We start from the raw sequence: 144,179 nt of genomic DNA on the forward strand, positions 1-144,179 counted from the left end.
CTCCAGGCTGCTGTAGAGTGGCATGTAGGATGTGTTAAGTGCACTGGGGAGGGGTTTTGTCTGGTCCAACTCTCCCTGTCCATTACTAATAGATGAGGGAAAGGCCTGGTGGTAAACCTTCAGTGTCCAAAACCACATTTAATGGACAGGTAGACAGACAGCAGGGAGAGTAGAATAGACTATTCCCTCCGCCTCTGCCTGATCTTCGCAAGTCATGGTCTATCACACACACGGACATGAGCAAGTGTGCACACACACAAACACACACGCACACACACACACACACACACACTCACACTCACACACACAATTCCCTCTGTCTGACTTTGCAGGTCGTTGAGTATCACAGACAAACTTTGTAAGGTTTACTCACCTTGTATCTTGTCAAGCTGCAGAGAGGATTACACAGAGAAAGACAGACAAAGCACATGCAGTGTGTTTAGACTAGAGGTAGTCTGTGTAAGAACCGAGGCTGGAGTAGAGAAGCAGGTTACGGGAAGTCAACATTTAATTTGGAAAGGACATGGAACAGGAGAGGAACAGGACATGGAACAGGACAGGAACAGGAGAGGAACAGGAGAGGAACAGGACATGGAAAGGACAGGAACAGGAGAGGAACAGGAGAGGAACAGGACAGGAACAGGAGAGGAACAGGACAGGAACAGGAGAGGAACAGGACATGGAACAGGAGAGGAACAGGACAGGAACAGGAGAGGAACAGGACATGGGACAGGACAGGAACAGGAGAGGAACAGGAGAGGAACAGGACATGGAAAGGACAGGAACAGGAGAGAAACAGGAGAGGAACAGGACAGGAACAGGAGAGGAACAGGACAGGAACAGGAGAGGAACAGGAGAGGAACAGGAGAGGAACAGGACATGGAAAGGACAGGAACAGGAGAGGAACAGGAGAGGAACAGGACAGGAACAGGAGAGGAACAGGACAGGAACAGGAGAGGAACAGGACATGGAACAGGAGAGGAACAGGACAGGAACAGGAGAGGAACAGGACATGGGACAGGACAGGAACAGGAGAGGAACAGGACAGGAACAGGAGAGGAACAGGACATGGAACAGGAGAGGAACAGGACAGGAACAGGAGAGGAACAGGACATGGGACAGGACAGGAACAGGAGAGGAACAGGACAGGAACAGGACAGGAACAGGACATGAACAGGACATGGGACAGGACAGGAACAGGACAGGAACAGGAGAGGAACAGGAGAGGAACAGGACAGGAACAGGAGAGGAACAGGAGAGGAACAGGACAGGAACAGGACAGGAACAGGACAGGAACAGCGTCAAACCCGGTTAATACAAAGACACATGACAATTATTGCAGAAGCCGGGAACAACCTAGGGAACAACCTAGGGAACAACCAGATATAGGGGAGGTAATGGTAAAACAGGTGACTGAGGCCAATGAATTGCTGATGCGCGTGATGAGGGAAACAGGTGTGCGTAATGATGGTGGCAGGAGTGCATAGTGCTGGGCAGGCTGGTGCCCTCAAGCGCTGGGGTGGGAGAGCGAGAGTGGGCTTGACAGTACCCCACCCCCCCTCTAGGGGCACCTGGCATCCCACTTGGGCCCCTGCCGGGCCGGCCAATGCATGGGCACTGAACAAGCCGGCTGGGGCGTAGAAGCCCGATGATCCGGTAGAGGCGTGGGAGCCTGGCGAACCGGCTGAGGCGTAGACACCTGACAATCTGGCTGAGGTGTAAAACCCTGACGATCCGGCTCAGGCATGGCGTAGGATGGGCGCCTGCCGAGCCAACCGGGGCAAGGAAATCTCTCGAGCCAGCTAGGGAGTGGAAGCCCAACGAGCCTGCTGAGGCACCCCCGGTTCCATTGGTGGCGGCCCCCGGACCCACCACCAACCGGAAAGCCAGCACTCCCCGATGCTTCATTTGGTGGCTTCAGCATTCTGTAAGAACCGACACTGGAGCAGAGAAGCAGCTACGGAGAGTGAACATTTAATACTGCACAGACATGGAACAGGACAAGAACAGCGTCAGAACCGGGGGAACAAAACTACATTCAACAATTAATCCTAAAGCAACCTAGGGAACAAACAGATTTAGGGGAGGTAATGAAAACTGGTGATTGAGTCCAATGAATCGCTGATGCGTGTGATGAGGGAAACAGGTGTGCGTAATGATGGTGGCAGGAGTGTGTAGTGCTGTGCAGCCAGGGAGAGCGAGAGCAGGCGTGACACTCTGTCACTTTTCGTAAATCAGGAAGTATGGGAATTTATGGAATGCATGAATGGATTCTCATGAATATTCGTCTCATCAAATGGTAGTGCAGGTAGAAGCCATGCGGTCAGTCATACTAACTCTTTGTTTGATTCATTTAACAACAGAGTTTTAATAAACTGCCCTATCGGCACCAGGGAATGCAGGTGGATTTTGTTTTGTAAAGTATTCCATAACTGTGGTGCCTTAAAACTGAAGGCGGATTTGCCAAACTTTGTGGGACCTCAAGAGTGGGACCTCAAGAGTTCACCAACCCTGTGAATGGGTTTTGTATTATTATATATTATTATATTTAAACAGGGAAGTGAGGTATGTTGGAAACTTGTGGAACAGAGCTTTGTAAACAAGTAGATGGCAATGAAGTAATCCCGTACTTCATTGAGGTCCAGCTGACCTTCTGATAGAGGATGCAGTGATAAGTATTGAAACTGTCACCTATAGTGATGTACAGGGCAACAAAGGTTCGAGAGTAGTGGCTGCTGCATTCTGGGAAATGGTGTCACCATAGTCAAGAACTGGCAGGAAAGTTGACTGTACAATCTGCTTCCTGCTGTTCATGGAGATGCAAGATCAATTTATTTTTTAAATAAGACCACTTTAATTTTAGCTTTTTAACGACATACAGTTGAAGTCGGAAGTTTACATACACTTAGATGGGAGTCATCTAACTATAGTTTTGGCAAGTCGGTTAGGACATCTACTTTGTGCATCTGCCAAGCAGCCGTCATAACGCTCAGGAAGGCGATGCGTTCTGTCTCCTAGAGATGAATGTACTTCGGTGCGAAAAGTGCAAATCAATCCCAGAACAATAGCAAAGGACCTTGTGAAGATGCTGAAGGAGACAGGTACAAAACTATCTATATCCACAATAAAACAAGTCCTATATCGACATAACCTGAAAGGCCGCTCAGCAAGGAAGAAGCCACTGCTCCAAAACCACCATAAGAAAGCCAGACTACGGTTTGCAACTGCACATGGGGACAAATATTTATCTTTTTGGAGAAATGTCCTCTGGTCTGATGAAGCAAAAAATATAACTGTTTGGTCATAATGACCATCCTTATGTTTGGAGAAAAAAGGGGGAGGCTTGTAAGCCGAAGAACACCATCCCAACCATGAAGCATGGGGTGGCAGCATCATGTTGTGGTGGTGCTTTGCTGCAGGATGGACTGGTGCACTTCACAGAATAGATGGCATCATGAGGGAGGAAAATTACGTGGATATATTGAAGCAACATCTCAAGACATCAGTCAGGAAGTTAAACCTTGGTCGCAAATGGGTCTTCCATATGGACAATGACCCCAAGCATACTTCCAAATTTGTGGCAAAATGGCTCAAGGTCAACAAAGTCAAAGTATTGGAGTGGCCATCACAACGCCCTCACCTCAATCCTATAGAACATTTGTGGGCATAACTGAAAAAGCATGTGCGAGCAAGGAGGTCTACAAACCTGATTCAGTTACACAAGCTCTGTCAGGAGGAATGGGCCATTTTTCATCTTGGGGACTTATCGTGGGAAGCTTGTGGAAGGCTAAACGTGACCCAAGTTCACCGGAAACGTGACACAATGACCCAAGTTAAACAATTTAAAGGCAATGCTACCAAATACCAATTGAGTGTATGTAAACTTCTGACCCACTCGGAATGTGATGAAAGAAATTAAATAAAAAATGAGAAATCAAAGAAATAAATCATTCTCCCAACAAGTTTTCTGACATTTCACATTCTTTAAATAAAGAGGTAATCCTAACTGACAGGGGATTTTTACTATGATTAAATGTCAGGAATTGTGAAAAACTGAGTTTAAATGTACTTGGCTAAGGTGTATGTAAACACCCGACTTCAACTGTATATTTAGTTTTGCCCGCATTAAGTAGACGTTTTAAATCAACTAGGGCTTTCGCTTTCTGTAATGTAACAAAATCAGAATGCAGCTCTGAAATAGTTTAATAGTTTAAGTTTAAGGCTAAGAGTTGGTGCAATGGCATACATAACCTGTCTGCAGATTCATATTACAGTATTTATTACATAGACCAATATCATTTATATAAAGAGTAAATAGAACAGGTCCCAAAACCAACTCCTGCGGTACACCTTTCGTAATTCCACTTGACACCATCAGAAAGCACACCATGTGTCCTCTCTTATCCAATAGTTCTTAAAACCATTTGCAAAGACTCTTTATTCACTCCTATTTCAGATTTTTTTGCAATGAGTAGGGAATGGTCAATGGTGACGAAAGCCTTCGCAAAGGTCTATAAATAAGGCACAATGTGTTTTATGATGTTAGCATTTTATCATTTTATCATTTTATCAAGCATAGTGGCTGAAACAGTACTGTGTCCATGTCTAAAATCAGACTGGTGCATATTTAGAATAGAGTTGGAAGTTAAAAAAATATATATATTAGCTGGGAGTTGGTTAGGGATTCTAATACCTTGGATAGGCAAGATAACTTTGAGATCGGGCGGTAATTATCTTTGCCACTTTCCAAATCTTAAGAGATAACAGCAGTAGCCATTGTCAAGTAAACATTTTTTTTTTAAATACAGGTTAAAGGTTCAACAATGAGTGGGTTAGAGAGCTGTAGTAAGAAGGGGTCAAGTGAATAAACCCATGTGCTTTACATCAATCTTTAGCAAGACACTTAATACAGCATAGACATCAAATGGTTTAAAATAAATTATATGAGTCTGTTAGAGCAGGGTTTCACAAACACGGTCGTGCCCCTGATTTAGCTTTTCTAACCAGTGATAGACTATCTATTTCTCAAATGTCTGAAGGACAAACAGAAGTAGAATCAGTCATTCTAGCCTTAGCCCAAGCTACATTTCTTTCCTGTAATTTCTCAAACAATTAATTCATGAACCAGGGATTAGATTTGTATTTTATCCTTAGTCTTTTGTACGACACGTTTATCTGCAACAGAGTTAAACAGGGAAACTAAACAATTAAGGGCCCGATCCGAGTCAGTGATAGTTGACATAGTTGACAACCCACCAGTCACTCAACCCCAGCTCAGACAGCGATGATGGTGCTCCCTCCCCCTCCCTCCCTCCCTCCCTCCCTCCCCCTCCCTCCCCTCCCTCCCTCCCTCCCCTCCCTCCCTCCCTCCCTCCCTCCCTCCCTCCCTCCCTCCCTCCCTCCCCCTCCCTCCCTCCCTCCCTCCCTCTCTCTCATCACAGCAATGGCAGCTTTCCAGGGTATTAAGAACAATATACCTAAACTTCAAAGGACTTTGAGTTAATAAGTAGTAAAATGTAGAACTCAAGAGTCGGCAGACTCGTGTCCTCTGCATTAGTATGAAAATTGCAGCAGTAGGGAGATTAATTTCTAGCTAGGCTAGCCCGTTTTCTTTTGAATAAATGAATAGCTTGATTTTAAAAAGGAATGAAATTGCTCTCAGTAAATTATTGCTGGTAGTGATAATTAGTTACACTTCAAAGGATCAATTTTGTAAAAAAAATAATAATAATAATAATGTTTTTTAGACATGTTGAATTTGATTGAATGAGATCAAGACCTTGTGAATCTTCAAGCTGCACAGATAATGGTTGACATCAGAAAATGAGAGGGATGGAAACAGGAAGGGTTAAAGGATTGTCAGGAGGTTCGGAGGGAGGGAGGGAGGGAGGGGGAGGGAGGGAGGGAGGGAGGGGGAGGGAGGGAGGGAGGGAGGGAGGGAGGGAGGGAGGGAGGGAGGGAGGGAGGGAGGGAGGGAGGGAGGGAGGGAGGGAGGGAGGGAAACATGAAGGGTTAAAGGATTGTCAGGAGGTTCGGAGAGAGAGGGAGAGGAGGGAGGGAGGGAGGGAAATAAAGGGATCTGTTGTATTACTGCCAACCAGTTGAATTGATCCTCATCTTCATCCATCCTCTTCTTTTCCCTTCTCTCAGCAGCAACTGCCAAGCTGTCAGAAGCACAATGCAACAGTGACACTGAGTCAGTTTGTAGAGGAGGAGACAAACAGTATTTCACTTCAGCTGTGCCTCTGGCACCAGTTTCAGAAGCAGAGCTGTGAGTTTCTGTTTTGGATAGAAATACTCCCCTTAACTTTAGGTGGATCTTTTGGTGCCACGGGCCCATTCTCATGCATGGGGTGTCTGTTCTCCTCTGTTTATCTACTGTATTGGTTGGGGGCAATTCCATTTAAATTCCAGTCAATTCAAAAAGTAAACCAAGTTCCAATTCCAAATCAAAAGGTTCCTCATTGCAAATCATTGAAGATAATTGGAATTGGCATGTCATTGTACTTCCTGAATTGACTGACATTTTAAATTGAATTGACACCAACCATGGTATTGACTCAATATACCTTACTTATTGACCCCAAAAAGACAATCTCTTATTTATTTCCCGATGAGAGATGCATTGATGCCTAAAATTACATTGTAATTATCATCTATAACAGTTTCACAATATATAGCCTTATCACTTGTCTTTCTGATCAGGGTGCTATTGATTCTCTTCAATAATCCAGTGTGTTTGACTTAATAAATATCAGTATATTAATCTATAGAAAGTCATGGGGAAGAGAACATCACGAGGAGGAGAACGTCACGAGGAGGAGAACATCACGAGGAGGAGAACATCACGAGGAGGAGAACATCATGGAGAAAGAGAACATCATGCAGAAGAGAACATCATGGAGAAGAGAACATCATGGAGAAGAGAACATCATAAGGAGGAGAACATCATGAGGAGGAGAACATCACGAGGAGGAGAACATCATGAAGAAGAGAACATCATGATTAGGAGAACATCATGAGGAGGAGAACATCACAAGGAGGAGAACATCATGAAGAAGAGAACATCATGATTAGGAGAACATCATGAGGAGGAGAACATCATGAGGAGGAGAACATCACGGGGAGGAGAACATCACGAGGAAGAGAACATCACGAGCAGGAGAACATCACGAGGAGGAGAACATCATGAAGAGGAGAACATCATGAGGAGGAGAACATCATGAGGAGGAGAACATCATGAAGAAGAGAGCATCATGATTAGGAGAACATCATGAGGAGGAGAATATCATGAGGAGGAGAACATCACGAGGAGGAGAACATCACGAGGAGGAGAACATCACGAGGAAGAGAACATCACGAGCAGGAGAACATCACGAGGAGGAGAACATCATGAAGAGGAGAACATCATGAGGAGGAGGACATCATTTTGCTTTATAAGTATTGTATGACGCACAGAGTAGCTGAACCACCTCCATGTGAGCTCAACAGCAGCAGTAGCACTGCACCAAGGACAGAGAAGTTAGAGAGTGTAAAGACAGACGCCGGAGATGAGAAGCAGGTACGGGGAGTAAACATTTATTCAGGAACAGATAGGTAATAGAACAGGAACAGCGTCAGCACACGGGTAAACAACGACAAATGACAATTAATGCTGAAGCAGGGAACAGAGCGGGGAACCAGACAGATATAGGGGGAGGTAATGGACAGGTCATTAAATCCAGGTGAGTACATTAATTGCTGATGCCCGTTACGGGGGGAAGGCAGGTGTGCGTACTGACGGTGGCAGGAGTGCGTAATGCTGGGGAACCTGGCGCCTTCGAGCGCCAGGGAGGGAGAGCGGGAACAGGCGTGACAGAGAGGCTCCAGGGTCAAACTTTTTGTGTGTGTATCTGTGTATCTGTGTGTGTGTGTCTGTGTGTCCGTGTGTCCTTGTGCCTGCCTGCCTGCCTGACTGCCTGTGTGTGTGTGTGTGTGTGTGTGTGTGTGTGTGTGTGTGTGTGTGTGTGTGTGTGTGTGTGTGTGTGTGTGTGTGTGTGTGTGTGTGTGTGTGTGTGTGTGTGTGTGTGCTAATAACATTTTAAATTCAGAAAAAAAACATCAGAGACCGCTATGATGACACACCCCATGTGTTTGATGGATCGTGGGAAAAGAGCAGGAATAGGCTTTTATAGGCTACAGTCAAAGCTATGTTTTCCAATGGTGCGACTGCTGTAGGCATCCAAAGATTATCCAACTTTAATAAACCCTTGGAGGTAAGAATAACAGCAGTGGGGTAGTCTATGGCGATACAGCTAACACTTATTATTGATATCTACATAGCGCTTTGTCAATCACACTGCTGCTCTCTCATTTAGCTATTTGCGCCTTACGGATTGTGGTTGTTGTGGATGGCTGTTCACAAATCTCAATATGTATTTGAACCCAAATAGTGAAGAGGCGACTCCGGGATTCTGGCCTTCTAGGCAGAGTTCCTCTGTCCAGTGTCTGTGTTCTTTTGCCCATCTTAATCTTTTCTTTTTATTGGCCAGTCTGAGATATGGCTCTTTCTTTGCAACTCTGCCTAGAAGGCCAGCATCCCGGAGTCGTCTCTTCACTGTTGACGTTGAGACATTGAGGTGTTTTGCGGGTACTATTTAATGAAGGTGACAGTTGAGGACTTGTTAGGCTTCTGTTTCTCAAACTAGACACTCTAATGTACTTGTCCTCTTGTTCACTTGTGCACCGGGGCCCCCCACTCCTCTTTCTATTCTGGTTAGAGCCAGTTTGCGCTGTTCTGTGAAGGGAGTAGTACACAGCATTGTACCAGATCTTCAGTTTCTTGGCAGATTCTCGCATGGAATAGCCTTCATTTCTCAGAACAAGAATAGACTAATGAGTTTCAGAAGAAAGTTATTTGTTCCTGGCCATTTGTAGCCTGTAATCGAACCCACAAATGCTGACGCTCCAGATACTCAACCAGTCTAAAGAAGGCCAGTTTGATTGCTTCTTTAATCAGAACAACAGTTTTCAGCTGTGCTAACATAATTGCAAAAGGGGTTTCTAAAGATCAATTAGCCTTTTAAAATGATCAACTTGGATTAGCTAACACAACGTGCCATTGGAACACAGGAGTGATGGCTGCTGATAATGGGCCTCTGTACGCCTATGTAGATATTCCATAAAAAATATCTGCCGTTTCCAGCTACAATCGTCATTTACAACATTAACAATGTCTACACTGTATTTCTGATCAATTTGATGTTATTCTAATGGACAAAAAACAAGGACATTTCTCAGTGGCCCCAAACTTTTGACTGGTAGTGTATATCCACTGATTCTTGAAGAATATAACTTATCATTGCCTCATGAGCTTAGTTTTACTGTCCATGAGAACCCAAAATATAAGCTTGTTTTTCTCCAATGTTTGTAGACACTGTAAATATAAACAAACATTGTAACATTGTTAAAACAATCATGTTGATAACATGGATGGTCAGTTCTTGCATCCATAGCTCTGTCTATTATTCTGAGAGTGGTAACAGGCCCATCCCTCAGCTGTTTACTGAAAACAGAGGTGAGGCAACGGTTTTGTTATTGTTTCATTTGTGGATTTGCCCTTTAAACAGCTGCATATTATCAAGATATCAAAGTGTCACCAACAAAAAAGTCAATAATAGGCCGATAGCAAATGCAGCATATGGCGTTAATTTTAAGATCAAGGGGTATAACATTTATTGGAATGACTGGAATTCTGATAGACAGTTTTTTTTTTAAATGTAAAGATATAATGTAATAATATAATATATAATTTAATCGTATTATTAGTAGTAGAAAGCAATGGGTTAGAAGAAGCCTAGATAACCAACCCATAAAGTAAAATTGAACATCCATATATGGCCAGCTATGTAAACTTTAACAAACACATTTTCTTCTAACTCCTCTTAAGGGGAAAAGTAACTGAATGTAATCAGATTACGTTACAGAGTTTGGGTAATCAAAAAGTTACGTTTCTGATTACAATTTTGGAAAGTAACCTACCCAACACTGACAACAGGTGACCTGGCTGGGTTGTGGAAGGGAGAGAGTGAGAGAGAGAAAGAATGAGAGATAGATAGCCCCCCTAGGCACTACGACAACATAACCAACAAAAACGGGTCACAACTCCTGCAGCTCTGTCGCACGCTGGGTATGTACATAGTCAATGGTAGGTTTCGAGGGGACTCATACAGTAGGTATACCTATAGCTCATCTCTTGGCAGTAGTACTGTAGACTACTTTATCACTGACCTCCACCCAGAGCCTCTCAGAGCGTTCACAGTCAAGCCCACTGACACCCCTATCAGACCACAGCAAAATCACAGTCTACTTGAATAGAGCAATACTCAATCATGAGGCATCAAAGCCAAAGGAACTGAGTAAAGTTAAGAAATGCTATAGATGGAAGGAATGCAGTTTGGAAACCTACCAAAAAACAGTTAGGCAACAACAAATTCAATCCCTTTTAGACAATTTCCTGGGTAAAACTTTCCACTGTAATAGTGAAGGTGTAAACCTGGCAGTAGAAAATCTTAACAGTATATTTGACCTCTCAGCTTCCCTATCAAATCTAAAAATCTCAAATAGAAAACCGAAGAAAATTAACAACAATGACAAATGGTTTGATGAAGAATGCAAAAAATCTAAGAAAGAAATTGAGAAACCTGTCCAACCAAAAACATAGAGACCCAGAACCTGAGTCTACGCCTTCACTATGGTGAATCACTAAAACAATACAGAAATACACTACGGAAAAAGAAGGAACAGCACGTCAGAAATCAGCTCAATGTAATTGAAGAATCCATAGACTCTAACCACTTCTGAGAAAATTGGAAAACACTAAACAAACAACAACACGAAGGATTATCTATCCAAAATGGAGATGTATGGGTAAACCACTTCTCCAATCTTTTTGGCTCTTTAACAAAGAATAAAGAGCAAAAACATATTCAGGATCAAATACAAATCTTAGAATCAACTATTAAAGACTACCAGGACCCACTGAATTCTCCAATTACCTTGAATGAGCTACAGGACAAAATAAAAACCCTCCAACCCAAAAAGGCCTGTGGTGTTGATGGTATCCTCAAGGAAATGATCAAATATACAGACAACAAATTCCAATTGGCTATACTAAAACTCATTAACATCATCCTTAGCTCTGGCATCTTCCCCAATATTTGGAACCAAGGACTGATCACCCCAATCCACAAAAGTGGAGACAAATTTGACCCCAATAACTATCATGAGATATGCGTCAACAGTAACCTTGGGAAAATCCTCTGCATTATCATTAACAGCAGACTTGTACATTTCCTCAATGAAATCAATGTACTGAGCAGATGTCAAATTGGCTTTTTACCAAATTACCATACAACAGACCATGTATTCACTCTGCACACCCTAATTGTCAACCAAACAAACCAAAACAAAGGCAAAGTCTTCTCATGCTTTGTTGATTTCAAAAAAGCCTTTCAAAAAAGACTCAATTTGGCATGAGGGTCTGCTATACAAATTGATGGAAAGTGGTGTTGGGGGTAAAACATACGACATTATAAAATCCATGTAACCAAACAACAAGTGTGTTGTTAGAACAGTCTGTAGCACCCGGCCTCACCCTACTAGAATCTGATGTCAAATGTCTATTGTTTGCTGATGATCTGGTGCTTCTGTCACCAACCAAGGAGGGCCTACAGCAGCACCTAGATCTTCTGCACAGATTCTGTCAGATCTGGGCCCTGACAGTAAATCTCAGTAAGACCAAAATAATGGTGTTCCAAAAAAGGTCCAGTCGCCAGGACCACAAAAACAAATTCCATCTAGACACCTTTGCCCTAGAGCACACAAAAAACTATACATACCTTGGCCTAAACATCAGCGCCACAGGTAACTTCCACAAGCGATGAATGATCTGAGAGACAATGCAAGAAGGGCATTCTATGCCATCAAAAGGAACATAAAATTCAACATACCAATTAGGATTTGGCTAAAAATACTTGAATCAGTCATAGAGCCCATTGCACTTCATGGTTGTGAGGTCTGTTTGTCCCAACCAAGACTTGGGACAAACACCAAATTGAGACTCTGCATGCAGGATTCTGCAAAAATATCCTCCGTGTACAACGTAGAACACCAAATAATGTATGCAGAGAAGAATTAGGCCGATACCCACTAATTATCAAAATCCAGAAAAGATCCGTTAAATTCTAAAACCAGCTAAAAGGAAGTGATTCCCAAAACTTCCAAAACAAGGCCATCAACTACATCAACCTACAGAGAGATGAACCTGGAGAAGAGTCCCCTAAGCAAGCTGGTCCTGGGGCTCTGTTCATAAACACAAACAGACCCCACAGAGCCCCAGGACAGCGACACAATTAGACCCAACCAAATCATGAGAAAACAAAAAGATAATTACTTGACACATTGGAAAGAATTAACAAAAAAACAGAGCAAACTGGAATACTATTTGGACCTAAAAAGAGAGTACACAGTGGCAGAATACCTGACCACTCTGACTGACCTAAACTTAAGGAAAGCTTTGACTATGTACAGACTCAGTGAGCATAGCCTTGCTATTGAGAAAGGCCACCGTAGGCAGACATGTCTCTCAAGAGAAGACAGGCTATGTGCACACTGCCCACAAAATGAGGTGGAAACTGAGCTGCTCTTACTAATATCCTGTCCATTGCATGACCATATTAGAAACACATATTTCGCTCTCAGATTACACAGACCCACAAAGAATTCGAAAACAAACCCAATTTTGATAAACTCCCATATCTACTGGGTAAAATTCAAGTGTGCCATCACAGCAGCAAGATTTGTGACCTGTTGCCACAAGAAAAGGGCAACCAGTGAAGAACAAACACCATTTTAAATACAACCTATATTTATGCATATTTATTTCCCTTGTGTACCTTAACCATTTGTACAGCGTTGTAACACTGTATATATACGTAATATGACATTTGTAATGCCTTTATTGTTTTGAAACTTCTGTATGTGTAATGTTTACTGTTCATTTTTATTGTTTATTTCACTTTTGTATATTATCTACCTCACTTGCTTTGGCAATGTTAACACGTTTCCCATGCCAATAAAGCCCCTTGAATTGAATTGTGTTGAATTGATAGAAAGAGAGAGAGAGAGAGAGAGAGAGAGACAGAGACAGAGAGAGAGAGACAGACAGAGAGAGAGACAGAGAGAGAGACAGACAGAGAGAGAGATGGAGAGGAGAGAGAGAGAGATAGAGAGAGAGAGACAGAGAGAGAGAGAGAGAGAGAGAGAGATAGAGAGACAGAGAGAGAGACAGAGAGAGAGAGAGAGAGAGAGAGAGAGAGACAGACAGAGAGAGAGACAGAGAGAGAGAGGCAAACAGACTGAAAGAGGAGAGTCAAGCGCCACTTCGGCATTTGACAACCAGCCCTTCATTACATTTCCCCACCAGACACTCAACCATTCATCTTATAAATCACATAAACCCATATTAAAAAAACTTCACCATCTTCTCCCCACCTCTGCTGCTAAACAGTTGGGCTAAATAATCAATTACAATCAGGTATAGATGGTGAGGCGCTGAGGCGCACCAATTAGCAGGTGCAGGAGTTCCTGGGAAAAATCAATTAGGCACTGGATTGGTCTGTTAACTGGGAGCAGCTGGTGGAGAATCGTCAAGGTGACAGCCAGGTATTCCCTCCTCGGACCCCCGCTACGCCACCTCACCAGCGGTGCCGTGACGCCTGTCCCCCCTCCCGGATAATATCCTAACAATTTGCTCAAGGTGCTGGAGCAGAACTGCCTCTGTGGCGTGCCTCTGAGTCTGCACACACACACACACACACACACACACAAGCAGGCAAGCTGATAATGCCTCTCTGCCTTCCACCTTCTCTGTGTGACCTTGGTGGCTCACACTAATAACTAGAGGGCTGAAGTTAAGGCAAGATAAACAAGAGGACTTTTTCCCCCCAATTTCGGAATTGCTCTTTTGGTTGTTGTTGTTTTCTTCATTCCCAGGTATTAATGTGTTAGTGAAAGGTATGGTAAATAGGTTTTGTTTTTGCAAAGCACCCACTTATCATAAACAGCTTATTCCATAACATAGATAGCGTGTGAAGATTAGACTAAAAACATGGCCAAGGTGAAAGATTATTTAAGATTGCTGAACGGTCATTCTACTAGTCAGGTCTCCCGTGATACAAGTCAATATTCAATGTCCATCCATGTCTGAAGACGTTGGGAGATGACGTGGAAACCGACCACTAGGGGTAACAGTGAGCACTGTTACCTTGAAGTAGGTTTCAGTTTTAACCTCTAGTGATTCCCCATCCCGCGGGAGCGTAATCATCAACTGACTCTAATTAGCATAACGCAACGGACATAAATATTCCTAGAAAATATTCCTATTCATGAAAATCACCAGTGAAATATATTGAGACACAGCTTAGCCTTTTGTTAATCACCCTTGTCATCTCAGATTTTCTAAATATGCTTTACAGCCAAAGCTAGACAAGCATTTGTGTAAGTTTATCGATAGCCTAGCATAGCATTTTGTCCAGCTAGCAGCAGGTAACTTGGTCACGGAAATCAGAAAAGCAATCAAATTAAATAATTTACCTTTGATGAGCTTCGGATGTTTTCACTCACGAGACTCCCAGTTAGATAGCCAATGTTCATTTTTTCCAAAAATATTATTTTTGTAGGCGAAATAGCTCCGTTTGTTCTTCACGTTTGGCTGAGAAATCGACCGGAAATTACGGTCACGAAAACAACTAAAAATATTCCAAATTAGCTCCATAATATCGACAGAAACATGGAAAACGTTGTTTTTAATCAATCTTCAAGGTGTTTTTCCAATATCTATTCGATAATATATCCACCGGGACAATTGTTTTTTCAGTAGGACCGATTGGAATAATGGCTACCTCTGTATTTTACACGAGAGTCACTCTGAGAGTCATCAGGTGACCACTTACACAATGTAGCCGCTTATGGGTATTCTTCAGCATAAATGCGTAAAACTACGTCACAATGCTGTAGACTCCTAGGGGAATACGTAGAAAAAGTAATCTGGTTGATAGCCCATTCACTGCTCAATAGGGACGCATTGGAAGGCAGAGCTTTCAAAACATGAGGCACTTCCGGATTGGATTTTTCTCAGGCTTTCGCCTGCAATATCAGTTCTGTTATACTCACAGACAATATTTTTACAGTTTTGGAAACTTTGGAGTGTTTTCTATCCCAAGCTGTCAATTACATGCATATTCTAGCATCTTGTCCTAACAAAATATCCTGTTTACTTTGGGTACGTTATTTTTCCAAAAAAGAAAATATTGCCCCCTAGTCACAAATTAACTAGGGCGTTGTGACGGGGATGGTGGATTGGAATAAGCATCTGCCTATGATTCCAAAGGTTGCGAGTTTAAATCCAGCAATATAATTTAGTTTGTTGATATTTTTGTTTTAAGACAATCCCAAACCTTAACCCTTACCTTGACCCATCAGAGTTAATGCCTAACCTTAAGATTTTGAAGTTAATGGCTAAACTTAAACACTTAGAAACATTTTACGTTTCCAACAACTTTCGAAATTTGCCGTTTGAGAAACATGGATGAACTAATTTTGACGTGAGACTTTGAGAGCTAGTTGCATTCTACATCTAAAATGTACATCTACATCTACTTTGACTATCTGTCAACATGAGGCCCTTTAACTGGAGTTAATGTCGCACAGAAATTGAATTAGCGTAATACTTTATTCAGCGTTTAATTGGTAAAATCTGTGACTTTTATAAAAATGAGAGACTTCTGGGTCTTTGCACGGGCTGCGGCACAACCTTCGTCCTTTGCCCGCCAGTGTCGGCCATCGGCATCTTGCCGGCCTTCGGCATCTTGTCGGCCTTCGGCATCTTGTCAGCCTTCTGCATCTTGTCGGCCTTCTGCATCTTGTCGGGCCTTCTGCATCTTGTCAGCCTTCTGCATCTTGTCGGGCCTTCGGCATCTTGTCGGGCCTTCGGCATCTTGTCGGCCTTCGGCTTCTGAAAGTCTCTCCTTTCCACAGTGGGTCATGTCAGTGTTTTTGCAGGCCGAACAGTCTGGACTCTACAGACGTTTTTGTGAGAAAACGTGTGAGGGGGTCTCATGGTTTGTCAGACCATGAGACATCCCGAAAATCGGTTTTCTCACAAACACGTCTGTAGAGTCCAAACTTTTCGGCCTGCAAAAACACTGACATGACCCACTGTGGAAAGGAGAGACTTTCACAAACCAGTTTTGCTCTACGACCCCACTTCCACTCATCTGAAAGTAACTCATACTTTCAGTGGATGAATGTATGGAGGTAGTCTTGTGCCAACCACAATAAGGGGTTAAATATGTGTCCAAACACAAATATTTTCTGCACTTTCTAATATTTCCTAGATGTAGGACAGAAGCTTCAAAACCTTATTCCTTATATATTTTTGGACTGTCTTTTTAGTAATTGATGAATGTGTTATTCAATGCTTTTCTATGGGTAGTAAGTTCAATATTTTCTATAGGCCAAGTTCAATATTTATCAAATAATTTGTAACAAAAAAATACATATATACAGTGGGGAGAACAAGTATTTGATACACTGCCGATTTTGCAGGTTTTCCTGCTTACAAAGCATGTAGAGGTCTGTAATTTTTATCATGGGTACACTTCAACTGTGAGAGACGGAATCTAAAACAAAGATCCAGAAAATCTGCCAGACTATGGGCTTATAACAGTAATGACAAATTAACTGTTATATAAAAAATAAATGAATATACTGTAGCCACAGGGGTCCTAAGATTCTACATCAAATAACTATATGGTCCATGGTATGACCTTCTAAAAACAATTCCATACTGTATGTTAGCTTATTAATGACATTCTAAAAACAATTCCATACTGCATGTTAGCTTATTAATGACATTCTAAAAACAATTCCATACTGTATGTTAGCTTATGACTGACATTCTAAAAACAATTCCATACTGTATGTTAGCTTATTAATGACATTCTAAATACAATGCCATACTGTATGCTGGCTTATTAATGGCATTCTAAAAACAATTCCATACTGTATGTTAGCTTATTAGTGACATTCTAAAAACAATTCCATACTGTATGTTAGCTTATTAATGACATTCTAAAAACAATTCCATACTGTATGTTAACTTATTAAATTCAACAAACAGATTACCAATTTAGGAATGGCACCAGTAGAATCTCTACAGATATGTTGCTGCAGATAGCCAGCAGCCAAGAGAGCTTTGAGATACAGTATCTGAGACTTTTAAAGGTTCTAACTGTGAAGAGTTAATCTCTTAGGCCAGACGCTTGGCGCCTAGAGAACGATAACTCCTAGTAACTTACTCCTATCAGTATTACTTCCTTGAATGGCCTTGATTTAGGCAAAGAGGAAGGACATGCATCGCGTATACTGTTTTGAAAACAGGACGCACACAATCACGACAGTTATTCCTGAATACAGCACACAACCACTACAGTTACTCCTGAATACAGCACACAACCACTACAGTTACTCCTGAATACAGCACACTTCCACTACAGTTATTCCTGAATACTGCACACAACCACTACAGTTATTCCTGAATACAGCACACAACCACTACAGTTACTCCTGAATACAGCACACTTCCACTACAGTTATTCCTGAATACAGCACACTTCCACTACAGTTACTCCTGAATACTGCACACTTCCACTACAGTTATTCCTGAATACAGCACAGCACACTACAGTTACTCCTGAATACAGCACAGCACACTACAGTTATTCCTGAATACAGCACACTTCTGCTATAGTTTCTCCTGGTAGCTTTACTGGTCTGACCTTTTGGTCCACAAGGAGCTAATAAGAAGTAAGTCAAGCATATTGTTATCAATTCCTTTTAGCCTTTAACTAGGCAAGTCAGTTAAGAACAAATTCTTATTTACAGTGACAGCGGGGAACAGTGGGTTAACTGCCTTGTTCAGGGACAGAATGACAGATTCTCACCTTGTCAGCTCGGGGATCCAATTCGGTTACTGGCCCAATGTTCTAACCACTAGGCTACCTGCCACCTCTTTTAATAGGCCACTACTTGAATTGTTATTATATATTCAAATGGTTGAATATTTCAAATCAGTGTTCAAAGTTATTTTGCATCAGTTGTGTGAATGTTATAACTTCAATAGAGATACATGCCTAATTTCAGATTAGTTGTGCCAGGTAATCAGAGAGAGAGGAGAGGAGAGGAGAAGAGAGGAGAGAGGAGAGGAGAGGAGAGAGAGAGGAGAGGAGAGGAGAGGAGAGGAGAGGAGAGGGAGAGGAGAGGAGAGGGAGAGGGAGAGGAGAGGAGAGGAGAGGAAGAGAGGAGAAGAGAGGAGAGGAGAGGAGAGAGGAGAGGAGAGGAGAGGAGAGGAGAGGAGGGAATCTGCTTTAGGAGCCAGTTTAGTTCCACTACGTTTGTTATTGTCCACCGTCTCTTTGCAGCAGATGCTTTGTAGTTATCTGCTCAGATTGCTGTGGTGGGCTCAGCAGGGCTTAACCCAATATCACCTGCAAAGAAAGCTGGAGTTTCAGCCATGCATTCAGAGATGCCACACATTTACAGGGTAATTTAATGTAACATACTTCACACCCTTCGGAGACCAACCATTCACCGCATAATGATGTCATAATATCATGCAGGTGAAGATGGTTTTACATTTTTGTATTCGTTGTCTGGTCAATTGGCTAATTGGGATGCTATGAATCATTTTGTAAAGCTCACATATCTTCTACAGTTTTGCTCTGACTAGTTAGGAAGGATGCACAATAGGTAGGCCTTCTTAGCTTGACAGTTTAACTTCATAGTCACTTTGTTGTTCAATGCACTCAGAATTATGCAACATATTTCAAATGGATGCATTTGAAGTACTGTACATTACTGAAAAGAGCATCTGTCTCTTTTTAGTCTTTCTTTGTTCCTGGGGAGAGTGTGTATAGACTAGCGAGTAAATGCAGAGACAAACAGATGTTTCTGATGACCCCCTATAGGATATGTGTGTGTGTGTGTGTGTGTGTGTGTGTGTGTGTGTGTGTGTGTGTGTGTGTGTGTGTGTGTGTGTGTGTGTGTGTGTGTGTGTGTGTGTGTGTGTGTGTGTGTGTGTGTGTGTCCAGTGCTATATCTGCAGGGGAAACTCACTGCTCTGGACTGTACTGACCCTGCTGTCTCCCATTCCATGTACCAGAATGCTGCCATTGGCCAGGACATTCTCACCTTCACTGTTAAGGCGAGGTTACAGATTCTCCCGACAACATATACTGTAATCCAGGACTCTGGTACCCTGCAAACCATGACCCATTTTGTATTCTATACGAGTCAAATGTAATGGATTCTGTTGCCCATGTTGTGAATGGCTGCTGTTGATAAAAGGACCTATACATAGCGTGACCGCCTTGTCGACCTGATAGCCAGCGTGGTGAGAGAGGTGGTCTCACCAACACCACACTACCACTACAGTTATCCCTGAATGCCTTGTCGACCTGATAGCCAGCGTGGTGAGAGAGGTGGTCTCACCAACAGCACACTACCACTACAGTTATCCCTGAATGCCTTGTCGACCTGATAGCCAGCGTGGTGAGAGAGGTGGTCTCACCAACAGCACACATCCATAAACATTCTGGTGTAACAGGAAGCTGGTGTGATGTTGATGATGATGTGTTTTCCTGTGTGGCCAAATACACCAGATGTTGTTGTTGTGGGAGAAGCCAGGCGGAGGTGCTCCTTTTGGAAGTGGGCTGCTCATTGGACGGCTACATGGAGAAGGCCTTTGCCGACAAGTTGCTTAAATACCAGCCTCTCGTGGCACGCTGGGACAGCCTGGGATGGAGGTGCTAGTTGGTGGCGCTGACATTTGTCATTCTCTGCCACGTACACAGGATTGTAGTACAATGCTTCCAGATTGTGGGCCTGATAAAAAGTAGGACAATGCTGTTGACTAGGTAATGCTCTGTTTCAGCTGTCGTGGGCAGCCTTGCTGTTTGGATAAGGAGGTGCTTTCTGTACTCTTGAGTAACCATGCATAAAAGGAACGTTTGAAATGTTTTGATCCTTTTAAAACATACTTTTGATTGATGGATTTGAATGAATTATTTAAAATGTGTGAAACCGATGTTTCTGATGTCCCCCAACGGGGGACAAAAACAAAGCAAAATACACAATGACTTTAAATCTCCCCTGGGAGATTTCTGATTGGGCTAAAGGGAGATTTCTGATTGGGCTAAAGGGATATTTCTGATTGGGCTAAAGGGAGATTTCTGATTGGGCTAAAGGGAGATTTCTGATTGGGCTAAAGGGAGATTTCTGATTGGGCTAAAGGGAGATTTCTGATTGGGCTAAAGGGAGATTTCTGATTGGGCTAAAGGGATATTTCTGATTGGGCTAAAGGGTTATTTCTGATTGGGCTAAAGGGATATTTCTGATTGGGCTAAAGGGATATTTCTGATTGGGCTAAAGGGATATTTCTGATTGGGCTAAAGGGATATTTCTGATTGGGCTAAAGGGATATTTCTGATTGGGCTAAAGGGATATTTCTGATTGGGCTAAAGGGATATTTCTGATTGGGCTAAAGGGATATTTCTGATTGGGCTAAAGGGAGATTTCTGATTGGGCTAAAGGGATATTTCTGATTGGGCTAAAGGGATATTTCTGATTGGGCTAAAGGGATATTTCTGATTGGGCTAAAGGGATATTTCTGATTGGGCTAAAGGGATATTTCTGATTGGGCTAAAGGGATATTTCTGATTGGGCTAAAGGGATATTTCTGATTGGGCTAAAGGGTTATTTCTGATTGGGCTAAAGGGATATTTCTGATTGGGCTAAAGGGAGATTTCTGATTGGGCTAAAGGGAGATTTCTGATTGGGCTAAAGGGAGATTTCTGATTGGGCTAAAGGGATATTTCTGATTGGGCTAAAGGGAGATTTCTGATTGGGCTAAAGGGATATTTCTGATTGGGCTAAAGGAGATTTCTGATTGGGCTAAAGGGAGATTTCTGATTGGGCTAAAGGGAGATTTCTGATTGGGCTAAAGGGAGATTTCTGATTGGGCTAAAGGGAGATTTCTGATTGGGCTAAAGGGAGATTTCTGATTGGGCTAAAGGGAGATTTCTGATTGGGCTAAAGGGATATTTCTGATTGGGCTAAAGGGAGATTTCTGATTGGGCTAAAGGGAGATTTCTGATTGGGCTAAAGGGAGATTTCTGATTGGGCTAAAGGGATATTTCTGATTGGGCTAAAGGGGCTAAAGATTTCTGATTGGGCTAAAGGGAGATTTCTGATTGGGCTAAAGGGAGATTTCTGATTGGGCTAAAGGGAGATTTCTGATTGGGCTAAAGGATTGGGCTAGATTTCTGATTGGGCTAAAGGGAGATTTCTGATTGGGCTAAAGGGATATTTCTGATTGGGCTAAAGGGATATTTCTGATTGGGCTAAAGGGAGATTTCTGATTGGGCTAAAGGGAGATTTCTGATTGGGCTAAAGGGAGATTTCTGATTGGGCTAAAGGGAGATTTCTGATTGGGCTAAAGGGATATTTCTGATTGGGCTAAAGGGATATTTCTGATTGGGCTAAAGGGAGATTTCTGATTGGGCTAAAGGGATATTTCTGATTGGGCTAAAGGGAGATTTCTGATTGGGCTAAAGGGAGATTTCTGATTGGGCTAAAGGGACATTTCTGATTGGGCTAAAGGGAGATTTCTGATTGGGCTAAAGGGAGATTTCTGATTGGGCTAAAGGGATATTTCTGATTGGGCTAAAGGGAGATTTCTGATTGGGCTAAAGGGAGATTTCTGATTGGGCTAAAGGGAGATTTCTGATTGGGCTAAAGGGAGATTTCTGATTGGGCTAAAGGGAGATTTCTGATTGGGCTAAAGGGTTATTTCTGATTGGGCTAAAGGGAGATTTCTGATTGGGCTAAAGGGAGATTTCTGATTGGGCTAAAGGGTTATTTCTGATTGGGCTAATGGGAGATTTCTGATTGGGCTAAAGGGTTATTTCTGATTGGGCTAAAGGGAGATTTCTGATTGGGCTAAAGGGAGATTTCTGATTGGGCTAAAGGGTTATTTCTGATTGGGCTAAAGGGTTATTTCTGATTGGGCTAAAGGGAGATTTCTGATTGGGCTAAAGGGAGATTTCTGATTGGGCTAAAGGGTTATTTCTGATTGGGCTAAAGGGAGATTTCTGATTGGGCTAAAGGGAGATTTCTGATTGGGCTAAAGGGAGATTTCTGATTGGGCTAAAGGGTTATTTCTGATTGGGCTAAAGGGAGATTTCTGATTGGGCTAAAGGGAGATTTCTGATTGGGCTAAAGGGTTATTTCTGATTGGGCTAAAGGGAGATTTCTGATTGGGCTAAAGGGAGATTTCTGATTGGGCTAAAGGGTTATTTCTGATTGGGCTAAAGGGAGATTTCTGATTGGGCTAAAGGGTTATTTCTGATTGGGCTAAAGGGAGATTTCTGATTGGGCTAAAGGGAGATTTCTGATTGGGCTAAAGGGTTATTTCTGATTGGGCTAAAGGGTTATTTCTGATTGGGCTAAAGGGTTATTTCTGATTGGGCTAAAGGGAGATTTCTGATTGGGCTAAAGGGAGATTTCTGATTGGGCTAAAGGGTTATTTCTGATTGGGCTAAAGGGAGATTTCTGATTGGGCTAAAGGGAGATTTCTGATTGGGCTAAAGGGAGATTTCTGATTGGGCTAAAGGGAGATTTCTGATTGGGCTAAAGGGATATTTCTGATTGGGCTAAAGGTATATTTCTGATTGGGCTAAAGGGAGATTTCTGATTGGGCTAAAGGGATATTTCTGATTGGGCTAAAGGGATATTTCTGATTGGGCTAAAGGTATATTTCTGATTGGGCTAAAGGGATATTTCTGATTGGGCTAAAGGGAGATTTCTGATTGGGCTAAAGGGATATTTCTGATTGGGCTAAAGGGATATTTCTGATTGATATTTCTGATTGGGCTAAAGGGAGATTTCTGATTGGGCTAAAGGGAGATTTCTGATTGGGCTAAAGGGAGATTTCTGATTGGGCTAAAGGGAGATTTCTGATTGGGCTAAAGGGAGATTTCTGATTGGGCTAAAGGGAGATTTCTGATTGGGCTAAAGGGTTATTTCTGATTGGGCTAAAGGGATATTTCTGATTGGGCTAAAGGTATATTTCTGATTGGGCTAAAGGGATATTTCTGATTGGGCTAAAGGGATATTTCTGATTGGGCTAAAGGGATATTTCTGATTGGGCTAAAGGGAGATTTCTGATTGGGCTAAAGGGATATTTCTGATTGGGCTAAAGGGATATTTCTGATTGGGCTAAAGGGATATTTCTGATTGGGCTAAAGGGAGATGTCTGATTGGGCTAAAGGGAGATTTCTGATTGGGCTAAAGGGAGATTTCTGATTGGGCTAAAGGGATATTTCTGATTGGGCTAAAGGGATATTTCTGATTGGGCTAAAGGGAGATTTCTGATTGGGCTAAAGGGAGATTTCTGATTGGGCTAAAGGGAGATTTCTGATTGGGCTAAAGGGATATTTCTGATTGGGCTAAAGGGTTATTTCTGATTGGGCTAAAGGGAGATTTCTGATTGGGCTAAAGGGAGATTTCTGATTGGCCTAAAGGGATATTTCTGATTGGGCTAAAGGGAGATTTCTGATTGGGCTAAAGGGAGATTTCTGATTGGGCTAAAGGGAGATTTCTGATTGGGCTAAAGGGATATTTCTGATTGGGCTAAAGGGAGATTTCTGATTGGGCTAAAGGGAGATTTCTGATTGGGCTAAAGGGAGATTTCTGATTGGGCTAAAGGGAGATTTCTGATTGGGCTAAAGGGATATTTCTGATTGGGCTAAAGGGAGATTTCTGATAGGGCTAAAGGGAGATTTCTGATTGGGCTAAAGGGAGTTTTCTGATTGGGCTAAAGGGAGATTTGTGTCATGTGAAATTAATTGTAGTCAACGCTAAATAAGCAACAACGTCTCGTCTGAAGTATGTCAAAAATAGGGACATTTAACCTTTGCAGTTACTGTACGTAAAATGTCACCAGAACTAGCATACTACTACAGCATGTAGTTGAACCAATTTATAGAGTATCACTGCTGTACTGTACGTAAAATGTCACCAGAACAAGCATACAAATACAGCATGTAGTTGAACCAATTCATAGAGTATCACTGCTGTACTGTATGTGATGTTGTCAAAAAAACAAATGTCATGTTGCTCAAGTGCCTCAACCTGGGAGGACCTTGGAAGACCAGTTAGCCGGCCATCAAGAGCAGCTTGCCAAAGGTTAGACGGTGCCTTTTACAGAGAGACAGAGATACATGCTGGATTAACAGAGACAGAGGCTACGTCTGAAATTGCGATCCTATTCCCTATGTAGTTCACTACTTTTGACCAGAACACTGATGAGCCCTGGTCAAAAGCAGTGCACTACAGTGAACGGCGTGTCAGTTGGGAAGCAACCGCCGACAGAAGCAGCTGTCTGTGTGTGGTGACAGATGTGATCTTTGACAGAGGTTGGCAACAGATTGGCTCATTAGTCCTGTGCTGAGGCCAAAGAAACACACGCAAAAAGGTTCTGAAATTAAATACAAAACAAATGACGATGCAGATTCCAAGAGAAAGAAAACATTTAAACGATTAGGAGAAATTATTTCCAGTTTTTTTTGTGTGTTTTTTTTCTCGGGCGGAGTGGTTCTCAATTATTACTCAACCTTTTGGTATGGCTTCAGGCTGTAGGCTGTAATGAGATTAGGGGTGACCAGACGACACACACACACACACACACACACGCACACACACGCACACACACACACGCAAAAAGGTACACAAAAGCGCACAAACACACAAACTAGTATCTCCCTAATGCCTCTCTCACAGAGCCTAAGGGTCAGTTATCTCCAGCCCTACACTGTAGTCTCACTAATAATGAGTCACTGTCATCATGGCCAGAGGAGGAGAAGGAGGAGGAGGAGGAGGAGGAGGAGGAAGGGAAGGAGGAGAAGGAAGAGAGGGAGTGAAATATACTGATAACTAATGTTCAAACACTCAATGTCAATTATCACTATACAGCTGAGATGACCTGTCTATCACTATAGATCTGAGATGACCTGTCTATCACTATAGATCTGAGATGACCTGTCTATCACTATAGATCTGAGATGACCTGTCTATCACTATAGAGCTGAGATGACCTGTCTATCACTATAGATCTGAGATGACCTGTCTATCACTATAGATCTGAGATGACCTGTCTATCACTATAGATCTGAGATGACCTGTCTATCACTATAGAGCTGAGATGACCTGTCTATCACTATAGAGCTGAGATGACCTGTCTATCACTACGGAGCTGAGATGACCTGTCTATCACTTTACAGCTAAGATGATCTGACTTTCTCTCAATGCAACCTCTAACTCAAATGGAGACGGTTGTGTAATGTCAGAGTTTGACCTTCAAACTGGATGTTGTTATCCAGTCGTGAGTAATGGGTGGTGTTGTCAGGGATAGGGTCTGACTCCTGCAGATAACTTGGGGCGGGATTGTGTCATTTGGAACATACGTACTGTATTTCACTGGGATCAGGGTTATCTCTTACACTCTCTGTCCTTCTCGCTCTCTCTCTCTCTCACACACACACACACACACACACACACACACACACACACACACACACACACACACACACACACACACACACACACACACACACACACACACACACACACACACACACACACACACACACACACACAATGCCTAGAAGTGATCCCCCTTTTCCAGGACAAAAGTAATGTCCATCACAGTTTGCTAGTCATCTTTGTCACCTAGAGGCACATTGCATATCAACAACTACAAGACACACTACATTTCCTGCAAATGCTGATACACTATAGACATTGTGCCAAACCAGTGTGTCGTAGTAGTAATAGTAACATTAGTAGTAGTAGTAATAGTTGTAAAAGTAGTAGTAACAGTAACATTAGTAGTAGTAGTAATAGTAGTAAAAGTAGTAGTAACAGTAACATTAGTAGTAGTAATAACAGTAGCATTAGTAGTAGTAATAGTAGTAGTAGTAGTAACAGTAACATTCGTAGTAGTAATAATAGTAGTAGTAGTAACAGCAACATTAGTAGTAGTAATAGCAGCAGTAGTAGTAACAGTAACATTAATAGTAGTAGTAGTAGTAATAGTAACAGTAGTAGTAGATGTAGTAGTAGTAACAGTAACATTAGTAGTAGTAGCAGTAGTAGTAGTAGTAGTAACAGTAATAGTAGTAATAGTAGTAGTAGTATAATTATTAATAGTAGTAGTAGTAGTGGTAATATTAAAGTATTATTTATATTATTATTAGTAGTAGTAGTAGTATTAGTGGTAGTGGTAATAGTGGTATTAGTAGTAGCAGTAGTAATTGTAACAGTAGTAGTAGTAGCAGTAGTAGTACAAGTAATATTAGTAGTAGTAGTAGTGGCAGTAGTAGTAGTAGCCCCTTTTTCGCCTTTATATTTCAATTCAAATCAAATTGTATTTGTCACATGTAGACCTTACCAGGTGTAAACCTTACTGTGAAATGCTTACTTACAAACCTTAGGCATACAGAGGCCCATTATCAGCAACCATCACTCCTGTGTTCCAATGGCACGTTGTGTTAGCTAATACAAGTTTATCATTTTAAAAGGCTAATTGATCATTAGGAAACCCTTTTGCAATTATGTTAGCACAGCTGAAAACTGTTGTCCTGATTAAAGAAGCAATAAAACTGGCCTTCTTTAGACTGGTTGAGTATCTGGAGCATCAGCATTTGTGCGTTCGATTACAGGCTAAAAATGGCCAGAAACAAATAACTAGATACTAGATAATAAAAAGAGAGAAGCAGGGGGGTGTCAATGCAAAATTGTCCAGGTGGCCATTTGATTAATTGTTCAGCAGTTTTTTGGCTTGGGATTAGAAGCTTGGATGAATAAGGTGCCCAGAGTAAACTGCCTGCTACTCAGTCCCAGAAGCTAAGATATTTATATTATTAGTATATTTGGATAGAAAACACTCTGAAGTTTCTAAAAACTATTTGAATGATGTCTGTGTATAACAGAACTCAAATGGCAGGCAAAAAACTGAGAAAAAAATCCAACCAGGAAGTGGGAAATCTGAGGTTGTAGGTTTTCAACTCTTTGCCTATCGAGGATACAGTGGGATATTGGTCATGTTGCACTTCCTAAGGCTTCCACTACATGTCAACACTCTTTAGAACCTTGTTTGATGTTTCTACTGTGAGCTGGGGGCGAATGAGAGCGGAATGAGTCAGAGGTCTGCCAGAGAGCCACGAGCTGGCCACGCTCGTTCACGTGAGAGTGAGCTCTGTTCTATTGCATTTTTATAGATGAAGGAATTCTCTGGTTGGAACATTATTGAAGATTTATGATTAAAACATCCTAAAGATTGATTCTACACATCGTTTGACATGTTTCTACAGACTGTAACGGAACTTTTTGACTTTTTGTCTGCTCCTAGTGATTGCGCGTCATGAATTTGAATTTGTGAACTGAACGCACTAACAAAAAGAGGTGTTTGGACATAAATGATGGACATTATCGAACAAAACAAACATTTATTGTGGAACTGGGATTCCTGGGAGTGCATTTCGATGGAGATCATTAACTTCTTGCGTCGAGCCATCCCGGATCCGGGATCGTGAATACAGCCTCAAGCTCATTACCATAACGCAACGTTAACTATTCATGAAAATCACAAATGAAATGAAATTAATATGCTAGCTCTCAAGCTTAGCCTTTTGTTAACAACACTGTCATCTCAGATTTTCAAAATATGCTTCTCAACCATAGCAAAACAAGCATTTGTGTAACAGCTAGCGCAGCTAGCGTAGCATTTAGCATTAGCATCAGGCAACATTTTCACAAAAACCAGAAAATCATTCAAATAAAATCATTTACCTTTGAAGAACTTCAGATGTTTTCAATGAGGAGACTCTCAGTTAGATAGCATATGCTCAGTTTTTCCTGAAAGATTATTTGTTTAGGAGAAATCGCTCCGTTTGGTGCGTCACGTTTGGCTTCCAAAAAAAAAGAAAAATCAGTCATCAAAACGCCAAACTTTTTTCCAAATTAACTCCATAATATCGACTGAAACATTTTAAACGTTGTTTAGAATCAATCCTCAAGGTGTTTTTCACATATCTCTTCATGATATATCGTTCGTTGAAAGCCTCCTCTCTCTCCTCTCAATTACGCACCAATTTAGACAAAGGACACCGGGCGGACCCCTGGTAAATGTAGTCTCTTATGGCCAATCTTCCAATGATATGCCTACAAATACGTCACAATGCTGTAGACACCTTGGAGAAAAGATAGAAAGGGCAGGCTCATTCCCAGCGCATTCACAGCCATATAAGGAGACAATGGAAAACAGAGCCTCAAAAATTCTGCCCATTTCCTGGTTGAAGTTTCATCTTGGTTTCGCCTGTAGCATGAGTTCTGTGGCACTCACAGACAATATCTTTGCTGTTTTGGAAACGTTAGAATGTTTTTCCAAAGCTGCCAATTATATGCATAGTCGAGCATCTTTTCGTGACAAAATATTGCGCTTAAAACAGGCACGTTTTTTTATCCATAAATTAAAAGAGCGCCCCCTATATCCAAGAAGTTAAAGGTAACTGAATATTTATAATGCCTTTTCTGACTTCTGTTGACTACACAACATGGCAGATATCTGTTTGGGTTGTTTTGGTCTCTGAGCGCCGTACTCAGATTATAGCATGGTGTGCTTTTTCCGTAAAGTTTTTCTGAAATCTGTCACAGCGGTTGCATTAAGGAGAAGTGTATCTTTAATTCCGTGCATAATATTTGTATCTTTTTTCAATGTTTAGTATGAGTATTTCCGTAAATTGATGTGGCTCTGCAAAATCACCGGAGGTTTTGGAACTACTGAACGTAGCGCGCCAATGTAAACTGAGAGTTTTTTATATAAATATGAACTTTATCTAACAAAACATACATGTATTGTGTAACATGAAGTCCTATGAGTGTCATCTGATGAAGATCATCAAAGGTTGGTGAGTAAATCTTATCTTTGTTTCTGCGTTTTGTGACTCCTCTCTTTGGCCGGAAAAATGGCTGTATTTTTCTGTGACTTTTTCTGTGACCTAACATAATCGTTTGGTTTGCTTTCGCTGTAAAGCCTTTTTGAAATCGGACACTGGTGGGATTAACAAGATGTGTATCTTTAAAATGGTGTAAAATACTTGTATGTTTGAGGAATTTAAATTATGGGATTTCTGTTGTTTTGAATTTGGCGCCCTGCACTTTCATTGGCTGTTGTCGTATCGATCCCGTTAGCAGGACCTCAGGCCAAAGGTTTTAAGGAGCCTGTTGGGCCTTGACTTGGTGCTCCGGTACCAAATTGCCGTGCGGTAGCAGAGAGAATAGTCTATGACTTGGGTGACTGTAGTCTTTGACATTCTGTTTGGGCTTCCTCTTACACCGCCTAGAATATAGGTCCTGGATGGCATGACGCTTGGCCCCAGTGATGTACTGGGCCGTACGCACCACCCTCTGTAGCACCTTACGGTGGAATGCCGAGCAGTTGCCATACCAGGCAGTGATACAATTGGTCAAGATGGTCTCGATGGTGCAGCTGTAGAACTTTTTGAGGATCTGGGGACCCATGCCAAATCTTTTCGGTCTCCTGAGGGGGAGAGGCGTTGTCTTGCCCTCTTCAAGACTTTCTTGGTGTGTTTGGACCATGACAGTTTGTTGGTGATTTGGACAATAAGGAACTTGAATCTCTCGATCCACTCCACTACAGCCCCATCAATGTGAATGGGGGCGTGTTCGGCCCTCCTTATCCTGTAGTCCAAAATCATCTCTTTTGTCTTGCTCACGTTGAGGGAGAGGTTGTTGTCCTGGCACCCAACTGCCAGGTCACTGAACTCCTCCCTATAGGCTGCCTCATCATTGTCAGTGATCAGGCCTACCACTGTTGTGTCGTCAGCAAACTTAATGATGGTATTGTCATGCTTGGCCACACATTCGTGGGTGAACATGGAGTACAGGAGGGGACTAAGCACACACCGCTGAGGGGCCCCCGTGTTGAGGATCAGCATGGCAGATGGGTTGTTGCCTATCCTTACCACCTGGGGCGGCCCGTCAGGAAGTTTAGAATCCAGTTGCAGAGAGAGGTGTTAGTGGTGAGGGTCCTTAGTTTTGTTGTGAGCTGTGGGAGTCATGGTGTTGAACGCTGAGCTGTAGTCAATGAACAGCATTCTCACATAGGTGCTATTTTTGCCCAGGTGGGAAAAAGCAGTGTGGAGTGCGATCGAGATTGCGTCATTTGTGGATCTGTTGGGGCGGTATGCAAATTGTATTGGGTCTATGGTTTCCGGCATGATGGTGTTGATCTGAGCCATGACCAGCCTTTCAAAGCACTTCACGGCTAAAGACGTGAGTGCTACGGGGCTGTAGTCATTTAGGCAGGTTACCTTCACTTACTTGGGCACAGGGACTATGGTGGTCTGTTTGAAACATGTAGGGATCTCAGACTCGATCTGGGAGAGGTTGAAAATGTCAGTGAAGACACTTGCCAGTTGGTCCGCGCATGCTCTGTATACACGTCCTGCACATTTATCTGGCCCGGTGGCCTTGTGAATGTTGACCTGTTTAAAGATCTTGCTCACATCGGCAAAAGAGAGCATGATCACACAGTCGTCCGGAACAGCTGGTGCTCTCATGCATGCTTCAGTGTTGCTTGCCTCGAAGTAAGCAGAAAGACATTTAGCAACTTCTGGTAGGCTCGCGTCACTGGGCAGCTCACGGCTGGGTTTCCATTTGTAGTCTGTAATAGTTTACAAGCCCTGCCGCATTCGACCAGCGTCAGAGACGGTGCAGTAGGATTCAATCTTATTCCTGTATTGACGCTTTGCCTGTTTGATGGTTCCTCAAAGCCTTTAGCTCGGTCTGGGTGTTGCCTGTAATTCATTGCTTCTGGTTGGGATATGGTACGTATGGTCACTGTGGGGGCGACGTCACCGATGCACTTATTGATGAAGCCGGTGACTGAGGTTGTATACTTCCCAATGCCATTGGATGAATCCCGTAACATATTCCAGTCTGTGCAAAACTGTCCTGTTGCGTAGCAAATGCGTCATCTGATCACTACTGTATTGAGCGAGTCACTGGTACTTCCTGCTTTAATTTTTGTTTGTAAGCAGGAATCAGGAGCATATAATTATGATCAGATTTTCCAAATGAGGGCGAGGGAGAGTTGTGTATTGTGTGTGGAGAAAAGGTGGTCTAGAGTTGTTTTTCCTCTGGTTGCACATGTGACATGCTGGTAGAAATGAGGTGAAACAGATTTAAGTTTGCCTGCATTAAAGTCTCCGGCCACTAGGAGTGCAGCTTCTGGATGAGCATGTTTTGTTTGCTTATGGCCCTTTACAGCTCGTTCAGTACAGTGTTAGTGCCAGCATTGGTTTGTGGTGGTAAATAGATGAAAACTCTCTTGGTAGATAGTGTGGTCCACAGCTCATCATGAGGTACTCTACCTCAAGCGAGCAATACCTCAAGACTACCTTAATATTAGACATTGCGCACCAGCTGATATTGACAGATAGGTCACACACCTCCACTCCTCATCTTACCGGACATGGCTCTTCTGTCCTGCCGATGCACAAAAAATCCAGCCAACTGTATATTACTGTGTCGTTTTTCAGCCATGACTCGGTGAAACACAAGATATTACAGTTTTGAATGTCCCATTGGTAGGATAGTCTCGAACGGAGCTCATCCTGATTGCACGTTGGACAATAGAATGGACGGTAGAGGCGGGTTACCCACTCGCCGACGAATTGTCACAAAGCACCCTGATCTGCGCCCCTTGTATTTCATATTTTCTTTTTTTGCGAATGACGGGGATTTGGAGCAGCATTATATCCTTTGCGTCAGACTCATTAAAGAAAAAATCCTTGTTCATTTCAGTTGACTCATCACTGTTCTGATATTCAGAATCTCCTTTCGGTCATAAGAGACGGTAACATCAACACTATGTACAAAATAAGATAAAAACAATGTGAAAAAATACACAAAATGGCAGAATTGGTTAGGAGCCCATTAAACAACAACTATCCTCTCCAGCAAAATTCATTCTTCTAGATGTTATAATTTTATTGAATAAGATCAATTGATGTATGCTTCTATCATATGCAAACGAACAGGAATAAAGGACCCATTTTAACTGAACATTGTGTTTCTGTCTACATCTTCTTCTGCTATAGTGATGTTTGTGTGTGACTAGCCTGCCTACCTACCTGGCCACCTTTTTGCCTGCCTGCCTGCCTATCTGTCTGTCTGTCTGTCTGTCTGTCTGTCTGTCTGTCTGTCTGTCTGTCTGTCTGTCTGTCTGTCTGTCTGTCTGGCTGGCTGGCTGGCTGGCTGGCTGGCTGGCTGTCTTACTTTCTTCTACCTGTCTGTCTGTCTGTCTGTCTGTCTGTCTGTCTGTCTGTCTGTCTGTCTGTCTGTCTGTCTGTCTGTCTGTCTGTCTGTCTGTCTGTCTGTCTGTCTTACTTTCTGCTACCTGTCTGTCTGTCTGTCTGTCTGTCTGTCTGTCTGTCTGTCTGTCTGTCTGTCTGTCTGTCTGTCTGTCTGTCTGTCTTACTTGTCTGTCTGGCTGGCTGTCTTACTTTCTGCTACCTGTCTGTCTGTCTGTCTTTTTTCTTAATTTCTACTACCTGTCTGTCTGTCTGTCTGTCTTACTTTCTGCTACTGTCTGTCTGTCTGTCTTACTTTCTGCTACCTGTCTGTCTGTCTCTGTCTGTCTGTCTCTGTCTGTCTGTCTGTCTGTCTGTCTGTCTGTCTGTCTGTCTTACTTTCTGTCCTGTCTGTCTGTCTGTCTGTCTGTCTGTCTGTCTGTCTGTCTGTCTGTTGTCTGTCTGTCTGTCTGTCTTCTGTCTGTCTGTCTGTCTGTCTGTCTGTCTGTCTGTCTGGTCTGTCTGTCTGTCTGTCTGCTGTCTGCTACTTCTGTCTGTCTGTCTGTCTGTCTTCTGTCTGTCTGTCTGTCTGTCTTACTTTCTGCTACCTGTCTGTCTGTCTGTCTGTCTTTTTTAATGTCTACTACTGTCTGTCTGTCTGTCTGTCTTACTTTCTGCTACCTGTCTGTCTGTCTGTCTGTCTGTCTGTCTGTCTGTCTGTCTGTCTGTCTGTCTGTCTGTCTGTCTGTCTTACTTTCTGCTACCTGTCTGTCTGTCTGTCTGTCTGTCTTACTTTCTGCTACCTGTCTGTCTTACTTTCTGCTACCTGTCTGTCTGTCTGTCTTACTTTCTGCTACCTGTCTGTCTACTTGTGTGTGTGTTCGGGGGAGGGTCTATATAGCATGACCTGTCACCACATCTCAATAACAATAGACCCCCCACACAGAACAGAAGTCAGTCTTGATGGTGCTCCGTCTGCCTGCCTGCCTTCCCACCTGCCCTGGCCCTGTGGCGTCCATGCAGCTCATGCAGCCAGCCCATCTCTCCTCACTTTGCAATTACAAAGAGCAGAGGGCTCCGGGTAATCAGCATTGATCTAGTCACCAACTCAGCCCCAACAACATTGATCCACTCTGGGGAGGGAGGCAGGGAGGGAGGGGGGGAGGGAGGGAGGCAGGGAGGCTCCTGGCTCCAGGGGTAAAGGATGAAAGAGAAGAAAGAGAGGGATAATGGAATTCTTCTTACCTTAGTCACTCTGGTCTTTTCCCTCCCTGGCTGTCCTGAACAACAATCTATCTGTGGTTTAACAAGTTTAACAAATCCCTCTGTATTGCTCCTTTCACAATCTCTATGTTACTGATGGGATAGGCCAAGACTTATTGGAAGTTTATGCTGGTCTAGTCAAATGACATAACGATTGAAACATATTTTTTATTTTATTATGGCATTTTAATCTATAGAGGGACAATCGCTCCATGTCTCTGGATAGCTTAGGCATTGCATGCAGTCGTCCCACTAGGGGAATGCAGACACAGAGTACGTACCTGCTATTTATACATCACCCTTGAGATGCTTGGACCTATGCCTTACTTCACAGTACATAATGTAGGTGAAGAATATAATTATATAGAATAGAATGAAGACTGTAGAGGAGGAATCCATTATACTGGGCACAGATTTCCCACAGTAGGCCATTTGTCACTGTAAGCACTTTTGCTTGTCATCCCATACTACCTGACGTCTTATTTACCAGGAGAAATCCCTTATCCCTCGCTGGTCTGAGTGTCTGCTTCTATAACAGTGTGTCTGTAGAGTGCCTGTGTGTTGGTGCATCTGTGAAAGGATCTTGTATTGAGTGTCATTGCAATGTGCTGATTGATCAGGAATGTGATAAACAGAATCTGCTCCTGGCTCTCTGTCTGGGTGTCTGACATGGCTTTCTGGCTGGCTAGCTGGCTGGCTGACTGTCTCTCTGGCTTGCTGTCTGGCCGGCTGGCTGGCTGTCTCTCTGAGTGTCTGACATGTGGCTTTCTGGCTGGGGGGCTGACTGTATATCTGGCTGGCTGGCTGGCTGGCTGGCTGGCTGGCTGCCTGGCTGTCTCTCTGAGTGTCTGACATGTGGCTTTCTGGCTGGGGGCTGACTGTATATCTTGGCTGGCTGGCTGGCTGGCTGCCTGGCTGTCTCTCTGAGTGTCTGACGTGGCTTTCTGGCTGAGTGGCTGACTGTATATCTGGCTGGCTGCCTGGCTGTCTCTCTGAGTGTCTGACATGTGGCTTTCTGGCTGAGTGGCTGACTGTATATCTGGCTGGCTGGCTGGCTGGCTGGCTGGCTGCCTGGCTGTCTCTCTGAGTGTCTGACATGTGGCTTTCTGTCTGGGTGGCCGACTGTATATCTGGCTGGCTGGCTGGCTGGCTGGCTGCCTGGCTGTCTCTCTGAGTGTCTGACATGTGGCTTTCTGGCTGGGTGGCTGACTGTATGGCTGGCTGGCTGGCTGGCTGTCTGAGTGTCTGACATGTGGCTTTCTGGCTGAGTGGCTGACTGTATATCTGGCTGGCTGGCTGGCTGGCCTGGCTGTCTCTCTGAGTGTCTGACATGTGGCTTTCTGGCTGGGGGGCTGACTGTATATCTGGCTGGCTGGCTGGCTGGCTGCCTGGCTGTCTCTCTGAGTGTCTGATATGTGGCTTTCTGGCTGAGTGGCTGACTGTATATCTGGCTGGCTGGCTGGCTGCCTGGCTGTCTCTCTGAGTGTCTGACATGTGGCTTTCTGGCTGAGTGGCTGACTGTATATCTGGCTGGCTGGCTGGCTGGCTGGCTGGCTGTCTCTCTGAGTGTCTGAAATGTGGCTTTCTGGCTGGGTGGCTGACTGTATATCTGGCTGGCTGGCTGGCTGCCTGGCTGTCTCTCTGAGTGTCTGACATGTGGCTTTCTGGCTGGGTGGCTGACTGTATATCTGGCTGGCTGGCTGGCTGGCTGGCTGTCTGAGTGTCTGACATGTGGCTTTCTGGCTGAGTGGCTGACTGTATATCTGGCTGGCTGGCTGGCTGCCTGGCTGTCTCTCTGAGTGTCTGACATGTGGCTTTCTGGCTGGGTGGCTGACTGTATATCTGGCTGGCTGGCTGCCTGGCTGTCTCTCTGAGTGTCTGACATGTGGCTTTCTGGCTGGGTGGCTGACTGTATATCTGGCTGGCTGGCTGGCTGTCTCTCTGAGTGTCTGACATGTGGCTTTCTGGCTGGGTGGCTGACTGTGTATCTGGCTGGCTGGCTGGCTGTATATCTGGCTGGCTGGCTGGCTGTATATCTGGCTGGCTGGCTGTCTGGCTCTGACTGAATGGCTGTCGCTTTGGAAATGTCATTCTCAGATATCTGTGATCCAATGGGAACAGGGAAGGGATTTATTCTTCATAGAAATTGTGCCAGGTCTTCTTTCTTAGTTGGAATCTGGAAAATAGCAAACTTGCTTATCTTTACGTTACATCATGAATGGTCTCTGGCTATAAGCTCAGTATTATGGACGTGATGAGTGCTGAAAACCCAACATAAATGACACTATATTGTGTGATATATATAAGGCACCTGCGGAGGAACTCTACAATAGTTGATATAATAGCAGTGAGTGTACTATCATATAAATTGATTATGAATCTGTATAAATATTCTAAAGGCAATTCTGCGTTGTTTACTGGTCAGATTTAATTCTGCTGGAGTATCATAATAAAAAATAATAAAAAATGAGTACAACCAACCAATACCCATCCAAACATACTGCTGATGCTGTGTCTGTGTGTGTTAGGTCTTTGACCAAATCAGGTCGACTTCCAGAATGATTGTTAGCACCAGAAAGACCCATAAAGAGGATTCCGGAGCCAATTTACTTCCTGATTGAACTTTATGGCTCATTTAGCGCTCAGAGAGAAACCCATAACTTTCCAAACAGGTTAAGAAAGATATTAGACATGTATTTCCCTCAGATTACACAGACCCACAAAGAATTTGAAAACAAATGTAATTTTGATAAACTCCCATATCTACTGGGTGAAAAACCAGTGTGCCATCACAGCAGCAGGATAGGTGACCTGTTGCCACAAGAAAAGGGCAACCAGTGAAGAACAAACACCATTATAAATACAACCCAAATTTATGTTCATTTATTTTTCCTTTTGCACATCATCACAACACTGTATATGTTATTTTGAAACTTCTGTGAGTGTAATGTTTACTATTATTTTTTTACTATCTATTTCACATACTTTGGCAATGTAAACATGTGTTTCCCATGCAAATAAATCCCTTGAATTGAATTGAGAGAGAGGGAGAGAGAGATGTCTGGAGTCTGATCACCAATCAAGAATTTAAAAAATGGGACAAACACCAAATTGAGACTTTTGCATGCAGAATTCTGCAAGACAATTATCTGTGTACAACATACAATGCCAAATAATGCATGTAGAGCAGAATTAGGAAAATACCTGCTATTTATTCTAATCCTGAAAAATCTGGAACCACCTAAAAGGAGAAATTGTCAAACCTTCCATAAGAAAGCCATCACCTACAGAGAGAAGAACGTAGAGAAGAGTCCCCTCAGCAAGCTAGTCCTGGAGCTCTGTTCACAAACAGACCCCACAGAGCCCCAGGACAACAACACACCCTACAGGGAGGAGGTCAGAGACTTAGCAGTGTAGTGACAGGACAACAACCTCTTCCTCAATGTCAGTAAGACCAAGGAACTGATCATGGACTGTAGAAGAAAGAGGAGAGAGTACGCCACCCATCCACATCGACGGAACTGTTGTGGGAGCGGGTCGAGAGCTTCAAGTTCCTTGGCGTCCACATCACTAAGGACTTAACACGGTTAACACACAACTGTACAGTTGTGAAGAGGGCAAGGCAGCGCCTCTTCCCTCTCAGGAGGTATCAGAGGAACCCAGAAAAATTGGTAGGTAAAAACTCCAGCCACCCATAGTGTCACGGCTGTTGAAGGAACTGGACCAATGTGCAGCATTTTCTTTATTTAAATAAAAAATGACGCCGAACAAAACAATAAACAATAAACAATAAACAAAAAAACTAAACGTGAAGCTAAAGGCCATGTGCCCTAAACAAAGTTATCTTCCCACAAAGACAGGAGGGAAAGGGCTAAGTATGGTTCTAAAATCAGAGACAACCATTAACAGCTGTCCCTTGACTGAGAACCCCTACCCGGACAAAACATAGAAATACAAAATAATACCCGGACAAAACATAGAAATTCAAATAATAGAACATAGAATACCCATCCCAAATCACACCCTGACCAAACCAAATAGAGACATAAAAAGAATCTCTAAGGTCAGGGCGTGACACATGGGCTGTACACTCTGCTACCATCAAGCACACGGACCAACAGGCTCCGAGACAACTTCTACGCCAAAGCCATAAGACTGCTAAATAGTCAATTAGTGGTACCCAAACTATCTGCACTGACGCTATCTTACACGGACCCTACGCACACTCACTAGACTATATATACAAACCATACACACACACTCACTAGACTATATATACACACCATATACACACTCACAAGACTATATAAATAAACCGTATACACACTCGCTAGACTATATATGCACAAACCATTTACACACTCACTAGACTGTATATACAAACCATATACACACTCACTCACACACAAAACCAACACACATTCACATACACTACATATGCACACATGCACAAGAAACACACACACAAACAACACACACACGCATACCGACACAAAACAAATATACAGAGCATTCGTAACATATTCAGACGCCTTTAAATTTTTCCACATTTTGTTACGTTGGATAAATTGGATAAATTGTTTTTTTCCCTCATCAATGTACACACAATACCCCATAATAACATCACAATACCCCATAATAAAATCACAATACCCCATAATGACATCACAATACCCCATAATAACATCACAATACCCCATAATGACATCACAATACCCCATAATAACATCACAATACCCCATAATAACATCACAATACCCCATAATAACATCACAATACCCCATAATAACAACACAATACCCCATAATAACATCACAATACCCCATAATGACATCACAATACCCCATAATGACATCACAATACCCCATAATAACATCACAATACCCCACAATAACAACACAATACCCCATAATAACATCACAATACCTCATAATAACATCACAGTACCCCATAAAGACGAAGCAAAAACAGGCTTTTAGACATTTTTGCAAATGTATTACTAATAAAAAACAGAAATACCTTATTTGCATAAGTATTCAGACCCTTGTCTAAGGGACTCAGGTGCATCCTGTTTCCATTGATCATCCTTGAGATGATTCGACAACTTGGTACATTCAATTGATTGGACATGATTTGGAAAGGCACACGCCTGTCTATATAAGGTCCCGAAGTTGACAGTCCATGTCAGAGCAAAAACCAAGCCATGAGGTCGAATGAATTGTCCATAGCGCTTTGAGACAGAATTGTGTATAGGCACAGATCTGGGGAAGTTCATATAAACATTTCTGCTGCATTGAAGGTTCCCAAGAAAACAGTGACCTCCTTCATTCTTAAATGGAAGAAGTATGGAAACACCATGACTCTTCCTAGAGTTGAGAAATCGGGGAGAAAAGGGCCTTGGTCAGGGAGGTGACCAAGAACCCAATGGTCACTCTGGCAGAGCTCCAGAGTTCCTCTGTGGAGATGGGAGAACCTTCCAGAATAACAACCATCTCTGCATCACTCCACCAATTAGGCCTTTATGGTAGAGTGTCCAGACAGAAGCCACTCATCAGTAAAAGGAACTTCCCACTTGGAGCCAAAAGTTACCTAAAGGACTCTCAGACTTTGAGAAATAAGATTCTCTGGTCTGATGAAACCAAGATTGAACTCTTTGGCCTGAATGCCAAGCGTCACGTCTGGAGGAAACCTGGCACCATCCCTATGGTGAAGCATGGTGGTGGCATCATCATGCTATGGGGATGTTTTTCAGCGGTAGGGACTGGTAGACTAGTCCAGATCGAGAGAAAGATGAACATATCAAAGTACAGAGATCCTTGATGAAAACCTGTTCCAGAGCATGCAAGAACTCAGACTGGGGCAAAGAAACCTTCCAACAGGACAACGACCCTAAGCACGCAGCCAGGACATTGCAGGAGTGGCTTCGGAACAAGTCTCTGAATGTCCTTGATTAGCCCAGCCATAGCCCAGACTTGAACCCGATCTAACGCCTATGTGCAGCTACGCTCCCCATCCAACCTGACAGAGCTTGAGAGGATCTGCAGAAAAGAATGGGAGACTCTCCCCAAATACAGATGTGCCAAGCTTGTATTGTCAAACCCAAGAAGACTCGAGTCTGTAACCGCTGCCAAAAGTGCTTCAACAAAGTATTGAGTAAAGGGTCTGAAGACTAATGTAAACCTAATATTTCTGGGGGTTTATTAGAAATTTGAAAACATTTAAATATAAAAACCTATATCTGCTTTGTCATTATGTGTTTAGTGTGTTCAGATTGATGAGGGGGATTTTTATTTATTTTATCCCTTTTAGAATAAGGCTGTAACGTAACAAAATGTGGAAAAAGTCAAGGGGTTTGAAGACTTTCTGAAGGCACCGCACAATCAAACATTCATACACTAACACACTCACACTCACACACACACTCATACACTCACACACACACACTTTTACACAAACACACACTCATCATTTGCTGCTACTCTGTTCTGTATTTTACTCTTATTATTATCTATCCTGATGACTAGTCACTTTACCCTGCCTTTATGTACATATATACCTGAGGTGACAGGTAGCCTAGTGGTTAGAGTATAGGTCTAGTAACTGAAAGGTTGCAAGTTCAAATCCCTAAGCTGACAAGTTAAAAATCTGTTGTTCTAACCTTGAACAGGCAGTTAACCCACTGTTCCTAGGCCATCATTGAAATTAAGAATTTGTTCTTAACTGACTTGTCTATTTAAATAAATATATCTTATTATTATCTATCCTGATGCCTAGTCACTTTACCCTGCCTTCATGTAAATATCTACCTCAAATATATTTTTTGGTATATATCCTGATCTATCCTAGTCACTTTAGGGGAAAAGGGGATACCTAGTCAGTTGTACACCTGAATGCCTTCAACTGAAATGTGTCTTCCAGATTTAACCCAACCGCTCTGAATCAGAGAGATGTGGGGGGCTGCCTTAATCGATATCCACGTCTTCGGCGCCCCGGGAACAGTGGGTTAACTGCCTTGCTCAGGGGAACAGCGGGTTAACTGCCTTGTTCAGGGGAACAGCGGGTTAACTGCTGTGCTCAGGGGAACAGTGGGTTAACTGCCTTGTTCAGGGGAACAGTGGGTTAACTGCCTTGCTCAGGGGAACAGTGGGTTAACTGCCTTGTTCAGGGGAACAGTGGGTTACCTGCCTTGTTCAGGGGAACAGTGGGTTAACTGCATTGTTCAGGAGCATAGTGGGTTAACTGCCTTGTTCAGGGGAACACTGAGTTAACAGCATTGTTAAGGGGAACAGTGGGTTAACTGCCTTGTTCAGGGGAACAGTGGGTTAACTGCCTTGTTCAGGGGAACAGTGGGCTAACTGCCTTGTTCAGGGGAACAGTGGGTTAACTGCCTTGTTCAGGGGAACAGTGGGTTAACTGCCTTGTTCAGGGAACAGTGGGTTAACTGCCTTTTGTTCAGGGGAACAGTGGGTTAACTGCCTTGTTCAGGGAACAGTGGGTTAACTGCCTTGTTCAGGGGAACAGTGGGTTACCTGCCTTGCTCAGGGGAACAGTGGGTTAACTGCCTTGCTCAGGGGAACAGTGGGTTAACTGCCTTGTTCAGGAGCAGAACGACATATTTTTACCTTGTCAGCTCGGGACAAGGTAGGCAACCACTAGGCTACCTGCCTTCATGTACATATCTACCTCAAATACCTTATTATTATCTATCCCAGTCACTTTACCCTGCTTTCATGTATATATGTACCTCAAACACCTCCCACCCCTGCACATTGATCTGGTACTGGTATTTCCTGTATACAGCTCCACATTGATCTGGTACTGATACTCCCTGTATTTTGCTCCACTTTGACCTTGTACTGGTACCTCCTGTATATAGTTCCACATTGATCTGGTACTGATACTCCCTGTATATAGCTCCACATTGATCTGGTACTCCCTGTATATACCTCCACATTGATCTGGTACTCCCTGTATATAGCTCCACATTGATCTGGTACTGGTACTCCCTGTATATAGATCCACATTGATCTGGTACTTGTACTCCCTGTATATAGCTCCACATTGACCTGGTACTGGTACTCTCTGTATATACCTCCACATTGATCTGGTACTCCCTGTATATAGCTCCACATTGACCTGGTACTGGTACTCCCTGTATATAGCTCCACATTGATCTGGTACTCCCTGTATATAGCTCCACATTGATCTGGTACTGGTACTCCCTGTATATAGCTCCACATTGATCTGGTACTGGTACTTCCTGTATATAGCTCCACATTGATCTGGTACTCCCTGTATATAGCTCCACATTGATCTGATACTCCCTGTATATAGCTCCACATTGATCTGGTACTCCCTGTATATAGCTCCACATTGATCTGGTACTGGTACTCCCTGTATATAGATCCACATTGATCTGGTACTGGTACTCCCTGTATATAGCTCCACATTGATCTGGTACTGGTACTCCTGTATATAGCGCCACATTGATCTGGTACTGGTACTCCATGTATATAGATCCACATTGATCTGGTACTTGTACTCCCTGTATATAGCTCCACATTGATCTGGTACTGGTACTCCCTGTATATAGCGCCACATTGATCTGGTACTGGTACTGGTATCTGGTACTGGTACCCTGTATATAGCGCCACATTGATCTGGTACTGGTACTCCCTGTATATAGATCCACATTGATCTGGTACTGGTACTCCCTGTATATAGATCCACATTGATCTGGTACTGGTACTCCCTGTATATAGATCCACATTGATCTGGTACTTGTACTCCCTGTATATAGCTCCACATTGATCTGGTACTGGTACTCCCTGTATATAGATCCACATTGATCTGGTACTCCCTGTATATAGCTCCACATTGATCTGGTACTGGTACTCCCTGTATATAGATCCACATTGATCTGGTACTGGTACTCCCTGTATTTAGATCCACATTGATCTGGTACTTGTACTCCCTGTATATAGCTCCACATTGATCTGGTACTGGTACTCCCTGTATATAGCTCCACATTGATCTGGTACTGGTACTCCCTGTATATAGATCCACATTGATCTGGTACTGGTACTCCCTGTATATAGATCCACATTGATCTGGTACTTGTACTCCCTGTATATAGCTCCACATTGATCTGGTACTGGTACTCCCTGTATATAGCTCCACATTGATCTGGTACTTGTACTCCCTGTATATAGATCCACATTGATCTGGTACTGGTACTCCCTGTATATAGCTCCACATTGATCTGGTACTTGTACTCCCTGTATATAGATCCACAATGATCTGGTACTTGTACTCCCTGTATATAGCGCCACATTGATCTGGTACTTGTACTCCCTGTATATAGCTCCATTCTTGTATATTTTACTTTATTCCTCGTGTTAGTTGCTATTTTATTTGTCTGTATTATTTTTCAACTCTGGATCGTTGGGAAAGGTTCATTAGCATTTCACTGTAAAGTCTACAACAGTTGTATTCGGCGCATGTGATAAATACATTTGATTTGACAATTAGACCCAACCAAATCATGAGAAAACAAAAATATAATTACTTGACCCATTGGAAAGAATAAACTAAAAAACAAAGCAAACTGGAATGTTATTTGACCCTAAACAGAGAGTACACAGTGGCAGAATACCTGACCACTGTGACTGATACAAACTTAAGGAAACCTTTGACTAGGTATAGACTCAGGGACAGTGAGCATAGCCTTGCTATTGAGAGAAGACAGGCTATGTGGAAGACAGGGAACCTGGAATCTCGAGAGAAGACAGGCTTTGTGCCCACTGCCCACAAAATCAGGTGGAAACTGAGCAGCACTTCCTAACTTCCTGCCAAATGTATGACCCAGGGTTTCCGTTATGAAAATGTGGCGCAGGACATTTGTTCATCAGCATTATGATTTCCCAGATCATTTGAGAAATGTATCGAACCTTTTTGCATTGGGTGCCTAAACTGGGCGTCTACCAACACTGCTCAGAATGACAGAAATCACATTTTGATTTTGGCCATTCATCTTGACAGAACATGGAGGTCAAGAACGCAATGACGTATGTCCTCAATTCTGATGTGCACTTTGAAGACGTTAGAATACCTGTCCACAACTATTTATCCTCAGCCAAAAAGACGAGTAACGAACAGCAACGTCACTGGCCTATGCATATGCGGCCCCGTGAGTTTCAAGTTTGGCGAAGCAAATGTTCACCATAAAATCCACCTTTCAAATAAAGCATTACATGCATCATCACATTTACAGATGTACTTGACCATCTGATCATTTATCACTCCAGTGTTAATCTGCAAAATTGTAGTTATTCGCCTACCTCCTCATGCCTTTTGCACACATTGTATATAGACTCCCCCCTTTGTTTTTTACTGTGTTATTGACTTGTTAATTGTTTATTCCATGTGTAACTCTGTGTTGTCTGCTCACACTGCTATGCTTTATCTTGGCCAGGTCGCAGTTGTAAATGAGAACTTGTTCTCAACTGGCCTACCTGGTTAAATAAAGGTGAAATAAAAAAAAATATATATTTTTTTTTTTTACAGATGTATGTAAGATATCACTTTGACAATAGTAGTAGGCTGAGTCGATGGGATAGTCATCATTTCGGATAATAATATAACTAAAAGGCACAAATCCGTGTTTAAACCGTGCATGGGATCTTTTCCATGCAAAGTGTGAGATATAGCCATATGAATGCTTGCTTGAGAGTGTGCAAATTTGCGCACGGCCATGACCATGACCATGACCACGACCACGACCATGACCATGACCACGACCATGACCATGACCACGACCATGACCACGACCATGCGTGGCACAGTTTCAAGCGGTGGAATAAGAGAACTGCTTGCCAAGCATAGATGTTTTTTAATTTTTTAAATAACCAAGCAAGTCAGTTAAGAACAATTTCTTATTTACAATGACGGCCTAGGAACAGTGGGTTAACTGCCTTGTTCAGGGGCAGATCAGCAAGAACGAGGGATTCGATTAACTAAATCACTGTTGGCAAAAAGAATACCGCTCAATGCATGGCTGAGCGCTTATAGCATAGAGGCCTGGAAATACCAGATACGCATGGCTCAATGCATGGCTGAGCGCTTATAGCATAGAGGCCTGGAAATACCAGATACGCATGGCTCAATGCATGGCTGAGCGCTTATAGCATAGAGGCCTGGAAATACCAGATACGTTTCTTCTTTCTTTGCCCGGGAAAAACACATTTCAGTTCTTATCCACTTTATATGACTGGAGATATTAGCAAAAGCTTTTTAAATATGACAAATTACAGGGTCGCCTACTCTGCTGACAAACACTGTCCAAATGGCGTGCTCTTCCTTCCGACTGTAGGCAATGCCGTTTAAAACAATCCACAACTTATTTATTTTTTTAAGGCTAGGGGAGCTAATTATTCTGTGTCGTCAAATCATGCTTTAGTAGCCTATTTGAATGATTTTATTTATTGACGTACAGGCAGGAATAGGCTAAATATGCTATATAATTTTGCCAAATTAAATACATTTACTTAGGGAAAGTTTAGCTTCACGTAGCCTTATGGACGCGCTGCATATGAGCCTATGTCAATCTACTGTCCCCCATAGTAGAAAAATGTACCTATTCTATTGGTCAGTTTGTCGAGAAAGAAATAACCCAAACAGACTCTGGGAGAGTTGTGGGACAATATATCCCAAATGAATACAACCAGTAAGCCTATGCTACATACCAAAAAAGGTTACAAAGCAATGAATCTGATGCAACTGATTTAGATCGTTTAGCTTAAAATGTTGATAAGCTATTATTTCTTAACATTATTAGAGCGACTATGCGCACAAGGCAGGTGACTCAAACGCAAATGTGCGTTTGGCTATCAGACTATGTAAAACCAACAGAATATGAGATAAATAGGCTGGTTTCAATGGCATATGGAAGAATTTATGAAAAAAGGGGTCTCATAATATTCAGAAAAACTTCAGGTTTGTAACAATTAAGTAGCTATATGTTTTTTTAAATGGATACTGCCTCCAGCTCATTGCAAAGTAGTGATGTGACGGTCTGATGAAGCCTGCCTTCAGTTGCCTATTCATTTGAATGGCAAATAGGAAGCGCACTTCAGTTACCAGTTGAGAAAAAAATAGCACTTTTTAATCATGGCAACAAAAAAAAAGTATTTTTAACACATGATTGCGTTTAGAATTGTTGCTCATTGATTGGGCAATATAAAATCACTGTCTGGCAGATTTTCTGCTCAAAGGCTCTGTATCTGTGTGCATGTGATAAACAAGATAAGTAACGAATATACACACAGCCAATCTAATTCCACTAAATTATGCAAATTAACCCAAAGACCAATATGCATGACCAGTCAAATGTATTTACATCAGCTGGTATTTCCATCATTGAAGAGGCTAAAAATCATTATTTCGCAATGGGATGTTTTTCTTCTTCTCCCAGACAATTTGACGATGCCAATTTAATTTAATGGCTTTGTTTAGTTTTTTTTAACAGACAAAAGCCGGCTCACCAGAACCCTGGTATGACCATATTAGAGACATATATTTCCTTCAGATTACATTCACTTCAGGCAAACTACCACATCTATTAGGTGAAATACCACAGTGTGACATCACAGCAGCAAGATTTGTGACCTGTTGACACAAGAAAAGGGAAACCAGTGAAGAACAAACACCATTGTACATACAACCCATATTTATGCTTATTTATTTTCCTTTCTGTACTTTAACTATTTGCACACTGTTACAACACTGAAACAAGTGTTGTATACAAAGGAAAAAGTGAGAGAGTGAGTGAGAGAGAGAGAGAGAGAGAGAGAGTGAGAGAGAGAGAGAGAGTGAGAGAGAGAGTGAGAGAGAGAGAGAGAGAGAGAGAGAGAGAGAGAGAGAGAGAGAGAGAGAGAGAGTGAGAGAGAGAGTGAGAGAGTGAGAGAGAGAGAGAGTGAGAGAGAGAGAGAGAGAGACCACACCAAACAGGATAAGCACCACACCAACATAATTATTTTTTTTCCCACCTTTATTTAACCAGGTAGGCTAGTTGAGAACAAGGTCTCATTTACAACTGCGACCTGGCCAGGATAAAGCAAAGCAGTCTGACACAGACAACAACACAGAGTTACACATGGAGTAAACAATAAACAAGCCAATAACACAATAAATAAATCAATGACACAGTAGAAAAAAGAAAGTCTATATACAGTGTGTCACACCCTGACCTTAGTGTTCTTTGTTTTCTTTATATGTTTTGGTTAGGTCAGGGTGTGACATGGGTGATATATGTGTTTTTGGACTGTCTATGGGTTTTTGTAGGTTTATGGGGTTGTTTACCATCTAGGTGTTTATGTAGATCTATGGTTGCCTAGATTGGTTCTCAATTAGAGGCAGCTGTTCATCGTTGTCTCTGATTGGGAACTATATTTAGGCAGCCATCCTCTTTGGGTATTTTGTGGGTTATTGTCTATGTCTAGTTGCCTGTGTCTGCACTGTATATATATATATATATATATATATATATATATATAGCGCGTCACGTTGTTTTGTTTTAGTGTTCTTTCTTCATTAAATATAAAACATGTATTCATATCACGCTGCGCCTGGGTCTCCTCCATTCGACGAACGTGACACAGTGTGTGCAAAAGTCATGAGGAGGTAGGTAATAAATAGGCCATAGGAGCGAATAATGACAATTTAGCAGATTAACACTGGAGTGATAACTGATCAGATGATGATGTGCAAGTAGAGATACTGGTGTGCGAAAGAGCAGAAAAGTAAATCAAATAAAAACAGTATGGGGATGAGGTAGGTAGATTCGGTGGGCTATTTATAGATGGACTATGTACAGCTGCAGCTATACACTGCTGTACATAGAATGCACACCACATCAACAGGATAAGTTGCCTGTGCAATCAAGTTTTTTTTTTTTTTTTAACCTTTATTTTACTAGGCAAGTCAGTTAAGAACAAATTCTTATTTTCAATGACGGCCTAGGAACAGTGGGTTAACTGCCTGTTCAGGGGGCAGAACGACAGATTTGTACCTTGTCAGCTCGGTGATTTGAAATTGCAACCTTCCGGTTACTAGTCCAACGCTCTAACCACTAGGCTAAGGGGCAGCAGTATTTCTTCTCCTGAAAGTTTCTTGATATAATTTCAACACCTTAGCTGTTTCTTTATGTCTGGATTTATCCTTCTGCGTTACATGTTATCATGTCTACATATTCATAGCTACAATAACATTGTCCACAAGCAAGTCATTGCCCTTAAACCACTGCACAATTCTTTCCTCACCTTTAAGACGACTTGTAACTGCCTGACCCTGTCGACCTGTTTTGTTTTGGGAAAAAGCCAACCACTTAATGAAAGAATGTGAGATCAGTAAGATGAGATATTCCCTTTGTGTGTGTGTGTCTGTCTTCATCTTCCTTGGCTTTGTAGCTGGCCAACGTCTAAAGATCTGTCTTTACTCTCTCTCTAGTCCTGATCAATAGGCAGTCCCAGGTAGCTGGGCAGATGCCTGTGTTGTGAGATTACAAGCCAATACAGACTAAAGAGCTGATTCTGGAGACAGATAGGAGTCTTTTTGTAAATTAACAAGACAAAAGGATCAATGACTTTACTTTGCACGTTGGTTCTCCGCGGGGAGACTTTAGTGACCTGTGCTGATGCCCAGGGTCCCAGGGGCCACTAGGAAGACCCAGATGGAGACAAGGAAATAGAGAGGTGGTGGATACTGGGATAGTAACGGGTTTCCCCGTAACTTTCCCAAAGCCCCTCAGTCTAGGGCACTACTATTTAGGGGAGGGTGGGTCTTGCTGGCACCTGGCTACAGATGCCGATGACACCTGGGTTAGTTTCCAATCCAGACCTCAACCAGCAGCCATTCTACATACAGATGTAGGATTTAGGATCTTAATTTATTAACCAGTTTCTCACAGCAGGAAAATTATCCTGCAGAAACGGGAAATGTGAATTATTGTGAGAATTACAATGAATTAAGGAAAATGTTTGCATTTTTTTGTCAGGTTTAATACATTTTTTGTTAGGGCTAATCTCGTCTGACATTTTAAAGTGGAAATTGTTCAACTTTAGAAGCCTTTTTAAACCTTGAATGGAATTTCCTGCAAAAACTGGGTAAACAAATTCATATCTAACAGCTGCATTTGATAAATATCAGCACAAGCATTCGGCTTTTAATAGTTGAATCGGGGACATTATTGGTGGAGTAGAACAAATTAGGTGGAATGGCTGTCAAACACTAGCCTGGGTACCAGTCTCTTTAGGTAATCCACTCCTTGTACTCCATGTCATGTGCCGAAGAGACTGGCCTTTATCTCTCTGGCAGTGGCAAGGAGTGGAATGTTAGCTAATAAGACTGGTAACCAGACTAGACAAATACTGGACTAGTATAGGTGACTGTTGTGGTGGGACAGTAATGTGTTTCGTCTCATTAACTTTCCTACAGACCAAATCAACTGGTGAAACCTTGATGGATTCATTTGGGTGGTGGTGGAGTGGAATAAATAAACGTCCTCTCACTGTCAACTGTGTTTATTTTCAGCAAACTTAACACGTGTAAATATTTGTATGAACCTAACAAGATTCAACAACCGACAAATAAACTGAACATGTTACAAAGACATGTGACTAACAGAAAAGGAATAATGTGTCCCTGAACAAAGGGGGTTCAAAATCAAAAGTAACAGTCAGTATCTGGTGTGGCCACCAGCTGCATTAAGTACTGCAGTGCATCTCCTCCTCATGGACTGCACCAGATTTGCCAGTTCTTGCTGTGAGATGTTACTCCACTCTTCCACCAAGGCACCTGTAAGTTCCCGGACATTTCTGGGGGAATGGCCCTAGCCCTCAACCTCCGATCCAACAGGTCCCAGACGTGCTCAATGGGATTGAGATCCGGGCTCTTCATTGGCCATGGCAGAACACTGACATTCCTGTCTTGCAGGAAATCACGCACAGATCGAGCTGTATGGCTGGTGGCATTGTCATGTTGGAGGGTCATGTCAGGATGAGCCTGCAGGAAGGGTACCACATGACAGAGGAGGATGTCTTCCCTGTAATGCACAGCGTTGAGATTGCCTGCAATGACAAGAAGCTCAGTCCGATGATGCTGTGACACACCGCCCCAGACCATGACGGACCTCATCGGTGTAACGCTCATTCCTTCGACGATAAACGCGAATCAGACCATCACCCCTGGTGAGACAAAACCACGACTCGTCAATGAAGAGCACTTTTTGCCAGTCCTGTTTGGTCCAGCAATGGTGGGTTTGTGCCCATAGGCGACGTTGTTGCCGGTGATGTCTGGTGAGGACCTGCCTTACAACAGGCCTACAAACCCTCAGTCCAGCCTCTCTCAGCCTATTGCGGACCTTCTGAGCACCGATGGAGGGATTGTGCTTCCTGGTAACTCGGGCAGTTGTTGTTCCCATCCTGTACCTGTCTTGCAGGTGTGATGTTCGAAAGTACCGATCCTGTGCAGGTGTATTTACACGTGGTCTGCCACTGAGAGGACGATCAGCTGTCCATCCTGTCTCCCTGTAGCGCTGTCTTAGTCGTCTCACAGTATGGACATTGCAATTTATTGCCTGGCCACATCTGCAGTCTTCATGCCTCCTTGCAGCATGCCTAAGGCACGTTCATGCAGATGAGCAGGAACTCTGGGTATCTTACTTTTGGTGTTTTTCAAAGTCAGTAGAAAGGTCTCTTTAGTGTCCTATGTTTTCATAACTTTGACCTTTATTGCCTACCGTCTGTAAGCTGTTAGTGTCTTAACGACCGTTCCACAGGTGCATGTTCATTAATTGTTTATGGTTCATTGAACAAGCATGTGAAACAGTGTTTAAACCCTTTACAATGAGATCTGTGAAGTTACTTGGATTTTTACGAAGTATCTTTGAAAGACAGGGTCCTGAAAAGGGGCTATTTCTTTTTTTGCTGAGTTTATGTCGAATGGATGGGGTGACCAGCCAGCGACCAGCTTGGGAACCATTGCCCTATAGGGACAGCCAGGTGACTGTTAGGGTGGAACAGTAATATAGGGAAGGACATTTGAAACTTGTAGTGCTTTTGAGGTTTAAAAAGACTTCTGAAGTCTGTCAATTTCACTTTAAAATGGCAGACTTGATTTGCCCTAATGAAAAATGGATCACCCCCTACAATAAAGTAAATGAATTATAATTCACAGAACAACTCAAATTAACTGTTGCTGCAGGATTATTTCCTACTGTGTGAAACTGGCTCAAATTAAGATCCTACATCTGTAGGTGACTGTAAGGGTGGCTGTGGTAGGGGAATATTGCCCTAGGGCGTGACAAGTATCTCTATTGAACCGGTATGTGGAACGGGGGCCCGGGGACTGGGTTGGAAAACACTGCCCTAGAGATTGTTAGGGTAGGTCTTGGCTGGTCTTGCAGCAGCATATGTCTGTTCACAGGGCAGCAGGTGCTGTAATGCATCTCTATGAAGTGACAGGACATGACATGGTGTGGGGCCTATCCCCTGCAGACTCAAGCCAAACATTCATTACTTTGTCTCCTTGTACTTCCAACCCTCCTACCCCCGGCACCTTTCATTTGCAAATTAGACAGCACTCGCTTCTCTCTTCTGTCTTCAACCTGTTGAATAGATTTGTTTTAAAAGTTAATTCAATTCTTTGACAGGGAGGAAAACTCCCCATGGACTTCATTGGCTGTGGAATTACATTAAACCAATCACAGTCTGTATGGTACCGGGTCCCTACACTAAAAATAATCTCTGGTTTAGTCTCTCAATCTCCCATTGTTACATGTAAAACTCTACTGTACTGTTATAATCTCAACCCAGCAGTGCCAGAAGAGGACTGGCCACCCCTCAGAGCCTGGTTCCTCTCTAGGTTTCTTCCTACGTTCCAGCCTTTCTAGGGAGTTTTTCCTAGCCACCGTGCTTCTACATCTACATTGCTTGCTGTTTGGGGTTTTAGGCTGGGTCTCTATATAAGCACTTTGTGACATCGGCTGACGTAAAAAGGGCTTTATAAATACATTTCATTGATATATACTCTCCACTGGGTGAGGAACATAGCCTAAAGAATCATCCTTATTGGATAGTATTGATAGTATATCTGTTACGGTTTTCTTCCGTCGAAGGAGAGTCGGACCAAAATGCAATGTGGTTAGTTCGATACATGTTTAATAAATGAATAAACATGACAATACAAAAACAAGAAACGGAACATGAAAACCTATACAGCCTATCTGGTGAACAATAACACAGAGACAGGAACAATCACCCACGAAACACTCAAAGAATATGGCTGCCTAAATATGGTTCCCAATCAGAGACAACGAGAATCACCTGCCTCTGATTGAGAACCGCCTCAGGCAACCATAGACTTTGCTAGAAAACCCCACTAAGCCACAATCCCAAAACCTACGAAAAACCCCCATACATAAACACAACACAAAATAAACCCATGTCACACCCTGGCCTGACCAAATAAATATAGAAAACACTAAATACTAAGACCAGGGCGTGACAATATCTGATTACAACCAGAAGGGATAGATACAATATTTCTGGTCAGGTCTCGCTTGAAAATGTTTTGTCCTCAATGGGACAACCTGTTAAAATTAACGTTTCAATAAAAAAATACCAATGAAGCTGTATGACTGTGTACTTTCATGCTCTTAACACTGACATTAACAATGAACTCTTACTAACCAATCAAATGTTATTAATCATATGCTTCGTTAACAACAGCTGAGGACTAAGAGTGAAAGGCTTACTTACCTTCCCGAACAATGCAGAGAGAAAGACAACAGATAAAATAAGCAAAAAGTAAAACATGTAATAATACAAGTAATAATAGTACACAATGAATTAATGTTACTCATTGTGTATCTAGTGTACAAAACATTAGGAACACCGGCTCTTTCCATGACAATGACTTGGCTATATAGAAGGGGGTACCAGTAGCAAATCGGTGTGCAGGGGTACAAAGTAATTGTGGCAGATACAGTATATACATCTACTGTAACTAGGATTAAAGTGAAGTTAATGCAAAACAGTTAGCGCAAAAAGGGTCCGTACAGGTAGTCAGGGTAGCTATTCAACTAACTATTTAGCAATCTTATGGCTTGGGGGTAGAAGCTGTTCAGGGTCCTGTTGGTTCCCGACTTGGTTCATCAGTACCGCTTGCCGTGTGGCAGCAGAGAGAACAGTCTATGACTTGAGTGGCTGGAGTCTTTTACAATTTGTAAGGCCTTCCTCTGACACCGCCTGGTATAGAGATCCTGGATGGCAGGGAGCTTGGCCCCAGTGATGCACTGGGCTGTACACCCAACCCTATGAAGCTCCATGCGGTCGCTGGTCAAGCAGTTGCTATAACAAGCAGTAATGCAGCCAGTCAAGATGCTCTCAATGGTGCAGCTGTATAACTTTTTGAGGATTTAAGGTCCCATCCAAAATTGTTTCAGCATCCTGAGAGGGAAGAGGCATTATCATACCCTCTTCACGACTATGTTAGTGTGTTTAGACCATGATAGATCCTTAGTGAGGTGGGCACCGAGGAACTTGAAGCTCTCAACCCACTGCACTACAGCCCCGTCGATGTGAATGGGGGCGTGCTCAGCCCTCTGTTTCCTGTAGTTCACGATTAGCTCCCTAGTCTTGCTGGTTGAGGAAGAGGTTGTTGTCCTGGCACCAGGTCTCTGACCTCCTCCCTATAGGCTGTCTCTTCGTCGCTGATGATCAGGCCTACCACCATTGTGCCGTCGGCAAACTTAATGATGGTTTTGAAGTGGTGCGCAGCCACACAGTTGTTGGTGAAGAGGTGGGGACTAAGCACACCCCTGAGGGGCCCCCCTGTTGAGGGACAGTGTGACAGATGTGCTGTTGCCTACCCTCACCACACATAGGTGTTCCTTTTTTCCAGGTGGGAAAGGGCAGTGTTGAGTGCAATAGAGATTGCATCATCTGTGAATCTGTTGGGATGGAATGCGAATTAGAGTGGGTCCGGGGTGTCTGGGATGATAGTGTTTATGTGAGCCATGACCAGCCTTGTGAGTGCTAGTCATTCAGACAGGCTACCTTGGTGTTCTTGGGCACAGTGGCTATGGTGGTCTGCTTGAAACATGCAGGTACTACAGACTGGGTCAGAGAGAGTTTGAAAATATCAGTGAAGACACTTGCCAGCTGATCAGCGCATGCTCCGAGTACGAGTCCTGGTAGTTCGTCTGGTCCTGTGGCCTTGTGAATGTTAACATGTTTAAAGGTCTTACTCACATCGGCTACGGAAAGTGCGATCACACAGTCATCCAGAACAGCTGGTGCTCTCATGCATGGTTCAGTGATGCTCAAAGAGCCTGGAACACTAGACCGTATTGCAATTCTAATCTTGGATGAGTTAAATGCTGTGTAATGTCATTTTTCATGATGAGAATCATACTTAGATAAATAGGCAGAGTGAGCGGTGAAGGATTTAATTAAGTCTTTATGTAAAGTTGATCTGTGGAGAATGGAAGATTAGGGTGATTATTGAAAGATAATCCTGCCGTTAATACCCGTGGTAATCTAGGAAAGCTCAGCACCTGAAGAGAAGTGTGGATTAAGAATCACGGAAGTGGAAGTAAAACAGAAAGTAAGACAAGGTAAATTTTCATAGTGTGACAGACCCTCCATGCATATTCCATGTAAAATAGACATTCAAGGAGAACACATTAACAACAAAGATAGGTGTGACTTGATATAAGAAATGTGTTCTTTGTCTTTACATAACCAAAAACATTAATAAATATAAATACATATAAATAAATATAAATATAAACACAAATATAAATATACATAAATACATATTAATATTAATAAGTATAAATAAATATAAATAAATACAAATAAATATAACAATCATTATAGTGGTGTTAATAAGAAGAACAAAGGGTTGCCTGATCCAAGACTGAACATTTACTGAGGTTGAATGGCATCTCCCTTCAGGGATCAAATCAATTATTAATCTATTGATCAATTCATTATTAATCTTCATTTTACAGTATATATCCTCCATGACCTGCAAGTCTGCACTCTGACAGGAGATTATGAGAACGACAGCTTCCTAATCACAACAACACAGGACAGCGATCAAATATATTGTGAATATATATATTTTTTTAACCTTTATTTAACTAGGCAAGTCAGTTTAAGAAAAAATCTTATTTACAATGACTGCCAAGGAACAGTGGGTTAACTGCCTTGTTCAGGGGCAGAACGACAGATTTTTTACCTTGTCAGCGCAGGGATTTGATCTAGCAACCTTTCAGTTATTGGCCCAATGCTCTAACCAATTGGCAACCACTTGGCAACCAATATATACAGTGCATTCGGAAAGAATTCAGACCCCTTTCCTTTTTCTAGATTTTGTTATGTTACAGCATTATTCTAAAATTGATTAAATAGTTTTTCCCCCTGATCAGTCTACACACAATACCTCATAATCACAAAGTAAAAACAGGTTTTTCGACATTTTTGCAAATGTATTAAAAAATAAAAAGCTGAAATATCACATTTCCATAAGTATTCAGACCCTTTACTCAGTACTTTGTTGAAGCACCTTTGGCAGCGATGGCTATGAGGCTACAAGATTGGCACACCTGTATTTGGAGACTCTCACTGGAGATCCTCTCAAGCTCTGTCAGGTTGGATGGGGAGTGTTGCTGCACAGCTATCTTCAGGTCTCTCAATAGATGTTTGAATTGGGTTCAAGTCCTGGCTCTGGTTGAGAAACTCAAGGACATCCAGAGACTTGTCTCGAAGCCACTCCTGTGTTGTCTTGGCTGTGTGCTTAGGGTCGTTGTCCTGTTGGAAGGTAAACCATCACCCCATACTGAGGTCCTGAGAGCTCTGGAGCAGGTTTTCATCAAGTAATCTGTAATTTGCTCTGTTCATCTTTCCCTCGATCCTGACTAGTCTCCTAGTACCTGCCGCTGAAAAACATCCCCACAGCATGATGCTGCCACTATCATTCTTCACCGTAGGGATGGTGACAGGTTTCCCCAAATGTGATGCTTGGCATTCGAGGCAAAGAGTTCAACTTTGGTTTCATCAGACTAGAGAATCTTGTTTCACGTGGTTTGAGAGTCTTTAGGTGCCTTTTGGCAAACTCCAAGCGGGCTGTCATGTACCTTCTACTGTGGAGTGGCTTCTGTCTGGCCACTCTACCATAAAGGCCTGATTGGTGGAGTGATGCAGAGATGGTTGTCCTTCTGTAAGATTCTCCCATCTCCACAGAGGAACTCTGGAGCTCCTTCAATGTTCAATGTTTTGGTACCCTTCCCCAGATCTGTGACTCAACACAATCCTGTCTCGGAGCTCTATGGGCAATTCCTTCAACCTCACGGCTTGGTTTTTGCTCTGACATGCACTGTCTGTTACATCTGCCCCTGCCACACGCCACACCCTCTACTTCTCATCCTGTGTCTCCTTAACCTGCTGCCACTCCCCCAGTGCTCTCTCCCTCCAACCCTCTGTGTGTATGTGGTTGTGTGAGCGGAGACAGGTGTGCTAGAGACAGAGCAGTTCCCCACCAGCTGCAACCTGTTCCATAATCAAGACATCTAAAAATACTCAGCCCTGCCACTTCCACGCTGCCAGATCGTAATCTCTGCTCAGTCAGTCTACGTTTCAAGCCATTTGTTCATGTATAGAGCTTGCTATCCTGTTGTGCCTGTGTTCCCTAGCCCGACGCTGCTTTTCTCTCCAATACAGTTCCATCCACTCTGCCTCTGGTCCCTATCAGCAGTCCCTCGTCTCGTCAGTCCTGCTTCTCTGCCCTCGACCCCTGCTCTACGGCTTCCTTGGATTCCTGCTCACCCTGCCCTCACAGGGGAACCTGTTTTCGCTTTGTCATTACAGGTAGATTGATAAGAAAAAAATATTTATTTAATACATTTTTTTAATAAGGCTGTAACATAACAAAATGTGGGAAAAGTAAAGGGGTCTGAATTCTTTCATTGTGCACCGTACAGTGTTCTATCCAATAACTTGCCTGCCACTGTAATCTGTCTGCTTTCTATGCATATTGACGAACCATTAGCCACTGTTACCACCAAAGACCATGTGACTTCTGCCTACACATGGAATACTATATCATGTCATTCTGGGCACAGATTACTTCCCTCATAAGCACCTTCCTCCCTCCCTCGCTCGCTCTCCCTCTTTCTCTCTATCTCTCCCTCTTTCTCTCTGTCTTTATCTCTCCCTCTTTCTCTCTATCTCTCCCTCTTTCTCTCTGTCTTTATCTCTCCCTCTTTCTCTCTATCTCTCCCTCTTTCTCTCTATCTTTATCTCTCCCTCTCTCTCTCTCTCTCTCTCTCTACTCCCCTCCACCCGCTGTCTCCCCGTGCTTCCTTCATCCCCCCTCTCTCCCTGCTCCTCTCTGTGCTCCCAGTTCCCCACCTCCCTTCAGTGTTTTGTGTTCCATTTTTATGAGGTCATGATGAAATATTAATAAGGGGGACAAGCATCTTAACTGAGATGTCCTGGGGAGGCTATTTAACTACTGATGGGGTTAATAATGCTTTGAGGTGGAAAACACACTGTACATATATTTGGGATACATCATGATTTGTAGCAGAACCCCTCAAACACAATAAGTTACATCAGGGGCAATGATCAGATATTAAATGTAGCCTTAATGTACACCATGTGGCTATACTCTGCTACACACGAGATTTGGGACAATTAAGACAAGTTATCAGATGTCCATGGCCTATTTCTGTCCTAATATACTGAACCTATAGCTTTGTCTGAGTATGTACATGTTATATAGTCATATAGTTAGAATTGATAACTTCACTACATGCTTAGAATAGCTTCCATCCATGAAGTCCTCATGTTTGTAACATTTCTTCCAATACAGTGTTATAAGCCTCCTTTTCCCTATTGGGAATGACAGAATGGAAGAACTTTTCCCTATTGGGAATGACAAAATAGAAGACCTTTTCCCTGTTGGGAATGACATAATAGAAGTCCTTTTCCTTATTGGGAATAACAGAATAAAAGTCATTTTCCCTATAGGGAATGACAGAATAGTAGACCTTTTCCTTATTGGGAATAACAGAATAGAAGTCCTTTTCCTTATTGGGAATAACAGAATAAAAGTCATTTTCCCTATAGGGAATGACAGAATAGTAGACCTTTTCCTTATTGGGAATAACAGAATTAAAGTCATTTTCCCTATAGGGAATGACAGAATAGTAGACCTTTTCCTTATTGGGAATAACAGAATAGAAGTCCTTTTCCTTATTGGGAATAGCAGAATAAAAGTCATTTTCCCTATAGGGAATGACAGAATAGAAGACCTTTTCCCTATTGGGAATGACAGAATATAAGTAATTTTCCAAATAGGTCAAAAGTAGTGCACTACATAGGGAATATGGTGCAATTTGGGACACAAACATATTTTTTCCCTTAATACCTGCAACTAAAAAATACCAAAATAAGCAAATAGGATTTGAAGCCTGGCAAACTGGAATACTCTCTGGGAGTCTCCCTGGTCACTTGTCATTAGACACACTCTGATGGATTGCCCCCAACGTTCACAGTGTCATACTGAAAGACCTGCCATTCTTATTATTCTCTTGCTCTAGTTATTATACTATATTCTCTACATATCTCTTTCACAGTCCCAGACAGTGTCTTTCATGTAAATTAACATTTAGTACAACCTCAGAAAATATCCCTATACCAAGATCACGGATGGGCAACATGGATGGGGGACGCAAAAAAAAGCGAAACTCATCATGCGCAACCACAGTGGCTCATGGGTATTTAAAATGTTTTTTTTAATATATTTTTTTTAATGTGTTGGTCTACCGGCCTACAAAAGCAGGCATGCGGCCCGTGAGTTGCCCATCCCTGACCTAGATGATATGAACAAAACGGCCCCTGATTATATATGACCGATACTGTAACCAGAATGTTAAAATATACATGCTCTATCTTCAATTACATTACATTATAATGTAATCTAGAATAAGATAATGAATTACCACAGTGTATCACTATGGTATAGCACACCCACTAGCCTATGTCAAACTACAGGCAGCACCAGCTGTATGGTATGCATCACACTATGAAAATCTAGTTCAGAGAACATACCAAATTATTGCAGATTGCATTGTATAACTTTGAACCACATATGGAGTTCTTGACACTGTCAAAGAATTCCCATCAGACACCAGAAAATATTCATTTTTACTGTATAGTCCTCACATGTGCTAATCAATGTCCACTGGCTACACGTTAATAACACAGCCTAGCTAGCAAGTAACACATCACAGCACCAAAACAAATGGACAGCAGATCAAATCTAAGTTTATTTTTGTCGTGTACAGATTTTCAGATGCTATGCCTGGTCTATTCAATTCAATTCTATTCTACTCTATTTTGTTATATTTTCGAGCGGGTGAGATGATGGATGTTAATATCAAAAACCAAACAATTGAAAGCAAAATGTATAGAATTGTAAAAAAATCATTTTAAAGCGAGAGCAAAACTCTATGAAAATCTATTCAATAGGATTGGTTGCTGGGAAAGTTTAACCGAAAACGATTTTTGCATTCGTTTTCAAATATTATTTTGTAACATTTGTCATAGAGTTTTGCTTTCGCTTTAAAATGATTTACTTACAAGTTATTGGGTTTTGCTTTTGATGTCTTATTTTTGTTTACAATTCTATACATTTTGCTTTCAATTGTTTGGTTTTTGATATTAACATCCATTACTTCACCCGCTCGAAAATACAACGTTTACATTCTCAACTTTATTTTTCATGTTCACGATTTATTTTATTTTGAATTTAATACATATGGCGTGAAATTGACCCCATATACACTGAATTTGAGAAGGTTGTAAATAAATGAAGAGAGAATGTGGGGGCGGAGTAATTCGAGGCGCTGCCACCCTCCCTGTTCAGACCGGGGGACGGGAATTCATTCCTACAGGCTCTCTTCTCAGACAGAGCTCAAAGACCTAGCTAGCAGACACTTAGTGTGCGCATCGGGGAGAGAGAGCGGGCTAAATGGGTGTAATTATACCTCTCTAGTTGATCCGGAAGGTTGTTTTTGCCACCTAGCTCGTCATGTGATTGCCCCTGGCTTCATATGCTTAGTTTTTTTTTTTGTAAACTTGATTTCCAGCCCAGCAGTAGCCTACATACCATCGCAGAGAAGCCAAGTAGGACTTGTAAATCTAATACCAGTGGCGCGTTTTTTGGTAGGTTAGGGCTGTTGCGTTCCAAAAAGGTGGTGGACCCGACACAAGCCTCGTGTGGAGACTGTCACTTTAACTCTAGGTCTAACGAAAAAGGCAACAGCCGAACGCAAGTAGACCTGACACCTTTGTTTTTTTAGTCGGAGACGTCCCGAGAAGGAGTGTCTCACTCCCAAACCAGTCTGTTCCCGTAGTGATCTGTTCAATCCCGCTACAAAGAAGAGGATTTCAAGGAATATAATATATGCGCAGATTAAAAGGTCAGTTTCCGATATAAGGGCTTTATATTTTTAAAATCTCTTATATTGTCTTCTATGTGACATTCGATTCTTGGATCTACTGATCGAGTCTGCCTGCTCCGTCAGTGAAAGTGTTCCATTTCAGGATAAAAAGAAATTCAAGGAGATGGAGAGAGTGATAATTATTCCCCTCCCCTCTATGGATACAAATATGAGGGTACGGGCAACACACGACTGCGTTTGATATATATATATACACACACACGCCATTTAGCTCGCCAAACGAGCATGGATCGGGCAAGTGTCTCAGTGTAGCGAGCTACTTCGTGCCATTAGCTACAGAATGGCAAACTTGCCAAAGTCATGACCAGAGATCTGGCTAGCGATCCAGTGTTGGCCGAGCTGGGTCCTCCGCGGCAGCGAGCTAACCATCCCGAGCCTTCTGCCTGCTGTTAGCTAGCTTCTATTTCAGACTTGTTTTGCCCCTTTGCAGCTGCTGGTGTCAGTCAAGTCGCTGCTGGTCGTTTCCTGGCTTTCAAAACGGGACTAAAAACAGGTGCATTGCAAGTAGATATGTGGTGACTGTTCGATATGGTGTTCGCTAGCTAATAACATGAATTGACTTTCTTTATTTCACCTAATATCATGGGTTTCGTGCAGTGCTTGACCTGGACATGAGCTCACAGGAGCTTGAGTACTGGCACCTAAAATGTTCTACTGCTTGAGCTCCTGTTCCTCGAATAGAATATTAGCTCAAATGTATTGTGGAGCTCCGGAGTACCGGAACCTATTTTAGTCCAAATCAGGCACTGGTTTCGTTTGTGAATTGGCTAGTTAATGTTTTTTTTTTAAAGCTATTGACATAACTTGCAAGGTGTACAGAGAGATCTGCAAGGGATGGCTATAGCGATAACTGTGTTATGTCAACATTATTACAATGGTTTGCTACTTTTCAGGGCCTGCCTTGCAAATGGTCTGAGATTTGTTGTTGTTTAATAGTTTATTAGATCACATTACAGTCACCAGAACTTATCTAATGTTGGATAGGCTGGGTCTGTAGACGTATTGCTTATTTTCTCTTCTAGGTAGAACATATAGATGGGTTTTGTTGAATAAAGCCTACTGGTTGATGTTACCCATTGTTGTTACACGGTTGCCTCTGACTTGCTGAAAACATGATTTATCTAGCTAGATCCAATTCCACATTATGACAGACTAGTGGGAGCCAGTAGTTATTTCTTTCATGTAGGTTTACAGCTGTTACATTGCCTTGCGTTACGCGAGAGCGAGCCCCTTTTGAAACCACCCAATTTAGTAACATTGTATCAAAAAAATGACAATACATTTTATTACGTTCATCACCGCTCTGTAACGTCATACCGCAATGTTACAATGTAGCGCAATTATCTCGCTACAGCTTGGCTATCTATACTGTGTGATTTACAGGGAACATAACACTGGTCTATAATTGATTCAATGGTAAGAGTGTGTTGTAATGTTACCGTGGGATGTGTTTTAATATTTTACTCACGTACCAGTTCTCCATGGAGACGTTTGAAACCTTCCAGTTGGGGGATATCTGTATTATTTCTATTGACCCAACGCAAAATGCTTTCTCTCAGTCTGAGGCTGAACGTACAGCAGGGAAACATTTATGGAGGATATCAAATACACGTTCATTCTGTTTTTATTTTTTTTAGTCTTTTTAAACATTGTCTTGATAACCTCACCCTGTTGTAAGTGGATAAACTATCATTTGTTTGCTTTTCGAGGCATTGGTGTGGGAGTGTAGGCTGCTATTTTTAGGTTCCTTCTCAGAAGTGTCCCCCCCCAAGGTGCACTTAAACACTTAGGAAGAGCAATTGATTTGTGTTTTCACTGAACCCAATAGACACCCAGTAGATCAGTGTGTGTGTGTTTGTTTATTGTTCTGATTCATGAGGGAATCATTCACATTTTATCATAGCTATTTAGATACTGTTTAAGTCCATCAACCTTGGCTACTTCCCTGCTAGGAGTGGCATTGCATTCTGAAGCCTAAACTGTTTCTAATAATGAACAACAATGGCCCACATCGAGAGACAAGAGGTTTATACAATTATGCCTCAGCGTGTCCTATTTTCAAAAGTGTTGTTTTAAATAAATTGGTTTGTGGCTCTCTACTTTCTGTGGTTTCACTATTGGAGCATATATATATATATAAATAAAATGATTTGGCTTGGCCAATCATTTCTATGCCTTCACTATTTCATGAAGCAACAGTGCAGTAATTTTGTTCTGTAATTAAACAATCCTTAAGTGCTTATAGTATAAACATGGAATTCCTTCTGGAAACTGAAAACAATATATGCGTCCCTAATGAAGCCCTATTACCTATGTAGTGCATTACACCCTTAGAAAAAGTTTTGCAATCTAGAACCTAAAAGGGTTCTTTCGGCTGTCCCCATAGGAGAACCCTTTGAAGATCCCTTTTTGGTTCCCAGGAGAACTCTTTTGGGTTCCATGTAAAACCCCTTTCACAGAGGGTTCTACATGGAACCCAAAGGGATTGTACCTGGAACCAAAAAGGGTTATCCTATGGGGATAGTCGAAGAACCCCTTTTGAAAATGTTTTTTTTTTCTAGGAGTGTACTTTTGACCAGGGCCCATAGAGGGCCCATAGAGGGCCCATAGAGGGCCCATAGAGGGCCCATTGAGGGCTCTGGTCAAAAGTAGCACACAATGTATGATGGAATAGGTTGCCGTTTGTGTTGCAGAAACATCATGTTTGCACACAGCATAGACTAGTAATATAGTAGTACCACCTCTCCATGACCCTAATACATCATGTAGTAATATAGTAGTACCACCTCTCTATGACCCTAATACATCATGTAGTAATATAGTAGTACCACCTCTCCATGACCCTAATACATTATGTAGTAATATAGCAGTACCACCTCTCCATGACCCTAATACATCATGTAGTAATATAGTAGTACCACCTCTCTATGACCCTAATACATCAGGCAGTAATATAGTAGTACCACCTCTCTATGACCCTAATACATCGTGTAGTAATATAGTAGTACCACCTCTCTATGACCCTAATACATCATGTAGTAATATAGTAGTACCACCTCTCCATGACCCTAATACATCATGTAGTAATATAGTATTACCACCTCTCCATGACCCTAATACATCATGTAGTAATATAGTAGTACCACCTCTCCATGACCCTAATACATCATGTAGTAATATAGTATTACCACCTCTCCATGACCCTAATACATCATGTAGTAATATAGTAGTACCACCTCTCCATGACCCTAATACATCATGTAGTAATATAGTATTACCACCTCTCCATGACCCTAATACATCATGTAGTAATATAGTATTACCACCTCTCCATGACCCTAATACATCATGTAGTAATATAGTATTACCACCTCTCCATGACCCTAATACATCATGTAGTAATATAGTATTACCACCTCTCCATGACCCTAATACATCATGTAGTAATATAGTAGTACCACCTCTCCATGACCCTAATACATCATGTAGTAATATAGTAGTACCACCTCTCCATGACCCTAATACATCATGTAGTACCACCTCTCTATGACCCTAATACATCATGTAGTAATATAGTATTACCACCTCTCCATGACCCTAATACATCATGTAGTAATATAGTAGTACCACCTCTCCATGACCCTAATACATCATGTAGTAATATAGTAGTACCACCTCTCCATGACCCTAATACATCATGTAGTAATATAGTATTACCACCTCTCCATGACCCTAATACATCATGTAGTAATATAGTAGTACCACCTCTCCATGACCCTAATACATCATGTAGTAATATAGTAGTACCACCTCTCCATGACCCTAATACATCATGTAGTAATATAGTAGTACCACCTCTCCATGACCCTAATACATCATGTAGTAATATAGTAGTACCACCTCTCCATGACCCTAATACATCATGTAGTTATATAGTAGTACCACCTCTCCATGACCCTAATACATCATGTAGTAATATAGTAGTACCACCTCTCCATGACCCTAAAACATCATGTAGTAATATAGTAGTACCACCTCTCCATGACCCTAATACATCATGTAGTAATATAGTATTACCACCTCTCCATGACCCTAATACATCATGTAGTAATATAGTAGTACCACCTCTCCATGACCCTAATACATCATGTAGTAATATAGTAGTACCACCTCTCCATGACCCTAATACATCATGTAGTAATATAGTAGTACCACCTCTCCATGACCCTAATACATCATGTAGTAATATAGTAGTACCACCTCTCTATGACCCTAATACATAATGTAGTAATATAGTAGTACCACCTCTCCATGACCCTAATACATCATGTAGTAATATAGTAGTACCACCTCTACATGACCCAAATACATCATGTATTACCACCTCTCCATGACCCTAATACATCATGTATTACCACCTCTCCATGACCCTAATACATCATGTAGTAATATAGTAGTACCACCTCTCCATGACCCTAATACATCATGTATTACCACCTCTCCATGACCCTAATACATCATGTAGTAATATAGTAGTACCACCTCTCCATGACCCTAATACATCATGTATTACCACCTCTCCATGACCCTAATACATCATGTAGTAATATAGTAGTACCACCTCTCCATGACCCTAATACATCATGTAGTAATATAGTAGTACCACCTCTCCATGACCTAATACATCATGTAGTAATATAGTAGTACCACCTCTCCATGACCCTAATACATAATGTAGTAATATAGTATTACCACCTCTCCATGACCCTAATACATCATGTAGTAATATAGTAGTACCACCTCTCCATGACCCTAATACATCATGTAGTAATATAGTATTACCACCTCTCCATGACCCTAATACATCATGTAGTAATATAGTATTACCACCTCTCCATGACCCTAATACATCATGTAGTAATATAGTAGTACCACCTCTCCATGACCCTAATACATCATGTAGTAATATAGTAGTACCACCTCTCCATGACCCTAATACATCATGTAGTACCACCTCTCTATGACCCTAATACATCATGTAGTAATATAGTATTACCACCTCTCCATGACCCTAATACATCATGTAGTACCACCTCTCCATGACCCTAATACATCATGTATTACCACCTCTCCATGACCCTAATACATCATGTAGTAATATAGTAGTACCACCTCTCCATGACCCTAATACATCATGTAGTAATATAGTAGTACCACCTCTCCATGACCCTAATACATCATGTAGTAATATAGTAGTACCACCTCTCCATGACCCTAATACATCATGTAGTAATATAGTAGTACCACCTCTCCATGACCCTAATACATCATGTAGTAATATAGTAGTACCACCTCTCCATGACCCTAATACATCATGTAGTAATATAGTAGTACCACCTCTCCATGACCCTAATACATCATGTAGTAATATAGTAGTACCACCTCTCCATGACCCTAATACATCATGTAGTAATATAGTAGTACCACCTCTCCATGACCCTAATACATCATGTAGTAATATAGTAGTACCACCTCTCTATGACCCTAATACATAATGTAGTAATATAGTAGTACCACCTCTCCATGACCCTAATACATCATGTAGTAATATAGTAGTACCACCTCTACATGACCCTAATACATCATGTATTACCACCTCTCCATGACCCTAATACATCATGTAGTAATATAGTAGTACCACCTCTCCATGACCCTAATACATCATGTATTACCACCTCTCCATGACCCTAATACATCATGTAGTAATATAGTAGTACCACCTCTCCATGACCCTAATACATCATGTAGTAATATAGTAGATGACCCTAATACATCATGTAGTAATATAGTAATATAGTAGTACCACCTCTCCATGACCCTAATACATCATGTAGTAATATAGTAGTACCACCTCTCCATGACCCTAATACATCATCATGTAGTAATATAGTAGTACCACCTCTCCATGACCCTAATACATCATGTAGTAATATAGTAGTACCACCTCTCCATGACCCTAATACATCATGTAGTAATATAGTAGTACCACCACTCCATGACCCTAATACATCATGTAGTCATATAGTAGTACCACCTCTCCATGACCCTAATACATCATGTAGTAATATAGTAGTACCACCTCTCCATGACCCTAATACATCATGTAGTACCACCCCTCCATGACCCTAATAAATCATGTAGTAATATAGTAGTACCACATCTCCATGACCCTAATACATCATGTAGTACCACCTCTCCATGACCCTAATACATCATGTAGTAATATAGTAGTACCACCTCTCCATGACCCTAATCCATCATGTAGTAATATAGTAGTACCACCTCTCCATGACCCTAATCCATCATGTTGTAATATAGTATTACCACCTCTCCATGACCCTAATACATCATGTAGTAATATAGTAGTACCACCTCTCCATGACCCTAATACATCATGTAGTACCACCTCTCCCTGACCCTAATACATCAGGCAGTAATATAGTAGTACCACCTCTCAATGACCCTAATACATCATGTAGTAATATAGTAGTAGTAGTACCTCTCCATGACCCTAATACATCATGTAGTACCACCTCTCCCTGACCCCAATACATCAGGCAGTAATATAGTAGTACCACCTCTCAATGACCCTAATACATCATGTAGTAATATAGTAGTAGTAGTACCTCTCCATGACCCTAATACATCATGTAGTACCACCTCTCCCTGACCCTAATACATCATGTAGTAATATAGTATTACCACCTCTCCATGACCCTAATCCATCATGTAGTAATATAGTAGTTTCACCTCTCTATGACCCTAATACATCATGTATTACCACCTCTCCATGACCCTAATCCATCATGTAGTAATATAGTAGTACCACCTCTCCATGACCCTAATACATCATGTAGTAATATAGTAGTACCACCCCTCCATGACCCTAATACATCATGTAGTACCACCTCTCCATGACCCTAAAACATCATGTAGTACCACCTCTCCATGACCCTAATACATCATGTAGTAATATAGTAGTACCACCTCTCCATGACCCTAATACATCATGTAGTAATATAGTAGTACCACCTCTCCATGACCCTAATACATCATGTAGTAATATAGTAGTACCACCTCTCCATGACCCTAATACATCATGTAGTAATATAGTAGTACCACCTCTCCATGACCCTAATACATCATGTAGTAATATAGTAGTACCACCTCTCCATGACCCTAATACATCATGTAGTAATATAGTAGTACCACCTCTCCATGACCCTACCCACCTCTCCATGACCCTAATACATCATGTAGTAATATAGTAGTACCACCTCTCCATGACCCTAATACATCATGTAGTAATATAGTAGTACCACCTCTCCATGACCCTAATACATTATGTAGTAATATAGTAGTACCACCTCTCCATGACCCTAATACATCATGTAGTAATATAGTAGTACCACCTCTCCATGACCCTAATACATCATGTAGTAATATAGTAGTTTCACCTCTCCATGACCCTAATACATCATGTATTACCACCTCTCCATGACCCTAATCCATCATGTAGTAATATAGTAGTACCACCTCTCCATGACCCTAATACATCATGTAGTAATATAGTAGTACCACCCCTCCATGACCCTAATACATCATGTAGTAATATAGTAGTAGTAGTACCTCTCCATGACCCTAATACATCATGTAGTACCACCTCTCCCTGACCCTAATACATCATGTAGTAATATAGTATTACCACCTCTCCATGACCCTAATCCATCATCTAGTAATATAGTAGTTTCACCTCTCTATGACCCTAATACATCATGTATTACCACCTCTCCATGACCCTAATCCATCATGTAGTAATATAGTAGTACCACCTCTCCATGACCCTAATACATCATGTAGTAATATAGTAGTACCACCCCTCCATGACCCTAATACATAATGTAGTACCACCTCTCCATGACCCTAAAACATCATGTAGTACCACCTCTCCATGACCCTAATACATCATGCAGTAATATAGTAGTACCACCTCTCCATGACCCTAATACATCATGTAGTAATATAGTAGTTTCACCTCTCTATGACCCTAATACATCATGTAGTACCACCTCTCCCTGACCCTAATACATCATGTAGTAATATAGTAGTTTCACCTCTCTATGACCCTAATACATCATGTATTACCACCTCTCCATGACCCTAATACATCATGTAGTAATATAGTAGTACCACCTCTCCATGACCCTAATACATCATGTAGTAATATAGTAGTACCACCTCTCCATGACCCTAATACATCTTGTAGTAATATAGTAGTACCACCTCTGACCCTAATACATCATGACCCTAAAAAAGATCATGTAGTACCACCTCTCCATGACCCTAATCCATCATGTAGTAATATAGTAGTACCACCTCTACATTACCCTAATACATCATGTATTACCACCTCTCCATGACCCTAATCCATCATGTAGTAATATAGTAGTACCACCTCTCCATGACCCTAATCCATCATGTAGTAATATAGTAGTACCACCTCTCTATGACCCTAATACATCATGTAGTAATATAGTAGTACCACCTCTCCATGACCCTAATCCATCATGTATTACCACCTCTCCATGACCCTAATCCATCATGTAGTAATATAGTAGTACCACCTCTACATTACCCTAATACATCATGTAGTAATATAGTAGTACCACCCCTCCATGACCCTAATACATCTTGTAGTAATATAGTAGTACCACCTCTCCATGACCCTAAAAGATCATGTAGTACCACCTCTCCATGACCCTAATCCATCATGTAGTAATATAGTAGTACCACCTCTACATTACCCTAATACATCATGTATTACCACCTCTCCATGACCCTAATCCATCATGTAGTAATATAGTAGTACCACCTCTCCATGACCCTAATCCATCATGTAGTAATATAGTAGTACCACCTCTACATTACCCTAATACATCATGTATTACCACCTCTCCATGACCCTAATCCATCATGTAGTAATATAGTAGTACCACCTCTCCATGACCCTAATCCATCATGTAGTAATATAGTAGTACCACCTCTCTATGACCCTAATACATCATGTAGTAATATAGTAGTACCACCTCTCCATGACCCTAATCCATCATGTATTACCACCTCTCCATGACCCTAATCCATCATGTAGTAATATAGTAGTACCACCTCTACATTACCCTAATACATCATGTAGTAATATAGTAGTACCACCCCTCCATGACCCTAATACATCTTGTAGTAATATAGTAGTACCACCTCTCCATGACCCTAATACATCATGTAGTAATATAGTATTACCACCTCTCCATGACCCTAAAACATCATGTAGTAATAAAGTAGTACCACCTCTCCATGACCCTAAAACATCATGTAGTAATAAAGTAGTACCAGCTCTCCATGACCCTAAAACATCATGTAGTAATAAAGTAGTACCACCTCTCCATGACCCTAAAACATCATGTAGTAATAAAGTAGTACCACCTCTCCATGACCCTAAAACATCATGTAGTAATAAAGTAGTACCACCTCTCCATGACCCTAATACATCATGTAGTAATATAGTAGTACCACCTCTCCATGACCCTAATACATCATGTAGTACCACCTCTCCATGACCCTAATACATCATGTAGTAATATAGTAGTACCACCCCTCCATGACCCTAATACATCATGTAGTACCACCTCTCCATGACCCTAATACATCATGTAGTACCACCTCTCCATGACCCTAATACATCATGTAGTAATATAGTAGTACCACCTCTCCATGACCCTAATACATCATGTAGTAATATAGTAGTACCACCTCTCCATGACCCTAATACATCATGTAGTACCACCTCTCCATGACCCTAATACATCATGTAGTAATATAGTAGTACCACCCCTCCATGACCCTAATACATCATGTAGTACCACCTCTCCATGACCCTAATACATCATGTAGTACCACCTCTCCATGACCCTAATACATCATGTAGTAATATAGTAGTACCACCCCTCCATGACCCTAATACATCATGTAGTAATATAGTAGTACCACCTCTACATGACCCTAATACATTATGTAGTAATATAGTAGTACCACCTCTGCATGACCCTAATACATCATGCAATAATATAGTAGTACCACCCCTCCATGACCCTAATACATCATGTAGTAATATAGTAGTACCACCTCTCTATGACCCTAATACATCATGTAGTAATATAGTAGTACCACCCCTCCATGACCCTAATACATTATGTAGTAATATAGTAGTACCACACCTGCATGACCCTAATACATCATGTAGTAATATAGTAGTACCACCTCTCTATGACCCTAATACATCATGTAGTAATATAGTAGTACCACCCCTCCATGACCCTAATACATAATGTAGTACCACCTCTCCATGACCCTAATACATCATGTAGTAATATAGTAGTACCACCTCTCCATGACCCTAATACATCATGTTGTAATATAGTAGTACCACCTCTCTATGACCCTAATACATCAAGTAGTAATATAGTAGTACCACCTCTCCATGACCCTAATACATAATGTAGTACCACCTCTCCATGACCCTAATACATCATGTAGTAATATAGTAGTACCACCTCTCCATGACCCTAAAACATCATGTAGTAATATAGTAGTACCACCTCTCCATGACCCTAATACATCATGTAGTAATATAGTAGTACCACCTCTCCATTAGCCTAATACATTATGTAGTAATATAGTAGTACCACCTCTCCATGACTCCATGAGAAAACAACATTCTGATTCATCTGCCTTCGAGGTCTCTCCTGAGATGAGACACCCTGTTGAAATTAAGCTGGTTCTCAAATGGTGCACAGACAGACTTGTTTTACAAGGCCTGATGGAAGCATTGTGTGTTTTACTTTGTTTCTACTGTAGGCTAAAACGTTGATGTTTTTTCTGTCTTTTCTAATCGATATTCCTTCGAAGGCTTTTTATTTTTTACCTTAGCTTATTCAATACCTTTCAAAATGTTCATGGTTAGTGTAGTTGTATAGGCAGACTAGTCACAAAGGCGGGATGGATATTGGCTGAAAACACAGCATTAGTTAGCCTGGACTTCCAGACAGTGTGCATTGTAGCAGTAGAAGTAGAGCTACTGAACCACTGTTGACACTTTAATCTGACAGAGGACATTCTCTCTCTCTCTCTCTCCCACGGATCAGAAATGTGGATGAAGCATTTTCACAGTCTTTGGTTTCTCTTGTTTTCATGAATCATCCCACATCTTTATAGAATAAGAAACCAGGGCTCCAGACTGTAGTTACATTTTCCCTGTGCAAGTTACATTTTTACAAATGCTATAGCTTGTTGAAGCACAAAACTCTGAATTACAGCCAACACTCAAGCCAACATTTGGCAGGAAACAATTAGACCTAGTCTAGCAACTAAACCTCCACATAGTATCTCTAAGAATTGGCAGGTTGTTAGAGCTGTGTTATTCTCCTCTGTTGTTGTTGTGTCTTTGTGTAACGTCCTGATTGTGTTTTTAGGAGTCATTACAACCATGTTATCCTATATTATCTGATCTCATCATTCTCTCTACAGATAATCCTCCGTCACTAATATTCTTAACTGAGAGCAGCTTTTAGCCCCGAGCCGCTCTGTCCACAGTGAGAAGCAGTAGCTCGACAGTAGTAGTGTAGTGAGATGCTTCATTCTCCAGCACTGCACAGCCAGTGGATAGAGGTGCTCTTTGACATCTGTGAATGGTCATTTTTGGAGAAGTGTGTGTGTGTGTGTGTGTGTGTGTGTGTGTGTGTGTGTGTGTGTGTGTGTGTGTGTGTGTGTGTGTGTGTGTGTGTGTGTGTGTGTGTGTGTGTGTGTGTGTGTGTGTGTGTGTGTGTGTGTGTGTGTGTGTGTGTGTGCGTGTGTGTGTGTGTGCGTGCACGTGTGTGTGTGTGTGTGATCTAGGTGAGAGGAGGTGGGTTTGGGTAGCAAGAGGGTAGTTGTGTGTGATTCTGAGCCTGATGTTGTAAAAAACACATTGTTTAGGTCTAGGGGCTCTTATGTTTACTATTAGTGAAGGTAGCCAAGTGAATGGCCCGTTTTTACAATTGTAAAGCTAGGCTTAGTTCGAAATCAATCGAGTAACAACACACTGAGTTATCCAATCATTGTCTGTCCATGTGCGGCAGGTAGCCTATTGGTAAGAGCGTTGGTCCAGTAACCCGAAAGGTTGCTAGAACGAATCCCCAAGCTGACAAGGTAAAAATCTGTTAACCTACCGTTCCTAGGCCGTCATCGTAAATAAGAATTTGTTCTTAACTGACTTGCCTAGTTAAATAAATAAAGGAGGAGTTTTACATAGTTGTAAATGAACCAGAGCATCACATTGATAATGAATAAAACTCCCCTATATCCGTATATATATATAGCCTATAGTAGATGAAAGAGTTCTGATAATAGCCTATATCAGGTCAGATATTTTTTCCAGGGTGAGGATGATTGTTTCCTGTTGTGTTCAACATGAAAGGGTGCCTGCTATGTAAGGAGTGGATCCCAAATGGCACCCTATTCCCTATATAGTGCACTACTTCCCTATGGACCCTGGTCAAATAAAATGCACTGAATGGCAATTTGGGGTGCAGGCAAGGTGACTCTGGGTGAGGCTATCATTAGTACAGCTACATTAACACAACACCACTGGGACAACTTTATTACCCTGAATGGTTTCAATGGTTAGCCATTTTAACATCATGGAACGCTTTGTGTTTTGGGGTGGGGTACTATCAGTAACTTACTGGTTAGCCATTTTAACATCATGGAACCCTTTGTGTTTTGGGTGGGGTACTATCAGTAACTTACTGGTTAGCCATTTTAACATCATGGAGCCCTTTGGGGTGGGGTTCTATCAGTAACTTACTGGTTAGCCATTTTTTGTTGCTACATCTTGTTTGTTTTTGTGATCCTTTTTCATTCTTGTACAGTGATGCCAAATTAAAAGTTGAGGTTCCATTCTGTTCTGTTATGGTGCTAAGGTACTAAGGTAGAGGACTCGGTTGTATATAGGTCTGTCTCACAGCACAGATTTGATCTCAATGAGAATAACCTGTATAACTAACAGTTAAATTAAGTATGGAGGACATTTTTATTTATTTAGACAAGTCAGTTAAGAACAAATTCTTATTTTACAATGACTGCCTACACCCGGCCAAACCCGGACGACACTGAGCCAATTGTGCGCCGCCCTATGGGACTCCCGATCGCGGTCAGTTGTGATACAGCCCGGGATCGAACCAGGGTCTGTAGTGACGCCTCTAGCACTGAGATGCAGTGCTTTAGACCGCTGCGACACTTGTGCTGTTGGGTATTTACAGCACACAACTGTTAGCCTATATGACAGGAGTTGTTGAACTAGAGCTAACCTGTTTGATGGAGACAAACAATGAAATCTTCCACCTGGTTATTGGTATTGAATTCATGAGTTTCTGGAATGTGTCTTAAATAGCACCCTATTCCCTATATAGTGCACTACTTTTGACCAGGGCCCATAGGGAAGTAGTGTACAATGTAGGGAATAGGGGGCCATTTGGTGTGTTGTCTCTGTCAATAGAGTGGTCCAGAGTGGAGAGGGGAAACATGGATATGCTACTTCTCACAGTTAAACAGCACAGCTCTGTTTTCACACTGACCAGTGTCTTTACACTTAAATAGAGGACATTGTTCCTGGTTGGAGGGTTTTACTTTACTCACTCACTCATCGTCACCCCACAATACACACACACAGGCTATGCATGCCTGGACAGGCATGCATATATGCACACACACACACACACACACACACACACACACACACACACACACACACACACACACACACACACACACACACACACACACACACACACACACCTCTACTAGTTCAAACACACACACACACACACACAGCCTTTAAGTAAAGGCTTTCTGTCACACATTTCACAAGGCTGCAGGAATGTAAGCACTGGGAGCACAGAGAGACTCAGTGTCCCCCATTTTTTTTTTGTCTCAGTTGAAAGAGCTAGTGATGGTGAGACAGAATGGGCCCTGTGTTTTACTGTGAAGCCCATCGTCACTGAACACCAACGACAACACGCATTCCTTCAATCAGAATGTTAACATTTACAATGCCGCCGGCGATGACACACCCAATGGCGTCACACAGCGTCAGGTTAAGGGCTTGCCTCGCTTTGCCGTTGGAAAGACAGGAATTAAATGGCTAGATTGATTTTCACCGGGCGTGGTAAGGAGGTTGGTATATTGGTCTAATGTGTAAATCTTAGAAAAAATACTAAAGAGGTTCTATGTAGCCTACACTACCAACCATTTATGAAAAGACAGAAAACATTCAAAGAGGGTAATCAATCAGTTTATTTGTCACGTGCGCCGAATACAACAGGTGTAGGTAGACCAGACCTTACAGTGAAATGCTTACATACAGGCTCTAACCAATAGTACAACAAAGGTATTAGGGCTAGGGGGGTTTGGAGGCCAGGGCTAGGGGAGTTTCAGAGGGCAGAGCCAGGGCTAGGGGGTTTAGGCCAGGCCAGGGCTAGGGAGTTTCAGAGGGCAGAGCCAGGGCTAGGGGGTTTGGAGGCCAGGGCTAGGGGAGTTTCAGAGGGCAGAGCCAGGGCTAGGGGGTTTCAGAGGGCAGGCCAGGGCTAGGGGGTTTGGAGGCCAGGGCTAGGGGGTTTGGAGGCCAGGGCTAGGGGAGTTTCAGAGGGCAGAGCCAGGGCTAGGGGGTTTGGAGGCCAGGGCTAGGGGAGTTTCAGAGGGCAGAGCCAGGGCTAGGGGGTTTAGAGGGCAGAGCCAGGGCTAGGGGGTTTAGAGGCCAGGGCTAGGGGAGTTTCAGAGGGCAGAGCCAGGGCTAGGGGGTTTGGAGGCCAGGGCTAGGGGAGTTTCAGAGGGCAGAGCCAGGGCTAGGGGGCCAGGGCAGGGGTTTGGAGCCAGGGCTAGGGGGTTTGGAGGCCAGGGCTAGGGGGTTTCAGAGGGCAGAGCCAGGGCTAGGGGGTTTAGAGGCCAGGGCTTTTCAGAGGCCAGGGCTAGGGGGTTTCAGAGGGCAGAGCCAGGGCTAGGGGGTTTAGAGGCCAGGGCTAGGGGGTTTCAGAGAGGCCAGGGCTAGGGGAGTTTCAGAGGGCAGAGCCAGGGCTAGGGGGTTTGGAGGCCAGGGCTAGGGGAGTTTCAGAGGGCAGAGCCAGGGCTAGGGGGTTTGGAGGCCAGGGCTAGGGGAGTTTCAGAGGGCAGAGCCAGGGCTAGGGGGTTTAGAGGCCAGGGCTAGGGGGTTTCAGAGGGCAGAGCCAGGGCTAGGGGGTTTAGAGGCCAGGGCTAGGGGGTTTCAGAGGGCAGAGCCAGGGCTAGGGGGTTTGGAGGCCAGGGCTAGGGGGTTTAGAGGCCAGGGCTAGGGGGTTTAGAGGCCAGGGCTAGGGGGTTTAGCCAGGGCTAGGGGGTTTAGAGGCCAGGGCTAGGGGGTTTAGAGGCCTGTGATGTTTTATCTATTTCTAACATACGGCTTATTGACCATCCAGGAAACAGCTGTTTCTAAGCTGGTATAGAGAGGGGGAGCACCAGCTAAGACATCTGTAGTCGGTTCAGATATGTTAACCAGCTAGATGCTATCTGTAGTCGGTTCAGATATGTTAACTAGCTAGATGCTATCTGTAGTCGGTTCATCTAACCAGCTAGATGCTATCTGTAGTCGGTTCATCTAACCAGCTAGATGCTATCTGTAGTCGGTTCATCTAACCAGCTAGATGCTATCTGTAGTCGGTTCAGATATGTTAACTAGCTAGATGCTATCTGTAGTCGGTTCATCTAACCAGCTAGATGCTATCTGTAGTCAGTTCAGATATGTTAACTAGCTAGATGCTATCTGTAGTCGGTTCATCTAACCAGCTAGATGCTATCTGTAGTCGGTTCATCGAACCAGCTAGATGCTATCTGTAGTCGGTTCATCTAACCAGCTAGATGCTATCTGTAGTCGGTTCATCTAACCAGCTAGATGCTATCTGTAGTCGGTTCATCTAACCAGCTAGATGCTATCTGTAGTCGGTTCATCTAACCAGCTAGATGCTATCTGTAGTCAGTTCATCTAACCAGCTAGATGCTATCTGTAGTCAGTTCATCTAACCAGCTAGATGCTATCTGTAGTCGGTTCATCTAACCAGCTAGATGCTATCTGTAGTCGGTTCATCTAACCAGCTAGATGCTATCTGTAGTCGGTTCATCTAACCAGCTAGATGCTATCTGTAGTCGGTTCATCTAACCAGCTAGATGCTATCTGTAGTCGGTTCATCTAACTAGCTAGATGCTATCTGTAGTCGATTCATCTAACCAGCTAGATGCTATCTGTAGTCGGTTCATCTCACCAGCTAGATGCTATCTGTAGTCGGTTCATCTAACCAGCTAGATGCTATCTGTAGTCGGTTCATCTCACTAGCTAGATGCTATCTGTAGTCGGTTCATCTAACCAGCTAGATGCTATCTGTAGTCGGTTCATCTAACCAGCTAGATGATATCTGTAGTCGGTTCAGATATGTTAACCAGCTAGATGCTATCTGTAGTCGGTTCATCTAACCAGCTAGATGCTATCTGTAGTCGGTTCATCTAACCAGCTAGATGCTATCTGTAGTCGGTTCATCTAACCAGCTAGATGCTATCTGTAGTCAGTTCATCTAACCAGCTAGATGCTATCTGTTAACCAGCTAGATGCTATCTGTAGTCGGTTCATCTAACCAGCTAGATGCTATCTGTAGTCGGTTCATCTAACCAGCTAGATGCTATCTGTAGTCGGTTCATCTAACCAGCTAGATGCTATCTGTAGTCGGTTCATCTAACCAGCTAGATGCTATCTGTAGTCGGTTCATCTAACCAGCTAGATGCTATCTATAGTCGGTTCATCTAACCAGCTAGATGCTATCTGTAGTCGGTTCATCTAACCAGCTAGATGCTATCTGTAGTCGGTTCATCTAACCAGCTAGATGCTATCTGTAGTCGGTTCATCTAACTAGCTAGATGCTATCTGTAGTCGATTCATCTAACCAGCTAGATGCTATCTGTAGTCGGTTCATCTAACCAGCTAGATGCTATCTGTAGTCGGTTCATCTAACCAGCTAGATGCTATCTGTAGTCGGTTCATCTAACTAGCTAGATGCTATCTGTACCCGGTTCAGGTTGTGGCATTTGCCAGTTCCAGCAAACCAGGTGTGTCTGCATTAAAACGCTGGCTTCTCCACTTCCACTGAAACCACGTCATGCCTTGACTTGTGATATTTTTCTGAAGTGAAGGCTAACATGTTTTTTTCCCCCTAGGTCCTTGTGGAAGATAGCTTAGCAGCCTAGCAGCACTCACAGACTGGCATTCTCCTTGAGGCAAGACCTTGGAAATGTACAGCTCTGGGAAAACAAAAAAAATACTTTCAAAGAAATATGATTGAGTTTTCAAAGTAGACAGTTTGTTTTGTGTTTTCTGAGAGGGAGAGGAAGAGGGAGAGGAAGAGGGAGAGGGAGAGAGAGAGAGGAAGAGGGAGAGGGAGAGAGAGGGAGAGGGAGAGGGAGAGGAAGAGGAGAGGAAGAGGGAGAGGGAGAGGGAGAGAGAGAGAGGTCACAACACTCAAGGGAGTGATTGAAAAAGCTTCTTCCACTTTTACCAATACAAAAGTGGTTATCTCCACCCTGCTACCACGAAAACACTTTCCCCCTACAACCGTAAACAGATAGCACCATACTGGTGAATGCAAGCATTTCCCGTGACTGTGGCCCATCACTCCACCCTGGACATGGACAGCCTTTATGACCAGGTCCATCTTTACAGGGCAGCAGTTCCCACCTTTGCCAAGACCCTGAAGGACATCACCCTCAACCGCAGACCCAGCACTTCACACAGGAGCAACAACACCCCTCCCAGACTTGCGAGACCTCCAAACGTTTCACCATCTGGTAGTCCGACCAACTAATCTGGATTTGATGGATTCCAGGCAAACTCTACCTGCCAAAATGCATAGTGCCAACTGTAAAGTTTGGTGGAGGAGGACTAATGGTCTGGGACTGTTTTTCATGGTTCGAGTTAGGCCACTTTAGTTCCAGTGAAGGGAAATCTTAATGCTACCACATACAATGACATTCTAAACAATTCTGTGCTTCCAATTTTGTGGCAACAGTTTGGGGTAGGCCCTTTCCTATTTCAACATGACAATGTCCCCGTGCACAAAGCAAGGTCCATACAGAAATGGTTTGTCGAGATCTCTGTGGAATAACTTGACTAGCTTGTACAGATCCCTGACCTCAACCCCATCTAACACCTTCGGGATGAATTGGAATGCCGACTGCGAGCCAGACCTAATCGCCCAACCTCAGTAATGCTCTTTTGACTAAATGGAAGCAAGTCCCCGCAGCAATGTTCCAACATTAGTGGAAAGCCTTCCCAGAAGAGTGGAGGCTGTTATTGCAGCAATGTTCCAACATCTACTGGAAAGCCTTACCAGAAGAGTAGATGCTGTTATAGCAGCAAAGGGGGGACCAACTCCATATTAATGTCCATGATTTTGATGAGCAGGTGTCCACATATTTTTGGTAATGTGGTGTTTTTGACCGATCAGCTTCCCTGGCAAATGTAATAATTTTAGTTAGACTACCTAAGACACCCTAATAAAAACAACATTGACCACCGGTTTGATGAAGAAAGCAAAAACCTGAGAAAGGATTTGACTAACCTATCCAACCATAAACACCCTAAACATCCGATCGAACATCTCCGGAGAGACCTGAAAATAGCTTTGCAGCAATGCTCCCCATCCAACCTGACAGAACTTGAGAGAATCTGCAGAGAATGGGAGAAACTCTCCCCAAATACAAGTGTGCCAAGCTTGTAGAGTCATACCTAAGAAGACTCAATGCTGTATTCGCTGCCAAAGGTGCTTCAACAAAGTACTGAGTAAAGGCTCTGAATACTTATGGAAATGTGATATTACAATTTTTAGCAAAAAGAAGTCAAGGTCTGAGTACTTTCCAGTGTATACATCAATGAATTGGCGAGCGCACTGGGACAGTCTGCCACACTGGGACAGTCTGCCGCACTGGGACCTTTCTGCCACACTGGGACAGTCTGCCGTACCCGGGCACTGGGACAGTCTGCCACACTGGGACAGTCTGCCGCACCCGGGCACTGGGACAGTCTGCCGCACTGGGACAGTCTTCCGCACCCGGCCTCTCCCTAGTAGACTTTGAAGTCAAATGTCTACTGTTTGCTGTTTCTGTCCTCAACCAAGGAGGGCCTAAAGCAGCACCAAGATCTTCTGCACAAATTCTGTTAAAATAATGGTGCTCCAAAAAAAGGTCCAGTTGCAAGGACAGCAGCACAATTACACCCAATCAAATCATGAGAAAACAAAAAGATAATTACTTGACACATTGGAAAGAATTAACAAAAAAACAGAGCAAACTAGAATGCTATTTGGCCCTAAACAGAGAGTACACAGTGGCAGAATACCTGACCACTGTGACTGACCCAAACTTAAGGAAAGCTTTGACTATGTACAGACTCAGTGAGCATAGCCTTGCTATTGAGAGAGGCCGCCGTAGGCAGACCTGGCTCTCAAGAGAAGACAGGCTATGGGCTCACTGCCCACAAAATGAGGTGGAAACTGAGCTGCACTTCCTAACCTCCTGCCAAATGTATGACCATATTAGAGAGACATATTTCCCTCAGATTTCACAGACCCACAAAGAATTTGAAAACGAGAGCGAGAGAGAGAGAGAGAGAGAGAGAGAGAGAGCCTTTGAAGTTTCAGTAATCCATCCATTCGTAGGCTCAGATGTTTTTCTCCAGGCCTCCATGTCCAAAAACCTTTCCTCTTGATTTGTTTTTAGACCTTGATATTAGATAGTACTAACACAGAACTGTTGTTTTTAGACCTTGATATTGGATAGTACTAACACAGAACTGTTGTTTTTAGACCTTGATATTGGATAGTACTAACACAGAACTGTTGTTTTTAGACCTTGATATTGGATAGTACTAACACAGAACTGTTGTTTTTATACAGTTATTTTAGCAGAAAGCCTCCCACCTGGTTGGTTTACATGTGCTGTTTTTAATCTATATTATATATTTTTAGATGGCTTTGATTAGGCAGGTCAAAAATATATGATTTACAATGACGACCTGTCAAGGTCAAGAGGCTGTGGGGCAGGGATGCCAGGGGAGCCAGGGATGCCAGGAGAGCCAGGGATGCCAGGGGAGCCAGTGATGCCAGGGATGCCAGGGGAGCCAGTGATGCCAGGGATGCCAGGGCCAGTGATGCCAGGGGAGCCAGGGATGCCAGGGGAGCCAGTGATGCCAGGGGAGCCAGTGATGCCAGGGGAGTCAGTGATGCCAGGGAGCCAGTGATGCCAGGGAGCCAGGGGAGCCAGTGATGCCAGGGGAGTCAGTGATGCCAGGAGAGCCAGTGATGCCAAGAGAGCCAGTGATGCCAAGAGAGCCAGTGATGCCAGGGAGCCAGTGATGCCAGGAGAGCCAGTGATGCCAGGGGAGCCAGTGATGCCAAGAGAGCCAGTGATGCCAGGAGAGCCAGTGATGCCAGGAGAGCCAGTGATGCCAGGAGAGCCAGGGTTGCTAGGGGAGCCAGTGCGCAATGCTGCTCACTGCCATTGTCATCCTCTTGGCCGAAGGAAAAGTGACATGCTGCTTTCTCGGCTGCTGCTCCTGCAGATATAGCTCCTCCCACCAGCCCCCACTGCCATGCATGATAGAGAGCTGTGATTGGTCACAAATGGAAGCAAAGTTAGAAATGATTAGATTTTAGTCAAATATAATATATGTTTGGGCTTCTTGCGGTCAATTTGCAGTCTACAAATGATTTATGATTATCCATTGGAAGAAAAATTTGTCCCGTGGCGGAATGTAGTCTAATCAACAACAGGACAATGTGGTCACTTCTAACTTCAATGTTAATGGCACAAACACATAGCCTACTGTCTGTATAAAGATAGCTAGTGCATTTCAATTGAGTGTTTAAATGTTGTTGCTTATTAGAGAGTTGTGTTGGTGATACAATTCATTACGTAAAAAGTAGTCGACAACTGTTGTAAACAGTTAGGCCCAGACATTTATTAGATTTAACACTGAAAGGCTACTCAAGGACAACATTTTAAGGTCCTCCACCCCTACTCCTCTTTCCCCCTCCTCCTCCTTCCCCCCTCCTCCTCTCTCCCCCCCCTCCTCGTTTCTACCCCCCTCCTCCTCTACCCCTCCTCCTCCACCCCCTCGTTCCCACTTCCACCTCTCCTCCTCTACATCCTCTTCCCCCTACACCCCTCGTCCTCCTTCCCACTTCCACCACTCCACGTCCACCCCCTCCTTCTCCTCCTTCCACCTCTCCTCCTCCACCTCCCTCCTCCTCCTTCCACCTCTCCTCCTCTACCCTCCTTCTCCTCCTTCCACCTCTCCACCTCTACCCTCCTTCTCTTCCTTCCAACTCTCCTCCTCTACCCTCCTTCTCCTCCTTCCACCTCTCCTCCTCTACCCTCCTTCTCCCCCTTCCACCTCTCCTCCTCTACCCTCCTTCTCCTCCTTCCACCTCTCCTCCTCTACCCCTCTTCCTCTTCTCCTCCTCCTCTTTCTCTTCTTTGATATGAATGTTTTATAATTAGTCACCCATCTTCCACCTTTAATAATTATTTGATAGTATTATCATCAACATCAATAATGGGTCCTCTTCTCTGTTGTCCTGTGCTTCAGTTTTGACCTTTGACCTTGTTGCCTGGATCTTTTCCTGTCCACTTTAGAGAGAAGAGACGGAGAGGACAGGCACGTCATAAATGACATCTTATTCCACTCATAGTTCACTACCTTTTACCAGAGCACTATGTAGGGAAAAGGTTGTTATTTGGGACTCATCCCAGGATAGAGGGAGAGAGGGAGACATAGAGAGGGGAAGAGGGTAGATGGGGGGAGAGGGGGAGAAGGGTGGAGAGGGTAGATGGGGGAGAAGGGGTAGATAGAGGTAGATGGGGAGAGGGTAGATGGGGGGAGAAGGGGGAGAGGGTAGATGGGGGAGAGGGTAGATGGGGGAGAGGGGGAGAAGGGTGGAGAGGGCAGATAGGGGAGGGGGAGAAGGGGTAGATAGAGGTAGATGGGGGAGAGGGTAGATGGGGGAAGAGGGGGAGAAGGGTGGAGAGGGTAGATAGGGGAGAGAATAGATGAGGGGGAGAAGGGGAGTTGGGGGAGAGGGTAGATAGGGGTAGATGGTGGGGAGAGGGGGAGAAGGGTAGATATAGGGTGGATTTAAGGAGAGGGTAGATAGGAGGAGAGGGTAGATGGGACGAGAGGGATGATGGGAGGAGAGGGTAGATGGGAGGAGAGGGTAGATGGGAGGAGAGGGTAGATGGGAGGAGAGGGTAGATGGGGGAGAGGGTAGATTGGAGGAGAGGGTAGATGGGAGGAGAGGGTAGATTGTCTCTTGGGCCGGGGGGAGAGGGGGAGAAGGGTAGATAGAGGGTGGATTTAAGGAGAGGGTAGATTGGAGGAGAGGGTAGATTGGAGGAGAGGGTAGATTGGAGCAGAGGGGGAGAGGGTAGATGGGAGGAGAGGGTAGATTGTCGCCTGGGCCAGCCAGGCTGGGGTGGGCTGGTTTCTTGTACAGTATTATGTCTCTGATAAGAGAGTAAGAAGAGGATTTACAGACCTGGAGCCTGGGGAAACAGTGATGTATAATCACCCTGCCATCTGTCCTTGCTCAATGGTTGTGACAGCCAGGCCAGGGTGTGAGTCTGTGCTGCTGGGGAACTTGTAACACCTACACCAGCATTCTGTATGGCAAGTAGGGAAGGGACCGGAAGCTATGCAGAATGTCTGTTACAGTGATAGGTTAGGCCACGCGTAGAAATTTGGTCATGGTGTAAGTAATGTGAAATCATAGTTGTCCTATGATTACAGCTATTGCTGTAGGACACAGAGTTGTTCTCGGTCATGCTGGTCATGTAAGGAAATTCAATATCTTAAAGGATTGAAAGAATTTCAGCAGTGAGCTGTTCCAGATTTGAGTTGATCAGGGTTTAGCAGGGTGTATCATTGTTGTAGATGTGAGGTTAGCTTGGGTTTAGCAGGGTGTACCAGTGTTCTAGTGAGGTTAGCTAGGGTTTAGCAGGGTGTATCAGTGCTCTAGATGTGAAGTTAGCTAGGGTTTAGCAGGGTGTATCAGTGTTCTAGATGTGAGGTTAGCTAGGGTTTAGCAGGGTGTATCAGTGTTGTAGATGTGAGGTTAGCTAGGGTTTAGCAGGGTATATCAGTGTTGTAGATGTGAGGTTAGCTAGGGTTTAGCAGGGTGTATCAGTGTTCTAGATGTGAGGTTATCTAGGGTTTAGCAGGGTGTATCAGTGTTCTAGTGAGGTTAGCTAGGGTTTAGCAGGGTGTATCAGTGTTCTAGTGAGGTTAGCTAGGGTTTAGCAGGGTGTGTCAGTGTTCTAGTGAGGTTAGCTAGGGTTTAGCAGGGTGTATCAGTGTTGTAGATGTGAGGTTAGCTAGGGTTTAGCAGGGTATATCAGTGTTGTAGATGTGAGGTTAGCTAGGGTTTAGCAGGGTGTATCAGTGTTCTAGATGTGAGGTTATCTAGGGTTTAGCAGGGTGTATCAGTGTTCTAGTGAGGTTAGCTAGGGTTTAGCAGGGTGTATCAGTGTTCTAGTGAGGTTAGCTAGGGTTTAGCAGGGTGTATCAGTGTTGTAGATGTGAGGTTAGCTAGGTTTTAGCAGGGTGTATCAGTGTTCTAGATGTGAGATTAGCTAGGGTTTAGCAGGGTGTATCAGGGTGCTTTAGCCAGCCATAGGGGCGTTGTCTGGGGGGTAGTGGTGCTTGGCGGGAGGCTGTGCCTGCTGTGACAGAAGAGGCCAGCTGTCAACCAACTGTCTCCTACCAACTGTCTGTGTGTGTGTGTGTGTGTGTGTGTGTGTGTGTGTGTGGTCAAAGGACCACCAGCCATGCCCTCAATGCTGAGACAGACAGACAGCTGGGGGCAGTTGGCAGGACACACAAACACACACACACACAGACACACATATACATTTGGGGGTGTAATAGTTTGTTCACTCTTTCAAGATTGTATTTTTTTCCAATTAGGTCCTACTATCAGAATGTGATTATTGATTAGATGGATCATTTGATTAGGTCCTAGGCCTACAACATTTCAAATCAAATTGTATTTGTCACATGCGCCGAATAAAACAGGTGTAGATAACGATAACCGGTGTTATTGTGAAATGCTTAACCAACAATGCAGTTCAAGAAATGGAGTCAAGAAAATATTTACTAAATAAACTAAAGTGAAAAAAATAAATAATTCTAAAATAAAATGACATAACAATGACGAGGCTATATAAAGGGGGTACCGGTGCCAAGTCAATGTGCCGGGGTACAGATTAGTCAAGGTCATTTGTAAAGTGACTATGCATTGATGATAAACAGGTGGGGGGGGGGGCATTTGATTAATTGTTCAGCAGTCTTATGGCTTGGGGGTCGCTGTTAAGGAGCCTTTTGGACCAAGACTTGGCGCTCCGGTAAAACTTGCCTTGCGGTAGCAGACAACAGTGTATACTGGAGTCTTTGACAATATTTTGTGTCCTCCTCTGACACCGCCTGGTATAGAGGTCCTGGATGTCAGGAAGCTTGGCCTCAGTGATGTACTGGGCCGTATCCACTACCCTCTGTTGCGCCTTATGGTCAGATGCCGAGCAGTTGCCATACCAGGCGGTGACGCAACCGATCAGGATGTTCTCGATGGTGCAGCTGTAGAACATTTTGAGGATCTGGGGACCCATGGCAAATTTTTTCAGTCTCCCGAGGGGGAAAAGGTGTTGTCGTGCCCTCTTCACAACTGTCTTGGTGTGTTTGGACCATGATAGTTTGTTGGTGATGTGGTCACCAAGGAACTTGAAACTCTCGACCAGATCCACTTCAGCCCTGCCGATGTTAATGGGGGGACTGTTCGGCCCTCCTTTTCCTGTAGTCCACGATCAGCTCCTTGTCTTGATCACGTTGAGGTAGAGGTTGTTGTCCTGGCACCACACTGCCAGGTATCTGACCTCCTCCCTATAGGCTGTCTCATCGCTGTTGGTGATCAGGCCTACCACTTTTGGGTCATCAGGAAACTTAATGATGATGTTGGAGTCTTGCTTGGCCATGCAGTTGTGGGTGAACTGGGAGTACAGGAGGGGACTAAGCACGCAGCCCTGTGGGGCCCCAGTGTTGAGGATCAGTGCGGCGGATGTGTTGTTGCCTACTCTTACCACCTGGGGGCGGCCCATCAGGAAGTCCAGGATCCAGTTGCAGAGGGAGGTGTTTAGTCCCTGGGTCATTAGCTTAGTGATGAGCTTTGTGGGCACTATGGTGTTGAACGCTGAGCTGTAGTTAATGAACAGCATTCTCACATAGGTGTTCCTTTGTCCAGGTGGGAAAGGGCATTGTGGAGTTCGATTGAGATTGCATCCTCTGTGGATCTATTGTGGCGGTATGTGAATTGGAGTGGGTCTAGATTTTCCGGCACAGGAACTATGGTGGTCTCTTTGAAACATGTAGGTATTACAGACTCGGTCAGGGAGAGGTTGAAAATGTCAGTGAAGACACTTGCCAGTTGGTCCTTACATGCTTTGAATATACGTCCTGGTAATCCGTCTGGCTCCACGGCTTTTGCTCACATAGACTATGGAGAGCGTGATCACACAGTTATCCGGAACAGCTGGTGCTCTCATGCATGCTGCAGTATTGCTTGCCTCGAAGTGAGCATAAAATGCATTTAGCTCATCTGGTAGAATCGCACCACTGTGCAGCTCGCGGCTGGGTAACCCTTTGTAGTCTGTAATATTTTTCAAACCCTGCCACATCTGAGGAGCGTCAGAGCCGCTTTGCCATGGTTTGCCGGACACTTTGCCATGGTTTGCCGGAGGGCATATTGGGATTTCTTATAAGCGTCCCGATTATTGTCCCCCTCCTTGAAAGCGGCAGCTCTAGACTTTAGCTCGGTGCGGATTTCACCTGTAATCCATGGCTTCTGGTTGGGAAATGCTGTCACTGTGGGGACGACATCTTCGATGAAGCCATTGGCTGAGGTTGTGTTCTCCTCAATGCCATTGGATGAATCGCGGAACATATTCCAGTCTGTGCTAGAAAAATAGTCCTGTGGCGTTGCATCCGCATCATCTGACCACTTCTGTATTGAGATACAGTAACTAGCTGTTCCTAGACACTGTAATACAGCTGATCCAAGATAATGTAACTAGCTGCTCCGAGATACTGTAACTGGCTGATCCTAGACTCTGTAACTAGCTGATCCTAGACTCTGTAGCTAGCTGATCCTAGACTCTAACTAGCTGATCCTAGACACTGTAGCTAGCTGATCATAGAATCTGTAACTAGCTGATCATAGAATCTGTAGCTAGCTTATCCTAGCTTATCCTAGATACTGTAACTATCTGATCCTAGCTAATCCTAGACTCTGTAACTAGCTGATCCTAGACTCTATAACTAGCTGATCCTAGAATCTGTAACTAGCTAATCCTAGATACTGTAACTAGCGGATCCTAGATACTGTGTCTAGCTGATCCTAGATACTCATATCTTACATTGATGAGATCTAGATGACTGTATGTCTGTAGTCATGGCAGCCGTCATATCTCACATTGATGAGATCTAGATGACTGTATGTCCGTATGTCTGTAGTCATGGCAGCCGTCATATGATATGTACTGCAGCCTATTTCAACAAGAATCATTTTAACAATGCGTTTTTCTTCCCATTGCTTGCTTGAATATTACATTGACGATATGTAACATTGAAGGCGTTGAATAAGGCATTTTTCTTTCCATTGTCTTTATAGAATATTCCATTGATGAGATCTAGCCTAGCCTTTTCTAGTGTTGTCTTTGTGTATTATTCAAGGATTGGGTCCTGCTTACACCCTCTGCCCTATTCAAGGTTGTCACGAATTCGCCTAAACTAAGCAGCTCAGTGGATATCCCTAGTGGTCCTAGTCCTGTAATCTTCAGAAACTTGACCGTTGGGCAGCATCATGTTTATTTTAAGCCTTGTTACATGTCTAAATTACACACTAAAAATGAGGGTTCCTCAAGGGTTCTTTGGAAGGGTGATGCTTCTATGTGTAACCGTACTGACCCTAAAGAACCCTTGGAGCCCTTCAATGGTTCTTTGGAAGGGTGATGCTTCTATGTGTAACCGTACTGACCCTAAAGAACCCTTGGAGCCCTTCAATGGTTCTTTGGAAGGGTGATGCTTCTATGTGTAACCGTACTGACCCTAAAGAACCCTTGGAGCCCTTCAATGGTTCTTTGGAAGGGTGATGCTTCTATGTGTAACCGTACTGACCCTAAAGAACCCTTGGAGCCCTTCAATGGTTCTTTGGAAGGGTGATGCTTCTATGTGTAACCGTACTGACCCTAAAGAACCCTTGGAGCCCTTCAATGGTTCTTTGGAAGGGTGATGCTTCTATGTGTAACCGTACTGACCCTAAAGAACCCTTCAATGGTTCTTTGCAGTTAAAAAAAAGGGCTATTTCCTTTGTTAGTGATAATTCAAATGTAGGGGCGGGTGATATACTATTTTGGGCCGTGGTTTTCTCATTCAAGTGGATCTAATCTGTTGTTATTACATGTTATATGTAATCATGGCCAGTGCCAGTGTCTTGTGAAACACTCTTGTATGGCCTTGTGTCAATTGACAACGGTTGTGTCAGTAGTTCTCAATTCTCTCCTGATTCAACATGTTAACAAACACAATATTAAAACCTAGGTAATTGTAACTATATATTATGGCTATTAAAACAGAATAAAAAAAACCCTGTATGGTTCTAAAAAGAACCTTTGAGATTGAGAAACTGTCTTTTATAGAACTATTCTCAATAAAGGTTCTAACCATAATGGAACCCTTTTTTGGTCCTATGTAGAACCTTTTTTAATGGTTCTTTATAGAACCTTAGGAAACGGTTATTTTATAGAACCATGCAGGTTTTCATTTAGAACATTATGATCATGGTTCTTTATACAGTGTATTCTGAAAGTATTCAGACCACTTGACTTTTTCCACATTTTGTTACGTTACAACCTTACTCTAAAATGTATATTTGATAAATGTTTTCCCTAATCATTCTACACACAATACCCCATAATGACGAAGCGAAAACAGGTTTTTAGAAATGTTTGCTAATTTATTAAATATAAAAAATAGAAATACCTTAATTACGTAAGTAATCAGACCCTTTTCTATGATACTCGAAATTGAGCTCAGGTGCATCCTGTTTCCATTGATCAACCTTGAGATGTTTCTACAACTTGATTGGAGTCCACCTGTGGTAAATTCAATTGATTGGACATGATTTGGAAAGGCACACACCTGTCTATATATGGTCCCACAGTTGACAGTGCATGTCAGAGCAAAAAAAAAGCTCAGAGACAGGATTGTGTCGAGGAAGGGTACCAAAACATTTCTGCAGCATTGAAGGTCCCCATGCCCACAGTGATCTCCATCATGATTCAATGGAAGAAATTTGGAACCACCAAGACTTCCTAGAGCTGGCTGCCCGGCCAAACTAAGCAATCGGAGGAGAAGGGCCTTGGTCAGGGAGGTGACCAAGAACCCGATGGTCACTCTGACAGAGCTCCAGAGTTCATCTGTGGAGATGGGAGAACCTTTCAGAAGGAAAACCATCTCTGCAGCACTCCACCAATCAGGCCTTTGTGGTAGAGTGGCAAGATGGAAGCCACTCCTCAGTAAAAGGCACAAGACAGCCCGCTTGGAGTTTGCCAAAAGGCACCTAAAGGCTCTCAGACCACGAGAAACATGATTCTCTAGTCTGATAAAACCAAGATTGAACTCTTTGGCCAGAATGACAAGCATGGTGGTGGCAGCATCATGCTGTGGGGATGTTTTTCAGCGGCACGGACTGGGAGACTAGTCAGGATCAAGGGAAAGATGAACAGAGCAAAGTACAGAGAGATCCTTGATGGAAAACCTGCTCCAGAGCGCTTCATAACCTCAGACAGGACGACACCAAGCACACAGCAAAGACGATGCAGGAGTGGCGTCGGGACAAGTCTCTGAATGTCCTTGAGTGGCCCAGCTGGAACCCGGACTTGAAACCAATTCAACATCTCTGGAGAGCCCTGAAAATAGCAGTGCAGCAACGCTCCCCATTCAACCTGACAGAGCTTGAGAGGATCTGCAGAGAAGAATGGGAGAAACTCCCCAAATACAGTTGTGCCGAGCTCCTAGCATCATAACCAAGAAGACTCGAGGCTGTAATCACTGCCAAAGGTGCTTCAACAAAGTACAAAGGGTCTGAAAACTCATGTAAATGTCATATTTTCGTTTTTTTTTTTAAATCTGTTTTTGCTCTGCTTAACTATGGGTATTGTGTGTAGATTGATGTGGGGGAAAAAAACAAACAATTTAATACATTTTAGAGTAAGGCTGCAACGTAATAAAATGTTGGAAAAAGTCAAGGGGTCCGAATGCTTTCCGAATGCACTCTAGAACCTTCAAAAAACGTCTCCTTATAGGCTAGTACTAAAACGGGTTCCGCTTTGGTTACATGCCAAAGAACGCTTGTTTGGCACTGTATCGAACCATTCGGTTTTTTTTGGTGTGTAGGATGTGTATACATATAGCCTAGCCTGCGCTAGCTGTCAAGGTTAAACACAGTAAAAACCCTAACGTTGCTCTTGATTGCTGTACATATGCATTAGGCTAGCCCTGTGTGCTCCTATTTGATCGAAGTTCGCTAGAATCCCCAACGCTTCTCATGGCTGCTTTTTCATCATCATAACCCCCCCCCACATGTTTAAATTAACATTGGCACACAGCCTGCTGTGTAGGATACTCCTCTTTGTCTAGTTAGATAAGATACAACCCCGCCAGCCCTGCGTGTGTTCTCCTATTTATCTAGTATCTGTACCCCTCTACTGTGCTCCTGGCTCTTCTTCCTGTATCACAACCCAATGTCTTCCTCTCTCTGTGCAGGAGTCAGTCAGTCCTATGCTCTGCTCCTAACTGTGGGTGTCAGTCTGTGTCACAGTATCTTTTCATGTTTAAAGTTTAGATCCACATAGCCTGTGTCCTCCTATTTGTCTAGTGCCACCTTGCCTTTGGCTCCCAGGTCCTACTCTGCTCTTGTGTGTCAGGCTGTGTAACAGTATCTCCACTACGTGCCCAGGAGAGGCCCATCTCAGGGAGAACTAGACATGAAGTATTCTAATTTCTTCTAAATGTAAATATCCACAGCTCCCTTCCCATTCTGAGGGCTTTATTCAGCTAAATGTAAATATCCACAGCTCCCTTCCCATTCTGAGGGCTTTATTCAGCTAAATGTAAATATCCACAGCTCCCTTCCCATTCTGAGGGCTTTATTCAGCTAAATGTAAATATCCACAGCTCCCTTCTCATTCTGAGGGCTTTATTCAGCTAAATGTAAATATCCACAGCTCCCTTCCCATTCTGAGGGCTTTATTCAGCTAAATGTAAATATCCACAGCTCCCTTCCCATTCTGAGGGCTTTATTCAGCTAAATGTAAATATCCACAGCTCCCTTCTCATTCTGAGGGCTTTATTCAGCTAAATGTAAATATCCACAGCTCCCTTCCCATTCTGAGGGCTTTATTCAGCTAAATGTAAATATCCACAGCTCCCTTCCCATTCTGAGGGCTTTATTCAGCTAAATGTAAATATCCACAGCTCCCTTCCCATTCTGAGGGCTTTATTCAGCTAAATGTAAATATCCACAGCTCCCTTCCCATTCTGAGGGCTTTATTCAGCTAAATGTAAATATCCACAGCTCCTTCCCATTCTGAGGGCTTTATTCAGCTAAATGTAAATATCCACAGCTCCCTTTTCATTCTGAGGGCTTTATTCAGCTAAATGTAAATATCCACAGCTCCCTTCCCATTCTGAGGGCTTTATTCAGCTAAATGTAAATATCCACAGCTCCCTTCCCATTCTGAGGGCTTTATTCAGCTAAATGTAAATATCCACAGCTCCCTTCTCATTCTGAGGGCTTTATTCAGCTAAATGTAAATATCCACAGCTCCCTTCCCATTCTGAGGGTTTTAACAATCGTTGCATTGTTTCCTCCTTCCATGCCTTGTTTTGTTCCTTCTATTGTCTTCTCCTGCAGCGTTGCAGTGATATAATTCCAGAGATTTGAAGAGGAGAGTGATCATCGGCAGAGAGAGAGAAACACACGCTACTTCACAACCGCCCCATGAGCCCTATAATTGTGGCAGAGAGAGTAGTGAAAAAGCTGACTGCTGGTTTTAGTCCAGCTTTAATCAAAGCGGACACGTGTTTGGTTGTGTTCTCAGTACTCCAACTCTATTCCCAAGACTGTTTCCCACACTTCATTTTTCTTTGCCTCAAATTAAAACCTAATTTGAGTGTCTTAAAGTGAAAGGCCTGGGTAGACTCTTTCACATCGATGGCCTAAACCACTAATGGAGACTCAACCCGAGGGCCTATGAGAAGTAGAACAAAACGTGAAGTATGACCTCAGCATGTTGGACATTAAAACATTATTTGATTGTTGGAAACCACATTTTTCATTCCTGAGTAGCCTTTTTTTGTTGTTGCCTATATCAACATTCAAAAACCTCATGTATAAGAAATCAAACATGTACTGGCCCTATTAGGACCTATATTAAAAACCAATACATCTACTGGCTCTACTAGGACCTATATTGAAAACCAATACATCTACTGGCCCTACTAGGACCTATATTAAAAACCAATACAGCTACTGGCCCTACTGGGACCTATATTAAAAACCAATACAAGTACTGGCCCTATTAGGACCTATATTAAATACCAATAGATGTACTGGCCCTATTAGGACCTATATTAAAAACCAATACATCTACTGGCCCTATTAGGACCTATATTAAATACCAATAGATGTACTGGCCCTATTAGGACCTGTATTAAATACCAATACATCTACTGGCCCTACTAGGACCTATATTAAATACCAATAGATGTACTGGCCCTATTAGGACCTATATTAAAAACCAATAGATGTACTGGCCCTATTAGGACCTATATTAAAAACCAAAAGAAGTTTGTATATTTTGATCAAATATAGAAAACGTGTTTTCACTGTTTTATTTCCATCTCCAAAGGCTTTTGTTTAGATTTGATAGCCCCCTGTCATATTACATTCGCCCAATAATAAAGTGTTTTAAACAAAGCTCAGAGGGGACCGGTGTGGGTTTACAAAACAGTAACACAACCCCTTCTCTTCTCTAAGACAATCATTGAATACATGTCCACTGATAGTCTTCAGTAACACAAGCTGTCTAAACTTCATTCTATGAATCAAAAGTGTCTTATTTCATCTGGAGGTCAAGATGGCTGTCACATCCTATTTCATCTGGAGGTCAAGATGGCTGTCACATCCTATTTCATCTTGGGGTTAAGATGGCTGTCACATCCTATTTCATCTGGGGGTTAAGATGGCTGTCATCCTATTGAATCTAGAGGTCAAGATGGCTGTCACATCCTATTTCATCTGGAGGTCAAGATGGCTGTCACATCCTATTTCATCTGGAGGTCAAGATGGCTGTCACATCCTATTGAATCTGGAGGTCAAAATGGCTGTCACATCCTATTTCATCTGGAGGTCAAGATGGCTGTCACATCCTATTTCATCTGGAGGTCAAGATGGCTGTCATCCTATTGAATCTAGAGGTCAAGATGGCTGTCACACCCACATCTCAACTATCACCCTTACTTTCATATGGCCTGTCTTCAGGTTTTCAGTCCAGAAGGGATGAGAGGACCAGGCTATTGACACAGGGACCTGTAGTAACATGTTTTCAGTCCAGAAGGGATGAGAGGACTGGGCTATTGACACAGGGACCTGTTGCAACCTCAGGTTATTTACAGGGCAGGTTGTTTAATCTCTTATATCAAAGCAGTAATTGTAGAAGGAGAAAACATATTTTCATTTCCCCTGTTTTCATGTTTTCACTCAGGAGGAATGATGTGACCGGGGTATTGATGCAGGGACCTAGGTATGTACAGGTCAGGTTGAATAAGGGCCTGTTTGTTTACAGACCAGAGCAGGTTGAAGGTTGAATCTCCCATATCAAAGCCATGATTACAAGAAGAAAAATAACACTTTATTGATCCTTACTGAACAGTCTCGGTAACGTCTTCAGCTTTTTAACCCCCCCCAAGACACAAAAACACACCCCCAACAGGTTGGAAACACAGTTTAGTGAGATGAGCAGCAGTTTCCATCAGATTCTGTTGTTGTTACAACAGTTATGTTGTTCCTATAGCCTTGTTCCATCGGTTCTACAGTTCCGCCACCAACTGTGTTAATTTATTGTGTTTGTGTTCCAAGATTCGCTGCCTGGTCCATCCTCTCCTATTTCCTTCTTCATAATTCACAGACTCATTGGAGTGCTGCTAAGAATAGCTTGTTATTAAGTTTCTCGGCATGGAGATACACACCACATTATGGTGCACACATATGGTGGATGGATGCTCTCCTCCTACACCCTCCTACAGTATGCTCTGTAGAACTAGATGGATGCTCTCCTCCTATAGTATGCTCTGTAGAACTAGATGGATGCTCTCCTCCTATAGTATGCTCTGTAGAACTAGATGGATGCTCTCCTCCTACACCCTCCTATAGTATGCTCTGTAGAACTAGAGGGATGCTCTCCTCCTACAGTTTGCTCTGTAGAACTGGAAGGATGCTCTCCTATAGTTTGTTCTGTAGAACTAGATGGATGCTCTCCTCCTATAGTATGCTCTGTAGAACTAGATGGATGCTCTCCTCCTACACCATCCTATAGTATGCTCTGTAGAACTAGAGGGATGCTCTCCTCCTTCAGTTTGCTCTGTAGAACTAGATGGATGCTCTCCTACAGTATTCCCCATAGAACTAGATGGATGCTCTCCTACAGTATTCCCCATAGAACTAGATGGATGCTCTCCTACAGTATTCCCCATAGAACTAGATGGATGCTCTCCTACAGTATTCCCCATAGAACTAGATGGATGCTCTCCTCCTATAGTTTGTTCTGTAGAACTAGAATAATGCTCTCCACCTACAGTATGCTCCATATAACTAGGATGCTGTCCTCCTACAGTATGCTCCGTAGAACTAGAATGATGCTCTCCTACACCCTCTTACAGTATGCTCCGTAGAACTAGAATGATGCTCTCCTACACCCTCCTACAGTATGCTCCATAGAACTAAAATTATGCTCTCCTCCTACAGTATGCTCCATAGAACCAGAAGGATGCTGTCCTCCTACATTATGCTCCGTAGAGCTAGAGTTAGAATTTAGCCTTCCCTGTTTGTTGTATTCTAAAACCATGTCAGTTGTCCTGTGGAGTTAAGTGCTGATTTCCCTGCCACAGATTCAGTTTAGGCCTAGTTCTGTAAAATCTATTTTAGATGGAGACTCTCCATTGAGCATGCTTTTTAGTCCAGGAATAGTCTCAATCGGGATCTGGGAAACTATCCCTACATTTTGGTTAATCTTCCTTGAGGAGATGGTCTGAGTGATTTTGTGGCGTGACGCTTCCCTGGCCCTGTCACCAGTCTGCATAGCCCTCTGTCTTCCACATTCTCTCTCTGTGGTCCTGTTTCAGTCAGCCTCCCTTCCTCTCTGTCTTCCACATTCTCACTCTGTGGTCCTGTTTTAGTCTGCCTCCCTTCCTCCCAGTCCCTACCCTCTGGCTCCTCTCTTCTCTCCTAGTCAGCCTCCCTTCCTCCCAGTCCCTATCCTCTGGCTCCTCGCTTCTCTCCCTAGTCAGCCTCCCTTCCTCCCAGTCCCTATCCTCTGGCTCCTCGCTTCTCTCCTAGTCAGCCTCCCTTCCTCCCAGTCCCTATCCTCTGGCTCCTCGCTTCTCTCCCTAGTCAGCCTCCCTTCCTCCCAGTCCCTATCCTCTGGCTCCTCGCTTCTCTCCCTAGTCAGCCTCCCTTCCTCCCAGTCCCTATCCTCTGGCTCCTCTCTTCTCTCCTAGTCTGCCTCCCTTCCTCCCAGTCCCTATCCTCTGGCTCCTCTCTTCTCTCCCTAGTCAGCGTCCCTTCCTCCCAGTCCCTACCCTCTGGCTCCTCTCTTCTCTCCCTAGTCAGCCTCCCTTCCTCCCAGTCCCTATCCTCTGGCTCCTTGCTTCTCTCCCTAGCCTGCCTGCCTGCCTGACACCATTCATTGTAGAGGTATCAGCTGTGTCTGGGTCTAGTGTTAATATCAGAGGTATCAGCTGTGTCTGTGTCTAGTGTTAATAGCAGAGGTATCAGCTGTGTCTGGTTCTAGTGTTAATAGCAGAGGTATCAGCTGTGTCTGGATTTAGTGGGGGACGTTGAAGGGCAAGTGTGTCGACCGGGCCCTTACAGGACAGGAGGGACCTTTCCCATTGGCTAGTAGAGGAATTCCACCAATGATATGATAGCTGCAGTCAGATATTCTCCAGTCAGACTGTCAGTAAACCTGCTTAGATTAGCATGGTAGCTACATAAACAGACAACCCAGTCAGATATTCTCCAGTCAGACTGTCAGTAAACCTGCTTATATTAGCATGGTAGCTACATAAACAGACAACCCTGGGTAGGTTGGCGGATGGGGTGGCTTGCCAAAATAGGCCTGTGCTGTCATCTCCTTCTCCTCTGGGACTACTCGGGGTCCAGACTACCAGCCTGATTTCCACAGAAACAGCATAGACTATGTAGAGATGTCATGTTAGGTTTAATTATATAGATGGAGTCTGTTGATGTTAGGTTTAGTGATAGAGATGGAGTCTGTTGATGTTAGGTTTAGTGATAGAGATGGAGTCTGTTGATGTTAGGTTTAGTGATAGAGATGGAGTCTGTTGATGTTAGGTTTAGTGATAGAGATGGAGTCTGTTGATGTTAGGTTTAGTGATAGAGATGGAGTCTGTTGATGTTAGGTTTAGTGATAGAGATGGAGTCTGTTGATGTTAGGTTTAGTGATAGAGATGGAGTCTGTTGATGTTAGGTTTAGTGATAGAGATGGAGTCTGTTGACGTCATGTTTCTAATATATTACCTCAGACCTTATGCCCCCCCCCCCAAGACTTCTTACGATTCACAGTAACAGTTTGGTTAGTGTTATGGGAAGTAGGCTGATATTTATCTATGGATTCAGGGTAGAGGATCCAGAATGCAGCTGGGTGGATCTGCACCACATGTGGCGTGGGACGTGGTCTTATCGTCACTAAAACATTTGTCACTATTCAACTTTGGTTTTTAGGATGAAACTGTCCCTTTAAGGGTTCTGTTGTTCACTAGTCTACATTCCGTCTTCGGTCTGCACCACCAACTGAGGACGGCTTGGCTCTGTCCTGTTTTATTGGTTTTACACACAAATTCATCCAAGCAATGAAGATGGGTGTTAATCTAGGATAGAGGAGACGTGGAGTCTGAAGTAGCCTGAGAGAAGGAATTTAGAGCAGGAGTTCCAGTACTTTAATCTCATCAACTCCACTGTGTTTTATTTTGTTTCCTCCTTATCACACTGTTATATAGGCTGGACCAAGGCTGTGTTGATACTGTTATATAGGCTGGACCAAGGCTGTGTTGATACTGTTATATAGGCTGGACCAAGGCTGTGTTGATACTGTTATATAGGCTGGACCAAGGCTGTGTTGATACTGTTATATAGGCTGGACCAAGGCTGTGTTGATACTGTTATATAGGCTGGACCAAGGCTGTGTTGATACTGTTATATAGGCTGGACCAAGGCTGTGTTGATACTGTTATATAGGCTGGACCAAGGCTGTGTTGATACTGTTATATAGGCTGGACCAAGGCTGTGTTGATACTGTTATATAGGCTGAACCAAGGCCCTCTATATGATGATCATGTTGGGGTAACACTGTTGATACTGTTATATAGGCTGGACCAAGGCCCTCTATATGATGATCATGTTGGGGTAACACTGTTGATACTGTTATATAGGCTGAACCAAGGCCCTCTATATGATGATCATGTTGGGGTAACACTGTTGATACTGTTATATAGGCTGAACCAAGGCCCTCTATATGATGATCATGTTGGGGTAACACTGTTGATACTGTTATATAGGCTGGACCAAGGCCCTCTATATGATGATCATGTTGGGGTAACACTGTTGATAACCCTCTAGGATCTCTGTATGGAGCGGAAACCTAAACATAGGAGGGCAGAAAGATTAGCCCTGATGAACACATTTAAATAAACAAACTTAACTGAAGCAGGAAGCCCTTTCAATCACGGGTCATAGACATGATGACCAATGCATTACAGTCCAGACCCACTAAATGCCCCTGCACAGGCCAATATAACTAACCGTTTCCAGCTCAGATTCAGGCCTTTGGCTGAACCTGTATAGTGTACTACACTACTTAACCAGGCCTTATATGGCTCAGGAAGTGTACCATAATGTAACCTTTATTTAACTAGGCAAGTCAGTTGAGAATAAAAATCTTATTTACAATGACAGTTTACCGGGGATTAACTGCCTTGTTCAGGGGCAGAATGACAGATTTTTTTTTTTTACCTTGTCAGCTCAGGGATTTGATCCAGCAACCTTTCGGTTACTGGCCCAACACTCTACCCACTAGGCTACCTGCCGTCCAAAGGGAATAAGGTTACCATTTCAGATGCATTCGTTGAAACATTTTGAACGTTTTGGGGGAGGAGGGTGATCATCGATGCCTCTCTGACGACCTGACTGGGTCTTTTTTTAGCCGATCTTAGATGACACGGTCTCAGGGGTGTCTCGGTGACGGGTCGGCTGATCAAGAGATGTGATGACGGACCGTTTACCCTCTGAATAGCCCTCCTCACTTCTCCGAGTGCTGAAAGGAACTCTTTATCTATCGGCCAGTCTACCGGAGAGGGAGAACCGTTCGGGTCTGCGTCCCAAATGGCTCACTATACAGTGCACTACTTCTAACCAGAGCCCTTACTTCCCTATCAGGCCCCTTGTCAAAAGTAGTGCACTATATCGGGAGAAGAGTGTGATTTGGGATGCGAATTTGAAGTCCCTGTTCCATCAGGCTGAATACTGGATGGACGTTCTGAATGAGGAGAAAGGGTTTGTACCTTCACGACCACAGACCTTCATGCTTGTCAATCAACAATGACAGGTGATCAGGGTCAGCCAGGGGATTCTAAATGCTGTATAGTTCCATCTTCGAGGCATAGAGTTTTCACTGCAGTTATCGTGTATTTTTCAGCGACAGAAGAGGCTACTTCTTTTCGGGTTGTTCTCTTTAATAATAGGTATTATTATTCAGTAGTAGTATTTGTCACTTTCTGCCTAAAATAACGTAGTTTTTTTTTTTGCTGGTATTTTCTTGAGGTCTTCACTGTTTTTGACCTGATGTGAAATGTAATATTTACAGTCCTTGATTAGCTTAGAAACCGTGGCTACATGCAGTAAACTGGTAAACAGTGCTGATGAAACAACATGGTAATCTAGTGTTGTTTAGACAGGACTCCAGTTATGTTTAACCTGAATCACTTTCTCCTCTCCTCTGGGGAGTGATCAAGCCCCTAGAGCATCTGTCCCTCTCTCTAACCTCTCCTTTCTCCTCTCCTCTGAGGAGTGATCAAGCCCCTAGAGCATCTGTCCCTCTCTCTAACCTCTCCTTTCTCCTCTCCTCTGGGGAGTGATCAACCCCCTAGAGCATCTGTCCCTCTCTCTAACCTCTCCTTTCTCCTCTCCTCTGGGGAGTGATCAAGCCCCTAGAGCATCTGTCCCTCTCTCTAACCTCTCCTTTCTCCTCCTCTGGGGAGTGATCAACCCCCTAGAGCATCTGTCCCTCTCTCTAACCTCTCTCCTTTCTCCTCTCCTATTGTTCCCTCTATCTCCTCTCCACCTTTTTCTCCTTTCCTTCCCCACCCCTCTCTGCCTCTCCATCCTTCTCCACCCCTCTCTCTTCCTCCCTCCCACCCACCCCCTTTTCCCCCCCCCCCCCTCTCCCTCCCTTTCTACCCCTCTCCCACCCCCTTTCCCTTCCTCTTTGTCAAATGTCTGCCCTGCTAGAGTTTCCCCGGTCAACAGTAAGTGCTGTTATTGTGAAGTGGAAACTTCTAGGAGCAACAACGGCTCAGCCACGAAGTGGTAGGCCACACAAGCTCACAGAACGGGACCGCCAAGTGCTGAAGCGCGTGAAAATCGTCCGTAACACTCACTTCTGAGTTCCAAACTGCCTCTGGAAGCAAAGTCAGCACCAGAACTGTTCGTCGAGAGTTTCATGAAATGGGTTTTCATGGCCGATCATCTGCACACAAGCCTAAGATCATCATGCTTACAGTGGAAACGTGTTCTCTTGAGTGATCAATCACGCTTCACCATCTGGCAGTCCGACGGACAAATCTGGGTTTGGTGGATGCCATGAGAACGCCACCTGCCCCAATGCATAGTGCCAACTGTAAATTTTGGTGGAGGAGGAATAATGGTCTGTGGCTGTTTTTCATGGTTGGGACTAGGCCCTTTAGTTTCAGTGAAGGGAAATCTTAATGCTACAGCATACAGTGATATTCTAGGGTTCCAACTTTGTGGCAACAGTTTTGGGAAGGCCCTTTCCTGTTTCAACCTGACAATGCACAAAGCGAGGTCCATACAGAAATGGCTTGTCGAGATCAGTGTGGAAGAACTTGACTGGCCTGCACAGAGCCCTGACCTCAACCCCATCTAACACCTTTGGGATTAATTGGAATGCCGACTGTGACCCAGGCCTAAGCTGCCCAACATTAGTGCGCGACCTCACTAATGCTCTTGAGGCTGAATGGAACCAAGTCCCTGCAGCAATGTTCCAACATCTAGTGGAAAGTCTTCCCAGAAGAGGTGAGGCTTTTATAGCAGCAAAGAGGGGAACAAATCCACATTTCCATGATTTTGTAATGAGATTTTATACGAGCACGTGTCGACATACTCTTGGTCTTGTAATCAATTATCATAAATATGGGTTGTATTTACAATGGTGTTTGTCCTTCACTGGTTTCCCTTTTCTTGTGGCAACAGGTCACAACTCTTGCTGCTGTGACGGCACACTGTGGAATTTCACCCAGTAGATATGGGATGCTGCGTTATTTCGCCTAACAGCTATGGGACTTGATCAATGTTTGATTTGTTTTCAAATTCTCTGTGGGAAATATGTGTCTCTAATATGGTCATACATTTGGCAGGAGGTTAGGAAGTGCAGCTCAGTTTCCACCTCATTTTATGGGCAGTGAGCACATAGCCGGTCTTCTCTTGAGAGCCAGGTCTGCCTTCGGCGGCCTTTCTCAACAGCAAGGCTATGCTCACTGAGTCTGTATATAGTCAAAGCTTTCCTTAAGTTTGGGTCAGTCACAGTGGTCAGGTATTCTGCCACTGTGTACTCTCTGTTTAGGGCCAAACAGTTAGCATTCTAGTTTGCTCTGTTTTTTTGTTAATTCTTTCCGATGTGTCAAGTAATTATGTTTTTGTTTTCACATGATTTGGTTGGGTCTAATTGTGTTGCTGTCCTGGAGCTCTGTGGGGTGTGTTTGTGAACAGAGCCCCAGGACCAGCTTGCTTAGGGGACTCTTCTCCAGGTCTCTCTCTCTCTCTCTCTCTCTCTCTCTCTCTCTCTCTCTCTCTCTCTCTCTCTAGGGAAATCAGTAACTGTTTTATATACAGATGTGGAGCTGCCCCCCCCTACACAGACGCACACACCCTCTAGCCTTCTTTTACACAGCCTCTCCTCATCAGTGTAGCTCTTTCTCTCTATCTCTCTTCTGCCCTGAAAAGACCTGTATGAATAACAACCGTGAGTTCAGCTTACCAGCCAGGCCCCAGACAATGGAGGATGAGTGCATTCATCTCAGCACTCCCAGGAAAGGCTCCAGTTCAGCTGAGCTAGTATTGTGGCCTGACCCCGTCTCACTAGTCGGTCGGAGGGAGGCAGGGGCCCGGGACTTGCTGCCTTTGGAGTGGCTGCTCCCTGCAGAGTGGATGATAGGCCTGTTCTGGCAGTTATGGTTTGGGGAATTCAAAGAGAGAAAGGGGGAGAGAGAGAGAGATGGTGAGGAAAAAGAGTGCTAGATAGATAGATAGATAGATAGATAGATAGATAGATAGATAGATAGATAGATAGATAGATAGATAGATAGATAGATAGATAGATAGATAGATAGATAGATAGATAGATAGATAGATAGATAGATAGATAGATAGATAGATAGATAGATAGATAGATAGATAGATAGATAGATAGATAGATAGATAGATAGATAGATAGATAGATAGATAGATAGATAGATAGATAGATAGGGGGAGAGAGAGCGGGGGAGAGCGAGACCGAGATCGGGGAGAGAGAGAGACAGAGTTAAATGCTTTTTTGTGTCCTCCTCCCCTCTTCTCCTCCTCTCCTCCTCTTCTCCTCCCCTTATCCCCTCTTCTCCTCCCCTTCTCCCCTCTTCTCCCCTCTTCCTTGAGTTGAAAGTCGTTTCTTTCCGTTTGAATGTCAATATGATTATGTTGTTATACACCTGTGAACTGACGATACAGAATCTTGCACATCGTTGCCTGGAATGTTATTGACATTGAGATTTGTGTAGACTAAAGAGAGTTAACCTAACTTGAGAGAGAGAATTACGACGGTTTTAAGTTGACGATTGTAAATATTAAACGGTCTAGCAGTTTTAAGAATGCTGGTATTTAAAGCCATGTCCTAAGGAATCCCTGTTTCTTCTCTTTCTACAGGTCTCAAAGGCTGACTTGACAATGGGATCTACAAACCACTGAAGTGGCTCTGACAAAAGAACAGGGGAAACAGGAGGAAAGAAAAGGAGAAAAACACTAAACAAAAGGAGAGGGGACTCAGAGAGAGAGAGAGAGAGAGAGAGAGAGAGAGCCCTTATTGAAAAGAAAAGGAGAAAAACACTAAACAAAAGGAGAGGGGACTCAGAGAGAGAGAGAGAGAGAGAGAGAGAGAGAGAGAGAGAGAGAGAGAGCCCTTATTGAAAAGAAAAGCGGAGGTCGGCTCGGGGAGGATCAGCTTTGTCCATCGGTGTGGGGTTGGGGGTGCATGCTTGTCCTCTCCAGTGGGCTTCCTCCTTTGTGAGAGAGAGAGAGTTAACAAAAGACAAAGAATGTGCAATAAACAGAGAGGAGAATGTCGACCGGCGGAGGAGGCTGGAGCAGGGATGCCTGGTCTGGGGAGGAGAACCAGTGTGGTACTACTACTGGCTCTCCTGGTAGCCATGGTCCAGGGACAGGTGGAGGTAATGGGGGACATGCTGCAGGATGGACCCGGGAAGCTGGAGGCCTCCATGCACTCCTCCATACTGTCAGACTTCCAGGAGGTGGAGGCCTTGGAGCCGGTGGCAGCTACAGTCTATCAGGCTGAAGTAGGAGCAGCAGGGGGGGAGTCAGGAATCCCCGACTCGTCTGCTGTGGTTGGACGGGTGTTTCAAATGAAGGTCCCGTTGAAGACGGACCACACCAGCAACACTAAGGTGTGTGAGTGTGTGTGTGTGTGTGTGTGTGTGGTGTGGGAGGGGCCTGTTCAATTCTAAAATGTAATTCTATGTCATTTTTACCCGTTTTAAACAGGTGAGAAAAATTCCTGTAGTAAGGACATAGCTTGTAGGCCCTAACTAGGTAACTATTTATCTGTCCATGTCCTTCCACGAGGGCCACAGACACTGGTCCCAGGGTGGCCACCCCACAGACACTGGTCCCAGGGTGGCCACCCCACAGAAACTGGTCCAAACCGGTCAGGGGTTGATTGTGAAACATGCCAACTGTTTGAAATGCATGAACCCAGCACTTATTCCAGCATTGTGTTGCCTAGTCCCATGATGGCTATCTGAGTCTCCCAGGCTGTGGGTGTAGTCCTATGTCCACAGGATCCTTTCTGCCCTGTCAAACGCATGTTAAAGGTCCCTAGTACCAAACACCAAACCTTGAGCCTTTTGTGCATATGGGAAAATCCACCCTGACAGCCGGGCTAAAAGAATGCTAACACCAAGCACTTTTAGAAGAGAAGAGACACACACAGGGCGGGGTACAGCCGTTCATTTCCTCCACAATATTTATGCTAGAAAGTGATTATGTCTCACATCAAGTAGATGTCAGATCTAGGTTATGGTTGGTCTAATGGTAGTCGAATGCTGTAGAGTAAAGCCAACGTCAAGCAGATGTCAGATCTAGGTTATGGTTGGTCTAATGGTAGTCTAATGCTGTAGAGTAAAGCCAACGTCAAGCAGATGTCAGATCTAGGTTATGGTTGGTCTAATGGTAGTCGAATGCTGTAGAGTAAAGCCAACGTCAAGCAGATGTCAGATCTAGGTTATGGTTGGTCTAATGGTAGTCGAATGCTGTAGAGTAAAGCCAACGTCAAGCAGATGTCAGATCTAGGTTATGGTTGGTCTAATGGTAGTCTAATGCTGTAGAGTAAAGCCAACGTCAAGCAGATGTCAGATCTAGGTTATGGTTGGTCTAATGGTAGTCTAATGCTGTAGAGTAAAGCCAACGTCAAGCAGATGTCAGATCTAGGTTATGGTTGGTCTAATGGTAGTCTAATGCTGTAGAGTAAAGCCAACGTCAAGCAGATGTCAGATCTAGGTTGTGGTTGGGCTAATGTTAGTCTAATGCTGTAGAGTAAAGCCAACGTCAAGCAGATGTCAGATCTAGGTTATGGTTGGTCTAATGGTAGTCTAATGCTGTAGAGTAAAGCCAACGTCAAGCAGATGTCAGATCTAGGTTGTGGTTGGTCTAATGTTAGTCTAATGCTGTAGAGTAAAGCCAACGTCAAGCAGATGTCAGATCTAGGTTATGGTTGGTCTAATGGTAGTCTAATGCTGTAGAGTAAAGCCAACGTCAAGCAGATGTCAGATCTAGGTTATGGTTGGTCTAATGGTAGTCTAATGCTGTAGAGTAAAGCCAACGTCAAGCAGATGTCAGATCTAGGTTGTGGTTGGGCTAATGGTAGTCTAATTCTTTTTAGGGTGTCAAATCACAGATCCATGATAGAGTGTGTGTGTGTACACATTCTTGTTTGCGTGCGTGTGATAAACACAAGTATTTGATTTAAACATGTCTTATCTACACTGAATATACAAAACATTAAGAACACCTGCTCTTTCCATTCCATTGCAAGGAATAGAAATCAATTGAACTGTTGTGAGGTTCTTGTTGTTTTCAGCCCCACTACAATACTAGATACAAACTGTTTCTGAATATCCTTTTCAACTACTCGGAAAGATAGAGAGAAAGAAACATGTTCAGTCTGCTTGAATGTCCTGGAAAGTGGATCTGTTACAGTGAAATCAGCCTGTCTCTGATAAATGGAGAAAGATATCCCTGTTGTCTATACTTCCCCGGTGGTGCTCTACTCCCCTCCTCTCCAACGATGACAACCAGGCAGCAGGACTCTATTTGTCTCTTTTCCTCTCTGTTTCCTTGAAACCCCTCTATTCGGACACACAAAGACTCACATTGAAACCTAATTAGGCTTGGCAGTGTGGCAGCAGAAACTTATATTAGTAGGATGGATGAAGGACCCAAGATAAAAATGGAAAATGTGAGTTCTCTCAGTTCTCTGGTCAGATGTAGCCAAATCATTCCATCCAGAGTGGCTCGTACCAGTCAGAGTCCCTCCCTCCGTCCGTCCTTCCATCCATTCTCATTTGTTAGGTTTTGATTCCCCTCTGCATAGAAACTAAGCTGGGTACCTAACACTGGTGTCATGAAGTTCAAGCCAGTCTTGGTGAGACTCTTTAGGGTACAGTCTCAAGCTACTAATTTCTTTCCAGCTTTCAAATCGGAACATTCTTATCTTCTCCTCTACCCTGCAACTCTTACACTGGTCCTTAGTGCACTACTTTCTACTCTATTAGTGTACAAAGAAGGTAGTGCACTATGTTTCCTGTCAATATACCTGGTAAAATAATGGTTAATAAACAACTCTAAGCGGGGAGGGGCGTATAAAATCTCAGATTTTTCCCCAGATTCTGTTTTATATTTTCCCAAATAGTTTTCTCAGTTTTATTTTTTTACCAAGTTTTCGATTTGGTTTTATTTGTCAATTCTCAAAATTACAATTGTTCATAGACAAATAATAGGATGTTCTGAGTCCATGTCAATGGTTAAATCACATTTGAAGACCTTATTTTTAGGTCTGGAAGAAAACAAACAAATTGGGCATCTGGCCCTTTTAATTTGTCATCTGGCCCTTTTAATTTGGCATCTGGCCCTTTTAATTTGGCATCTGGCCCTTTTAATTTGGCATCTGGCCCTTTTAATTGGGCATCTGGCCCTTTGTAGTTGGACGTCTGGCCCTTTTAATTGGGCGTCTGGCCCTTTTTAGTTGGGTGTCTGGCCCTTTTAATTGGGCATCTGGCCCTTTTTAATTGGGCATCTGGACTTTTTATTTGGGCATCTGGCCCTTTTTAATTGGTCCATCTGGCCCTTTAATTGGGCATCTGGCCCTTTAATTGTTCATCTGGCCCTTTAATTGGGCATCTGGCCCTTTTAATTGGGCATCTGGCCCTTTTTAATTGGGCATCTGGCCCTTTAATTGGGCATCTGGCCCTTTAATTGGGCATCTGGCCCTTTTTAATTGGGCATCTGGCCCTTTAATTGGGCATCTGGCCCTTTAATTGGGCATCTGGCCCTTTAATTGGGTGTCTAGTGAGTGAGGAATGTGTCATCTAATGTGCCTGTCTTGTGATGGTGCTATACTGCTGCTGCTCATTTCATGACAAAGTTTGCAAATAGCAGATACAAATGATATATTCCTCATGATAGCCTAGTGGTTAGAGCGTTGGACTCATAACCTAAAAGGCTGCTAGTTCAAACCCCTGAGCTGACATGGTACAAATCTGTCGTTCTGCCCCTTAACAGGTAAGTTAACCCACTGTTCCTAGTCCGTCATTGAAAATAAGAATTTGTTCTTAACTGACTTGCCTAGTTAAATAAAGTTAAAATATATACTTCTGTCTGGTAAGCTAAGTAACTTTGCAGTTAACATTTAATTAACCATGTGAGGAAATCCACACTATGATTATCATGTCAACTGTCTACACTCACCTCCCTGTTGTTCCCATGTTCCGGTCCCCCTCCCATCTCCTCCTCCTTCCTCCTTTTGAACTAACTTACATTGTTTTTATACAATCCCAGCATCCCAAATGGCACCCTCTTCCCTATTTATAGAGGAAATAGTATGGAGTGCCATTTAGGATGCAGTTATTATCATCCCTGGCTTCCCATTAGCTGATTCATCCTGTCTCTCCTCCCATGTACCTTTTCCCCAGGTCCTTGTTATTATTAAAAGATAATGTGTTCTTAGTTAGTTACCAAATAAATAAAGGGTTCATAATGGATACCATTCTAGTTTCAAATACACATAAAACTCAACATGTAAAGTGTTGGTCCCATGTTTCATGAGCTGAAATAAAAGATCCCAGAAATGTTCCGTACGCACAAAAAGCTTATTTGTTTCTAATGTTGTGCACAAATGTGTTTACATCCCTGTTAGTGAGCATTTTATCCTTTGCCAAGATAATCCATCCACCTGACAGGTGTGGCATATCAAGAAGCTGATTAAACGGCATGGTCATTGCACAGGTGCACCTTGTACTGGGGACAATAAAAGGTCACTCTAAAATGTGCAGTTTTGTCACACAACACAATGCCATAGATGTTTCGAGGGAGCTATTGGCATGCTGTCTGTCTGTAGTAATGTCCTCCAGAAATGTTGCCAGATAATTTAATGTTCATTTCTCGACCATAAGCCTCCTCCAACATCGTTTTAGAGAATTTGACAGTACATCCAACCGGCCTCAGAACCGCAGACCACCTGTAACCACGCCAGCCGAGGACCTCCATATCCAACTTTTTCGCCTGCGGGATCGTCTGAGGGGGGCTGGGGTTAATGGGGATGACCTGCTCCCAAGTGGGTGGGCCTGGCTCCCAAGTGGGTGGACCTGGCTCCCAAGTGGGTGGTCTGGCTCGTAAGTGGGGTGGGCCTATGCCCACCCATGGCTGCACCCCTGCCCAGTCATCTGAAATCCATAGATTAGGGCCTAATTTATTAATTTCAATTGATTGATTTCCTGATATGAACTGTAACAGCAAAATATTAGAAATTGTTGCATGTTGCGTTTTACATTTTTGTTCAGTGTACTTTCACTGTATGTATCCGTGTGTGCATGTGTGTCTGTGTGTGTGTGCATGCCTGTGTGTGTGTGTGTGTGTGTGTGTGTGTGCATGCCTGTGTGTGTGTGTGTGTGTGTGTGTGTGTGTGTGTGTGTGTGTGTGTGTGTGTGTGTGTGTGTGTGTGTGTGTGTGTGTGTGTGTGTGTGTGTGTGCGTGCCTGTGTGTGTGTGTGTGTGTGTGTGTGTGTGTGTGTGTGTGTGTGTGTGTGTGTGTGTGTGTGTGTGTGTGCCTGTGTGTGTGTGTGTGTATCCTTGAATGTTGTTGTGGTACACCTCCTTCCACTTACATCACAAAGGTAAGTACATCTGGTTCAAATCTTTATTTATTTGTTGTTTATCTGCTCCATAGCTATTCGCCAATCTGTATTGACACTGTGATGATGCAACCACTCTGAGAGAGAAGTATTTTATTTACACACACACACACACACGCACTCTCTGTCTCTGTCTTTCTCTTAGAAGTCTCTTATTTACTGTACAGAACACAACAGACCAGAACAGAAAGAGTTTCACTGACAGTGAGTCATTCCTGAGGCGAAGCAGCATTAGTCTGTGGGTCTGACAGGATGGGTACACTGAAGGGGAGTTTAGTTTACTCCAGTCATCTTAGTTCACTCTGTGTTTGTGTCCCAAATGGCACCATATTCCCTATACAGTGCACTACTTTGACCAAGAGCATATGAGCCCTGGTCAAAACTAGTGTAATAAATAGGGAATAGGGTGCCATTTGGGACAATCTCAGTGACAGGGCCAGCTAGCAGAGAACAGGACACAGACCACTTATAACCCACTATTATTCTGTGTGTGCTATTCTGCAGACGTCAAGCTCTAACGTCTTCAATGTACTCAGTAGCTTTTCTTTCTCCTTCCCCATTATTATTCCTCTCCCTTCTCCTTCCACATTGTCTTTCTCTCCCTTCTCCTTCCACATTGTCTTTCTTTCTCTCCCTTCTCCTTCCACATTGTCTTTCTTCCTCTCCCTTCTCCTTCCACATTGTCTTTCTCTCCCTTCTCCTTCCACATTGTCTTTCTCTCCCTTCTCCTTCCACATTGTCTTTCTTTCTCTCCCTTCTCCTTCCACATTGTCTTTCTTTCTCTCCCTTCTCCTTCCACATTGTCTTTCTCTCCCTTCTCCTTCCACATTGTCTTTCTTCCTCTCCCTTCTCCTTCCACATTGTCTTTCTCTCCCTTCTCCTTCCACATTGTCTTTCTCTCCCTTCTCCTTCCACATTGTCTTTCTCTCCCTTCTCCTTCCACATTGTCTTTCTCTCCCTACTCCTTCCACATTGTCTTTCTTCCTCTCCCTTCTCCTTCCACATTGTCTTTCTTTCTCTCCCTTCTCCTTCCACATTGTCTTTCTTTCTCTCCCTTCTCCTTCCACATTGTCTTTCTCTCCCTTCTCCTTCCACATTGTCTTTCTTCCTCTCCCTTCTCCTTCCACATTGTCTTTCTCTCCCTTCTCCTTCCACATTGTCTTTCTCTCCCTTCTCCTTCCACATTGTCTTCCTCTCCCTTCTCCTTCCACATTGTCTTTCTCTCCCTTCTCCTTCCACATTGTCTTTCTCTCCCTTCTCCTTCCACATTGTCTTTCTCTCCCTTCCTCTTCCACATTGTCTTTCTCTCCCTTCTCCTTCCACATTGTCTTTCTCTCCCTTCTCCTTCCACATTGTCTTCCTCTCCCTTCTCCTTCCACATTGTCTTCCTCTCCCTTCTCCTTCCACATTGTCTTTCTCTCCCTTCTCCTTCCACATTGTCTTTCTTCCTCTCCCTTCTCCTTCCACATTGTCTTTCTCTCCCTTCTCCTTCCACATTGTCTTTCTTCCTCCCTTCTCCTTCCACATTGTCTTTCTTCCTCTCCCTTCTCCTTCCACATTGTCTTTCTCTCCCTTCCTCTTCCACATTGTCTTTCTCTCCCTTCTCCTTCCACATTGTCTTTCTCTCCCTTCTCCTTCCACATTGTCTTCCTCTCCCTTCTCCTTCCACATTGTCTTCCTCTCCCTTCTCCTTCCACATTGTCTTTCTCTCCCTTCTCCTTCCACATTGTCTTTCTTCCTCTCCCTTCTCCTTCCACATTGTCTTTCTCTCCCTTCTCCTTCCACATTGTCTTTCTTCCTCTCCCTTCTCCTTCCACATTGTCTTTCTTTCTCTCCCTTCTCCTTCCACATTGTCTTTCTTCCTCTCCCTTCTCCTTCCACATTGTCTTCCTCTCCCTTCTCCTTCCACATTGTCTTCCTCTCCCTTCTCCTTCCACATTGTCTTTCTCTCCCTTCTCCTTCCACATTGTCTTTCTTCCTCTCCCTTCTCCTTCCACATTGTCTTTCTTCCTCCCTTCTCCTTCCACATTGTCTTTCTTCCTCTACCTTCTCCTTCCACATTGTCTTTCTCTCCCTTCTCCTTCCACATTGTCTTTCTCTCCCTTCTCCTTCCACATTGTCTTTCTTCCTCCCTTCTCCTTCCACATTGTCTTTCTTCCTCCCTTCTCCTTCCACATTGTCTTTCTCTTCGTCACTACAGGAGTTGAACTAATGCCAGCTTCTCCTCGTTCTCCTTCTGAATAACTATTTATTAGAGTATCTGCAAGCAAATGTTGTTGATTTACCCGATGGGGAGAGAAACTAGAGTGAACTGGGGGCCTGTCTCTCTTTCTCATTCTGTCTCTCTATCTCTCTTTCTTTCTCTCTCTCTCTCAGTTTCTCTCTCCCTCTCTGTCTCTCTCTCAATTCAATTCAAGGAGCTTTATTGGCATGGGAAACATGTTTACATTGCCAAAGCAAGTTACACTTCTCTCGTCTCTGTCTCTCTCTCTGTCTCTCTCTCTCTCGTCTCTGTCTCTCTCTCTGTCTCTCTCTCTGTCTCTCTCTCTCTCGTCTCTCTTTCGTTCTCTCATATTCGTTCTCTCTGGCTCCTCAGTAGTATAGCTGTGTGTGTGTGTGTGTGTGTGTGTGTGTGTGTGTGTGTGTGTGTGTGTGTGTGTGTGTGTGTGTGTGTGTGTGTGTGTGTGTGTGTGTGTGTGTGTGTGAGAATAGATCACTACATTTTAGTGACAAACCATATTTTTTTCTGAAATTGCCCTCACAGGGTGTTTTTATCATTCTGTCATTATTAAGTATTGACATCATCAGAATATTTCCAGACACAGCCTAGATATCATTTTCCATGATCCACAGTTTCCCACAGTGGAAAGTAAAACAAGAAAAGGCTGTATTCCAGGACAGAATACTATCACTCTACTGCTGAACAGCACTAGAATACAGTGATATAAATGTTTAAAAGTTTCAAATGGGCTCGATTGGAGAGTGACTAGTCTCTCATAAACATCCGACTGTCTGCCTGCCTAGCTACCACTCTAACGGAGTCCCTCTCTTCCTCTCCTCTCCTCTCTTTCACTCACATTTTCCAGTGGAAAGAATCAGCTGTGCCAATAACTCGCCACCCTCTCTATACTCCCTCCCTCCCTCCCTCCCTGTTTCAGACTCTCTGTCCCTCCCTCCCTCCCTCCCTCCCTCCCTCCCTCCCTCCCTCCCTCCCTCCCTCCCTCCCTCCCCCTCCCTCCCTCCCTCCCTCCCTCCCTCCCTTTCAGCCTCTCTGTCCCACCCTCCCTCCCTCCCTGTTAAAGCCTCTCTGTTCCACCCTCCCTCCCTCCCCCTCCCTCCCTCCCTCCCTCCCCCTCCCTCCCTCCCTCCCTTCCTCCCTCCCCCCTCCCTCCCTCCCCCTTCCTCCCTGTTAAAGCCTCTCTGTCCCACCCTCCCTCCCTCCCTCCCTGTTAAAGCCTCTCTGTCCCACCCTCCCTCCCTCCCTGTTTCAGCCTCTCTGTCCCACCCTCCCTCCCTCCCTGTTTCAGCCTCTCTGTCCCACCCTCCCTCCCTCCCTCCCTCCCTCCCTCCCTCCCTCCCTCCCTCCCTCCCTCCCTCCCTCCCTCCCTCCCTCCCCCCTCCCTCCCTCCCTGTTTCAGCCTCTCTGTCCCACCCTCCCTCCCTCCCTCTTTCAGCCTCTCCCTCCCTCCCTCCCTCCCTCCCTCCCTCCCTCCCTCCCTCCCTCCCTCCCTCCCTCCCTCCCTCCCTCCCTCCCTCCCTCCCTCCCTCCCTCCCTCCCTCCCTCCCTCCCTGTTTCAGCCTCTCTGTCCCACCCTCCCTCTCTACATTTCAGTCCTTCACCAAATCATATCACAAAGACATGCCCAGTCAGTCAGTCAGTCCTTCTCTCTTTCATATGAATGTTATCTGTTTGGCTGTCGACACGGCTGTGACCATGGGTGCCTTTTCCCTCCCTGGTGGCTACTGAATATCACATCTATTATACCTAAATGATGGTGGTGTGGATTGATCGAGGGCTGAGGATATCATTAATGAAAACAGTTAAAGGATGTCTTAGATACTTAGATGTTGATTAGGCCCGATGCCTTGGGTGATAGGACCCCCCCCCTCACTCATCTAGTTCTCGTCCCTCCATCCCTCTTTTTCCTCCGTCACGTCGTAGATTCCTCTTCTCCCCATGCGGTGTTAGATATCAGAGAAGCTGACAGTCAGAGAAGCTGATAGTCAGAGAAGCTAACAGTCAGAGAAGCTGATAGTCACAGTGGGTTTCGACGGTGGGTTTTGGGGCTACGAGCAGAAATCAGTACACTATTCATCAAACAGTTAGCGGAGGAGTCCCCAAATGGCACCCTATTCCCTATAGTGGGTGGCTATGGGCCCTGGTCAGAGGTAGTGCACTATTATAGGGAATAGGGTGCCATCGGGGACACTATAGTTAGTGTCTTTGATGAGATTAACAACCCCCTGGTTTAATTAACTTCACTATTAAAGTGGGGAGAAAGGGGGGCAGAGCAGCTGCCTCCTGCTGTGTATTCATCATCGCACACACACACACACACACTTCACAGACATCATCTCATCATCTCCTGGTGATATCAGCCAAAGGCTTTTGGATACATCACCTCTTTACCCATCACCATAGTTGTCAAATGCAACGGAGGTGGAGGAGAGTTAATGGGGGAAGTGTGTGTGTGTGTGTGTGTGTGTGTGTGTGTGTGTGTGTGTGTGTGTGTGTGTGTGTGTGTGTGTGTGTGTGTGTGTGTGTGTGTGTGTGTGTGTGTGTGTGTGTGTGTGTAGGTAGGTGTGTAGGTGTGTGTGTGTGTGTGATGATGAATACACTGCAGGAGGCAGTAGTATAGCTGTGTGTGTGTGTGTGTGTGTGTGTGTGTGTGTGTGTAGGTGTGTGTGGTGTGTAGGTGTGTGTGTGTGTGTGTGTGTGTGTGTGATGATGAATACACAGCAGGAGGCAGTAGTATAGCTGTGTGTGTGTGTGTGTGTGTGTGTGTGTGTGTGTGTGTGTGTGTGTGTGTGTGTGTGTGTGTGTGTATTTGCCTGTCCATTTGTGTGTGTCTAAAAGCAGGAGGCTGAGGGACTGAACGCTGTAAAAAGCCCAGCTGCTGTTCCCTGTCCCTGGTGGTGGCTGTGTATTGGTTAGACCATTAATGATCCATCTTGGGAACGCTGGGCTCTACATAATTTATCAACTATACGATTTTTCATCTGCAAAATTAACTTGTTGTTTGGAGCTAGGAGGGAATCAGAGTAAGCATTAGTTGTTTTTTATTTTTATTTATTTGAATGCTTTGTCATTCCCCTGTGATATATTTCCCTGTCAGATTCCTGGAACGAATATAATATCTCTAAATGCCTAATTGGTTATGCTAAATTCTTGTGTTAGCTGTATTAGACAATGTGCATCCCAAGTCTTATTTGTGATGTTATACTGTAGCTCAGGTACCATCTAAATAACATGCCTAGAGGTTTCATGCACAAATGGCTAAATTCAATATAGTCTCATTTGAATTGATCGTGTCTAAAACAGTCTGTGTCTTGTATATTTTATAGATGAGTTTGATGCCTCTGAAACAAACTTCTAGAAAAGAGTCCATCCCCTGAGTTTGATGCCTCTGAAACATACTTCTAGAAGAGAGTCCATCCCCTGAGTTTGATACCTCTGAAACATACTTCTAGAAGATAGTCCATCCCCTGAGTTTGATGCCTCTGAAACATACTTCTAGAAGAGAGTCCATCCCCTGAGTTTGATGCCTCTGAAACATACTTCTAGAAGAGAGTCCATCCCCTGAGTTTGATGCCTCTGAAACATACTTCTAGAAGAGAGTCCATCCCCTGAGTTTGATACCTCTGAAACATACTTCTAGAAGAGAGTCCATCCCCTGAGTTTGATGCCTCTGAAACATACTTCTAGAAGAGAGTCCATCCCCTGAGTTTGATACCTCTGAAACATACTTCTAGAAGAGAGTCCATCCCCTGAGTTTGATTTGAAACATACCTCCATCCCCTGAGTTTGATGCCTCTGAAACATACTTCTAGAAGAGAGTCCATCCCCTGAGTTTGATACCTCTGAAACATACTTCTAGAAGAGAGTCCATCCCCTGAGTTTGATGCCTCTGAAACATACTTCTAGAAGAGAGTCCATCCCCTGAGTTTGATGCCTCTGAAACATACTTCTAGAAGAGAGTCCATCCCCTGAGTTTGATGCCTCTGAAACATACTTCTAGAAGAGAGTCCATCCCCTGAGTTTGATACCTCTGAAACATACTTCTAGAAGAGAGTCCATCCCCTGAGTTTGATGCCTCTGAAACATACTTCTAGAAGAGAGTCCATCCCCTGAGTTTGATACCTCTGAAACATACTTCTAGAAGAGAGTCCATCCCCTGAGTTTGATGCCTCTGAAACATACTTCTAGAAGAGAGTCCATCCCCTGAGTTTGATGCCTCTGAAACATACTTCTAGAAGAGAGTCCATCCCCTGAGTTTGATACCTCTGAAACATACTTCTAGAAGAGAGTCCATCCCCTGAGTTTGATGCCTCTGAAACATACTTCTAGAAGAGAGTCCATCCCCTGAGTTTGATGCCTCTGAAACATACTTCTAGAAGAGAGTCCATCCCCTGAGTTTGATGCCTCTGAAACATACTTCTAGAAGAGAGTCCATCCCCTGAGTTTGATGCCTCTGAAACATACTTCTAGAAGAGAGTCCATCCCCTGAGTTTGATGCCTCTGAAACATACTTCTAGAAGAGAGTCCATCCCCTGAGTTTGATGCCTCTGAAACATACTTCTAGAAGAGAGTCCATCCCCTGAGTTTGATGCCTCTGAAACATACTTCTAGAAGAGAGTCCATCCCCTGAGTTTGATGCCTCTGAAACATACTTCTAGAAGAGAGTCCATCCCCTGAGTTTGATGCCTCTGAAACATGCTCCTCTTTGTTCCCTTCTTTCTTACCAGTCAATGTTCATGGGACTTAAACCAGTAGTAGAACTAGGTTACTTACAGTAGATGTCGTAACCACACTGGTTATATGGAAGATATTTTATGTTCAGTTTTTTATTGAATCATGTTCTCTCTCACCTTTAAAAGTGTCAAGAAACCCAGATTTGCACGAATCGGAAAGTTGAAGTTGTGTTAATTAACAGCGTTGTACATTTTTAATGATTGCCTCAACATTTATAGATTTTGTTTTGCACAATAGCTGTTTTAAAAAGATGTTAGTGCAATCCAATTTTTATCCGAATGTTATTTATGAACCAAAAAGATCAAAACAAGCCAAGATTCGATCTCTTATGTTCTTCTTCTGTATCATAATGAATTGTAAACAAGTTGTATCATCAAAGACGTAGTCATGCTGTGGGTAGAACAGAAATGGTAAATGTAGTGGGCGTAAAATTATTATTTTGCTTGTTGTTGTTGTTGTTTTCTTGTATTCTAGCTTAAATTATTCATCAAAACAAGAGAGACTTATCAACTCTGTTTATCTTTGTTTTTTTCCAGATCACTGAGTCAGGCAAGGAGACGCTACCAGCATGGCTGCACTGGGACTGGGAGAGCAACGTCCTACAGGGTCTACCACTGGAGGAGGACAAGGGTGTCCACTACATCGCCGTCTCGACATCAAACGGCGGCCAGGACATCTTCTCCATCGAGGTGCACCCAGAGGAACATGTGGACCCGATCCAGCTAGCCATTCAGTCAGCATCCAACAACGAGGTCAAGCCGTTTGTCTGCGGCACAGAGGAACCGGTGACTGTACTCACAGTGATTCTGGACGCCGACCTCACCAAGATGAGCTCCAGGCAGAGGGTGGAGCTGCTGGGCAAGATGAAGAAGTTCTCTGGCGTGGAGCTGCAGCACATGAAGATACATCCCGTGGTCAACAACAGATTGTTCGATATGTCCGCCTTCATGGCCGGACCGGGAAATGCCAAAAAGGTGGTGGAGAACGGAGCCCTGTTATCCTGGAAGCTGGGCTGTTCCCTGGACCAGAGCAATGTCCCTAACATCAGCAGCGTCCAGGCGCCAGCGAAAGAAGGCACTATGTCTGCTCAGCTAGGATACCCTGTGGTCGGTTGGCACATCGCCAACAAGAAGCCTCATATCCCCAAACGGGTGAGGCGCCAGCTTAACAATACCCCTACCCCGGTTCTTGTTGTGCTTCCCCCAACGTCTGTCGTCGAGCCCCCTATTCGCATTGTACCCACCCTGTCATCACCTGCCATTGCTGCCCCCACAGACAGTTCTGCCCCACCCATGAGAGGACCTGTGCCCTTGCCCATGAAGCCCACGATCCGTGTCAGAGACTCATATGCCCACACTCCCACTCAGGGTGCACCCCTGCCAACCAGAGTGATGGAGTCCACTAGTACCATCTCCATTGAACCCACTATGACCAGGCATACCGTTGTGGAAGCAACACCGACACTCCCTCCACCCACCACAGTTGCCACCAGAAAGCCAACCAAGAAACCAAAGAGACCGAAGACCACTCCGATGCCAAGGGAGTCCAAGACCACCACAGCCAAACCAGCCAGGCGCACCACCCCTTCGTCCATCGTGCCTGACCCAAGAAACGAGAAACCAGATCTCCGCAACCCCATCGATCAGGTCAATGCCTTTGTGGGCACATACTTTGAAGTGAAGATCCCATCCGATACATTCTTTGACAAGGAGGACGGTACAACAGACAAACTAAGGTTGACCTTGAGGATGAACCACAACGAAGTTGTCGGGGATGACTCCTGGATACAGTTCAATAGCACAAGCCAGCTGCTATACGGTCTTCCAGACTCAAATCACGTTGGGAAGCATGAGTACTTCATGCAGGCCACCGATAAGGGTGGTCTGAACGCGATCGACGCCTTCGAGGTCCGTGTGAACCGCTGGGCATCCAACGATAAGTCCCCGGTCCTGTTCCAGGCCCGCTTACACGGAGAACCTCGCCTGGTGACCAATGACATCCACAAGAAGATCTTGCTCATCAAGAAGCTGGCGTACTCGTTCGGTGACCGCAACAGCAGCACGGTCACCCTGAGGAACATCACCAAGGGATCCATCGTGGTGGAGTGGACCAACAACAGCCTCCAGCAGAACCCTTGTCCCAAGGAGCAGATTCAGACCATGTCCAGGAGGATCTCTGATGCCCAGGGAAGGCCCTCCCAGACCTTCATCTCCGCCATGGAACCAGACTTCATACCCATCAGCATCAAGGTCAAAGGAACGGGTGCCTGCCGGAACTACATGTTTGTCCCGCCTGGTGAAATCACTATCCCTATCCCCCCAGCTGTCACGCCGGCACTGGGCACCGGACGCCAGAGCACAGACGACGTCTACCTCCACACGGTGATTCCGGCCGTGGTGGTGGCGGCCATCTTGCTGATCGCTGGCATCATCGCCATGATCTGCTACCGCAAGAAGCGCAAGGGCAAGCTGACCATTGAGGATCAGGCTACCTTCATCAAGAAGGGGGTGCCCATAATCTTCGCAGACGAGCTTGACGATTCCAAGCCGCCCCCGTCCTCCTCCATGCCGCTCATCCTGCAGGAGGAGAAACCCCCTCTTCCCCCACCGGAGTACCCTAACATGGCCAGTCCAGAGACCACCCCCCTGAACCAGGACCTTCTGGGTGAGTACACGGCTCTGAGGGACGAGGACCCCAACGCGCCCCCCTACCAGCCCCCGCCCCCCTTCACCGCACCCATGGAAGGTAAAGGATCTCGTCCAAAGAACATGACCCCTTACAGATCCCCACCACCTTACGTGCCACCCTAAGGGTTTAGCAGGCTCCTCCAGAGAAGGAGGAGGGAAGCAGGGGGACTTGTAATGGTCTCAATCCAGTGTCTGTTTGGAAATAAAGGGTGGGAGGAGGAGGACAAAGTGGGAACAAACTTTGGATTTTGGGTTGGGAGGGTTATGGGGTGATCTGATTGAAGTTCAAGTTATTGGAAAGACGGGAGGGAGGGAGAACTAGATGTTAGCCGCGGCGACAGTAGCCACAAAAAGGACACTATTCAGTCTGTCATCTCATTGGCTACAGCTGAATGGCTAGTTTGGGAAGACACTCCCCTCTGGTCCCAGCGCTTTTTTTTCTCTGTTTGAAACTTAATGGGCTTTTGTTTTAATTTAGTTATTTGGTTCTGTTTAGTTTATTTTTTGGGGGGGGGGCTGACTTCAAACGACTTGCTTAACAACACTCTTTTTATGTTATTTTATCTTGAATAATACAAGAAGATAATAAACAAACACACTGCAGGCATAAAATGTTTTTAATAGAGAGAGAGAGAGAGTTTTATGAATAAAAACAGAAACATCATAATCATGTGGATCTGCACCAGCCCTGCAGCTAGCCCTGCAGCTAGGCCTGCAGCTAACTCTGCAGCTAGCCCTGCAGCTAGGCCTGCAGCTAACTCTGCAGCTAGCCCTGCAGCTAACTCTGCAGCTAGCCCTGCAGCTAGCCCTGCAGCTAACCCTGCAGCTAGCCCTGCAGCTAACCCTGCAGCTAACCCTACAGCTAGCCCTGCAGCTAACCCTGCAGCTAGCCCTACAGCTAACCCTACAGCTAGCCCTGCAGCTAGCCCTACAGTTAGCCCTGCAGCTACACAGTGGCTTGTCGGGCGGTGGGTCAGTGTTTCGAGTCAATAAGGTTTGCCTTTTAACACTAATTGTATATTTGTATCCTTATTCATACAATGTCTAGTCAAGATGATCATAACAAAGTTGGCCTAAAAAATCATTAGAAATGTAAAACGTTCTGTTTGTTTTATTTTTAAATCCACTCTATATCTGGATGGTTCTGGTTCAGATAGACAGACAGACAGACAGACAGACAGACAGACAGACAGACAGACAGACAGACAGACAGACAGACAGACAGACAGACAGACAGACAGACAGACAGACAGACAGACAGATAAGGCAGACAGGCAGGCAGACAGACAGAGGATAAGCAGAGAGACAGGTAGACAGTCAGGTGGAAAGTCAGACAGACAGGTAGACAGGTAGACATAGATAGATAGATAGATAGATAGATAGATAGATAGATAGATAGATAGATAGATAGATAGATAGATAGATAGATAGATAGATAGATAGATAGATAGATAGATAGATAGATAGATAGATAGATAGATAGATAGATAGATAGATAGATAGATAGATAGATAGATAGATAGATAGATAGATAGATAGATAGATATACAGGATCTCTCCCTCGATCAGAAAGAAACGGTAAACCAAGTAGGTAGACCCAGCCCAGTCAGGACTAAACAAGCAAACATTACCGTTAGCTAATGTTAGCACGTAGGGCAACCATGACAACTGTGATTCTACAACAGCCTGGCCCAGTTATTATCAGATGTGTAGTTTTGACTTGAAGCTCAAGGATTTTTACCTTGCCTGGGTATCCCGAAGCCACCCAAAATCACTCAAGAGGGAAATACAATACACTATTCTCTTTTTATTATTATTATTATTATTATTTAAAATGGCTCCCTTATCCGAATATGATCATAACATTGACCATTTGAATGCCATGTTGCCTTTATGGTGATGCGATGTGTCTTCTGTATATAGCTATCGATCGGCCTGTTGAAATAATATTAAGTGTATTTATACTTCAAAAAATGTTTGTGTAAATCAGATATGGAAAAAGCCTCCTGCAGTTTATTTTAGACAAGGAGTAATTATTTTTTTATGTAGTGATGATGATGCTCTTGTTCTCACAGTTTATGCGGGAAACAGTTCATTGCTGTTGAGAGTGATTTAGAAGGTCCTGAAAGGGATACGATCTTTATTCACAACTCAAAGGTCATTAAGACGAGGAGAGGAGATGGAGAGGAGATGGAGAGGAGATGGAGAGGAGATGGAGAGGAGATGGAGAGGAGAGGAGAGGAGATGGAGAGGAGATGGAGAGGAGATGGAGAGGAGAGGAGAGGAGAGGAGAGGAGAGGAGAGGAGAGGAGAGGAGAGGAGAGGAGAGGAGAGGAGAGAGAGAGGAGAGGAGAGGAGAGGAGAGGAGAGATCTGAAGAACAAGATCACCAGAAAACACTGAACAAAATGGTGGATAAATCTCTATCTAATTTTTTTACAAAGTTTTTGATACAGCCTCAAATTGTAAAAAAAAAAAGAAAAATAGAGAAATAAATAGTGTATTGCAATTCGTTCAATCTTAGCGTAGATAATTGATTCTTCAATATGTACCTTTTCTCATGGGTCACCTATTTCAAGTGATTTTTTTCGTTGTTGACATATTATCAAATGTATTATCATGTTTTTCCCCATTGAGTTTTGACTTTGAAAGTGACCCTTTGCAATAATGTAAGGTAATGTCCGGTGGAGGTGAGTGGTCAATGCAGGTTAGATGAGTGTACTACCAAAATGAGTGGTGATGAGAAAACCCACATAATGATGATGTACACGCATAATGATGATGATGATGTACACACATAATGATGATGTACACGCATAATGATGATGATGATGTACACACATAATGATGATGATGATGATGATGTACACACATAATGATGATGTACACGCATAATGATGATGTACCCACATAATGATGATGATGATGTACACGCATAATGATGATGTACCCACATAATGATGATGATGATGTACACACATAATGATGATGTACCCACATAATGATGATGATGATGTACACACATAATGATGATGATGTACACGCATAATGATGATGATGTTCCTCCCCCCCAAAATGAGGATGATGATGTATCCATATGTAGTTTGTTTTTTGCAAGATACCAAGTGTTGCTTTTTTAGTGTGCATATATCATGAAAGCCAGTCTCCGTCTATCTACAGTATGTCCAGACAATTCGTCCTTCTTCACACGTTTGAAATTCTAATCCTCTGTACAATTATCGGAGGGGGATCATGATGTGTTACACTGGCACACTGCTGCTGCCATACCTTATAATATATAGCTTTATTTTTAGTGATGAGCTTCGGTTATAATCGGTTTTCTAATGCTTTCACTTACCCCTTGATGAGTCTACATGTCAATGTCAACAGAGGTTTCCGTAAAAATGTGTATCCATCATAGAGTTAGTTAGAGGACTCATCTTTGTATCTGTCCAATTACGGCATCTATGATAGCACAATTTTCATGCAAAAAAATTGGTTATATCCATGATGAGTTCTCTAACCATCTCTATGGGGTCCATCTGTCAGGTCTGACTGTCAGCCCTTTGAGACAATGACTCCTGTCACTACAGCTGGATAATAGTCGACTAAACTGGTTTTATTAATCTGACTAGATAAACATTTCATCTGGAACCATGTTGTAAATCTCCTTTCCATCACACTCAGCACCATGAAATACAGATACAGTATCTTATTGGGTTAATATGTAAATAACTTGCTGACACCTCCTCTGCGTCTCCACACATCATCTAGTCACTTCTGCTGTTTGATTTTAGAAGGAAAACTGGTAGGTTTATATTGGTAGGTCCCAATTAGAGTTTGTAGTTACTAAAAGACAGAAAGGCGTAGTTTCTGATGACAGTTACAGACACTGATGCAGATTTTTGATTGAGATGCATAGATATGTAGACACCACAAGGACATTTTCTTTCAGGCCTTTGTTTGTTTGTTTGTTTATATATATATATACATATATATATATATATATGTGTGTGTGGCGTAGTCCTTCAGCATTAAGGTCACTAGACTAGCAAAGAATCAGGTTTAGTTATACTGAGTGAAATCTTAAATGACATATCCGTAACACAATTAAGCGTACATCTCCATTTGCTTCCACAATTAAGAGGATATGATGGCCTGATTTATGTGAAAGCTTGACGGAGAAAACAACCAAAGATGTAAAAAAGGTGTGAAATTTAGCAGTCATTCACTACAACTTGTTCAAATGCCTTGTTGACAGAATATCTTTAAACTGTCAGTTACATTTCAGTATTTCAGATACATTTCAGATGTTAGCAACAGTATTGCAAAGGATATGGATTCAACAAAAACACATTGTTCATTTAAATTAGAACCCGATAGCTGTCCTGAGGGACACGTTTTGTTTAAGCCGAGGGAGGAGTACACTCCAACCAATTAGGTTCGATAACGATTACAGATCAGCTGCCTTTCGGTTTAGGTACGGTTCTTGGACCATAGAAAGGAATGATCATATCATAATGTCATCTGTATTATACCATTGTTCTGTTGATCTTTCATCGGCTTCCATTTTGGATTCTACTTTTGTCAGCTTCCATTTCTGCCCATTGGAAATTGAGGGATTGGCGTGTCAAATCAAATCAGCCTTAAATGCATTTCTTATTCATACACAGCACTGACTGAAAGCTTCCTATGCTCTGAGGGGCAGATTGTACTATATTTTGTTGTTCGCTAAAGAGGAATATGTAGTCTTGATTTAGTTTTTACATTCATGAGTAAATGAGTCCTTACAACTGGAATGATAATGGTAATAATAATTAGTAATAGTATTGATGATGATTATAATCATATGTTTATCATAATGGTTTCAGGGGGAACTTCTCTACTGTGTTTTGTCCTTCATTTTTATATGTCATTTTGTTAATGAAATACTTGTTTCCCACCACCTTCCTAATACCAATAAGGGATGTCTCTGGTTCGCTAAACAAAATGGTTGACAAACTACAGCGCAGTGAAAAGCACTGGGTTTGACTTAAAACAAGTTGGCATATAATCAGACACACATTCAATTAACATGCTTAAAAACAAGAGGGAAGATGGACTGATAAGTAATAAATACACAGAGATGAAATGCAAAGAGAGTCAGAAAACCTGACCATTGTCCTTGACCGCAGGGAACTCACAACCTAGAAAAGAGGGTCGTTCTTACGTATGAATACTTGAGTAAAGAATGCATGGTTAAAAAAATAAATAATTTTTTGTATTATTCTGTGTTTTAATAGCATTGTATTGTTTATGACACTAGACACTGTATGTTGAAATGTTGTATTAAAAAATGTACCAAAAAAAACGAAGTGTTTCCATTCAACTTATTACTGTGACTTTCCATTTCGTTGGTTGCTCTCCTACCGTCATTGATGTTTCATCCTTGACACTCTTCTTCTTCTCTCCGTTCGGTACAAGGCTCACGACACACATGTATCTTAACTGCATGCAGGGTAGCTGGGGAAACAGGTGGCCCAGTGGTTAGAGTGGTGGACTTCTAACTGGAAGGTTGCAAGTTCAAATCCCCAAGGTATAAATCTGTCATTCTGCCCCTGCACAAGGCAGTTAACCCACTGTTCCTCGGCTGTTTCCTAGTTAAATAATGGTTTAAAAAAAAAAAAAGCTTTTGATACTCGGGAACTATCAGTCCATCCTTTAATAACCAATACCCATTATTGAACCCAAGACACTGTAGACGCAGCAGTATTTGTCGGGTTTTCGTGTTGTCCAGACATCCCTCTAAGCTACCTTTTTATAGCTAACATATTATAAATTAAAAGGATTCATTTTCTCTGACTGTGACATTGCACAGAGGGTTGTGTGGGCAAGGTGACGGTGTCTTTCAACCTGAAAAGACAATGATTTTGACTGTTTGACAGCATTGTCTAGCAGCATAGAATAATGTTTATTTTTTAACAATGTTTTTTGTTCTGCTCTTGAGTAGTACCCTATCAACACTATTCTATACCCTTGTAGTGGTACCCTATCAACACTATTCTATACCCTTGTAGTGGTACCCTATCAACACTATTCTATACCCTTGTAGTGGTACCCTATCAACACTATTCTATACCCTTGTAGTGGTACCCTATCAACACTATTCTATACCCTTGTAGTGGTACCCTATCAACACTATTCTATACCCTTGTAGTGGTACCCTATCAACACTATTCTATACCCTTGTAGTGGTACCCTATCAACACTATTCTATACCCTTGTAGTGGTACCCTATCAACACTATTCTATACCCTTGTAGTGGTACCCTATCAACACTATTATATACCCTTGTAGTGGTACCCTATCAACACTATTCTATACCCTTGTAGTGGTCCCCTAACAACACTATTCTATACCCTTGTAGTGGTACCCTATCAACATTATTCTATAGCCTTGTAGTAGTACCCTATCAACACTATTCTATACCCTTGTAGTGGTCCCCTATCAACACTATTCTATACCCTTGTAGTGGTCCCCTAACAACACTATATTAAATATGTCTTTCCGTGATTCCTTGCATCCCATCTCCTCGCCTCCTTCGTCAACATATTGGTGGAGGAAGTCCAAGGTCCCTCCCTTCTGGACTTCTCCAATGCGTTTTGAGAGGGCGACCGGAAGAAAGGGATGTGTGGAATCGGAGAAAGATGAATTTACTGTATAAATAGCCAGGGATCCTATAAACTCTGTTACAAACCAATATTCTATTGCACATCACACTGACAGATAATATGTCTTGCATCCCAAATGGCACCCTATTCCCTATATAGCGCATTACATTTTGTCTAAGGGCTCTGGTCTAAAGTAGTGCTCTGTATAGGGAATAGGGTGTCATTTATTGTTCATCCAGAATAGACTGAGAACCGAAGACGTCCCCTTGGAGTGTAACGATGCTATGTGTGTCTTATCAATTCACACCTTAAACACACACACCCCCCAGACACCTCACACACACACACACACACCTCCCAGACATCTCACACACACACACACATACACACACGCACACCTCCCAGACACCTCACACACACACATACACACACCTCCCAGACACCTCACACACACACCTCCCAGACACCTCACACACACACCTCCCAGACACCTCACACACATACACACACGCACACCTCCCAGACACCACACACACACACACCTCCCAGACACCTCACACACACACCTCCCAGACACCTCACACATACACCAAACATCCACACCTCACACAATCCTCAAACACACTTCACAGTCACATCATACACACACACACATGACTCACACAAGCTTCAAGTTCCTTGGTGTCCACATCACCAACAAACTAACATGGTCTAAGCACACCAAGACAGTTGTGAAGAGGGCACGACAAAACATATTGCCCCTCAGGAGACTGAAAAGATTTGGCATGGGTCCTCAGATCCTCAAAAGGTTATACAGTTGCACCATCGAGAGCATGACTAGTTGCATCACTGCCTGGTATGGCAACTGCTCGGCCTCTGACTGCAAGGCACTACAGAGGTTAGTGCGTGCGGAATAGTACATCACTCGGGCCAAGCTACCTGTCATCCAGGACCTCTATACCAGGCGGTGTCAGAGGAAGGCCCTAAAAATGGTCAAAGATTCCAGCCACCCTAGTCATAGACTGTTCTCTCTGCTACCGCACGGTAAGCGGTACCGGAGCGCCAAGTCTAGGACCAAGAGGCTTCTAAACAGCTTCTACCCCCAAGCCATAAGACTCCTGAACAGTTAATCAAATGGCTACCCAGACTATTTGCATTGCTCTTTTACACTGCTGCTACTCTCTGTTATTATCTATGCATAGTCACTTCAATAACCCGACCTACATGTACATATTGCCTCAATTACCTTGACTCACCGGTGCCCCCTCACATTGACTCTGTATATAGCCTCGCTATTGTTATTTTACTGCTGCTCTTTAATTATTTGTTACTTTTATTTCTTATACATACATTTAATAAATAATAATAATAACTGCATTGTTGGTTAAGGGCTTGTAAGTAAACATTTCACTGTAAGGTCTAGTACACCTGTTGGTTAAGGGCTTGTAAAGTAAACATTTCACTGTAAGGTCTACACCTGTTGGTTAAGGGCTTGTAAAGTAAACATTTCACTGTAAGGTCTACTACACCTGTTGGTTAAGGGCTTGTAAAGTAAACATTTCACTGTAAGGTCTACACCTGTTGGTTAAGGGCTTGTAAAGTAAACATTTCACTGTAAGGTCTACTACACCTGTTGGTTAAGGGCTTGTAAAGTAAACATTTCACTGTAAGGTCTACTACACCTGTTGGTTAAGGGCTTGTAAAGTAAACATTTCACTGTAAGGTCTACACCTGTTGGTTAAGGGCTTGTAAGTAAACATTTCACTGTAAGGTCTACACCTGTTGGTTAAGGGCTTGTAAAGTAAACATTTCACTGTAAGGTCTACTACACCTGTTGGTTAAGGGCTTGTAAAGTAAACATTTCACTGTAAGGTCTACTACACCTGTTGGTTAAGGGCTTGTAAAGTAAACATTTCACTGTAAGGTCTACTACACCTGTTGGTTAAGGGCTTGTAAAGTAAACATTTCACTGTAAGGTCTACACCTGTTGGTTAAGGGCTTGTAAGTAAACATTTCACTGTAAGGTCTACACCTGTTGGTTAAGGGCTTGTAAAGTAAACATTTCACTGTAAGGTCTACTACACCTGTTGGTTAAGGGCTTGTAAAGTAAACATTTCACTGTAAGGTCTACACCTGTTGGTTAAGGGCTTGTAAAGTAAACATTTCACTGTAAGGTCTACTACACCTGTTGGTTAAGGGCTTGTAAAGTAAACATTTCACTTTAAGGTCTACACCTGTTGGTTAAGGGCTTGTAAGTCAGCATTTCACTGTAAGGTCTACTACACCTGTTGGTTAAGGGCTTGTAAAGTAAACATTTCACTGTAAGGTGAACAACTGTTGTATTCGACGCATGTGACTAATAAAGTTTGATTTCATTTATAATAAGATAGAGACTTCACAGGTGCATTGCACTTGGTAACATCCCAAATGACACCCTAATCCCTTTATAGTGCACAACTTTCGACCAGGGCCTATAGAGGGCCCATAGAGCTCTGGTCAAAGGTAGTGCACTACCTATGGGATTCCCTATTGGCCCTGGTCAAAAGTAGTGCACTACCTATTGGATTCCCTATTGGCCCTGGTCAAAAGTAGTGCACTACCTATGGGATTCCCTATTGGCCCTGGTCAAAAGTAGTGCACTACCTATGGGATTCCCTCTTGGCCCTGGTCAAATGTAGTGCACTACCTATGGGATTCCCTATTGGTCCTGGTCAAAAGTAGTGCACTACCTATGGGATTCCCTATTGGCCCTGGTCAAAAGTAGTGCACTACCTATGGGATTGCCTATTGGCCCTGGTCAAAAGTAGTGCACTACCTATGGGATTCCCTATTAGTCCTGGTCAAAAGTAGTGCACTACCTATGGGATTCCCTATTGGCCCTGGTCAAAAGTAGTGCACTACCTATGGGATTCCCTATTGGCCCTGGTCAAAAGTAGTGCACTACCTATGGGATTCCCTATTGGCCCTGGTCAAAAGTAGCGCACTATAAAGGGAATAGGGTGTCATTTGGGACGTACTCCCTGTCTTCTATTAAAAAAAAAATGTGTAAACAGCAGTAACAGTTTTTTTTAATGATATGTTTGCCACATTCTCCCTATACTGGGATGAGTTTACTATGCTCTACTATGCCCTATTTCAAACCCAGTTCACTTTGGTTCTAAGAGGTTGGTCTAGCCTACAGATGTCAGATATGAATTTCAGACCGTTTGCTACAGCAGGAAAATAATCCTGTCGCAACAGGAAACGTGAATTATTGTGCGGATTATAATGATACCGTTTTCATAAGGGGGATAAAAAAAAGTGGAAATGACGATCCTTTATAAACTTCACACACTACAAGTTGTACAGTTCCTGCATTGCAAAAAAGTTCTGCAACATGGTGATCAAATTAAGATTCTACATCTGTAGTAGGAGGTATTACAACGTGAAAAGTACTACAGTAATACAGATATCCCTTTCCTGTTCTGCATCTATGCTGTCAATAAAGCTTGATTCGCTGTGAAAAAAAGATGAACAATAAAATGGTTAATATATTTGGCATTGGTGCAGTAAGTCATTTTGCTCTCATTTGTAAACTATATTTAATATACCGTATGTTAAATTATCAGTATTAGGTTGTGGTGGTGACGAATTATCAAATACGTATTTTTTTAATGCCTCGCCTGGACTGACACACACACACGTCACAGACTAATTATTATGATTGAGCTGTGTGTCTAAGCATTTCAATTTGAATTGTATGTGAGCAGAATGTCTATACTGACTATAATGTGCATTGGCTTTCTGTCCCTCCTTAGACACTGTCTCTGTGTAGCTAGACTGAGAGCCCCGAAGAAATGCACTGCTATTTGTTTAGATAACATTGTATGTTTCTTTCACACCTAAATGGAGATGCAGTGAAAATCATGTCGAGAACATGACAAGGGAAGCGGCACAGAAAGGATTTCGCATGTAAAATGATTAGATTTTCACTTCTCATCTCTTTCCTTTCATGCCACTTTAATAGCATGAGAATAGGCTACCGCAGAGGTTGGTGAAATGTGTACAGGGAAAGTCATTGACAGAGCTCAAAACGTTAGAGAGAGAGAGAGAGCACTGTCATCACCCGATCTCTCTCAAGTTCTTTTCAGCATATCTTGTTTCACCTTGGCTCTCATAAAGGACAATATCGTGTCGTCAGTCAGTGAAACAGTCAATCGGTGAAACAGTCATTTGGTCAGTGAAACAGTCAGTCAGTCAGTCAGTGAAACAGTCAGTCAGTGAAACAGTCCGACTGTTTGACTGAATGACTCAAAGAAACGGTCAGTCAGTGAAACAGTCATTCAGTCAGTGAAACAGTCATTCGGTCAGTGAAACAGTCAGTCAGTCAATGAAACAGTCAGTCAGTCCGCGAAACAGTAATTTGGTCAGTGAAACAGTCAGTCAGTCAGTGAAACAGTAATTTGGTCATTGAAACAATAGGTCAGTGAAACAGTCAGTCAGTGAAACAGTCAAACAGTCAGTCAGTCAGTGAAACAGTCAGTCACACTGAGATGTCCTTGACCTAGGGCAGTCTTAAGAGAGAGAGAGAGAGAGAGAGAGAGGGAGAGAGAGGGAGGGAGGGAGGTGGATTTAAGCAGTCTGTCCATCAGTAACTTACTGGACAGGACAGTCTGTGACGGCTAGGGGTCCTATGTGCTAAAATGAGAGAGAGAGAAAAAAAGATTCCCATGCCAATAAAGCCCCTTAAATTTGAATTGAATTGAAGGAGAGAGAGGCAACAGGCCACAGAACGTTGCCACATTGTGCTTGTGTTTGAAGGAGAGGTATAAAGAAGTCATTGTAGACTTGGCAGATATTATCTTCAAGGTCTTGACACCTCCCTGTTGTTCCCATGTTCCGGTCCCCCTCCCATCTCCTCCTCCTTCCTCCTTTTGAACTAACTTACATTGTTTTTATACAATCCCAGCATCCCAAATGGCACCCTCTTCCCTATTTATAGAGGAAATAGTATGGAGTGCCATTTAGGATGCAGTTATTATCATCCCTGGCTTCCCATTAGCTGATTCATCCTGTCTCTCCTCCCATGTACCTTTTCCCCAGGTCCTTGTTATTATTAAAAGATAATGTGTTCTTAGTTAGTTACCAAATAAATAAAGGGTTCATAATGGATACCATTCTAGTTTCAAATACACATAAAACTCAACATGTAAAGTGTTGGTCCCATGTTTCATGAGCTGAAATAAAAGATCCCAGAAATGTTCCGTACGCACAAAAAGCTTATTTGTTTCTAATGTTGTGCACACGTTTGTTTACATCCCTGTAAGTGAGCATTTCTCCCTTGCCAATGATAATCCATCCACCTGACAGGTGTGGCATATCAAGAAGCTGTCTAAACAGCATGGTCATTACACAGGTGCACCTTGTGCTGGGGACAATAAAAGGCCACTCTAAAATGAGCAGTTTTGTAACCCAACACAATGCCACAGATGTCTCAAGTTTTGAGGGTGCATGCAATTGGCATGCTGACGGCAGGAATGTCCACCAGAGCTTTTTCTCTACCATAAGCTGCCTCCAATGTCATTCTGGAGAATTTGGCAGTACTTCCAACTGGCCTCACAACCACAGACCACGTGTATGGTGTTGTGTGGGTGAGCGGTTTGCTAATGTCAACGTTGTGAACAGAGTGCCCCATGGTGGCGGTGGGGTCATGGTATGGGCAGGCATACGCTACGGACATCGAACACAATTGCATTTTATTGATGGCAATTTGAATGCACAAAAAACCCATTATGAGATCCTGAGGCCCACTCTGACCAACATATGCATCTGTATTTACAGTTATGTGAAATTCATAGATTAGGGCCTAAATGCATTTATAGTGAGCTAATGCATGTACACACTACATGATCAAGAGGAAGTGGACACGTGCTCCTATAACATCTCATTCCAAAATCATGGACATTTGGATTTGTTCCCCTCTTTGCTGCTATAACAGCCTCCCCTCTTCTGGGAAGACATTCCACTAGATGTTGGAACATTGCTGCAGGGACTTGGTTCCATTCAGCCACAAGAGCATTAGTGAGGTCGGGCATTGATGTTGGGGGATTAGGCCTGGGTCGCAGTCGGCATTCCAATTAATCCCAAAGGTGTTCGATGGGGTTGAGGTCAGGGCTCTGGGCAGGCCAGTCAAGTTCTTCCACACTGACCTCGACAAACCATTTCTGTATGGACCTTGCTTTGTGTATGGGGGCATTGTCATGCTGAAATAGGATAGGGCCTTCCTCAAATTGTTGCCACAAAGTTGGAATCACAGAATCGTCTAGAATGACATATGTTGGAGCGTTAAGCGTTAAGATTTCACTGGAACTAAGGGGCCTAGCCCGAACAATGAAAAACAGCCCCAGACCAATACTCCTCCTCCACCAAACTTTATAGTTGACACTAAGCATTGGGTCAAGTAGCGTTCTCCTGGTATCCGCCAAACCCAGATTCGTCCGTCGAACTGCCAGACGGTGAACCACCGTGATTCATCACTCCAGGAAATGCATTTCCACTGCTCCAGAGTCCAATGGCAGCAAGCTTTACACCCCTCCAGCCGACGCTTGTCATTGCGCATGGTGATCTTAGGCTTGTGTGCGGCTGCTTGGCCATGGAAACCCATTTAATGAAGCTCCTGACAAACAGTCATTGTGCTGATGTTGCTTCCAGAGGCATTTTGGAACTTTTTAGTGAATGTTGCAACCGAGGACAGACATGCTTCAGCACTCAGCGGTCCCATTTGGTGAGCTTGTGTGGCCTACCACTGCGCAGCTGAGCCGTTGTTGCTCCTAGACGTTTCCACTTACAGTTGACTGGGGCAGCTCTAGCAGCGCAAACATTTGACAAACTGACTTGTTGGAAAGGTGGCAATCTATGACGGTGCCACATTGAAAGTCATTGAGCTTGTCAGTAATGCCATTCTACTCTCATTATACTTTGTCTATGGAGTTCGCATGGCCGCTTGCTCTATTTTATACACCTGTCAGCAACGGGTTTGGTTGAAATAGCCAAATCCACTAATTTGAAAGGGTGTCCACATACTTTTGTACATATAGTGTACCTTTCATAATATTTCCCCTTAATGTTATTAGCCTACCTCCTCTTTCTCTCTCAAGATTGCAGCATGTCAAGTTGTTTGTCTGTGACCAGTAGTTTTTAACCTATTCATTTACGTTGGAGAAAATCTATACTTTCCTTGTTAGGGCAACAACCTCTCCCTCAACATGATCAAGACAAAGTAGATGACGGTGGACTACAGGAAAAAGAGGACAGAGCATTCCCCCATTGTCATCGAGGGGGCTGCAATGGAGCAGGTTGAGAGCTTCAACTTCCTAACTAACATGGTCCAAGCACACCAAGACAGTCGTGAAGAGGGCTTGACAAAACCTATTCCCCTCAGGAGACTGAAAAGATTTACCATGGGTGCTCAGATCCTCAAAAGGTTCTACTGCTGCACCATCGAGAGCATCTGGTTGCTTCACTGCCTGGTATGGCAACTGCTCGGCCTCTGACCGCAAGGCACTACAGAGGGTAGTGCGAACGGCCCAGTACATCACTGAGGTCAAGCTTCCTGCCATCCAGGACCTCTATACCAGGCGGTGTCAGAGGAAGGTCCTAACAATTGTCAAAGACTCCAGCCACCCCAGTCTTAGACTGTTCTCTTTGCTACCGCACGGCAAGCGATACCGGAGCACCAAGTCTAGGTCCAAGAGGCTTCTAAACAGCTTCTACCCCCAAGCCATAAGACTCCTGAACATTTAGTCAAATAGCTACCCAGACTATTTTCAGTGCCACATTGACTCTATACCGGTACCCCCCCTGTATATAGTCTCGTTATTGTTATTTCACTGCTGCTCTTTAATCACTTGTTATTTCTTCGCTTATTCTTATCTCAATTTTTTTTAACTGCTTTGTTGGTTAGGGGCTTGTAAGTAAGCATTTCACTGTAAGGTTTTATTTGGCGCATGTGACCAATAATATTTGATTTGATTTAGTGCAAACTATTTAATTTTACTAGTGTAAAGATCGTGGGTCTCCCTCAACTCAGGAAAAAAACACATGTATATATTGCTATTTTCCCTTCCCTACTCAAAGTTTACCAAAGTAACCCTCTTAGGTCTCTCTTTATGTAATGTTGTGTTGTCTCTCTTGCCGTGATGTGTGTTTTGTCCTATATTTAAATATTTTTTAATCTCAGTCCCCGTCCCCGCAGGAGGCCTTTTGCCTTTTGGTAGGCCGTCATTATAAATAAGAATTTGTTCTTAACTGACTCCGTTAAATAAAGGTTCAATCCCCCCCCAAAAAACGTTTTAAAACTTCTCTCTTTGGCTGACCTGGACTCTATCCTCTTTGGCTGACCTGGGCTCTATCCTCTTTGGCTGACCTGGGCTCTATCCTCTTTGGCTGACCTGGGCTCTATCCTCTTTGGCTGATCTGGGCTCTATCCTCTTTGGCTGACCTGGACTCTATCCTCTTTGGCTGACCTGGACTCTATCCTCTTTGGCTGACCTGGGCTCTATCCTCTTTGGCTGACCTGGGCTCTATCCTCTTTGGCTGACCTGGACTCTATCCTCTTTGGCTGACCTGGGCTCTATCCTCTTTGGCTGACCTGGGCTCTATCCTCTTTGGCTGACCTGGGCTCTATCCTCTTTGGCTGACCTGGGCTCTATCCTCTTTGGCTGACCTGGACTCTATCCTCTTTGGCTGACCTGGACTCTATCCTCTTTGGCTGACCTGGGCTCTATCCTCTTTGGCTGACCTGGGCTCTATCCTCTTTGGCTGACCTGGGCTCTATCCTCTTTGGCTGACCTGGACTCTATCCTCTTTGGCTGACCTGGACTCTATCCTCTTTGGCTGACCTGGGCTCTATCCTCTTTGGCTGACCTGGGCTCTATCCTCTTTGGCTGACCTGGACTCTATCCTCTTTGGCTGACCTGGGCTCTATCCTCTTTGGCTGACCTGGGCTCTATCCTCTTTGGCTGACCTGGGCTCTATCCTCTTTGGCTGACCTGGGCTCTATCCTCTTTGGCTGACCTGGGCTCTATCCTCTTTGGCTGACCTGGGCTCTATCCTCTTTGGCTGACCTGGGCTCTATCCTCTTTGGCTGACCTGGACTCTATCCTCTTTGGCTGACCTGGACTCTATCCTCTTTGGCTGACCTGGGCTCTATCCTCTTTGGCTGACCTGGGCTCTATCCTCTTTGGCTGACCTGGACTCTATCCTCTTTGGCTGACCTGGGCTCTATCCTCTTTGGCTGACCTGGGCTCTATCCTCTTTGGCTGACCTGGACTCTATCCTCTTTGGCTGACCTGGGCTCTATCCTCTTTGGCTGACCTGGGCTCTATCCTCTGCTTTCCCTCCGTGGCGTCATGTCCAAGCTGCTCCTCTTCACCTGGCTGTCAGCTCCAATCCCCAACCAGTTCTCTCAATCAACCCACATCTCCAATCTACTCATAGAAAAAACATTCACGTACAGACTCATACATACACACAGTCCATCTCTCCCCTTACCTTTACTTGGCCTCTATTTCTTACATCTTCTCAGAAAAAAAATGACAATTTTCGTGGTATTGCTTTGCGCACCGACTTTACTGAACTCTGGAGAAAACTAACATTGTTGCTGGGTGAGTACATCTGACAATGTGCTCTGACCTCCATTAGACATTGTGTCTGCGGGAACTAGCTTTTTTTCCACTCGGATCCACTCGTCCAAGTGCCGATGCATTTGTGTCATGATGTGAAAAGTACACACTTGTGTCACTACTAAAGTCTAATGGTTTGACTGTTTTGTATTGTCTGGAAACTCACTTGTAGAATTGGCTTGAGGTAGGTCTCTTAAAAAAGAGAAGCCGAGCGAGGTTAAGAGGTGCCTAGTTCTTCTTCTTTTGTTTTAGATCAGGTAACGTGCAACCTAACCCTGGCCCTGATATGCAGTGTCTCCAGACCCCCTCTGATTTTAAATCTAGATCTGGTTTTGGTATTTTTCATTTAAATGTACGCAGCCTTTTGTCTAAAATTGATGGGGTTTAGGATTTGGGCTAAATCAACTGATGCTGATGTAATTGTGTTTTCTGAAACCTGGCTCAAGCGAGTCTGTTCTTAATAAGGATATTTGTTGTGTATTGCGCTCGTTGTGTATTGCACTCGATGTACTCGATTGCACATTGCAACTATTGCACTGATGGAGTTTAGAAAGGTGGGGTTGTGGCTATAAATGTAAAGACTAAATTCCTTGCAAAGTCTGTAACTATTTGTAAACAGTTGGAATTTCTTGCTTTGAATCTTGCGGTTTCAAAGGGCCTCTCTATAACTGTGATTGGTCGTTATAGACACCCCCCTCTGCTCTCTACAACTGTGATTGGCTGTTATATACCCCCCTGTACATTTTCTTCTTCTCTGATGCACCTTATGTCTAAACGTCTTTACAGTGAAATTATCTTGATTGGTGATCTCAACTCGTGTTGGTTAAAGCAGGTGTCTGATGTAAATCTATGAATCAGTTGATTAACTCACCCACCTGACCAAATCTCAAGCATCCAGAGAAATATACCCTTCTTGATTTGATATTGATACATTTTCCACATAAATATTCTGCGGTTTAATTGACCATTGTGCTGTTGTTGCTGGCAGAAATACTAAGGTTCCTAAGACAAACCAAAGCTTTATTCGTAAGAGAAATGTTTAGTTTGAATTTCTTTCATGATTTGTTTTATTTTGACTGGAGCAAGATTGAGCTTATTCCTGATGTGGAAACTGACTGGAAATTATTTCGTTATGTTTATTACCCCAAATAGTAAGCAGCAGCTACTCTTCCTAAGGTCCAGCAAAATTAAGGCAGTTCTAACATTTTAAAAACTTTACTATACATTCATGACGTATTTTGCGGCGTGCTGTGGGGCGGCGGGTAGCCTAGTGGTTAGAGTGTTGAACTAGAGAGGTTACAAGATCGAATCCCCGAGCTGACAAGGTAAAATCTATTGTTCTGCCCCTGAACAAGGCAGTTAACCCACAATTATGTATTTTTATCTTACTAGGCAAATTCTTATTTTCAATGAATGCCTAGGAACAGCAGCTTAGCTGCCTGTTCAGGGGCAGAAAGACAGATTTGTACCTTGTCAGCTCGGGGATTTGACCTTCCAGCCTTTTAGTTACTAGTCCAACACTCTAACCACTAGGCTAACCTGCAACCCCAGGCTGTCATTAAAAATGTGTTCTTAACTGACTTGCCTAGTTAAATAAAAGTTTAAAAAAGTGTGTGCCCTCAAGCCTCTACTCCACTACCACATACCTACAACACAGAGTTAAAAGGGCAGGATAATCCATGTGTTTCTTCTGAGCTGTCTTGTATTATTCACAAATGTAATCTAGCCTGGGCTAAAGCTCGAAAATCATGTTCTGATGCTGATTGGCTTCTTTTTAGGCAGCTACGAAATAACTGTTCTTTTCTTCTCAGGAAGGCCAAGTCTGAATATTTTATGTCTGTTACCACTGATAACCTGAATGATCCTAGAAACTTTTAGAAGGCTATTAAGTCTGTCTGGTAACAGTAATGTTATTGAAATACCACCATGCGTATTGAAGGACTCTTGCTGTATATGACAAAACTGAAATGCTGAATTGTTTCAATGAGCACTTTGCATCATCTGGTAGGCTGTTTGATTCAGTGTCCTCTGTCTCTGTACAACCCTGTGTGGACGAACCGGTGAGATCCGGTCCAATTTTTAGCTGTTTACCATTCTCAGTGTAGCAGGTACATAATGCACTGAAATCCTTAGATCAGAAAAAGGCAGCAGGTCCTGCAATTTCTGTAACGGTTTTCGTCTGATGAAGGAGAAGAGGACCAAGGTGCAGCGTGGTAAGTGTTCATTTTAATAAACAAAATAAACTGAACACTGAAGTGACAAAAAAACAATAAAGAGCGAAAACGAAACAGTTCTGTAAGAAATACGCACAAAACAGAAAATAATCACCAACAACCAAAATGGGGAAAACAGGTTGCCTAAGTATGATTCTCAATTAGAGACAACCAGGCTGCCTAAGTATGATTCTCAATTAGAGACAACCAGGCTGCCTAAGTATGATTCTCAATTAGAGACAACCAGGCTGCCTAAGTATGATTCTCAATTAGAGACAACCAGGCTGCCTAAGTATGATTCTCAATCAGAGACAACCAGGCTACCTAAGTATGATTCTCAATCAGAGACAACCAGGCTGCCTAAGTATGATTCTCAATCAGAGACAACCAGGCTGCCTAAGTATGATTCTCAATCAGAGACAAACAGGCTGCCTAAGTATGATTCTCAATCAGAGACAACGATCGACAGCTGCCTCTGATTGAGAATCATACCAGGCCAAACACAGAAATACAACATAGAAAAAAGAACATAGACTACCCACCCCAACTCACGCCCTGACCAAACTAACACAAAGACATAAAAAAGGAACTAAGGTCAGAACGTGACAATTTCCTGAAAACTGCCAACTGATTTCATAGCTGAACATATCTGTTCAATCTAACCCTGGGGTGTAATGAAATTCCAAGGATCTGGAAATCAGCATTTGTCCTACCACTTTTAAATGGGTGAGATCCAACTCTTTTAAATCATTATAGGCCAATCTCAAAGCTATAACTCCTGGTGAAAATACTTGAAACCCTTCTTAGTAAAAAACTAAAATACCAACTCTATTTCATCAATGTACCAATGGGTCTTCAGCAAGAAGCATATCACAATTACAGCAGCCATGAAGGTTTTAAATTATATCACTGGAGCCATTGACAAAAAAAAACAGCACTGTCTCACTTTTTATTGATCTCTCTAAGGCTTTTATACAGTTGATCACACAGTACTGAGGCAGAGATTATTGAGTTCTTTCAGAGCGTGCAGTTGCATGTTGTTTTTCGCACTATTGGTTAGAGTCTGTAAGTAAACATTTCACTGTAAGGTCTAAACCTGTTGTATTCGGCGCATGTGACAAATAAACTTTGATTGGATTTGATTTGCTAACTATCTGTCTGATAGAACTCAGAGCACTCAATTTGATGGGCTCATGTCTGTTAAATTGTCTGTTTGTAATTCTGTGCCCCAGGGCTCTGTACTTGGTCCCCTCTTATTCACGATTCATGTAAATAATTTAGTCAAAAATGCGCAACTTCCCTTTTATGCTGATAATACTGTTATGCATTTCACGGTAAGGTCTACACTTGTTGTATTCGGCGCATGTGACAAATATAGTTTGATTTGATTTATTGTTGTGCCTCGTCTCTCACAAAAGCTTTCCAGAACTTGCAAACTGCTTTTTATACTGTTCAACATACCTTGTGTCAATTGAAAATCATCCTCAATGCTGACAAAAGTAAACTAATATGGTTTTCTAAAGCAAGAAATAGACCTCTGAACCTTTCACCTCAGGGCAATGACATTGAGGCTGTAACCTCATATACATATCTTGGAATTTTAATTAATGGCGGCCTCTTCAATTGCATATTCAACAACTTACAAAAAAATGTAAGCTGAAGTTGGAATTTTATTTTAGGAATATTTTGGGAAGGCGTGTTTTTTCTTTTGAAGCCAGAAGGAGGCTAGTAATCAGCTACATTTATGCCTTTACTAGACTATGGGGATATGTTATATATGAATTCTTCTGTTCAGTGTTTGTGATCAATTGACACCATTTTCCAATGAGCATTGAAATTGATTTAAAACTGCAAAACCGTTTTGCACCACTGCACTTTGTATACCAGGGTTGGCTGGCCTTCTCTAGTCACTCGTAGGCTCAGTCACTGGTATACTTTTATTTACAAAACCATTTTGTGTTTACTACCATTTAATTTGGGCATTTTTATTGTTTAGAAATGTGGTGGATACTCTCTTCTTTCGCAGGACTTTATCCTGCTAACTGTTCCAAATGTCCGAACCGAATTTGGTAGAAGGGCTTTTATGTACTCTGCGCCATCAGCTTGGAACGCCTTAAAAATAGTTTTAAACTGGAAGAATTTGTCCTGATTGGTGTTTTTAAATCACTGATGAAGGATTTTTTAGACTGATTCCTTGACTTGTCAATGTTTTTAATTCACTTTTTTATAATGTCGTTATACTCCTGTGATTTCTATGGTTTTTACTAGATGACTTGTAGTTTTTCATGTTGTCTGTCTGTAATTGTGTAATGACTTGGTGCTGCCTATCGTGGCTGGCCAGGACGCTCTTGAAAAAATAGATTTCAAATCTCAATGAGCACTTCCTGGTTAAATAAAGGTTAAAACATTTTTTTTTAAATAATAAACATTTGTTCCTCGCAATCAACAGTTAAATGAAATACGTTTAGTTGTCCTTATCTTCATCATTCTAATGACATCCATTAATAATATAGGACTAGAATTAGATGCAGAAGGCTTTCTTCGCCAAGATGAAATGGTCATGGATCTGAATAAATAACTGCAGTAAACTAACGCCATCACCTGTTCACTCTTCTTTCAAACTACCCGTGAGTTCTATTGGCTGCTGTCTTTCATAACATTCAGCATAAAATAATGTCCAGCAAGCTATTCTAGTCTAGCTTTTCCTACATAGGATTCCAAAAGCCAAAGGGTGTTTTCTGAGGAGAGGCCAGCGGAGCACAGGTGCGTGCGTGCATATTGCGCAAGTGACAGAGGTTTATTATGCATAACCCATCATCAATTAGCTAATATAAGGCTAATACTCAATTGAATGTATTACCTGAAAGAGATAGACGAAGATATATATATAATACAGGGCTAGATATCAATCTAGAACAGGATTATCAATTTTGGATGCAATTTGAATGGATTTGATAGAGAGAAAGACTGCGAGAGACACTACACCAGTAAACAAAAAGATCTGGTCCATTGCATTACTCAGACCTGTTGACCCAACTCAATAAGTGGCCTGTTACCAACCTGTGTCTTATGTTCTGGTTGAGGTGTTCTCCTCATTAAACTACTGGCTGGTTGAGGTGTTCTCCTCATTAAACAGTAACTGTCTGGTTGAGGTGTTCTCCTCATTAAACCGTAACTGTCTGGTTGAGGTGTCCTCCTCAAAAAACTACAGTCTGGTTGAGGTGTTCTCCTCATTAAACTACTGTGTGGTTGAGGTGTTCTCCTCAATAAACTACTGTCTGGTTGAGGTGTTCTCCTCATTAAACTACTGTCTGGTTGAGGTGTTCTCCTCATTAAACTACTGTCTGGTTGAGGTGTTCTCCTCATTAAACCGTAACTGTCTGGTTGAGGTGTTCTCCTCAATAAACTACTGTCTGGTTGAGGTGTCCTCCTCAAAAAACTACTGTCTGGTTGAGGTGTTCTCCTCATTAAACTACTGTGTGGTTGAGGTGTTCTCCTCAATAAACTACTGTCTGGTTGAGGTGTTCTCCTCATTAAACTACTGTCTGGTTGAGGTGTCCTCCTCAAAAAACTACTGTCTGGTTGAGGTGTTCTCCTCATTAAACTACTGGCTGGTTGAGGTGTTCTCCTCAATAAACTACTGTCTGGTTGAGGTGTTCTCCTCATTAAACAGTAACTGTCTGGTTGAGGTGTCCTCCTCAATAAACTACTGTCTGGTTGAGGTGTTCTCCTCAATAAACAGTAACTGTCTGGTTGAGGTGTCCTCCTCAATAAACTACTGTCTGGTTGAGGTGTCCTCCTCAATAAACTAATGTCTGATTGAGGGGTTCTCCTCAATAAACAGTAACTGTCTGGTTGAGGTGTTCTCCTCATTAAACTATTGGCTGGTTGAGGTGTCCTCCTCAATAAACTACTGTCTGGTTGAGGTGTTCTCCTCAATAAACTACTGTCTGGTTGAGGGGTTCTCCTCATTAAACTATTGGCTGGTTGAGGTGTCCTCCTCAATAAACTACTGGCTGGTTGAGGTGTCCTCCTCAATAAACTACTGTCTGGTTGAGGTGTCCTCCTCAATAAACTACTGTCTGGTTGAGGTGTCCTCCTCAATAAACTACTGTCTGTTGAGGTGTTCTCCTCATTAAACAGTAACTGTCTGGTTGAGGGGTTCTCCTCATTAAACTACTGTCTGGTTGAGGTGTTCTCCTCATTAAACTACTGTCTGGTTGAGGTGTTCTCCTCATTAAACTACTGTCTGGTTGAGGTGTTCTCCACATTAAACAGTAACTGGCTGTTTGAGGTGTTCTCCTCATTAAACTACTGTCTGGTTGAGGTGTTCTCCTTATTAAACTACTGCCTGGTTGAGGTGTTCTCCACATTAAACTACTGTCTGGTTGAGGTGTTCTCCTCATTAAACAGTAACTGTCTGGTTGAGATGTTCTCCTCATTAAACTACTGGCTGGTTGAGGTGTTCTCCACATTAAACTACTGGCTGTTGAGGTGTTCTCCTCATTAAACTACTCGCTGGTTGAGGTGTTCTCCGCATTAAACTACTGGCTGGTTGAGGTGTTCTCCTCATTAAACTACTGTCTGGTTGAGGTGTTCTCCTCATTAAACCGTAACTGTCTGGTTGAGGTGTTCTCCTCCTCAAACTACTGTCTGGTTGAGGGGTTCTCCTCATTAAACTACTGGCTGTTTGAGGTGTTCTCCTCATTAAACTACTGTCTGGTTGAGGTGTCCTCCTCATTAAACTGCTGTCTGGTTGAGGTGTTCTCCACATTAAACTGCTGGCTGGTTGAGGTGTTCTCCACATTAAACTAATGGCTGGTTGAGGTGTTCTCCACATTAAACTACTGGCTGGTTGAGGTGTTCTCCTCAATAAACAGTAACTGGTATAGTCTGGTAGTTGTGCCATTTTAGCTAACCCTAGCCGGCAGGTGTTACTACAATATGCTACAGTCCGCAAAACACTGCAGTGTAAACTACACTCATTTATACAAAAACACTACAGTGAATACTATATTATACCACAGTCATGTCCACAAAAACACTACAGTGAATACTATATTATACCACAGTCATGTCCACAAAAACACTACAGTGAATACTATATTATACCACAGTCATGTCCACAAAAACACTACAGTGAATACTATATTATACCACAGTCATGTCCACAAAAACACTACAGTGAATACTATATTATACCACAGTCATGTCCACAAAAACACTACAGTGAATACTATATTATACCACAGTCATGTCCACAAAAACACTACATTGAATACTATATTATACCACAGTCATGTCCACAAAAACACTACAGTGAATACTATATTATACCACAGTCATGTCCACAAAAACACTACAGTGAATACTATATTATACCACAGTCATGTCCACAAAAACACTACAGTGAATACTATATTCACTTCTGTAAAGCCCAGCTCTGTGTAGTGTAGGGCTTAAAGTGGTCCTATGGACAAATGCTCCAGCTTTGCAGCTCCTTCAGGGTTATCTCTGGTACCTTTGTTACCTCTCTGATTAATGCCCTCCTTGACCGATCCATTAGATTTTGTGAGCGACCCTCTCATTGGCAGGTTTGTTGTGGTGCCACATTCTTTCCATTTTTGAACAATGGTTTTAATGGTGCTCCGTGGGATGTTCTAAGTTTTGCATATTTTTTTATAACCCAACCCTGATCTGTACTTATCCACAACTTTGTCCCTGACCTGTTTGGAGAGCTCCTTGGTCTTTGAGGTGCTGCTTGCTTGGTGGTGCACCTTTGCTTAGTTAGTGGTGTTGCAGACTCTGGGGGGCCTTACAGAACAGGTGCATATATACTGAGATTATGTGACAGATCATGCGACACTTAGATTGCACACAGGTGGACTTTATTTAACTAATTATGTGACTTCTGAAGGTAATTGGTTGCACCAGATCTTATTTAGGGGCTTCATAGCAAAGGGGGTGAATACATGTGCACGCACCTCTTTTCCCTTTAATTTTTGGGGAGGATTTTTTTGAAACAAGTAATTTTTTTCATTTTACTTCACCAATTTGGACTATTTTGTGTATGTCCATTACATGAAATCCAAATATAAATTACAGGTTGTAATACAACAAAATATGAAAAAAAAAAAAAACGCTAAGGGAGATGAATTCTTTTGCAAGGCACTGTATGAGTACAGATTGTTCCCTCTTTTTGAATCTTTCTCATTCCTCTATGACCAATCATTTTCTTTCTCACTAGACTCCTATCATCCCTGCCAGGGGCAGCTGCAGAAAGGTCTGCTAGCTGAACTACTGTTTAATGAATTCAATAAATGTAAAGACTAAGCGTGTGTACCCTCTACATCGATGGTCTCTCTTCTGTATATTCACACTGTACGGTCTCTTCACGCCGTACGGTCTCATCACACCAGAGGCTTCCATTCACACCATACAGTCTCATCACACCATACAGTCTCATCACACCAGAGGCTTCCATTCACACCATACAGTCTCATCACACCATACAGTCTCATCACACCGTGCAGCCTCATCACACCGTGCAGCCTCATCACACCTTACAGTCTCATCACACCTTACAGTCTCATCACACCTTACAGTCTCATCAGACTGTACCATCTCATCACACCGTACAGTCTCATCACACCTTACAATCTCATCAGACCATACAGTCTCATCACACCATACAGTCTCATCACACCGTACAGTCTCATCACACCATACCGTCTCATCACACCGTACAGTCTCATCACACCTTACAGTCTCATCAGACTGTACAGTCTCATCACACCAGAGTCTTCCATTCACACCTTACAATCTCATCACATCGTACAGTCTCATCACACCATACAGTCTCATCACACCGTACAGTCTCATCACACCGTGCAGCCTCATCACACCTTACAGTCTCATCACACCTTACAGTCTCATCAGACCGTACAGTCTCATCAGACCATACAGTCTCATCACACCTTACAGCCTCATCACACCGTACAGTCTCATCAGACCATACAGCCTCATCACACCGTACAGTCTCATCAGACCATACAGCCTCATCACACCGTACAGTCTCATCAGACCATACAGTCGCATCACACCTTACAGTCTCATCACACCGTGCAGCCTCATCACACCGTACAGTCTCATCACACCTTACAGTCTCATCACACCGTACAGTCTCATCAGACTGTACAGTCTCATCACACCAGAGTCTTCCATTTACACCATACAATCTCATCACACCGTACGGTCTCATCACACCACACAGTCTCATCACACCGTACAGTCTCATCACACCTTACAGTCTCATCACACCGTGCAGCCTCATCACACCAGAGGTGGATCCAATATTCTACTGTTCACCTACAGTATATATGATAGACAGGATTATTATTCTACAAACCTGTGCTGTCTTGTATGGAAGGCTATACATGTATGTTGATCAAATGTAATCTCTCGGTACCTGACTGAATTTGTAAATGCTATCCCGTTGACATTTCAGAAAGCCAAGCAACATATTGGTTTGCAGCCCTGAAGTGTGTGTGTGTGTGCGCGCGTGCTTATATATTCTGATCAGCAGCTGAAGGAGTGTGTAGAGTTGTAATTGCTTGTAGCATACCAACGCTATCGTCATGTCAGATGTACTAGTCTGTCAATGCAGAGAGTCGGTGGGCGCATGGACAGATAAAGCGAGTTCTAAAACTGAAATGCACTCCAGGTTGGAAATCTAAGAGGAGAATCAAGGCGTTAGTCCCAAATGTCACCATTTCCCTTTTAAAGTGCACTACTACCCTATGAGCCCTGGTATACAAAGTAGTGCACTATAAAGGGAATAGAGTGTTATTTTATAGCAATTACCCATTTTGTGTGACATTTAGCTGTTGACGCAGATTGACACTCAAGATTCTATAGCATAGCTAGCCAGATGTCTGAACTGTCAAGAGTACTAAGAGAAACTACTGAAAGGCTAGCTGGTTGTCATTCAACACATTGTTTCAGGAGTGATGTCATACC

The 144,179-nt window shown here is 43.3% G+C and overlaps 1 protein-coding gene across 2 annotated transcripts; it reads left to right on the forward strand.

The window, feature by feature from the left end:
• The first annotated feature begins 59,810 nt into the window (after positions 1 to 59,810).
• On the forward strand, positions 59,811 to 118,876 carry dag1 (dystroglycan 1). 2 transcript variants are annotated; one of them, XM_024428140.2, is made up of 3 exons: positions 59,811 to 60,348; positions 102,204 to 102,958; positions 115,486 to 118,876. In XM_024428140.2, exons 2-3 carry the CDS (start codon positions 102,593 to 102,595, stop codon positions 117,757 to 117,759), a joined length of 2,640 nt encoding a protein of 879 aa, XP_024283908.1. In that variant the 5' UTR covers positions 59,811 to 60,348; positions 102,204 to 102,592; the 3' UTR covers positions 117,760 to 118,876. The 2 variants fall into 2 exon arrangements, with proteins under 2 accessions (XP_024283908.1, XP_042180801.1); XM_042324867.1 differs by lacking the exon at positions 59,811 to 60,348 and adding an exon at positions 60,435 to 60,883.
• The last annotated feature ends 25,303 nt before the right edge of the window (positions 118,877 to 144,179 follow it).

The sequence above is a fragment of the Oncorhynchus tshawytscha genome, linkage group LG07 (genome assembly GCF_018296145.1).
Source record: "Oncorhynchus tshawytscha isolate Ot180627B linkage group LG07, Otsh_v2.0, whole genome shotgun sequence".
In the NCBI taxonomy this organism is placed as follows: domain Eukaryota; kingdom Metazoa; phylum Chordata; class Actinopteri; order Salmoniformes; family Salmonidae; genus Oncorhynchus; species Oncorhynchus tshawytscha.

What these genes read in the sequence shown, in the direction of transcription:
- dag1 (XM_024428140.2), top strand. Translation starts at nt 102,593, where the DNA reads ATGTGCAATAAACAGAGAGGAGAATGTCGACCGGCGGAGGAGGCTGGA. An exon ending in ACCACACCAGCAACACTAAG is followed by an intron (nt 102,959 to 115,485) that starts GTGTGTGAGTGT and finishes GTTTTTTTCCAG; the next exon opens with ATCACTGAGTCAGGCAAGGA.